Raw genomic sequence first — 135120 nt, 5'->3', positions numbered from 1 at the left:
CTTGTTTGCAATAGAAAATACAGTAATTTAAGTAATTTCATACTCAGCTAAATGCAGTAATAAAGGAACAAATCCCTTTCACTCAGAATTTCCTAAATAAGCCTAATTAACTACTGGGTAAAAGAAGCATTTCTAAAAATACTTGAAAGGAGAAGAGCTTCCATGAAAAAATCCCTCAAAACAGAAAGCTTATTTCCTTTTGCATTGGCACTGCTTGCTTTTATAGAAGGAAATATGGAATGTATGTTCCATTTTTGGATGTGTAGTAACAACCAATTGCAGCAGAGCAGGAAAACAAAAAACGAGAGAAGAAGGAATAAAAAAATAATATTTACATTCTGGGCATCTAGCTAAGCCTTTATCCATGAAGCTGCTCTTCTAAACATGCATTTCAACCCTATGCAATGTGCTGCTAAAGTTGTATGTCCCTTTTTGTATCCCTTCCCTTGATGTGTTATTCCTTCTGCTCAGTAAAACCCAAAAATTACTAGGACTCAGAGAAAGCCTCTGTTTTAGCCTCTAGCAGATGCACTTAAAAAAATTCTTACTGAGGAGTCCTGCAATAAATATACACTTAAACTCCTGGGGGTTTTGACAGCTATCTGCAGAAGCCTCTTAAATTCCAATAATACAGGTAAAGAAAACTGAATTTAGGAAAAGCTATCTGGAAGCCATTTTTCTCAACAACTTTGCAGCAAGTTACTTGTTCAGTCCTTTTCTGCAGTGATCACACCAGCTCTCAGCAAACACCACAGTATTGGTTATGAATATCAGCAAAATCATGAACAGAAGTAACATGAAGCAAAACACTTCAATCAAAAAGAGACAGTAGTGGCTTCAAGACTATCACTTGAAAAAACATCGTGACAAAAACATTTCAAAATTATTTTACATATCACATTCAGCCATGCTCTAGCTAGGATTGATCCCTGAAGCTTCATGTGAATTCAAAGACAGGTGAAAACTGTAGCACAATCTTATCCTGGCACAATCACTCCTCCAGGACAGTATCAGCATCAATGAAATAAGAATGGATCAATCAATAGTCTCACTATTGGGCCAGAGGACACTTTCCAGAGTGAAAACTGAGAAACAGCAGCCAGGAGCAAGGTTTGCCTCCAGTCAGTTGTATTTATTTATGAAAAAGGTAAGGAACATGGAGGGATTCCAAAATACTCTTAACTCTATTTGGCAAACTTTAACTGGTTAAGCAAGACAATGGTCACTGTACATGCAACTAAAAGCACAAGACCTTTATAAAACATTGATTTTACATGGTAAAAATCAATAAATCACAGCAACAACTTCTCCTGGAGTGACTGTTTTCCCACCATCATTACTAGATCTTCCATGCCACTTGTGCAATACTAAAAGTCACAGAGCTCTCTGCTGCTGTCTCAGAAAAGTTGAAGGCCACTTTTTATTTTATGGAAGTCGTTCTGGGTCCATAACAATCCTCCTGTCATGGGAATATTCAATTCTGCAGAGCTGTGAGGAGGAGAATAAAGCACATTAGCAATGGGCTGGTTTCTACACAGAAGAAAATGTAAGCAGTCAAGAAAATCTTCTTCCTTCTGCCTTGGGGAAGCCAGACCACCCTTCTAACACCACATGTCCTTTGGCAAGTGGAGGAGCTGCTATGCAAGGGAAATAAGAGTAATGAACAAGCTGCCATTGTAGCACTCCTGATGAAACCTGGACTGTTTCCAGGCACAGCTACAGGAATAAATTAGGTTCTGCTCCTTTCTATTTGTGGTAGCAACAGGTTTTCCTCATGTTTCTTTCTAAGATTTTTTTTTTCCTTGGCATCCTGCCAGGCTGTAATTGAGTGGAACAAACTGTCTGCCCCTTTCCCCACACAAAGAGGTGCAGAAACAAACACATGTTACTTTTGGCCTGGTAGGTGCTTTCTCATTTTCTACATGAGTATTTTCTAGTAATATCAGTTGCATGACACATTACACTGTTCAAAAAACAGCCTGAAATTTACAAATCTGGCTTGTAGCTTTTTAGAACTAATATACTATCAGTCCTTACCATTACTAAATCATATTTCAAAATGCAATCTAGGGCACCTTCCCCCAAAGGAACAGGATGTTACTGATAAGAGAAGGTCAACAATTTGATGCCAGGGATCTGAACATAACTCTGAATATGTGAAAATATGAATATGAGCAAGATTTCTTCAGTGAAATACCCCAGGCTGCACGATTCTCAGTCCTTCACATTGCTACCAGATTGGGCCCACCAAGCACAGAAAGGAATCAGTGATTAGAAGGTTGTCAACCAAGTGTTAAGGAAAATAACTACAATTCATTTACATTCTGAAGCATCCCTTGGATTAAAATAACAGGAGATGGGTTAATATGTATGTGGTGAAACTGATTTGACAGCTTACAGCATTCAAGTTCCTCTGACTTCAAAGTGTGAAATAATGACCCTATTAAAACATCTCCAATGAGCTTCATTTAGTAACAAAGGTGATCTGACTAAAGCTTTATAGAATGCCCCAGTTAATTCCAGAACAATCTGTGTTTCTTTACTGAAATCAGATCTGCTGCTCTGACTTACTAATTACAGCTCTAAAAGGTCACTGGGCACTGCCAACATATTGAAGATCAAAGCCCCAGCTAATAGAAACTTCAATTTTCAAGCCTGCTGGGGCTGTGCTGATACCTGCTAAACAGCAGTATTTCATAATGCTTGGAATGGTTTCTTTAAAAAAGAGCAGCAGGAGTGAAGATAGCAATATTAGAAGATGGTGTGCTCAAAGGATACCAGCAGGGTTAGGTTTAGAGACAATAGCAGATATTTGGGGCAAACTATTTAAATAGAAGTAAAAAGGAAATCTCAGCCCTAGTTTCTCACATGGTAAAAGGCACAGAGAGAGAAATGCATTTCATGGTTCAGGGGCAAAGTCCCACCCACACCATTACTCACTTGGTACTGAGAGGCTTCCACTCCTCCCTCACTGGCTGATCAAGCAGGGACATCATAGAATAATTATCCAACATGAGACCATCAGGGTCATCTGTCTGACCTGGGAGCTTCCCAAGAGGAAAGTCTTTCCATCGTACTTCATCTAGATAAAAACAGTACAAAACAAGAGGTCTGAGTTTCCCAAAGAGATTTTTGAAACACAAGATCACCCTCTCCCACTCCACAAATACTGCCCCCTGCAACTCAGCCATTCAGCAAATGATCTGCCCAATGTCACAGAAGCAGAAGACAATTTTCCTTCTGTTCTCAAAACACCCAGTTCTAACAAGCTGTCCACATCAGCATATTTAAAATGTCTCTTTTTTTTTTCTTTTTTTTACTTGAGAAAATTTCCCAGTGAATGAAGTACAACAGTTCAGTTTTCTAGTGGCTGCTTTTTTTCCTTTAAATGTCATTTTGACTCCAACTCCTCTCCACCAACTTCCTCCTCCTGTGTCTGAGTCCCTCCATGACTCAGAAATTCTTAGCTACAGAGACCTCCAACCCCAATGAGAAAGTACAGCTACTGTAACAAAGCTAACAAAACACTGGACATGATGTTTATTCCTTCCAAAACCCTGTCTTGCTCCTTTGTTTGCCACCATGTCACAACAACCATTTTCCCAGAGCATGGAACGTAGGTTCACAGACAAATTGTGTTTTCAAATCCCCCCAAGTCTGACCCACAGAAGTCCAAGAATCCATATTTTCTTCACCATTCTCAGCTGGCATATAGGCTGCCCCATCAGCTGGATACACTGAAATTTTAAACAGTTTGGAAAAGCTTCATAAAAAAATAAATAAGACAGTAATAGCATGCTCCTGGAAAATACACTCACAGTGTTTTATGAGCTTAAGTGAAATGACTCCTGAATATAAACAAAACACTGGAAAACCCACATTTTCCAGTAATTTGGCATTTAGATGACTCTGAAGCACAGTTTAATTGTGGCAGCCCCAGAGGGCTGGGATGTGTTTGCACTTCAAGTAACATTTGTCAGTGATGAAGATGGTCTGAGAGTCACTTTTTACCTGCAGTGATCTGCCAGGCAGACCCTTGCAGTGCTGCCCTTTTCTCAGCAATGGCCACCATGGTACCAGAATGAGCAAGTCCTTCCAGAGCATTTGCTTCAGTCACCATCTCTTCTTCCTCCTCTTCCACTTCCTCCACACCATTGTCTCTCTCTGGCACATCTTCTTGTTTCTCTACAGTCTGCCCTTGATTTTTAACCTGATTTTCTTGCCTGGCTCTCCACTGTAAGCTCTCAATAGTATAAATTGGCTGTTCACTGCCATCTGAAGAGAGGCCTGGACTGGACAGAGCGGCCCCTCCTTCTGTGTAAATGGAAGCAAGGTAGAGCAGGTTCTTCCGAGAGGAACGTGGCAAGCGAGGTCTCATGATGGTGAGGATCCTAGAGAGGAAAAAGGGCAATGGAAAAGTCTTAAAAGGGTTGGTAAATCTTCATCTGGGGGCTTTTTTGCTTTTAATTGTTTGTTTTCTCTAGAACAGCTGCCTCACATAACTCATCTAACAGGCAAAATATGATTATTCCCTGGTCAGTGGATGCTGGAACACTCAATCTTTGTGATTAAAATTAAGGACTTGGGATACTCCTAACTGAATTACTGCTTTACTGTTTTCTTGTATACAAGTTAGGAGCTGTGGTAAATTCCTATCACCCAAATAAGGTCACATCTCTACCAAGTCACTTTGCTTCTGAACAGGCTGCTTCTTTAAATACCTCCCCAGATAACTTCTGCTTTCATTTGGAAGGTGCAATCCTTTAAAATTATTTTCCTTCTCTGCGTGTGCAATCAATGGGGAGGTGAATAGCAGCAAGCATGGCTTTATATGCACCTGTTACAATTTCTACAAGAGGCAAAGAAAAGCAAGGGAATGCAGCTATAGCTCAGCACATCAGTAGGGACCCAAAGCTGTCACAGAGCACTGTTTGCTGTCCCTTTTCTAGGTCACAGCATCACACTTACAGCTGAAGAAGATGTGGGGTGGCCCAGCAGGGAGCTTGCAAGCAACAGTCAGTCAGTCTTATCCACTGCAAAGGAACTTTATGGAGGAACAGCTCCTTCACAGACACCTGCTTGTTGCATTGTTGTTTTTTCTTCCCTTGAAAGAAGATAATGAAAACAACAGGGTGTTCAAAACTCATCAAAAATATACCCTTCATCCCTCTGCATTTTTACTGGAACCCATCCTCAAATAAGCTGTCATTTTAACCCAAGTGCACATCCAGATGTGCCAACCAAATACAACATCAAGGTTGTTATAAAGGACTTGACAACACCTGGACAGCTCAGGTAGCTCCACCAGACCTGAGCACAAAGCAGTGCAGACATTCCCAAGCTGGCCCTGTGCATGTCACAACAGACAGGAAAGCCACAAAATGTTTTTGAACAATATTATCCCAAATAAATGCAGTGTACTGCATCTGGGACCCAGAATCATTCCAGATAGCTCTGCAAACAGTAGATTTAACAGCTGGGAAGCAGCAGCATTCAGGGATCTTGGTACATCACAGATATGCTCAGCACTGACTGAAAGCACCAAATATAACCTATGACTGCCTGAGATACTGCCAAAATCTTTGTGCAGACCAGAGCAAAATCTCTGAGCCAGATCAGGAGAGGATAGAAAAGGCACCAAAATTAAGGGGTGCAAACCTCTGCAAGGATACACAATGTCACAGTATAAAAACCCTGTTAGCAGAAACCTGTGACACTGAATAATTAAGGCCCTTCAGTGCCCATCTCTGGAATGAAACATAAGGTCTGCCAATTTTAACAGTTCTAAAGAGTCAGGAACTGAAAACAAAATATTACTTATTACATGTGTGTAAGTTCAGAAGGCATAAAAATCCCGTGATAGGATCAATAAAGGACAGCAACACTATTTAATATCTTATAAAGGCAGGCTTCTGTTAAGGGAGAAAAGAACTGGGAACAGGGATCTCATAACACACCACATGTAACAGTAGCAGATAGCAAATAAGGATGTTATTTCCTACAAGTATTGATATCTGGAGAAATTAGCACTTAATGGCTTGGTCCTTCCTGTGAGAGATTTGCTTTTCTTATACTGAGGAGGCTGCAGCAAACTTATCAATAACAATTTCAAATTTTTGCTAAGAAATACATGACATGCACAAGCTGCAGGTGAAAAGTCTAAGAAATGCAACAATAAAAGCTTTATGCTCACATGACAAAATGCACTAATTATGCTACTGCACTTTATGTATAAAGGTCCCATCACTTTACTAGGACAGTTTTACACAGTACAGAAGAAACTCTTATGCTTTTTTAAACACAGAAATTGCAGACACACTCACCAGCATTTACTTTGGCAATGCCAGTCAGCAACTCAGAAATCCAGTTGATCAAGAACTGAGGCCGGAGTTCTGAAGAGTCAGAGCATTCCTTCAGCTCTATAAACATTTTCTCTATTAGGATCTGTGTAAAACTTCGTGAAAGGAGGCTTGACAGCAAAGGCTGCCAAAAGCAGTAAAATGCTGGGGGGATTTTGAATTGCCATACCTCTTTATTTGCTGCAATGAGAAGAAAAAACCCAAATCAGCCAAGACAGAAATTGGTGCTTTGTAATGTTTTTATGAAATACAGGTGTGACACTTGCTCCAAACTAAAGAGGTTTGTTCTCAGATCACAGATTCCAGGATATTTTCTGAAGTCCTCACTGAAACTATTATTTTTCTTATGCTAGGGAAGTAAAATAAGTAGCAATTTGATAATTAGGACAAAGAAATTATTAACACAGAAAGATCTGTTTTGTCAATCCCTTTCCAATTTCAGCTTATTACAAACATAATTAAAAGCTACTCTATCTAAAAAATATACTGCAAAGAGAAAGTTCATTGAGCAAAGCAACAAAAAAATGAAAAAGCTTTTAAATTTCTCTACTGTTATATATATATATATATATATAGTGATGGAAATTTGAGAAACTTTCTCTGAAAGTTCTTTGGCTGTGAAATAGGGAAGTTATTTATTTTCATTCTCTAGGTGCCTAGTTCTCCTGCAAACAACAAATGCAACTCCACACATATGGGCAGCAGCTTGGAAATAAATGCAGCTGGTGAATGAGGCTCAAAAAACCTCATCCATTTTGATTTGCTTCAAATCTTCAGTGTAGAAGAGAAACACTCCTGAAATCAGCAACTATTGCAGAAAAGGGCAGATGCAAGCTTTGAAAGATGTTTTGATATTCAGTGCTGAAGAGCTATTCTTTCATCCCAAGAGTTTTATGCAAAAGCAGTAACTAAGCATGGCCCTAAGAGGGTCTGGAGAACAGGGCAAAAGATGTTGAAGGACCCAGACATACAAAAAATATGCAGCCAATTAAGAGATTCCAATAAAATGAGAAAAAAAGAACAGACTTTGTCATAACACTAGCTATGCATTTTCTACTTGGGTGATGCATAAAGCACTCACCTTCATACTTGATATTCAGCATCTTCAGACAATCCATCTTTGGGATGAGAAAGCCATCACTGAGGAGAGCTTCAGCCACTGCTGCCCTAGAGCAGAGAGTTTATAAACTTATTACTGCCACTTATTCCTTCCTGTATCAAAACACCACTTGCCCCAGTTCTGAAACAAGTCTGACTGCCCAACACCTGGAACTGTGAGGAGGGAATGGAGAATATTTTGTTTGAGAGACCTGGTAATGCTGTTTTTCTATGGCATATATATTTATATATATATAAGATGCTTAAAAAATTGACTAACTGCTTTCTCCATGATCAGCTACATGACACTATGAAATTTCATAGGTCTACAGCCCAGTTCAGCACCATATCTTCCATCTCAGTTCTTTATCAGAGACATACCTGTTTTCCTGCATCAGGTCTTTGATCTGAGCCAAAATCCAGTCCAATTCTGAAGAGGAATCAGACCACAATTCTCGAGACTTTGAAAGAGATGGCATAGCCTGCATAACCTGAGTGAAGGAAAAAATCAAGCATGAACAGAAAATACACTCACATCACAAAGACATTATTGCTATGACAAGAAGATGCACGTGCCACCTGTACTTCATCACCAGCACCTGAAAAAGTTCACAAATGTTCCCCTGTCTTGGAATCTCCAATAAGCACAGATCATCTTTATAAACCTGAACAAAGTGTCCACAACAGGAACTGTCAGAGCTCAAATTACTTGTTCTCTGTAGTGAAGTTTTCCTTTGACAAGCCATGTATGACAACACCAGCAGACCAGCCTGAGCAAAGCACTAAGACAACAAGGAAAACATATTGCCCAAGAAAGAATTAACCCAAGTGCTGATCAGCAGTGCACTTACCCGGAATTGCTCATTCTTGTAAGATAGCAGAACATCTCTGACTTTTTCTAGAAATAAAGATAAATATATCATTTAAGCAGAAGATCAACTATGTGAGGGAATTTTGTATCTAAGGAAGCTGCTTAGTTTTGCTAAATTTACACTCAAGGAAGGCATCAGTCAAATGAAGCCAGCAATTCTGTTGAGGCAACACACTGAAGGCTCCCAAAACTCCCAGACTTCTCCAGCAACATGAATTTTCTCAAGTGGGGTTGAACCACGATTTCCATATTTTATCACTAACAGTAGCCAAAGACAGGTAAGTTGGATAAACCCAGACAGCTCAAAACCAAATTCCTAGATCAGTGCAGGAAGAAATTGTTTCCATATGCAGTTTATGTTCTGATGCACATTTGTATTCTTTATACTTGCATTTTGCATCAATTGCAGCAGCACTACAGCTATTCACAAAGTGCTAAAAATTTGGAGAAATACTACCAAACCAGTCAGTCAACACCAGGAATCCACCAAGACCCAAAGAGGAATCCCAAAATCTGAGCTGAAGGTCTCTCTTTATGCTAGAAGATGACACATTTAATCTGCTTTCTTTAGCATATCCAGTCCTTGTGTCTGCTGTTGCTCTAGGAACACCTACCATGGAATTCCTTGTGTTTCTGACAGGCCTCACGCTGTGGGGTTTGAATCTCCCATGCATCACCATCCAAATCTGCATTTGCCTCCACCTCCTCCTGCTCTTCTTCCTCATTCTCATCTTCCTCACACAAGTTATTGCCCAGCTGACGGTTCCAATACATCTTTCGTAGCCACTCCAGCACAACATCACAACCTAACAGAGAACAGAAAACATCTGCTCAGGGAGGATTTCTTTGTTATGGCAAAAAATAATAAGTGGCATATTGCTAACTTGAATTATGAAAATAAATGCTATTAATCATTTGATAAAAATACAAAATACTCTATTAATGAAAATGTGAACAAGTTAAAAAAACCCAAACAAATAAAATCCCCAAAACCAAACCAAAACCTCCAGAAATAAACCAGGAAGAAAAAAAACCCAATCCAGTATCAGACATGGTAACTACCCATCATATTTTTTGGGGGGGAAAAAGTTGATTGGACACTGCTATGGCACTGCACCTTGCTCAAGCTAGGTCAAATTTAAGCAGCAACTAGGTCCCTGCAGTAGCATTCAGATGAGAAAATGAGTCAATACTTTAGTATCACCATGGTCAACACACCATCTACAACGATAACAGAATTATTTTTGTGCAGGGACTACACTATGCATACATGAAATAGAATGGAAAGGAAATGCCTTTACTTTCATCAGCATTTTCCCAATTCAATCTAAGGACCATGCTCAAGATTATTTAACTGGATTCTCAAGCCTTAACCCAAAATTTCCAGAGTCTCTTCAAATGCTATGAGCTGGTCATTCACTCAGGCTTGGAGTATCCACATTTCTCCCTAAATGGGACTTTTTAAGAGTTTTAGACATCACTAAACCATCAGAAAAAGCTTTTACCTATTTCCCCAAGATGAACTTCCTGTGCTGTAAAAAAGCAAAAGCACCAAACTGTTGCAGCCAGCTGCTGTTGTTTCGAGTAATTTTTTCAGGGACAGGAGAAACTCAGAACATTTGCCCTGTGAGGAACCACAGGACACGGCTCAGCTATCCTGACAGGGCAGTGGCAAATCCTCCCAGAGTCTGATATCACAACTCTTCCACCCCAAAACGGAGGCAGGGGTGCTCCCCTCAGGGCCTGCAGCTCTGGCACTGCCACCCCAGGCAATGTCCTCAGGCCACCCCTGCCAGTGGCAGCTGCAGCTGGCACTCACTCCCTCACTCACCCTTGCGGCACAGGGCCAGGCGCGGCAGCTTCCCGTGCGTCAGCTCGTGACGGAGATCCACGACCCACACGGGGATGTCCACCTGCAACAACAGCCAGCAGCTGACCCTCTGCTCCCCTGCACCAGCCCTGCACGGCTGCTCAGAGCCTCCACCAGGTGGGAACAGCACCTTCCTGGCCATTCCTGTGCTGCAGTTCCCCTGCTTCCCACTTCAGGAGTGAGCCAAGATGCCCCAGCTCTCTGATGCCACTCCTCCTGTGGCCTAGGATCCATACAAACTTGCATTTTACGGTTTAAATCCTTCAGTATTACATGCAACAAGAGATTTCTTTTTAGACAGAGGTGCTACATGTAATCTAATGTAACTGTCTCATCCATTTAAATACAGTTTAATTGCTTCTTATTCTGGATAACTATGTATCAAAGACACAAATAATATCACATATAATACCAAAATTTACACAGTAATTTACATGCAGTTTTTTGTAGCTTTCCTGAGGACAACTACCTTTAACTATGCAGGACCTTTGCTTTTAAGCTTGATCAGCTTTTAAAAAGTGAGAAGCAGAACTTTTCTCAAAAACCCAGGAAAAAAAATAAAAATCAATTCATCATTCTCACACAGGGGCCCAAATATATACAGAAGAGTCTCAAATACTGTCTGTCCTTCACTGTCAAAACTTGTTCAGTCCCAGGTATGATGCTCAGTGCACCTGGCAGTTAAAGGACTCAAGTTGGTGCTGCTACTACAATTACAGCTTGAACCTTTCCTCCTCCACACGAGTGGAAAAGCTCACCTGAAGAAAAAGAAATGAAAATACCTGCAAATGTGATGGATTTTACGTATAGCCTTGCTTGTCAAAGACTAGGATTTATAAACCACAGATTTATCTCTTTTTCCTATCTCAGTCGCCAAGAAAGCAAAACGTGTGACAGTATGTCAAGTGGGACTACACACATGTAAATCAAGACTTTTGATCACATGTGATTCCAAAACCTTTAATGATCATCAGCCTTTGTGACTCTTATTGTGACTTCAAAGAACAAATTTTATATCCAGTTGCAATAAACCTGTTTAAAACTTTGCAGCTGGAATCAACAAGCATCTATATCTATTATTTTGGTTACAAAAGGATGACCACCCCACAATTTCATTTCACTCAGTGTCGTTAATAACCTCTAAATTATCAAGCAACTCCTATTCAATAGTTACCTCTCTTGCTAATTGTCTCAGAGGAATGCTGACCGTCTTCTGTTTCCTTTCTGTGATCAAGTTGACAAATCTACATGGAGGTTACAGAAAAAAATAAATTACTATCAAGAGCTGCAGAGAAACTTGGAACTCCTGAGACAAACTCCCCATGTACTACACAATCCTGTGGCCCCAGAGATGCAAAGTGAATTCAGTGGAATAATGACATCTGTCCAGGTGTTTCTCTCAAAAGCAAAAGGGTCTTGAGAACCCTCACCTTACAAGGGCCAGCCCATAAGACAGGATGAGCTCGTGTGACTTCAATCTGCCAGATGAATCAAGGACCTTGCAGCGAATCAGCTCTGCCGTGGAGTCCACTGCAAGAGGCATTTTTGGACCGTACCTGGAGGCAAAGGAAAACCAGGTGAGCAGGTTCACACAAATACACTCACCCTGTAAAAAGAGCAGCTTTCCCACTACGTTTTGTGCTCTGTGGTACATTACAGCCTAAGAAATGGTATGCTGAGACAGCATCAAAGGCTCTTTCCAGAAGGGTTTTATTGGAACAGAGTGGTTACACGGTTAGTCCTAAGCACATGTTAAGTGAATATTTACTGATATGCCAGGCACACAGACAAGATGCTTTACCAAGGCGGATGCAGCAGAGGCAATGGATATGCACAGTGCCAGGGAAATCAGCCCTTGCAGGGCTGTGCCTCCCCTGCTCCCACAGGGCCACCGTGCTCCTGGCATAAGCTGCGTGCCCGGAGCCTCCCGCAATGCAGGAGCCCTACAAGACGGGGCCGCCAGCCCTGCTGCACCGCCGGCCTGCCCACAAGCCCCGGCCGCGGAGCTGCTCCGGCGGGGAGCTGCGCTCGGCTCCTCGGCCGGGCCCAGGACCGCAAGGGCCGGGTACAGCCGGGGCCGAGGGCACGGAGCGGCCGCTCCAGGGACACAGAGCCGGCCCCGAGCCCCGCATCGCTGCCCGCCCGCGGCGCGCGGCCCGTACCGGCTCTTCCACGCCGAGACGCGGTCCAGCGCGTCCTGCTGCAGCCGGCTGTCCCCACAGTACAGCCCCACCATCACCTGGTCCCACTCCGCACGGCCCCTCCACGCCACCACCGTCCGCAGCGGCATCAGCCGCTTGCGGGCCGAGGACGAGCTGGACTGGCCGCGGCGCCCGGCCGGGCCCGCGCGGGCCGCCATGCCGCCAGCGCCGCTCCTCGCTCCGCCTCCCCGGCCCGGCCCGGCCCTGCCCGCGCCGCTTCCGCTTCCCGCGCCCGCCGCCCTCCCTGGGTGCGGCCGCCTGAGGCGAGCCCGGCCCCGCGGGTGCTGCAGGGGTGCGCCGGCGCTGGCCCTGCATCCTCTGCGGCCCCCAGGGCTCGGGGCCGGGGCGTTCTCCCCTTGTGCGTGCGGGGAGCTGAGGGGCGGCGAGGTGTTCTGAATCAGAGCGAGGGAAGCCTTGCGAGGAAGCACAGGAGCATCCCCAACAGCCACACCGTGTGCCCCACAATGTTGTCCAAACGCTTCTTGAGCTTTGTCAGCCTCGGCGCTGTGACCGCTTCCCTGGGGATTCTGTTTTAGAGCCCAACCACCTTCTGGGTGAAAAGTCTTTTCTTAATAGCCAGCCGAAACGTTGCCTGACTCAGGTTCATGCCATTTCCTCGAGTCACTAATCACGAGAGTGAAGAGATTGGTACCTGTCCCTCCGCTTCCCCTCGTGAAGATGTTGAAGAACACAATGAGGTCTGACCTCAGTCTCCTCCAGGCTGAACAAACCAAGTGACCTCAGCCACTCCTAAGGCTTCCCCTCCATCCAGACCTCTCCCCTTCCTCCTGTCCCTCTTTGGGTGCCCAAAACAGCACAGAGTGCTCGAGGTGGGGCAAGCACACTTCTTGGTCAAGAGCTTTTTTCTGATATCCTAAACCTCCCCTAAGACAATGTCAGGCTGTTCCCTTGGGTCCTGTCCCTGGTCACCAAAGGGAAGAGATCAATCCTGCTCCTCCTTTTCTCCTCATGAGGAAGTTGTAAATTGATGAGGTTTCCCCTCAGTTTCCTCCAGGCTGAACAAAGTGACCTCAGCCCTGCTCATCCAGGTTCCCCTCGAAGCCCTTCACTAGTTCTTTGTTTTCATGTAACAAAATACCTACATCGGGTTTTTTGTTCAAAAAGAAGTACATAATCTACACTGCTCAATACCTTGTCTTTACTTTCTTGAGGCATAGATATAAATTAGGAATGTTCCCCTTTTGACTGGATAGTCTTGTTATGTATGTTTAATTCCAAAATAACTGAAGTTTTTGAATTATAAAAAAACCGGACATCCCATTGTTTATATAGCAGTATGATGTGCAAAGATTATTTTGTTTAGGAAGTAAAAAATTCAGTATACAATAACATTTAAGTATTTAAATTTCATTAAGCTTGTATTTTTATTTCCATTTTGATTAAGTTTTGTCTGCATATGTGATTTTTCTGTTCACAATAGAATTTTAAGGCCGCTTTATTTTTCTTGAAACATGAGGTAACTTCCCTCTATTCCAGTGCAAGTGAAAGAAAACACTGCAAACATTTCAGGCACAAAGCTCATGACATGTTTGAGAGGCAATGATAGTTGGTAATATGTTTTTATTTTGAATCAGAATAAAATCTCAGAAACTGGATATCTCAGACTGTCAGGATGCAGTGGGGGCCAGCAGTTCCTGTCAGGTCACTCAGTGAACCAGAAGCCAAGCTTGAAACCAAAACTGCCAGAGCAGGATCCTCATCAGCCCAGCCCCAGCTACACAGCACCAGATGAGGGGTGCCCAGGGCACAGCTGAAATGCCAGAAATGGAGCCCAGATTCAGCCAAGGCTCCTCATCCTGAGGCAAAGCTGTGCTGATAAGCAGGAACTCTGCAGACCCTGATTAGCACCACATCCAGTGACTGTTTGCCACAGTCACCCAGACCAGTGACCACCAGTCACATCCAGAGGGAAGCAATCACTTTGGTAAAACCACAAGGAGACATTTTGATTGAGTAAAACCATTTGGTTGCAATGGAGACAAGAGAAAACATCTACATGTTTAACATGTGTTAAAGCAGTTTGTATCAGCTTGTCACTGACCATAGATAACTGTTTGAGTAACTTGGAGTGGTGAAATCACATCTTCATGGTTCCCGTTCCTTCTGCTAACTGCTGTAAATTGCACTTTACAGTTGCATCATAGATGCAAGGTGTAAGTCCCTCTGACTGTATTTTTTTCTAAAAGGTTTCCTGTCCGCCTGTTCTTGAGCTTTAGGAACTGGAAACCTGCAATTTCTAAATGCACTGAACAGAGCCATGGTACTCTTAGAAAGACTTTCTGTATCCTAGTGGTTTTACTTTAGTGAGTGTCTCAGGCTCATCTCCATTTGGGAGATTTCTCAGCATAATTTAAACTGTCAATCTTGCTGATGCTGCATAAATGGAGAAAAAATAGACAATAGAAATAAAATTATTTGCTACTCTCTCCCTTCCTACCTTATTCCTGTCTAGACTTCCAGAGTCATAGAATCATAGAATATGCTGAGTTGGAAGGGACCCTGAAGAATCATTGAATCTAACTCCTGGCCATGCACAGGACCATACTCAAGAATCCCAATAAATGGAGTCAAACTTTCCTGTAAATTTCATTTACAGAAAACTTCTTCAATATTTGCAGTCTTTCTCATCTGAGACTCCCTTCCACACTGCTGTGAGACATCCTCCATAAGCTCCTGCTAAATGCTGATATCTGCTGTAGAATTGGCCCCTTCCAGGTACTCCTTACTGTTCCTCCAACTTGGAGCTACTTGTGTGCACTCTGCTAACCCAGTGCAATAGCAATGAGCTGGAATTATATCACAGAATCACAGAATATTCTCAATTGGAAGGAACCCACAAGGATCATGGTGTCCAGCTCTTAAGAGAATGGCCCATTGGGGATCAAACACATAACATGTTAGCACCATGCTCTAACAAATTGAGCTAATGGCAGGTTCTGTATGGTTATGGGGACATGAACTACCCTGGAGCCAATTAGTCTGTTTAACTTCATCCCTTGAATTCTGGATACCACCCTACACCTTCCTCCTCCTTGTCTTTGTATTAACAGGTTGGGAAGGACACAATGTCTAACATTCATGCTGTGCATCACTGGTACAAGCAGGACCTGAACCCTAGCAACCTCCCTTGCCTCTGAAACTGAAACTGAAAACTGATGTTTGCTACAGATTGTGACAGAGTCTGGGCAAAAGTCACTTGCATCCTTGCTTTGACCCAAGCCCTGAAAATGTGGCCTTCTCCTCCTTGAAATCCATCAATCCATGGCGTATATTTTTAGATGTGCCTGTGCAGGAGGAAAATTCAAAGAAAACCTTGCCAGGGAGATCTTTTCTGTGAGTCATCTGTTCTAGGAGGGGAGAGTTTCTTTTTCATGTCTCAGTTGGGAGCGGTCCATTCTCCAGTTCCTCAGCAGGCCAGTTTCTGACGTGTTTCTGAGCCTGCACTACCACAGAATGTGCTGGGCCAGGGAGGGAGGACTGTGCTCTCTGTCAGTGATTTGAGGGGAATCATCCTTTTTTAATATATGCCTTTCTGTCTCCCTCCCCCACTTCCCTTTTTCCTCCTTCAGTGTTGCCACCTTGTAGTATTTTAATCAGAGGAAGCAGATATATCAAGGAAGTCAATGGCAGGGGCGAGGTGGGTGGGGGGGGGCAGAGAGGAAGAGGAGGAAAATCACATCACAGCCCAGTCTGCCAGTGTAAACACTTGATGATTTCCTGTTATTGTAGCCTAAAATGTACCATGACATCATTTGCAGGCCTCCCAGAATCACCCAGAAGGAGGAAAAGCCAGCATTCCCAGCCCGCCCCCAGCGTGAATCCAGGGGATTCAGGCCCTATAAGGCAGTGAAGCTCTGCAAGCAGCAAAGATAGTGTTTCAAAAGCTTTCTTGTTCTTGGCAATGGGGAAATTTCACAAACAGGAAAAACTGCTTTTACTTTTCCTAAAGGGGAACCGTTTATGCCTCATGAAATATTAATGCCTTGAACTACAGTTACTTTAGAGGCAGAGCTGAAATACGTGAAATGTTCTTAGTTGAGGACAAACACAGGGAAGCCCCTCACCAAAATCTCATCAGTTTATCATTGCCAGACATCTACTTTTTTATAATACCCACATTCATTCCAAATCACTCTACACGCAAAGCAGTTAAGTCAAAAGCTGTGGATTATATAAAACAGTACAAAATTAAATTAATCTGATCATTTTGAAAGGTGAAGCTAAGTCTCAATATAGCAGATATTGTCAGTGAAATGTTCTTCCTCCATTTCTAAGCATTAAATTAATTCCTGTAAAGTGAAGAGCCAGGCTCTGTGGAGCCTAGCTACACAAATTGTCCTAAAATTTGACTCAAAACTCAGATTTCTTCTCAGTTACAGTTAATCACTCAGTCTGCACCTCTGTAGGGAAGAACAGATTCAGGTTCAGCAAGATGGGCTCTCATAACTTTTTTTGAGAAGGACAATACCTAGGCTGACTTCACAGCACATCCTTCAGCTGCAGTCTCTTTGGGCAGACTTGCTTGTGACCACAGAGGGATATCTGCAAAATCTGGGTTTTTTTCCTAAACAAGGTTTAAAACTTCATAAATACAGTACTGTATATGTAATAATTTGGACATACCCTCCTTTGTAGACCTGCAGTAATTGCAATGTAACTTTTTGTTATTGAAACATGAGAAACCAGTGTTTTCATGTTATATGTAAGGAAAAAGAGATACTGAGATTAAATGAACCTGTGTTGTACAGAATAAAATGAATTATCTTCATCTGGTTTTAAGCCAATCCTATGCCTCCAGATAGTATCAAAATATTAGATTTGTTTTACCATAAAGTAGACTTGAAATTCTGAAGAGAGTCAGCTTAGAGAAGAATACAAGCAAGTATCATAAATAAAACATACCTGAAACTGATATTAAAAGGAAACAGAATGGTCTTGCAGTTTACGGGACAAAAAGTAAAATAATGCATAAATTTTGCTGGGTTTGGTTTCACTTGGACTTACTGGAAAACAAAAGTGGGCTGTTCCTCATGAGCTATTTTTGGAAAGGAAAACCAAGATTCAATTCTTCACCATGCTGAGCTATTTTCAAAGCTATATATACAAGATGATTATCACTCATTAAGTAGTTTGCTCTTCATTCCCAATGCTGCAGGGTGCAGCACTAGGAACTGAAATGAATTTATGCAGAGCTGCGCCAGCACCCTGCATCCAATGGAGTCAAGTGCTAGGTTCTAATGACAACATCAGGATCTTTCAGATTTACACCCAGCTGTGCTGCAGGAAGGGCCCCAGGACAACCAAGTGCTCAGGCACCACTGTGAGAGCTGTGGGATGTTGAGGACTTGAATTAACTTCTGTTATTCTGTGTCATTAGAAGGCTAAGGTAATTGGGTGGGCTTGGCATGGCAGGAGAGGAGATTCTTCTTCTAAGCACTGAACTTGCCACGTCCTTTGTGCAATTATCCCAGTTCTGGGATTTTTGCTGAGTATGAAAACTGGTGGCCTGCACACTGAGAGGGGAGATGGCAGCAGGGCTGTACCTGGCAGAGCATAGGTGGGCACAGCTTTGGAGTGGGGCACAGGTACCTGTGGAGCTTTGTGAGGTGTCAATGTTCATTTAAGATACTGGTTTGTGTCTTTCTAGGATATTGATCTGTGTTTGTGCTGGAGGAAATCTGGATCATGTGCTGAGTCTGATTTAATTCCCACAGCACAGGGATGACTTTCCACATGAGGCTGCTTTCACTTGGTGCTTACACACTGCAGGCTGCTTCACTACTCTGCATGGCAGGTTTTCTTCAGGTGATTTTGATATAGGTAATCTTTGCTGCTAAATGTTTCCCATTTTGGTTGTATGGCATGATGTGATGCCATGTTTCCTACATCTGAGCAAGACAAAAATGACACAGTACTGTGATGCAGTATGATTGGGATTTATGAGAATTCTTAATCCCTTATGACAAATATGAAATAATACAGAGAGAAGATCAGAAAAGATTACAAAGTAGAACTTATGGAAGTTTAGGTTATGATATATTTGGGAGAGGAGCAAAGTGTGCTTGATTCCCACTGTGTACAGGATTATCTCTGTTTATAGCCAGGGTAAATCACCCAGGAAAATAGGCAAACTCAAAGTGAAAGAGAAAGTGGAAGAGCAATCATTCACCAGGGCAGTAAAGCCCGACTTAGGACTGAGTATCAGACCAGAAACAAATCAGTCTGGTGATACAAAGAGCCAGTCCAGAGGTGGCTCTTTCTACCAATACAAATTTATTAAAAAGCATTACTGCATTTGTTTGTCCCAGGAAGACAGATCAGACATCACCTGTCCATGTACCTATAGACTTATGCCAGACCAAATCTCATCCCTGCTGAAGTGTTTTAGCATTAAAGCATGAAGTCAGCAAAACTCAAATGCCCTAGCTAATCAGACAGAAATGTCCTGTCTGTTCAGACAAAAAGTTTTCTGTCAGCAATACAGAACTGTGTGGATACAGTATTAGTGTTCACAGAAATACAGCTTGTGTGGAAAAAAAATCTTTTAAAAGAAAATAAATACCTTATTTGTATTTCATTGGTCTACTTCCTCTAAGTTCTTTAAAATGGAAATTGCTGGAAAATTCAATTGAAGGGAAACTGACAGAGTTCACATCTATGGTTTGGCATAGATTCAGATAATCTGGACATATATTCTGTCCTCACACTTGGCTTTTACATTCCCTGAAGTCAATAGGCAAGATGGGTTGGTGGTGGTCTGGTCATGTACTTCACCATTTTTTTATGTTGCAGTGGGGCAATACAGGGTTTAAATTTTGTTCCAAGAAAGCTCAAGCTGCCTTGGCAGGCTGTGCAGGTGGTGTCTCACCCTGTGTTGGTTAATATGGAAGTGGATCTTCTTGTCTGTGTTGCTGAAATGAAATATTTACTGAATTGACATTGCCTGAAATGTTTACTATAAATTATATTTTTATTATGTCTTTACTATAGGAACACAATATTGTGCTATATTTGTACTATAAATTGTGGCATAGTAAACATTGAGTTGAGGACATGATGGCCAATGATAAGAAGAAGTTTGTTTCTGTGGTAAGCTCTGCCTTGCTATTCTGTCCTACCTTACACCATCCTGTTCTATACTTATTATCCTTCTGGAAGCATTCCGCTCCTACAAATGCATCAGGTAATAGGGTTAGTAGAAAATAGGAATGGACTTTGAAAAAACCACCTAGTACATATTCCTGTCTTTAAAGCAAAGTTAACTATCCAACTTCATATTTTCTGACAGTGCCAACCACACTGCAGCAAATTAAATACTAAGGTGAGCCAGTGGAGCTCTATGGCAAAGTGAGTTCAGTTTCTAATTCTGTCCTCCACTGTCTTTGGTGATAGTGACAGGGTCTGGGTGCCCAGCCCAGGATGGGGCCTGTCTCAGTTTCTCTGTATGGCTGAAAACCTCTCTGGAGCAAATCAGCTCCCAACTCAAGCAAACTCATAGTGCTGAGGTCCTGTCATCAGGGAAATGCAGGGAATATGTATGGCGGGGAAGGGGAAAATTCCTGGGCTTGGAGATCTCAAAATATGTTTGGGCTTAAAAAACTAATTTTGACATTAGTAGCTCCTTGTCATTTTAACTCAGGGGATTTTCTTTTCTTAAGAATGATGAAATAGAAATGGGTTAAATGAGAGAAAAAAAAAATTGTAAGACAAAGCGAAAAAGTCATGGCTGTGTTTTAAAGGTAGAAGTGTGTGTATCTTGTGAAAACAGAAAAATTCTTCTGAAACCAAACAGGCATAATTGGGACTGAGTGCCTACTTATTTGTGTCTGTGGCTGAAGACAGGAAATTCTGTGACACAGAACAGCCAAGAACATAGTATGTATCTATATGTCTTTATATGTGCCTACCTGTCAATCTGTGATATCTATCTATCTATCTATCTATCTATCTATCTATCTATCTATCTATCTATCTATCTATCTATCTATTTATCTATCTATCTATCTATCTATCCACCTGTAATTCCTCTTACCCACTCGCTCTGCTTGTACAAATATCCTAAATGCCTTAATTCTCTGCATTTTTTTCATCAGAGATACCTTGTGTTTAACAAAAACCTAAGAAAAATACATGATGTCATCTCTCATGCCTTCATCTGTCTGGGCTGGGTGTTCTGAGTAGTGCATCATTGTGTTCCACTGTAGGGAAAAAAATGCTGGGTGCAGAGAGTGTGTGTGGAGCCAGGCTTGCCCAGGCGTGCACACCTTTCTCAGTCATGTAACCCTGGCTGTGTCACACCCTGTGGTGTTACCAGGGTGGGAGGGAATTCCCTTCCCTTGGGAGTGTACCAGCTGAGTGGGAGAGGTAACATCAGCAGTGCCAGATTAGGCTCCTGCTCTAGGCAGCTTCTGCACAGTGAAGTTCTGGCTTTGAGTCCCCTTCGTGTTCTAGCATGAAACATGCAGCACTTACCTAGAGGACATTGCCATGGGTCAGGGCTTGGTGTTCACCTTGAAAAAAAGCTGATATTTGAGCAAGAGCCAGGAGTAATGCCATCAGTATAAAATGTTCCTGCATTGGAATAAAAATGGCTGGCAACTCCCTGTATATTTTTAAGGTTTCCAAAAATAGATCTAAGTCACAGGCAAAAATGAATGGAGCTGAGGCTTAAATGGAAAGAACTGGTAAAGGATTATTTGTCTGAAATGGTTAGTGCTGAGATCATCTTCCACATTACATGCCACTACCTGGAAACATGGGCCAGATTTCTTTTCCCTTTTTATGGCTTTCTGAGCCCTTTTTTCCAATGCATTGATTCACTTGACCAAGTTTCAGTACAGTGGAGAGAACTGACTTATTATTATTGTTGAGACTGAGAACCCCACCCCTGCTCTGATTCTGCTCTGTAGAAGCTGGAATTCCTGGAGCACAGAGTCAGTCTTGGAGCCTTGGAGAAGCAGAAGAAAGTTAGATTAGAAGCAGTTGCTCTGTGTGTGTGTGAGAGAGAAGGTTTTTAAATCACAGTGTCAGGTGAGAGGGAAGGTCAGGGACAGCTGAGTAGGAGTAGGGGCTGACTGGAGGGTTAAACCTCTGAGGAGGAGCACTCCTCTGTTCCAGGAGGAATTTGATGTTAATCAGTGAAACCTTAATGCATGGGTGATCCTAGGGCATTTTGTGGAGGGGAGAAGGAGAATTTTGGAGAAGAAGGAGAATGAAGCCAGCTCCAAAACTGCAGTTTGGTGCTAAACCCACCCATGTCTCTCAGGCAATTCTGGGCTGAAGGTACAATTCTGACTGCATTTGAGACTGTCTTTCTTGGAGATTACTGTCCCCACAGAGGTGCCAGCAAATCTGCATATCTCCTTGCTTCCTAACTTACTGTTTGAACAGGTTCTATTGACACACAAGCAGGTCTGGATCATTTTGACAGGTAAACATGCCTACAGTAACAAGGAGTGTGGTGTAATGAGAGCAGGTATGGAAAACAAAAGAGCTGGTGCTGACTGACATTAACACTAAATGTGCTTCACAGTGAGATGATTTTGGAGTTGCTCTGTTCTGGTCCAGTTAACTGAATGCTTGCCAACAGCTGCAGCATGATAGGTACAGTCCTGGAGCACATCCAAAAGGAATTCTGTTCACCAGGTATGAGACTGCACCATGATGGGAAACAAAATGCACTGAATTAGGAAATTAACTTCAAAACCAACCTCCTGGTCTGAATTAAAAAGCCAATGTAAATGTGACTTTCTCATGCAGTTGGTGGCTGAGAAGCTGGTAATCCCCAGGAGACCTAGAGGATAGTGATGATCGGGATGTGTGAAAAAGTTTAGCAACTCTTTGTACACTGGCACCAGGTGTATTTCTATGTGTGCAGGCTGAAAATGTCAAATACATGACCCTGACTTTCCAGCTGTTCTCAACACCTATTCAGCATGGACATGGACACTTTCCAAGTAGAGGGGCATATTTTACACCATTACTGTGCCTGAGGACACAAAGCATTAAGATATGGAGAATGAGACTCCATATTAATCTGCACCTGTTCTACAGCTTTGGAGGGATTTGGATCAGATTTTTGTGCAGTTTTTCCTTTTTTATGTATCATAGAGCCTGGACAAGAAAAACAGCTGTTATTCTTGTCCTGTTATCTGCCTCTCTAGCTCTTGATACTGGCAGTGCTCTGCAGTACTTGAACTGTAACACCACAAAATGCTTGAAAAATAAACTCTTTGCATTGACAGCTCAAAAAAAAAATATCCAGGAAACTAGTCTCTTAAATTAAGAATTGAGATTATATGTAGAGGAATTTATTTATAAACTATTAACATAACATACAGAATTTGCACTGTTGCCTGAAGCCTTAAGGTGACAACTTTGTCAGCCCCCTGTGAGATAGCCAATCTTATTAAATTACTTTCATAGCTAGTCAAAAGGAGTATAAAACCATCCAGTCACCCACTGACACAGCTTGTAGGACCAAGGAGAGCAATCTGCTAGTCTGTTTCTAATCTAGAGGACACTACTGCCTCCACTATCCCCTGTCATAACTGGATTTTCTTTGCAGCTGAAGCTTCCTTTGCAGCTCTTTGAGAGTGTTGGTGACCCATGTGCCTTTGGGGGCAGTTTATTTTAAATAGTGAAACTGCATGACCTGAAAATCCCTCTCAGAAGTGTCTTCTCCCTGGTTCTTGCTCAGTAGCACTCGGTTTGGTCATTCTTTGGCCCTTTCCACCATCAGAAAACCCCAGTGTGAATGGATGCCTTCCATCTAGACCCCTGTGCAGTGGTCACCTGTGTCAGAACCATCTGGAGCCTGGTTCTCACCCCCTGAGGTTGGACTGGCCACTCCCATTCTCTGGCAGGCACGGAAGGAAGAGCCTGGTGGCCTCTGGTACAGCCTCCAAGTTCCCAATCTCTGAGTCAGAAAGGCAGTGGCCCTACATGGTCATCACACCAGTACCATCATCTTGGCTTCACACCAGCCATCTGAGGAGGCAGAGCAGGAGAGAGGGGGAAGAGAGGAGAAAACTCCCTCAGAGCCTGTTTCTCTGGGGCACTGAAACTGTGAAGATCTTGGCTGAAGATCCAAGTCTCCTTTTCTGCAGCAAAGCCTGTTAGTACTGCATTAAACTATTGGCAGTCTGAGACCTTTTGAATAAAAAAATGCTAGATTTTATGTCTACAAACAGAATTGTCCTGCTAAGAAAGTAAGATGGGTGAAGAGAAGAGCATCAGATTTTGTTAGATCTTGGAGATTAAATTGTTGGGGTTTTTTTGGTCATGGTTTGTTACAGTGAGGCTTTGCTGGTCAAGACAGGTCTGGTGGATGTCCCACAGGTGTTGTGAACTGCCTGTTGAGGAATACATTTAGTGCAGGTATCTCAGTGTGCAGGCTCCTGTTCAGGCTGAGGATTGAGCTCAGGGACAGGAGGTCATGGACTGGCAGGGGTCCCTTGAACAATGGCACGAGGGCCTGTGGTGCCAGCCAGGTGACAGACACTCAGAGCCACAGCAGGAGCCCATGACTCAGAATCCCAGGCCATGCCAGCACAGACTGTGAGGATGTAAAAGTGCAGGGAGTCCTTTGTTCACAGTCCCTCCCTGGAGGCTCCAGGACAAACTGTGATTCTGTTGCTGCCCTGTGATAAAATTACTTAAAACAACCAGAGGCCTGAGACTCTGCTATGGGAACCCTGGGGTCAAGCTGGTGGGGAAAACTTGTCTGACTGTCTGAGAATGGGGTGGGCAGGGAGTCAAGAGAGACCCCTACCAGGTCACTGGAGCTGCTTTTTGAGAAGGGGCTTTGGTCCCAGCATTAAAGTGTCTGGTGGTGTCAGTGTAACTGCCAGAGGCTGCTGAATGGTCAGATAAGGAGATTTTCTTAACATGCCTCAGAGGGATAAAATGCAATGGGTAATGTAGGTGTTTTACATTTTGCTTCCAGTATGTTTTTAGTTGGCCATGATTACTGTAAATGCTTAATGGCCTCTGAGGAATACATGTGAGTAAGCATGTTTCCTTTTGGAAACACATCACACCCTCAAGCCTATCAGAAGAAATTCCACTGGGGTTACTTTTAGATTAGATACATTTTTCTAAAACTGAAAGCCCTACCTTGATTCATCCCATCACCCACAGGAATAATTTTTCTTCACTGGTTTGAGGTGGAACAGAGCAATGGGATTTACTCCACCTCCCTATTCGAAGGAGAAGGTGCCAGCATCAGTCTCCAAACCTTTCATTGTTCCAATTCTGCACAGATTTAAGGGCATTTCTACATCAGTACCTTTCACGCAAACTGGCAAAACATATTCCCATTATTTTTTTTTTGGTCCTTCCTAGTGATGTTATCTGCTATTTGGGTTGTAAATACTTGGAGTAAAGTCCCAGAATATCCATTAGATTTTCCTTTATTTCCCACAGTGCTGCAAGCACTACAAGATGTAGAAAACATGAGTATTTGCTCCCATATGGTAAAAACAAAGCAAAAATGAAGATGTGACAATTCTAGCAGATGAGTTGTTCTTACATTTTTAAAATATGATCATCGCATTCATTGCACACCTTTTGTCTGGTTTGGATCCCTCCCCTTTAATCTCCCTCTGCACAAACAGCATAATCCCAGCACATCCCCAGACATACAGGAAGAGATGAGTGGTGTGGGCCATACAGTGAGTCATTGTTCCTAGTAAAGCCTTCTCCATGTTCCTCACAGGGCTGTCACTGCCCGTGGGGGATTTATGTGCTGGAGGGAATGAGGAACTAGGGCTTTACAAAGCATCTGGCAGACACAAATCCCTGGGATTTCCAGGCAGTTTCAGCTATTTCTGCCCTGGTGAGTGGACAAGCCAGGAGCTGGGACCATGTACTGCAATGATTTCCTTTTCTTGAGGTGGAAAAGGGATCAGATAAATGGGATCACAAATCCAGTGGCTCCATCAGCTTCTGCCCTGTCACTGCAGCTGCATGTGAATGGAATTATTTCCAGCTTTTTCAAATCCTGCCTTCCTGAATGTGAAGTGCTTTCCCCTTTACTCCTCTCATCCTTCCAGCTTGAGAATCACTGCAAAAGATTACCCCAATTCTCAAGACATAACGGTGTGAACGGAGTGAAATTTGTTTGGGAGGAAAGATGCTTTTTATGCCTAAATACAATTAAACATGAAAAGGATCCAAGATCATCACTGGGAGCAATTCATTGTGAACCTGTAGGCATTAATGTCTGAGCAGAAGGAAAGCAGTAAGAGCAGGGGAAGAAAGTTGAGCTGCTATTCAAAGAAGACCTCAGAACGAGGCTGGATAATTTTAAATAGAGTCCAGGACTACTGTGTATTAAAGGTGCAGTTCTCATACTATAGTAACAATTTCATTTTGTGCCTTCCTTTAGTTATGTGAATCAAATTAAATTTAGCCCTCTGAAGTACATCTCTAGTATGAAACACTTTTGGCTTCTATCTTCTATCAAAGCCATGCAAAGGGGAGCTCAAGTAATTCCTCATTAGTCAAAAAACCCATATGCTGTTAAAACAGGCCCTTTTTTAGTCCTCATGCTAAATAATTCTGGTATGTCAGACCAAATTATTTACGTGTTCTTTCTGCTTAAAAGAAGCTACTACAAAAGGCTTGATGAAAATAAAACCAAGACAATAAATCAGCAGTGAAATACCAGACCTCTTCCCAGGAGAATGCTTAATGTCATCCTGGTTTAATCTAATTCTGAAATACTTTAATATTATTTAAGATCTGAGCAGTTTGGGAGTAACAGCCTTTTTGAAGCCCTGGGTAATGTTACTCATTTCTCCAGCCTCCTGCAAGGAGGACTTTTAATTGGCTGATACTTTTACCCCTTGGAATTTCATCCTGAAGTCAGAAGGAGATGTAACCCATCTGCAATTCTCAAGGAATCCACTGATATGGTTGTTCTCACACATGGCCAGGCCGGGAGGGCTCAGCAAAAGTCTGCTGGATGACACCATTGCTCCTCAGCAGCTGCTAAAGGAGAGGTCTGCAGGGAAGGGCAGGTCTTGGTGCAGCACCTCCACCACAGGAATTCATCCTGGAACTGTGAGTTCCATGGGAGTGCCGTGAGGTTCAAATTTCAGATGTCTTGTTCTCCACCTCAACAGTGAAGGGGAAGGGGAAAAGAAGAAGCTGGGGAGGAAGTGAGGTATAGAGACTCATGTGCCTGTCACAGGATACTCTTGTCTTTCAAAGTGGCATGAATGGTATTTTGTTTGGCTATTGATAAGAATAATAGGGAAGAAGGACAAGAGAAGTGGCTGGGGTCAGAAACAAGTGTATGTTATGCTGAAGCTTTGTCTCAGCCCTTCAGACTCTTTGGGACTGTTTGATATGGGGTTTATGACTTTCTGTGGCCAATGCCTGGCACACTCTAAGTGGGAATACAGTTGCTTTGGATCTGATTGTTTTACTGGCATGAGGATTCATTTGCTTCATTAGCACTCCTGTCATTAGCATTATGAAGAAAATCTTGGGTTCCTGGATGTTAAACTATGGCCCCTTAAATTTGGCAAGGGATAGCCAAATAAGATAAAGATAGCTAGACTTTTATCATATAAAGTTTTATCACCTTTGCAAAAAGATTAATGGAATTCTCCAAACAGTTACCTAAGTTTTATGAAGAAATGTTGGTATAGAAGTTTCAATAGAAGAAGAATTGGGCTCTCCCCATCATATATGTTGCTAGCATAAAAGAAATCTCCACAGAGTCTCTTGAATTTAGGGAGAAATCTCACACCTAACATTTCTGGATCCAAATCTGGCAAAAAAAAATCACAAGCAAGTGACTTTATTATTCTGTATGTCTTCTGTCAGTATCTATTTCTGTAGGAAAGCTGCGCAACCAGTGTTGTTTGACTTTGTCTGAGAAAGTCTCAATGTAAAAGGAGATAGAAAAGGAAGAAAATTTTGTAAAAGAGTCTCTTAGGCACCCTGTGACTTTCTGTGCAGAAAAGTTACACCAGTTTACACCAATCCAATTGTACTCATGTTTTTTCCTATGTAGGCACAGTGTAGAGATTCTAGTTTAAGTGAAACCTGCATATTCAGCTGAAGCAAACAAAGTGCCTGGACCCTGTTTCCATCTCCTGGCAGACAAAAATGTTTAACAGATTTGACAAGAAGACACAAAGTCAAGAAAAAAAATATGGTATGTTCCTATTTTCTTTAAAACCAAGATGTTAGCTTTATTTAATTTCCTTCTTCTGGACACTGTTAACTTTAAAAAGAATGACTTCTAATTTCCTGGGAGAAAATAGGACTTAGTTTCCTATATGAAAGTTATATTCAAAGTCTCAAATGAGATGAGACCGCTTCTTTAAATCCCCATGAAAATGGTGACCCTTGATTCCCTTCATCAGTTGTTGCAAAAGAGAATAGCAAGAGAAGCTTTGGTGCATGGCCTGCCACTGGTCCTCTGCTATTTTTATCCTTGAATTTGGTTATCATTTATATTCTGTGATTGTGGGTGTGGCCTTGGAGAAGCCCTGAAGACCAGATGTGACATGCCAAGCTTCAGGGAGCCACAGTCCCTTGGGCTTTTGGAGCATCTGGAACTTGAGAGGGAAGCTGTGTGCTAATGTCTTTACAAACAATTCGATGGGTGAAGATATGGATGTTAAAGGATTTGAAATGGGTCTTAATGTCTCTACTTAACTTTGGGCAGTAGGTTTGTTGCAGATCCCACACAGCTTAGCTCCTGAAACAGGCAAGTGGGTCTGCACAAGCTTGAGTTTCTGAACTTTGGGGTAAAATGACAGGTTCAAGGGGGAATACGCAGTAGGATGTTCGAGAAGACTGTGCCTCAGCCAATGGAGAAAGGAAAAGGGCAACGTGCGGCCGGAGCTCAGGATAAGAGGAGGCTGTACCCTCCAAAACCTCGAGAGAAAAAACCCTGGGCATGTGTGTGCGTGGGCCAGTGGACTCTCTCTCTTTATTCGAATAAAGTTGCAGGACTCCTCTGCCTCTTTTACGGAGACTGGCTTATCGCAGCGTGATTTTCCGTACAAGCTGGAAGTGTACTTTTTAGTCAAACAGATGGCTGTGAAAACCTTGCACAGAACAGCACACTGACCGGCCACAGCACGGGCCGAGGAGCCGGGGCTGAGCTGCACCTGTGTGCACACAGCTCTGGCTCACAAGGGACAGAAACATGGGTCACAGGTCAGTGCTGCGGTCTTACTTTGAACAGTGCAATCGCCGACGAAACAGCAATTTGTTCTTAAAGAACGCTTTTATCAAGGACCAGAAATCCCAACGATCCGCGCATAAACTTCTGCGGCCGGGGCTGTCGGTGGTCGCTGGAAGCCCTCGGCTCCAGCAGCGATGGGAGCGCCCCGCAGCCCCCGCAGCCCCCGAGGCCGCGCCTTCCCGGGGCGGGAGCGCCGGGCTCCAGCGGCCGGGCGGGGCCGGGCGGGGCCTGGCCGGGCGGAGAGGCGCGGAGTCCCGTTAGAAGCAGCGAGGAGCCCGTGCGGATCCCCACCGGCGCAGGAGGAGCGACGGCCGTGCCCAGCCCGCCGGGAAGATGCCGAAAACGGTGGGTGCCGCCGGCGCGGGGCAGCGCGGAGGCCCCGCCGCGGGCTGCGGGCGGGTGCGCGGGGCCGGGCGGGCGCGGCCTGGGGGCTCCTCCCGCCCGGGCTCGGCCGCGCCGGAGGGAGCGGTGAGGGGCACGGAGGAGCCCCGGGGAGCGGAGCCTCCCGCCCAGCCCCTCCATCTTGTGCTCCCCCGCCCGAGGGGCCGCGCCTGGAGCGCGGGGTCTCGGCGCGGCGGGGCCGCCTCTCCGCCCTAAAATGTCCGGCGGAGCTCGGCGGCGGCGCCGCCCGCCCGCGTGTGCCCCTGGGGCCGGGGGGGCAGCGGGGCGAGGCTCCGAGAGCCCGGAGGGAGCGGGCGGCTGCTATGGCCGCCTCGTGCGCTCCCCGAAGAGCAGAAGTTGGGGTTTTCACAAGTTGCGCTTAGTCAGTTTGGGTTGCCAGGGAACCTTGTCCCAGCTTGACTCGAGGTATTTCTTGGCCGAGGAGATTTTGGTACTTTAGAAAGTCTAGTCAAGTCCGTACTTGACTCTCCTCGCAGCAGGAGTTCGGTGACTAATGAGGAGCATGGGGTTTTTCCATTTAATTTCTCCTGGTTGGAGCGAAAGGATTAGTCCCAGCCCTTCATTGATAAAACAGGAAGAGCAGGCTGGAAGTCTCTGGATGTTTCCGTACCGGAGTGATCTGAAATGGCCTAAGAAATCTAATGTTTAAGCTAAGAGCCTGGGGTTTACGTAAAGGACAGGAAAAAAACGAATCCAAACAAAAACTCACCTCAGTGTAAATAGAAATTGACATGAAATCTGCAGTGATTTTCTTTTAATAGTTTACTTTCTTTACTGTAGCTATTGAATGCTTATTTGATTGACAGCTACTTTTCCTGATGTCTTAACTGCCATCTCTGATAGCATGGATAGGTAGATCATGGTTATTATTATTCAAACATCAGTGTATTGAAGGATATCAAACCTCAGCCTCTTCAAGGTTAAGACAGTATTTTCTTAAGCTTTAGAAAGGCCTTCCATTAAATATTAGTGATTAGTGAAGATTTACTTATTAAAAAAGCCTACACAGAGCAACAAGTTCAGTAAGATTAACAGAAATGGCACAAGTTAGGGGAGTTCTATGCTTGAGACCTTTTAGCTAGAGAGTTTACAGTCGTGGTGAGTGACTTTTTTAGCATGGATCGGCCGAGAAATCCTGACCGAGAGCGGCTTGCGGGGCGGGGTTCCCAGCACCAGGCTGAATCTGAGCTGGCAGCGAGGTGCTCGTTGCAGCCTCCCAGACACACCCTGGGCCGGATTCACCTTCTCAGTCTGCTGCTTTCTGGTTTTGACAGAGCAGTTCTGCTTTTGGAGCTTTTAAAAACTGGAGCAGATAGAGAAATGCAAGTGTTTTGGTGTAATGCTTTGTGTTGCACGCTGAGGGTTCTCCAGAGAGCAGTTCAGTGTCTGTGCCTGTTGCAGTACAGAGCTGCAGGGCCTGCTGCTGTATCAGCCTTTGGTTTCCTGCCTCATCTGCTCTAGTTACAGACCCAACTGAAATAATATTTGAAACATTATTTCTTGAGCTTTGGTTTGCAGGAACAGGATATGCTGGCATAACTGTGTAATCAGTTCTTCATGTGAAATAAACATGACTACTACTGTGCTGGCTTAAGATTTGTTAATAGCTGCTTAATTAACAAAACAGTAAAATCCAATACACTTTCCTCAGTCAAGGAAAAAAAATCAAGGTCAAATGTGGGTGAAACCTGGGCAGTTAGGTGTAGGCTTATGTGGGCTTCATCACAAAAATAAATCCATTGTGAAGAAGACAGATGGAGGAAATGTTCTAGAGAACAGTTCTGGCTGGGCAGGAAAAGCATTTGTGTCAAAACTACTTGGTTGGTAGCTCTTATCATTCATCTCACCAGGCTTATAGAAACATGCTGCTGCGTGGCTTAAGCAGCAAAACCTGTTGAGTTCTGAGTCTCTACACCTCCTCAAGCTGGGCTAAATGTTAGCACATGTAGCTGGAGATTTCCATTTTGTTATGGGAGGCTTGCTATGAGTGACACTAGGCTGTGTAGCACTATTAATAAGAATCCAAGATTAACTCTGGTAACCTTTGAACTAGTGCACATGATTTGCTGTTGTGACATGTAATGGGGGAGTTTGGTTGCTGGAGGCTTTGTAGGCTGTGTAGAAAGTCCATCATGCATCAGCCTGCTGATCTTGTCATACTCTCAACAGGAAACCTTCCCTGTTTAATTTAGTGATACAACTCTGGTTTAAATATGTTGTGTCCTGCAAAGTTTAAACAGGACAGTTAAAGGAGACACCAAAAAGGGCATATAATGCCTCCCATGCTTTGTATTGCAGAGGGTAGAAGTAGTGAGTGCTAAAAATGAGCTGGTGTCAAGCTTTGGCAAGTCTCTCCTCCATTTGTGCGTGCAGTCTGTTTATTTGCCATGAGTAGGCTCTGATCTCTCCCTGATTGGTGCAAGGTTTCTGTTCTGGGATTCATTGACTATTTTGCCCATGCATGTGCTTGCTGTGTGAATGGATGGGCCACTGAACGTGAAACAGGAGCATTCATCACGTGTGAGGTGTGCTCTCAACAGTCCTGTCACCGTCACTTGGGCAGTTCTGTTTTGGGTAACATTGTAGAGAAAGGGCTTTAATCAGAGCTAATCTTGTGAATACAGAAATTTTAGAAGGTAACAAGGGAAAAGGTACCAGTCCAGACTTTATTATACCTTAGCTTGAAGCTAAGTGTAGTAATAGTTATCAGGATCTTTAGGGACCCCTATCTGTAGTTTGAATTGATGGTCCTAATTCCCAGCAGGACTCAAAAGGTCCCAGAAGTTTTTTTTTTTTTCCATTGTTGTTTGGAGTTTCAAGGTTCTGGTTAGAAGAAAAGCAACTGAGATACTGAGGTGCGTATCAGGAGAATCCTCTGGTTAATTAGTTTCTTTTGTCTGTGGCTACTTGCTACCAAATGCTGCAACAAGATGGCAACTATGAGTAGAATGCTACATTTGTTTGGATCGTTTTTCTTTAATTTCCTCTAGTGGAATTTGCTTGATGCCTTGAAGAGGAAAAGCATAGTGATGAAAACTGTGACTTTAATAGATGGGCACTTCTCTCCTCATCCTGTTGTATTATGAAGGAACTCTAGAAGCATTCTAGATGCTGTCTGTCTTATTTCATGACTGGCCCATTGGTGCTGTCTCTTCTTTTCCTCACTCAGTAAACTTGGGAAGCTTGGTGACACTGATCCAAGTTTTACATGTGTGCTAACTTCAATCCATTATATGTTTCTTCTGATGCCATCAGATATGACTTGCAGTAAAGATATGCGTTTGAATGCTCCCAAAGACCTTTTTATACAGAAGTGTTTCCCCTGTTGGTGATTTTCAGATGACTTTGTAGTTCAGAAGCAGCAATAGCTAAAACATGCTGAGTTTACAGTGGAAGCAGGTGAACCACTGAAACTGGGAAGCAGTGAATTATCTGTAGCTTTATGCCTACCATGGGATTTTGCAAAACAGGAAAGGCCTTTGCACCCTAGCTTGTGTTGTATTCAACAGCTTGGTCCCTAGGTTCTGCAAGAATGGCAAGGTTTTACTTCATGTCAGGTGAAGCAATAAAGCTTGACAGTGAGCAAAAGCTTCTGTTTGGTACTTTTAGGCCTTCTATATTAAAGTTAAACAGGGATTTAAAAGTACACCATTGATGAGAAACAAATACTTACTTTGTTTTTACATACTGGTAAAATCTTCCTTTCTCATCTTATGGCAAGCCCTAGCCCTGACAGGGCAAAACCCATCAGTTGTTGTGGTTTTACACTGTTGTGAGCAAGAACTGTTCCAAGTGCCTGATCTGGACTGGTAGCCATGATCCAGTTCATAAAACTTCAAGGTGACAATGTTACGTATACTTATCATACAAGAGATTTTAGAAGATTAAATGTCTTAGTTGAGTCCTTTATTTAATTTTTGCCCTCTTGTTTTGTTGCCTGAGGCAGCTGATCAAGGTGCAGGTTGGTGAGGTGCACCCAATAAAAAGGGGCCCAGGAGAGCTTTAGGTTTGCTGCTTCTGCTGTAAGAATCCCATGGGGAACAGGGTGCCTCCTATCAGGGGTTCACCATTGCTTCTTGCGAATATCCTGTCACCATAACGACTACAAACAGCTTCTTTTTTAAACCTTCAGGGCATTTCCTTGGGTGATTCCACCTTGTGTGATTAGTCACCCCTGAAGTTTCATTACAATTCTTGCTTTAGTCATGAGGGTGGTTCATAAGATGTCTTAATATGGAGTCACTTATTTTGAAAGGAAACGGCATCTCTGCCTCTAGAGGAAACTTGGTTCAGTCGTTTTATGTATAATGTCTAGTCTGAAGTGAAATTCTCAAAAAGCTCACTAAGTCCCTAGTAGCTGCTTGAGAGAGCTGATGAACGGAAGCTGAAGGATTCAAACACCTTCTGCTTGTGGCCCTGGGTGTGCCTGGGGACAGTGCCCTGCTGGGGCTGCTGGCCTGGCCACGTCCCTGCTGCTCGGTGGCTGCTCCTCAGAGAAGCCCCTCTTCCTCCACAGAGGTGGCTCTGGCTCTGCTCCAGCCTCTGGAGGAAACTGACTAAAAGCTTCCTCTGGCTGCGTCATCTCCTGGACTCTTTCCTGGCTCCGTGCAGCTCAAGCAACCTTATTTGGCTGACTTCATTTTTTTTTTTTTTCCCCTTCTGTGCAGCAAGAGGGCCTCCCTGAATTTGCACAATAAAGCTGTTATCTGTGCTTAATCACTGTTCTGAGAACTACAATGGGGTTTGTTTGAAAAGAGCTCCAAGATTTCAACTCCTTGGATCTCTGTCATTCCAGTGTCCCGTTTCCCTTTTATCTGTTTGCTCAGTGATTACACCAGAAACCAACTCTCTGCTGCTGTACTCACACTATTGGAAAAGAGGAAATCTCTCTCTACCCAGGAATAATCCAGGGCAATTAACTGATGTAAATTAAGAGCAATAGTAAGCAGCCAGTTAATTGCTTGCTTTTCCCTAGGGGTATTTGGGAACAGCAGGTATTTGCATAGTGCAGCCAATAATATTGAGTTAAAAGTTTGTTTTCATCCCATCTGAAACTTCCAAACTAGGCTGAAGTCTCTAGGTTGATGGAAGGCCACTCTTTCAAGGACATCTATGTAACCTTCCTGTGGCTGTTTCTAGGTGGAGCATTCAAGTGTTTTGGAAGTTGTGGGCACAAACCCCACCCTTCTGAGTCCAGTAGCTAATGCTGACTCTTAAGGTAGTATTTAAAGCAAATACTTAGTGGGGAGGAAGGGACAGTCACTGGCAGGGGTTTAGTTGAACATCTCTAACTGTTCAGGGGGTTTAGAACTTGAAATTGCAGAAGTTTGGGCCTTATATTGACAAGAAATAATTATGGCTGCAGCAACTGTGGCTATCAATAGGTTGGTGATCTGGTGCTGCTTCCTTCCTGTGCAGCTGTGAAAGGATATATTCACTTCTCTGAATGTGTGATCCTCCAGGGCAGCAGTGGGGCAGTCAGAAACTCCTCGCCTTTGTATAGCAGTTTGTTGAACTCAAATGGGGAAAAAAACATCCTTTGAAGATGTTTTTAAAGGCATGACTCCTGCAGAATGCTTTTTCCTAGTTGTACTAACATCTCTGAAGCTGCAGTGGTAGCTGAGGAGCCGATTGAAAGATACGAAGTGTGGAGGAAAGAACGTTGATCAGTTCTCATCCTTTTGCCAGGATAAGGCAGAGGAGTACTTGGCCATGCTAAGCCTCTTTCCCTTTGGCTGTTGCTGGTTGATGAATAGCTATGGGAAAGGGCAGAGGAGTGCCCCTGAAGGAGGAATGAATGAAAAAGCTCTGAACCTGATCAGCTCTGTAGAGAAACATGTAATTAGGCAAGAATGAGATGACGGACTAGAAGAGGGAAGAGACACTCCTTTGTGCCAGCTGTGATTCTGTGTAGAGTAAAAGGAAATCTCAGAAGAGTTCAGAAAGAATACCTGAAACAGTAAATCAAGTGCCATGGTATTAATGGCCCAGACTGAGCTTTATTCTTGCAAATTTCTAGTTCTCTTTTGTTTGTTTCCTAGAGGAAGGGTTCTCAGGCACAGAAATTTACTATCCTGGAGTGTGAATACTGTAAAAACTTGCTTGTTGTATTTTTTGTTGGTTTTTGTTTTTTTTTTTTAGTGGGGTTGTTTAGTTGATATTGGAGAATTTTGCATGCAACATATTGGAGAAGAGTTACTCTGCCATTGTATACCTTCCTATATTCTTGAGGTGGACTCAGAATCAGTTTGGTTGGAAAAGATGAGTTTGAGTTCAGCTGTAAACTGATGACATGCCATGAACCAGTCTTGTCTGTGTTTCACTGATATTTACTATTCTCCTTTGTAGTCCTTTATCAGAGCATTTTTTCCTCTCTTGATTGGGAATTTAGTTATGGTAGTGAAGTGACTTAGTACAGGAAAAATCTGCTATTGCAATCTGATCAACCACTTAGTCACAGCATTTAATAAATGTGTTTGGTTTTATATAGCATAGGCTAATAAAGTATAGAATTCTAGGCTAACTAATGGAATTCTGGGCTAACTTTTTCCTTGCCACAGCTGTACAGTACAGTTCAAAAGCTATGGCGAGGAAAAAGTTAGCCCAGAATTCCATTGTGCTTGGTTACAGTGCAGAAACTGAACTGCCAGAGAAATGATTAGGATGAAGTGTCAGGATACATGATATCTTCCATCCCCCAGAGGTGTGTCTTTTCATTCATAATGTCTCTAAGAATATAAATATGGCATAGATTTTATTTTTTAAATTCACTTTGCCAGAACAGTATTCTCAGAAGGCAAAAAAAAAATAGTTCCTCAATATGCTAAATGTCTTTTCAGGCAGTTTTCTGGATGGACAAGAGGGTTTTGGTTGTGTATAATTTTTTTTTCTCTGTTAAAATCCAGAACTGGATATCTTTCTGACGATTGTAGTCTACAGGACTTGCAGAATGTCAGCAAATGGTTCTGAAGGCACACTGTAAGAAATAAGGCAGTTCCACTGTTAACAAATTCAAGCAATATCAGGTTGCCCAGTAAAAAGTTTTATTGCAAAACCCACACAATACTTGGTGGTCCCATACATCTTATATGAAAACAATCCTATTAGTCAGAAATGATAGAGAGGGAGGGGCTTGTACATATGTATTAGAAGTAAGGATTTGCTTACAGATCATTGAGTACACACTTTAATGAAAGTAACCTCTTTGGACTGGTTGTTTTTGCTGTGTTTGATGCCCCCCAGGGTGTGTTTTGCCCTCTTGTCTCCAAGGGCCCAGTGCTGGCGGCTCCTGAGCCTGCTGCTGACCAGCACTCTCAGATCCCTTTCTGCAGGGCTGCTCTCCTCCCACTCCTCTTGCACTTTGGAATTCTGCCTGGTATTACTCTGCTCCACATGCAGAATCTGGCATTTGTTCTTTTTAAATTTAATGCCACTGATCAATCATGCTGTGAGTTATCTAGATGCCTTTTCAAGCCCTCGTGTCCCTCGAGTGAGTCAGCAGCACAGCCAGTGCTGCTATTGTCAGGACCTTTGCTAATGGTGCATTCAGCCCCTGCAAACCACATCATTTGATAAAAATACTGAGCCACACTGGCCCATTATGGAGACCTGGGGAACATCACTGCTGACTGATTGCCAGCCAGACACAGCCCCATTCCCTGCAGCCCTCTGAGCCCTGCCTCCACTGCTTCTTCATCCTGCACAATTTGAGCTTCCTTATCTTGCAGCTGAACAATTTGTCCAGAAGGATGCTGTGAGAGACAAAAGCTTTACTAAAATACTGAAAAACTGCATCCACCACCTTTCCTTCATCCATTGAGTGGGTGACCTTATTGTAGCAGGATACCAACAGCCCACATATGTTGTGCCTGATGACTGCATTATCTTTTAAACACTTTAATGTCCTTTCAGTACCACCCAGTAACTTGGTTAATCTAATTACTCTCTGACTTCTAAAACAGATCTGCAAGAAAGCAAAATTGCCTGGAAAGATGGAAGGATTAAAAGAAGCTTGCTTATAGCACAGCCAGGACAATAAAATACTCGATGTTAAAGCAATAAAAACATGCAACATTGTGATGTGTTTGCTTTGGTGTATGGTTTGTGTGTGTGTTTTTTTTTTTTAAATCAGCAAAGTTATCATTTAGGAAAGTCACTATATTATATTGCTCACTGTATTCATATGTCCCTCTAAGTTTTGACAGCAGTCATTAATGGAGACACTGGGCAGCAGGCATAAGAGGGGTGTTGCTTCTCTAGTGTGTTGTTAGTTACTACTGTATGTAGTTGTATGTTACTACACCCAAATGTTAAGAAATGTCTGTGGTCTGTGAGATGAGATGGAAAGCCAAAGCATCAATAATTGTTTTGCCAACATCTGTTTATTTCATTTGTTCCTACGTGTATCTCAGTATTAAAGGAGTCATAAAACCACTTTTTAAAAAGTGACTGATTAACTTAACCTGGTTTTTTTTGGGTAGACAATGAAGGCTTCAGCTGAGATGTATTAAATCCATTGTCTGTCCATATTCAGTATTCTGTAGCTACAGTTATCCACCTACAGTGAAAAATCAGGATCTGAGCTTGCCTAAAGAGAAACCTGGCTTCTTCTGTTACTGAAATAAAATGTGCTCTTTAAGCTGCTGGATTTTTGTTGCAGTATCTGTAATTTTCACTAAAGCACACTCAACATGTGGATTTGTTTGCATTAGTGAAGTACTGGAAGCAGAGAGCAGTAAAATGATTATGTTCTATCACTTCACTCTTCACAATCCCCTAGACAACCAGAAGCTGCTGTATGAGCTGTTAGACATGACTGCTCATTTTGTGAGCTGCCTCAAAAACTCTGAGGTTGCTGGTAATTTGAACAACAGGCTCAGAAAATGCTAGTATTACTAAAAATGTCAGGAAGCTCCAAATCCATGTTTGGGACTGTGGAAAGCTTGAAGAGTGTTATTATTCAAGACCATGAAATGCTTTATCACTAAGCCAAGGAAACATTTTGATAAGTGATGTCTTGGTCCTCCAGCCTGCAGCTCCACTGTGCTGATTTTGTTACAGAAGCTGGACTGTAACTTACTCTTTGCTGTAATACTGAGATGACAAATACTTACTTTGTTGCTATGCTAAACCTTTGCTTCAAAAGCTATCGAGGAACCCCTCTTACCTGAAGTTGGTATTGAAAAAAAACCTAAGTGTTGCCTTGAAATTTTTTGGTTTGCTTAAAACACTAAACTGTACCTGGAATTGATAATATTCTGACCCAGCTATGACAAACTGGGCAGCAGCAAGTTCCTGAAAATTAATTTTCTTGCTCTACTTGTAATGTCTTGCTGCTGCTTGTGTCTTGGGCTCTGTGAAATCTATAGAGACCAATAGATTCTGCACTGTTTACCTGGACTTCTGTGTTGACAGCCATACACACAGAAGTGCAACTCTCAAAAACCCCCAACTTAGGGTTTTTTTTTCCTTTATCTTGCTCTGTGGTTTGTTACAAACATCTCAGATTGTAGAGTGACTGCAAGAGGCAATGCAATGTATTATGCTCAGTTTGAATACCCTTTTGCACATTCAGCAGTTTAGGGTAAAGATCTTTTTTTTTGAAAGAGGGTCCATGCCAGCATTTTACATTTTATTTTATTTCTTACAGCATTTTCAGTATATATCAGTATAGTAGTGTTGTCTTGAATCTACCAAAAACCAGAGTAAATAGAATGACTGAGTCACTTCCAAATCACTCAAAATCAGACCAATATGAACAGCACTTGCTTCAGCATGATGCACAGGAACACAATGCTATCTTACTGTTTGTTCTGACAGTGGTAAATAATCAAGTAAAAATCTGACAGAAGGCTGCCCTGCTCCTTTGCTGCTTCAAGTTCTGACAAATTTAATCCATAGGCTTTGCCATTAAATGCTTTTACCATATTCAAATGACAGCTTTGATTTGGCAGTGTTTGGAAGGATTTGACAATAATTGTGATCGGAGAGGATTCAGACAGTCTTATAAACCAAGTGATTTTGCTGCTCTGCCATTCCCTTAGAGAGAGATGGGTGATTATATGCATTAATATGAATCTATCAATTTCCACATCAAGCCTGAGCAGTAGTTAGCTGCTCACAACAGCTCCCACTGTTCTGGTGAAGTGCAGTTAGGGGTAAGATATTTCATGAAGGAGCATTGAAGGAGCCCTGACTTTGATCAAAGTTGAATTCAAGTCTGTCAGCCCTATGCTGCTGTACCTTAGCAGATGGAAAAACCTGAAAACATAAAGGAACCCCACACTGCAGGTCTGGGTAAGAGCTAAACTCTCAAGATGACTTTTGAGTGTTCTTTGCAGGAAGCTTGTTTTCAGGCTCCCTGCCTCTCCTTAGTGTAGTGAGTTTTACTTTTTTAGGTTATATCTGCATGTATGACCTACTCAGGAGATGTACTCAGCATCTGGCTATTTCTCTTCCTACTACCCAGTGGAGTTTCCCAGTTTTGACCTGCAGCTTTAAGTGAACCACTAACAGTTTGGCTTATCTGCATGTCTGGCTGCATAAAGATGGTCCATAACATCTCTGTAGAGAAGAATTAGGGATCCAGGTATTGAAACTGCAATTCATGGAAGGAAATTACTCTTGCCCAGTTGATACAAGAAGTCTGTTTATGTTAATAAGTCTTACTCAACCACTGACATTCCTGGCCATTCAGCAACGTCTTTATCAATGCATCTAGGTCTCAGGTGTTAGCTGAAGTTTATCAGGCTTTCTTTCTAAAACAGCCCCATTTCAAGCAGTGTATTTCAAGAAGTGTTTGAATGTGAAGCCAAGAGTGTGGCTTTAATTGCAGCCTTGAATGAGCTAAATCAACTTGGTTGCTTGCTTGAGAGCTTTGATGGTTTGCTGCCACTGTAAAGTTTTGCATCAGGTCTGTTCTGAAGTTCAACAGAAAATGGGGTTAATGACATGTGTACATGTGGCTTGATGGTAAATCTCACCAAGGGGTTGTGAATCAGAGCTGCTGCAAAGGATAAAGCAGGTATGCCTGGGAGTGAGGAATGAGAGTGGTTCAATAGCATGGTCCATCTTGTCCAGTTGTACCCAAAAACCCATCTTGCCCTTGTTGCTGTTCTATGGCCTGCAGCAGTGCCCCTGTGTAAATGTGCTGAATAGGACCAATGAAATTATTCTGTTGGAGAAAATAACAGAAGAGTTATTCCCACCCTGATTCAGCCTTTTGAATTCCTACTTGTGGTGTAGTTGTGGAGGACAAGAATGAACCCAGAGAAGTGATTGGGAGGGTGCAGGCTGTGCAGGATGGGTTCCTGTGGTGGTGGATACAGACACTGTATGTGCTGGCTCTGCTCTCCTCAGCTCCTGTGCCCCTTCAGGAACCTTTTGGGACATGGGTTCTGTGTCAGGGTGGTGTAGCTGCTCTCCTGTGTACTAGGAAAGCTCAGATGCCTAACTAGATGGAGCTTAAAATAACAAAGACTACTTCAGCAATCACAAGCTGATTTTTTATAAACTGTGGACAGTCCCAACAGAACTATTTAAAATCTAAAATAGGTCGGTGGTGAGGGAAGCAAATATGGGTGGGGAAACTGAATATTAAAAAGAAGTGTAGAACTGAACCATTTAGGGGAAATCCTGTGTTTTAGGGAACTGTGACCTAAATAGATATGAAAATTTAGCCAGCCTAAATGAGACCCTGTACTGAAAGGAAGTTGCAGGATTTGTCTAGCGTGCTGGAAATGATAAAGCTGAAAATCACAGGATGATGAAACAGCTTTAGCTCATACTTGACTGTGCATGTAGTTAAATTTGGAGGGATGGCTCATAGTCTGGGCAGTCAGATCCCACAGTAAGACTGTGTTCTAGCTCCTAGAAGTCTGGCCATTGTTCAGAGGTTCAGTGAGGGCTGTGAGCTGGCCAAGAACTTGATGTGCCACACCCAGGCCATGCTCTGGGTGTCTAGAACAGGCAGCCCTGTGTTCAGCTCCCCTCCCTGTAACAGAGCTAAACTGCTAGGAGTCTCTTAGTTGAAGGCCAGAGAGAAGCACGTGAAGCAAGATAAGCTTGCTCTTTTATCTAAATGTGAGTCCTTTAGAAGGAAGAGCTTGGCCACAGCAGTTATCTTCGTGCTTTTTTTCCCTGTGGAAAGTGTCTTTAGTGATTACCAGAGAGTTGGAGTGTAGCAATTTTATTTGCCCTTGATTCCAAGTTACTTCTGAAACAATTCTTAACTGTAGATGAATTTAGAGACCTTTTCATAGGAGCTGAGTATTTAGTCTGTTAGCTCATGAACCTCAAGTACTTGCTTTACATGTGATGCCTCAATGTAGGTCACACTTGTCTTGTTAGCATCCTGTCTTGATCTTGTTTTGAGCTCCTTCCAGCAAAGTAGGTGCTTGTGAATTTGGCAGGCATTCACTGGATGCTATGTTTGGAAAGCTCATTGACTTTTTGGGAGCATATCCTGGCTCCAGTCTTGCCTGATCAGCCCCTCACACTGGGTATTTGCAGCCGTTAAACAGTTCTGGGAAACTCCCTGCCCTTGGCTTCAGGCTGGAAGGGGAAGAACTGGGCACAGGGGAGGTTGGAGTGGGGGGGAAGTTGCTTCCTAAGAGCCTTTCAGCAAATCTGAAGTGCCTCTGGTGGTGGTAGGGAGTGCAGGGACTGTTTTGCTGGTTGAGTGACTGCAGTCACAGCCAGGATCATAGCACCTTTGTATGGTCTACAACAAAAGGGAGGTGGCACAAAACTCTTGTTTGTAACCTGTGAGTAGGATTGCCTGGGAGGAGCACACTGTAGTGTGAGGAATGTCACCCAAACTGTGCTGGCATTCAAACATGCCCACTGCCTGCTAACTGCCCTGAGGTTGAAGAGCTTTAGCAAGGGATGTGGTTAAGGTCTGACATGTGAAATACCACTGCCAACCCTACTATTAGTGTGCAGAGCCCATAGTAGGTGTGTATGCTTCCCCAGAGAAAGGCTCTTCTAACAGGCACAAAAAAAAGGTGTTTACAAAACAAGCAACCTCCCCAAAACTGCACAGATTGTAAAAGTTGAATGATGGCAACTGCACGTTGCTAGATTTTGCTTCAAGTTTTACCTGCTGATCCAGATGTTGAGGAAAAGGGGTTGGGGATTTTCCCCATGGTATTTTAATTTCCTAGTTTTGACTAGTAAAGGATGTTCTCTCTAAGCAGCTCAAACAACAGGTACAAAAATAGTTATTCCAAGGACTTCTTCAAACTGACTCTAAAGAAACAGAAAATGGCAATGGTAATTACTTGGAACAGCTACAGGAAAACAAAGGGAGGTGCTTGAAGAATCTATTTATGGAAAAGGAAATGGCAAAAATAGAGGAATTGATCCATTGCACAAGGTTGGGAGTAAGTAGTGTAATAAGTGGCATACAAGTATCTGGTTTTGACCGTAAATGGGTGGGGATCCACCCATGGCTGCTTCTGCTGGCTCAGTACTCTCATCTTGCAACTCCTTTCCGCTAAGTGAAACTCCTTTGCTCTCTAGAGAGGATGGCAAGCTGCTAATAGCCAGGGTGTTCAAACACCATTGGTGGGAGGTGACTGGTTGAAAAGTAAGGAATTATATTTAAGCACCTTTAACCTGGAAACATCATGAATGATTTTGGAAGCCATGCTGTGTGGGCGGTAGGGGAATTTTAAGAATAGGTTTGAATTAATAACTTTGTAGTAGTCTTTGTAAAGTAGAACCTTCTTCCTGAAGAAGTTGCCTGCCCAAATCAGATCACTGATTAAATTGGGTAAATGATACCTGTAGAGTTCTGAAGTGTGGAGATCTGCAGCCCTATGGAGCCAGCACTGGCACAGCCCTGGCTTTGAGTGCTCACTGGTGCTACTGAAGGAAGGTGTCTCCAGAGCAGGGAAACATTGATTGTGAGAAAGCTGCAAAGCTGGGGCAGGGTGAGTGAGTGAAGGCATCTAAAGCAAGGCAACTGCAAAAAACACACCCTTTGCATGAGGAGCAGGCTTTTTGGAAGTTTTCTTGTGAACTCTGGGAACATGGTTAGAAGGAGACCTCACTTGTAAGAGAAACTATCCTTGAGGGTAATAAATCTGATTCTCCACCATTTGAGGAAAAAAAACAAAAATGGGATCCCTAGTTTTTATAAGGGTGTCTGAAGTAGATTCCCTAACTTGATATGAATAGCTGATCTCTGGACTGATAAGCATGTCCTGCAAGGATGATCCCCTCCAACTCTGTTTAGTGATCCTCTGCTCAGGCCTCTCTGAGTGCCAGGCATCAATCACATGCAGAGGAGCACTTAAACAGGAAGGGAGCTGTGGCTTCTCATGCTTGGTCTTGAGAACCAGATAAGCAATAAAGTGTTGCTGTGCTCTGTAGGGATTGCCTTTTCAATGGCAGCAACTGCTTCAAGGAAACAGATTTTTTTTTTTTAATGGAAGCATTCCTGATTACCACTTGCTGTATGGAAGAATTTTATTTTCCTTCTCATCACTGTGAGATAAGCAGTACAAATTAACACAGGATTATTTTGAGATTAACAGTCACACAAATATACCAGGGCTCTGACACTACAGTATGCCAGGGTTTATATTAGAATAAATCACTTGGTTTCCTTTTTTGAAACTGACCTTTAGCATTATATATTGTAGCAGATTTTGTTACAGACACATACACACACACAGAGACTATTCTGAGTTTGAAGGGACCCACAAAGATCATCAAGTCCAGCTCTCAAGTGTATGATGTGTAGGGGGATTGAAACTGCAATCTTGGATGCTATTAGCACCATGCTCTAACCAACTGAGCTAATCTCATTAATCACCTCAGTCAGTTTCTTGTCTTTACTTTTTTCAAGAACAGGGTTAGGGTTTCAACCACTGGATGCAATGACTACTATAAACCTTGTCAGAAAATTTATGGAAATGCAGTTGGAATGGGCACAGAATTGGCTTATTTTGAGCCCCTTTGTTAGGTAAAGCAGAAATCCTCGGCTCTTTCAAGCTCCGTATAGGAAAGCTTATCTTTTTTATGGCTGATGTGATGTAACTATGTTTCTCCCATGCCCAGTGCTTTTAAATTGGTGCTGTGGAGGTGAGTTTTGCTGGAAGCTATGGGCAAACACTGGCAGCATCCTTTGGTGTCTCAATGAAGTATTAAATGCCACAGATGGCACAGACCATGTCTGCCCAGACACAGCTGCTTCCACCCTTTCTTAGGTGCTGGTGCCTCCAGCCTTTCTCTATACACTTTTTGCAAGCAGGCTTCTCAAAGCTGTGAACTTTGTTGATGTTGCAGGCTGGTGCTCTGGCCTTCTTCCCCTTCCTGTCCCCAGCAGCGTGGCTCCTGAAGCTGTGTGGGTGCTGTGGTTTGTTGCCCACACGAGCCATCTTGTCTTGCTGGGGACAAAGAGCAGTTGCTGGTGGTGGGGACACAGCTCTGGTGTGACTGTGCTCAGGTGTGGCTCCACAGCAGCTTCTCAGTCCAAGCTGGCTTCCTGCCCTGCTCCTTCACAAGGAAGGAATAACACCATATGAGCACAAATTTAGTTGGATTTAGCCTGAATTCTGTTGCTCACCAGAGAAGTTTGTGAAGCTGGGTAGTAGCAGCTGCCCCTTCACTGCTCTGTGTTTTCAGGCTCCGTGCTAAAGTCATTTGGGATGCTTTAAAGGGTGCATTCCTGCTACAGGCTGTACTTGGGTACCAAAAGAAAGCCACATACTCTACAGGATGTGAGTAGTACTACTGGCTCACTGGGACCAGAAGTACCATGGCAGGCTTTCCCCTTGGGTGATAGCTTTATTCTAATAGTGGGATGGGATGGGATGGGATGGGATGCCTCCTGTGGAGTTACTGCATGGCCTGTGCTCCAGTCAGGTGAGAAGTGCTGTGTCCCCAGCAGAGCAGGATGGGGCTGGTGCAAGGAGCTGCAGGGAGGGTTAACCTCTCTCTGGGGTCTGCAGGGTGGTGCCTAGGGTGTCCCTGCTGCTGTTCTGTTCCCTGATGAGCTTAGAGGTATGAAAAGGCCCTTTAAGACTGCTGGAAGGGGGCTTGGTTAATTAAGTGTAATCCTTTGAGAAATTGCAAGCGCTTTCACATGACCCGATCCCAGCCTCACCCTGACACAGAGGAGCCAGGGCTGTTCCAGCAGGGTGCTGGCACTCAGGAAGGAGCCAGATGTCTGTGAGTATGGCTGGTGCTGAGGCGTGGGGCATCACCTCTGCTTCCCCTCCAAGGCATTGCACAGCTCTGCTGTCCTTGCAGAGGGCTGGGCAGGCTGAGAGTGGTGGGAAGGGAAGTGCAGCACTGCAGAGCACTCTGCTCCACTTGCACCTTCTGAGAAACAGGGTGCACTTCTTGTTAAACTCACCATATTGCTGCTGATCTTGCTAAAAAGCCAAAACCGAGCAGTTTTTTAGGTTATTAAGGTGCATTATGAGATTTTAGTTTGTGCAACTCCAGCTGGATTTAATGTGCTTCCCAGGTTGGAACTGGTGAATGGTATTGGTTTAGTATTTTTATGTGGAGTAACTGCTGGGTGAACTGGTGCCTTTCAGTGCAAGGCTATAAAGGTTGGTCTGGAATTTCTTTTTAATTGAGCTTGCTTCTTTTCTGTACCAGTCAAATTTGCAATAAAGTCTAAGTTTTCCTTATGATACTTTCTCCAGAAATAGTCCACTTGGAGGCTTGAAGCTGGGGAGCAGGGAATATCTGAAGCTTGAAGCCTCCAGCCCAGCAGGGTACAACAGCTTCCTTGCCTACAGGAAATGCAGGGAGGAAAGAAGCTTTAGCTCAGGGTCAGGGTTTTGTAGAGGTCGATACTCTGTGGTGCTGACTCCACTTATTATTCTGACATGAATTTCCTAGTACTCTATTCCTGTCTCAGCTTGTGACAAACAGAATTGTCTTTTCTACCTCTCGTGCTGCTCAATGCACTGGGGCATTAGCACAGGCCATACATCCGTTCCTGAGTGTGACAGGATCAGTCTTTCCTGTTTGTCCTGCCATATGCAGCTACACCTTTTCATCTCAGGAAGTTCTTATAGCACACTATTAGGAGGATTTATTCAGAAACCTGACAATTACTGCTGCTAGTAAAATTTATTTGGAATCACAGTGGGGCAGAAAGTGAGACTTGAAGGTATATGGGAAACATTAAAATACCTGAAAAGATGCTGCAGATAGGTGGCTGGTACCACTGTCTTTTAAGTGTGTCCCTTGCAGATTGCTGAACACCATGGGGAGAGGGGGATAGTGGTGGCATGGGCCTTTGGAAAGCTTTTGCTGGTCAAAGGGAACTTTCTTTGGCTACAGCTACTCTGGGGCTGGAAGAGTATCTCTGCCATGCAAGTTTCTGTCTGTGCAGGATGTACCACACTTGACAATACTGTCCTTGGCAGCAGGAAACTCTTTAATGCTCTGGCACTGGCAAGCTTTAGCAGGGTTTAGGCTGGTGGAACTATGGTAATTCCCCAAATAGAGAAGAGGAAGGGTTGCTAGTTTTCTATCTCTTTCCTGTAGCTGTTATGAAAGGTATCAGTTAAATATGAGCACTCTTTTTGGCATGTTTTTAAAATTTGATGAGTATAAATTTGCCTGTTGAAATGTGATAGTTGAATGTTCTTGCAATGTGTAAAATGGTGTCTGGAAGCATTTAATTAGTAGCTGTTTGTATGAGAGGCTATTAAATGATGATGGAAAGTCAACAGACTATTTAGAGGTCACCTATTACAATAAACTTCTGTGACTTTAGGATCCAAGTAGAATTTAGAGAGTTGCAAACATTTGCATGCTGCAGTGGGTATATTATTAATGCTATGATGAATAAATTCAATTAATTGCTTTAAACAGAGTTTGAGTATAAATTACTGCCTTAGGATAGTATTTTTGATAAATCTGTTGATGAAATCCAGTAAACCTTCTTAAAGCACCTCCTAAGTGTTGAAAGTTTGATAGATGTTTACTAACAGAATATTTGGGATAGGAGGGCAGTATAGTTGGGGATGAGTGCTGCCACTGGACCTTGTGATTGGATCACTGGTGTGCAATGTCTCTTTTGCACATCTCTCAGCAGTGTGCACCTTACTTGTCTGGACTGACAGAGCTAAATTTGTATATGATCAGCAGTTCAAGTCAGATATATTATTGACATTTTTTTTCTGTTTGCAACCCAAATTATAAACATCCCAAGGGTTATGCCATCCCTCAAACCTATGAAAACCTTATCAGATGGCTTAGAAATACAAAATCTGATAGCTTAATGCTGATGAATCTTGAGGCTTTTCTTAGAATAATCCCTGGTAGCAAACTAGTTAGATGGTTTAAAAGTGCTTTTTGGCAGAGTCACTCTCAAGGAACGAAGCTAATTAATCTAAATTTTGATGGGACTGCATAGTGTTGCTCTGTTTTGCTATAGCATTTTTATTCCTATGTGTAACATTTGTGTTGGTCAGTACTCAGCTATGAATACCTTAGTAAAGTGGTTTTACCTAAAGTGAGACTTTAAGTGAATGAAGAGGAAGAAGGTAACCAAGCAGTGCCTGGCACGTACTTGTCTGGTAGACATTATAGCAGTCTGCAGATCTCTTCTTGTAGCTGGTTTGAGCTGCAGGCAGAGTGCATTAAATCAGTGCCTCCCACCACCTGAAACGGCAGAAACCTCCCTCTGAGCCACTTGTTGTGAACTGGAAAAACAAAACCACTCTAGCTTGGTAGGGTATGGGGAAAAAAATGTCTTTGTGTGTTGTTTTCACACCAATGAGCCTTAACAAAGCTCAATTTTACAGCAAACTAGCTTCTCAGCCAAGTATTAAATTACCACTGATGGTTCAAAGTAACTAATGGTTAAAATGTCAGTGGCACAGCCCAGGATGTGCTGTGCCCCCAGCTCGTGTTGCTGACAGCTCACAGCAGAGTGCTGCTGAACGTGTTAAACCCTGCTCAGCCTGGGGAAACGGCACTGCCAGGGTGTGGTTCTGCAAAACACGAGCCTGCTTCCTGTGCTATCTCAGCTCCTGCTCTCTTCCATCAGCCTCAAGCTGCAAGTGCAGCCCCATTCAAGACTTCGGGTTGTTACTCATCCTGGGCACAGGGGACTGCTGGAGGTGGTGGGGGGAAATGTGTAAATCTCCCTTTTATTGAGTGTGCTAATTGAAAGATAATATTGGATCAGATAGTTTAATGGCATATAAGTGACTGACAGTGAAGGAATTTTGCTGGTTCCAGCATGGGACCTTATTTTACTGTGCTAACAAAGATGTGAGTTTTAATAAGTATTCTGCATGAATTACGGAGTTACTGAAGCAGCTTTGTTTAAAATGTGGAGGTGTGATTTGTTCTAAATAACTCTTAAGAGCTATTTAGGCACACAGATGTTTCAGTTCAGTTTTCTGGTGCTCAGATATTTGGTCCTTAATCACCTATGCACATGATATCAGATAAGAGTAGCTACTGTGCTTTGTCCATAAACAGTGGAGCAGAGACTCTTTTCTTTCGTGGTAGCTGATACATTCATGCTTTAGGTGAACAGGAAATACTTCAAAGCTAACAAAATGTAAGAGGTAACTTAATGGCTCATTTAGTGTAACCCTTCTTATACCTGAATGTAGCTTATGGACAGCTTTGCACTCACTGGTGGCTGTGCTGGGTGAATCAGGCTTACAGAGGAGAGAAGCAGAAATCTGTTTCCAAGTGTAAGCAGCAAAGCTGTTTTGGGGAGCATTCAGCCCTTCTTAGAAGTGGCCAAATTCTTGTTTCACCAAAACACCATGAAATTAGCCCATTGTCAAGGCCCAGGATTCAAAGAGAATAATTTTGGGAAGGTGTACACTAAGAGAATTTAAGGCATCTGCATGTTATTGAAAGCTGCTAATTAAAAAAAAAAACAACTTCATTATTAGGAGTTTAGGCCATTTGTGCTTTCCTTGCTACTTCTGTGGGATGGTTTTGCCTTAGTTTGACATTCTGTCACAAGGTTTAGAGGGCTTCAAAACCAACTTGCTCCTGATATACTTGTTCATGATATCTTTGTTCTAGTAATGTCTAAATAACATTCCTTTTGCATGAAACAGCCAGAACTTCAATTTATGTGTACTTCAGCTTAGCTGTGCTAATCCTACCTTTAACCTTACAGAATTTTTTGCTTAACTTAAAACAAGAAAACCTTTAGGTTTATCTCAAGCAAATAAATCAAATACAAAATAGTGATGTGCCTAGTCTGAAGCAGGCTTTCTGGGAAACCTCAAAAAGCATTTGTTATAGTTACTGGCCTCTTTTGGTGCTTACCTAGATTAACTAGCAGAACATTTCTTGCTTGTTGGGGAAAAAACCCTGGTCCTAGTTTCTCTTGCAGTCTAGTTTCTTAGTAAACAAGATGTGAAATCTGTACATATTTTTGTTAGAAATACAGGAATCAGAACTGCCTGTGATCATATTGGTATTATGTGGTTCTTTGAATATTTCTCTGCTTACTCTTGCTTTTTCGGTCTCCTGTGTCATGTAGTTAGCTTATAGTCCAAATATGACTTGGAGTGGCTCTCAAAGCTCTTCACAATGTAATTCCCTCTACCCTTCACCACTGGAAGCCTGGTGGAGTGTACTAATAGTATTGATTGCCCTGAAGAGCAAAAAAATTAGGATTTGTTGATCTGAGGTAAATGACTTAGCAAGAGAGAGAATTGTTAATGCAAGGCCTGTGTGCTGGGGTTTGGTGCATTGTGAGTATCTTGTCTGAACAATTTCAAGTTCAGATGGAAAAATATTTTAAATAAAGCTGTTTTAATATGTACAGCTTGTGCTCAAAAATTGTGAAATATCTTTACCCTTTTCAGTTGATAGGCATGCAAGTAGAATTGGATTCTCAGGCAGCTTGGTGTACTCACAGACCTCACTTTCCCTGGCCTAAAATTAAGGCATCTACTTTCAGGCCAGGACAGTTTCTGTCTAGCCCCAAGCATCTAAATCATGTTTCCCAGTAATTATCAGGAGTTTTGAATGGGATCAGCAGTGTTTTACACTAGCATTTGACCTGAAATGCCTCTGCTGTTTAACTGGCTTCATGAGAAGTGAAAAATGTGTGTGTGTGTCTTCCTGCTTCTGTGGGATGAAGCTGTGAACTCCCTTGCTGCAGTTCCTTGCCACTTTCATGCCACCAGTGAAAATGTGATGGTGAGACATTCCTGTCAAAATAGTGCATCATGTAATATTTCTTCTGGAAGACCATTGATGATCTTGCATCTAAGGGTAGTATAGTAATGAAATCTTGGTTACAATTTTAAAAAGACCTAATCAATTTCTGCAGTTTTTAGAAGTCTTTCATCCCCCTGAAAGAATTGGAAAGCAGCACTGGCAGCTCTACTGCTATGAGAATTGTTCTCATGTTCATCATGCAGCCTGTGAGGGCATCCTTGCATCCTGTCTGCTTCACACCCACAGCCCCTGGAGCATGTCAGGGATTGTGCCTTTATCTTCTCCAAATACTCACAACAACTGGAAGTGTATTGTTATTGACCAGCCTTCTGTGGCAGACTGAGTTGTTAATGCTTCTGGAATAACTTCCTTGATTCAAACAAAAGGGTTGGATGTCTTCTTGTGTGCACCAAGTTTTGGAACATCTCTGCTTTTGTGAAAGACACCAGAGTGTTCTACTCTCGAAATTAAACTTTGTAAGATGTAAATGGCTCTCATATGTGTCAGTACATGTGAATGTTTGACCACAGAGGACAAAAACACTGCAAAACAGGAAGGTTATATTCTACAGGAAAGCTGTGAATGCTGTGAATGCCATGCTGGCAGAGGAGGTGTCTTTGTGCCTGCTGGCAGTGAAGTCCCTGGAAGCTTGAGAGCTGCATCCTGCTCCTGGGCAGGTCTTTGTTTTCATTTTTGGGTAGAGCATGTGAGGTAATGATGCATTTTTATCTTCCAGATCAGTGTGCGTGTTACCACCATGGATGCTGAGCTGGAGTTTGCCATCCAGCCCAACACCACAGGGAAGCAACTCTTTGATCAGGTAAGAGATGGAGCTGCAGAAGATATAAAGTTGATAAAGACATTGCAATTTTATTGAGGCAACAGCAAATAATTTCTAAAGGACTTCAAAAACTGAGTGTCACTATATGTAATAGCTTCAAGAGAACTCAGCACAGTAAGAAATTGTACTTTTTTCCAAAACTACTGCATTTTGTAATCTCCAAGACTGTGTTAGGAGCTATTACTTCTAGTGAACTGAATTGGTGTTATGGCTCAGAATAATAGTAATTGGAAAGCACTAAGTATCTGCAGTCGTAGTTTGTAAGAAAAGTCTTGTGGGGGACCCAGTAAGCTGTTTTTGGTTGACTTACCTGCAAGCATTGTGTAATTGATTGCAAAGGGTAGTTGGTCTCTAAACCAGGAGAGGCTCAGCTGGGTTTCAAATGCTGTTGTGGCCTTTAAGTGCAGGTAAAGTGATGTTCTGTACTCCCACCAGGCCCTGAGGGAAACCTTGGGAGCAGTGGTGGTTGTACCACACTTCACTGGGCTGTCTGCATGTGCATCCACCCTCCCCAGCTTTCACTGGGCAGGGACATTTCCTGCTGCTCTGGCAGAAGCAGGGAGGTGTGTGCAGCCCAGAGCTGGAGCAGCAGAAGACAGGCATTATCAGCTGCAGAGAGTGAAACTTTGTCAGACTCCACAGCAGTGTTTATCTGCTGTAATTGGCCATGGATTTGCTCCTTGGAGAGAAATGGGAACAGTAAATTCATAGCTCAAAGATATGCAAATTGAATCTTGGAGTAATGACAAGAGGAGGGAACTGCCAGACCAGATAGGTCAGATTTGGGTGTGGTTCAGTAGAGCTGAGCATTCTGGGGTCAGCTCTACATAGTACCTATCATAAGGAAGAGAGAAAATTAAGGGCTGATTCACCCATTGAAGTCAGCTATTTCATTTGGGGCCAGCAAATATAATTTAAATTTTTATATATTTTTTTTAGATCTTTAACCACAAACTACTGTTTTCTCTTGTACTCAGCTGGATGATTCAGCACTAGATGATATACTGCTCTTTGCAGCCCAGCCCTGAAATGGAGGGAGATCCAAAGCTTTAGTGAAAGAGCATCCTTTCATAATGGAAAAAGGCTTTTGGAAAAGTTCTGAATTGCAGTGTAGTTCTCAGCTGTCTGTGTCTTACTATGTAGTAGCTCCTGCATATTTTAGCCCTGTGTGGTCTCAGATCTGACAGGTTTGGATTTATAAAAGTGAAAGCCAAATTCTATCCAGAATCCATCTGTGCAACATGGAACTCTGCCACAGTTAGTTCATGAGAGTGTTTGCTAATGAAGCTGAGGTGACATGTCCCCAGGCTCATTAAAAAAATGAACTGTTTTTTTTGGGATTTTTTGGTTTTTAATTTTTTTTTAAGGTGGTGTTCTTCATGTGGATGCTTCCCATGATTATTTTTCAATATCTGGCTTCTGCTATTATCCAAGCAAAGCACCAAGTGCTGAGAAACAATACTACTCACATCAGTAATATTTTTAATTTACACATGGTATTTTCAGTCAGCTTTAGGTCATCTGTGATTTCTGCTGCACACTGACATTGGTGGCAGACTCGGGCTTCATCAGTTTGTCTCTGAGAAGCATCCAGCCATGTTTCCAATATAGCAGTTCTTCGTGTCTAGTAATTGATTTCACTCCTTTGTCATGCTCTTGGACAGCTGCACGTTTTCCTCCCTTCAGTGCATTTCACACAGCACCTGTCTAAACAGAATTTTGTTTTGCTTTTTCCACAGTAAACACTTTGCCAAGGGAGAAAACAAATGCTGTTGCAGAACTGAGTTTCTAAGTTGAGGCAATGCTTACTTCACCTAAATTGGATTGTAGGTGAAGCTGGAAATGAGGGAGGGAAAAAAAGTGTCTGAAGCTAGTTTTAAACATTTGTTATTTCTAAAAGGTCTGATTGACATAAAACTTGCTCCATGTAGGAAAGGGATGGGCCTTTAAATGTGTTGTCAGCTGTTGCATATCCAGTACTTTTCACATGACTGAGCAGTTTTTGTGTATTGGTTCCTGTAAAGGGAGAGCCCAGGGCTGCTGTCCCTGCTGACACTGTGGCTGCTCTCTGGCTGGACATTGTTCACTCTGCCTCAGTTTCTATCCTTAGGTTAGATAGACCATGATGGGGTGTGGGAGAACAAAGTTACTCCTGTTTATTTTCTAGCTCCCTTAAGCCATGCTGGGCCCCTGGACTTGATAATCTAGTGTTTTCTGCATGATGCTGGTTCTGAAAAAAGATCTGCTTTCATCAGTGCTTTTTTGAGGGAAGGGAGAGCTCCTCTACAAAGTAGATATATGGTTTTGCTGTTGTAGGACATTGACTTCTGGTGTGAAACTTGATTTTTGACTCTTGTACAGAAAAATTTTAAGATACCCAGCATCTTTTTGCCCTGGGTTGCCCTTTCACTTTGAACTGTCAGTTCTGAGTTAAGCAAGAAGGAAGCTGCTAAGCATTACCAAGTTTTTAGCTGCACGGCTACTTCAGTGCAATCTGCTGCCTTTGCTCAGTAACATTTAGGCAGTATTTATTTTCACCTGTTGTGTGTAAAGGTAGATAAATGTATTCATTATGCCACACATGATTCTGGCCCACTCTGAATAGGATTCAGAAAATTTTGGAAAGCTTGTAGCTAGGTTTTAGCTTAATGAGGGGAAAAGCATTTGAGTCTAAAGTTCTGTAGTAATAATATGTGAATGGGCATGAGGTAGAAATGTTCCTGTCTTCCTCTTTCCTGTTTGGTTAAATTTCAAAGTGAATTTTTGTAGTGACAGAACACTGCAGATACCTCACTGCTATGTAGGAAGTGGTTTCTGCCCCGAAGCAGCTGCCTGTAGAAATACTACTGAAGTGATAAACATGTGCAGTAACATCATGATGTATTCTAGAGCTCTTCCTATTCCCTAATCTTGTAACTGTACAGCTTTAGCTTGAATATCTTAGGCTTGTGTGAAAGGACAAAACTTGGATTAAGTGAGACAGGATTGTACTGTCTGTCTGCTGCAGTTTTGCTGCTGTACCTTTTAACATCACTTGCTGAACTCCAGCATTTACTTACTAGCAAGAACTGTAACTTTGCTCCCATTCCTCAGCTGCCAGTGATGGATTAAAAGAGTAGCTCAAGGATGGGCTCTGTATGTCAGAGGTGCTGCTTATCACATAGGCTTTATCACTTCCCAGGTACCTTGAAATGTTGCTTTCCTAGGAATGGAGAGCACAGGCACTGCAACAGTGATAGCTGCTTATTTTCCTCCTTTGACCCTTTTCTGTATTGGTTTAGAGAGCAGCCAGTAAACCACAGCAGTGCTTTGCATTGTGTCTTCTACACAGCAAAGATTAATCTGTTGTCTGGTGAAAATTCTTAGTTATTTGTTGCTGTGGATGGGTTTGAAATTGTCTCTTCAATCTTTTGCCCCTCAAGCTTCCTTTTTTTGGATTAAAAAAAAAAAGCATTAAAAACCCCTCCCTTTTCTGGGTAGTTTGAATCACTGAGCATCCAATCTCCTTAAAGGTGATTTCTGTCCCATTAAGAGCCATGAAGACAAGTCACAGGTTAAAGAAAATGTCACATGAGAAACTTCAGAAGCTAACACTTCAAACTTTAAAAACATGTGGTTAACCTTCCAAAGATGCTTTTCCTCATTATTGTAAGCTTTTGGGGCCAAAACTAAGCTTGTAATAGAAATGTGCACTTATCTATGGGTTAAAATGATAACAATAAGCATCTCTCTGCACACTTTAAATCTGGTCCCTGATGCTGTGTTTTACGTTCAGCATTAAGTCTTATGCATTTTCTTTTTAATTCTTAAGGTTTTTTCAGATTTCATTAAGAGCCAGATCTCTTGAGATTCTGATGTTGTGTGCCCTGGCTTGTCTTGCCTTGCTTTTCTATCTCCATGGCCACCAAGCTGTTGTGCAGCTTGAAACATTGGTAATGCTTAGCAGCTTCCTCCTTGTTTACCTGCTGCAGTGAATTTAGTGGTTTTGTAGAATACCAGTTTGGTTTTGTAGAGTACCAATTTGTCAGAAGTCTTTCATGTTTGCTTAAGTGTACAGCACAGGCTGATCAAACCCCTCTTGAATTTTGAGTGACTTCATCTGAGTTGAGCTGTGTTTGAAATAAAAATGGTTGGCGTCTCATGGCCTGCAAACGAAGTTTTTGAGGAGGGAGAATGTAAGAAATCTTTAGCTACTTTAGCTACTACTAGGTCCTACCTAGTAGTGTTTAAACACATATAAAATGGCTCTTCTGGAACACCTGATCCATTAGGTGAAAGCACTGAAACCAAAACTCACTAAGGTAGTTTCATGGCAGAAAGCAGCAAGTCTCAGGATGGTGGCTGGTTGCCCCAGCAAACCCCAGAACTCTTGTCCTTGTGCTGAAGGTTTGTGGTTGAGCAGTATGAAAATGTGTCTCAAATTTCACAGGAGCATGTGGAAACTTTCTGACTTTTAGAAAAGCAGTAGTTCCAACCAAAAATGGACTGCTTGTTGCTAAAGATGTCAATAGCAAACTGGAGTAAGTACAAAAACTCAAAGATCCTGTAGTTTAGCACTCTGGCATTTTAGCACTTTGGAAGGGAAAACTAAAGTACATCCACCAGCTAAATGGAGGGGGAACAGTTGAATATTTGTGGCTGTAAATGGAGCCTAACCTGGGTACTAAGTTAGGGTACCTGGAAGACCCCATTCTAAGCTGTTTTTGACTGGCATATGAAACTGCAGGTGTGGCACCAGTTCAGAGCTGCTCCAGCAATAAGTTTAGCTGGCAGTTTTCTCTCGGATATCCTTGACATGCCTGTCATAGAGAGGGAGAGAGACCTACCTCATCTTTAACTAGGGCCCATTCAAGGAATTTGTCCCATGATATAGCCTGAGATATTTGGCCTTTGATGCAGGAACATGATCCAAGTGCTACGCCTTTTCCTCTGCTTGCATGCTTTGCTCTTGCCTGTGTGTAAATAGTGCTTTCATCAGAATCTGTACTTGTTTGCCAGTGTGGTGTTGTGTTTCCTGGGCTGAGAATGACAGCCATTTGCAGTCATCATCTTGATGCTAAAATGTACATTTAAGAGGCTGCTTGTGGCTCCCTCTTCTGCTGTGGAGCAGCACCCAACTGTAGGAACACAGTTCAGAGGGAGCTGGGTGAGTGCTGAGGGGAAGGACGGGAATTGTGATGCAGACCTAGAAAACATGGAGTAAGAAGGAATGAGAGAAAAGGCTCCCTGAAAGGTCTTCTGTTTCTTCTCTGAACATAACTAAAAAATTTACCCTACTAATGTGTGTTTAGACTTTCTGCAGAGGATGAAGTGAGTCACCAGAAAGGCACCTTTTCCCCTATGTCAGTATGGCTTACTGAATAGAATTCTAAGCTAAAAGTAGTACTCAATTAAAATTTGGTAGTAGCTGGTCAAGGTACCATGGGACAGCTGGATTTTAAGGCTCCATCCAATCTGTTGCCCATTGTAACTGAGCTTTACCCAGCAGGCTAAACAAGACCCAGGGACTGACTTAATGCTCCCCTTGGAATGAAGAAAAGATGCTGCTCTCCAGATGGATGAGAGTGTAAATTTTAGGTATTTAAGTATTGTGGTCTGTGTTAAACAGACTGTCTATTCTCCCATCCTTTGTGCCAGCCCTTCTCCATCCCTAGCCACTGCCAGTAGCTGTTTGCATTTTGGAACATCTCACAGTTCATTAGGGCTCTGAATGCTGTACACCCCCAGACATAATTATGCTGCTGCCAGCCAGATTCCTTGCAGCTGTAGAAAGCTGTTTCTTCTTCATGCTTTTCTCCTTGCTAAATGGAACTAAATAGCCTGCTAAAGCTGAGGAGGGAGGAGGACTGTCCTCCCTGCCTTAGTTCAGTGGCAGCTGGGGACTGTGATGGTGAGTGCTGTGCTGTGTCCCCTCTTTCTGCCCCCAGCTCGTTCTTGTCTCTGCCATTGCTGTGCAGGCTTCTGCTGTGGAATAAAAGTCCTTTTGTGTGGGACCACAGTGTGGAGCCTTTCAGCTCCTTGCTGGCAGCCCAGCCTGTTCAATTCCCAGGCATAAGCTGCTGTCAAGTGGAAGAGAGGAAAGCAGACCTCTGCAGTCGAGTGAGGAGCTTCCATCCCATTCATATGTTAATGCTTCCAAGAACAGAGCTCTAGGACAGCCTTTCTTCCCCTCCTTGAACCATCTGCTTCCAATCACAGAATCACAGAATATGCTGGCTTGGAAGGGACACACAAGGATCACTGAGTCCAGCTCTTGGCCCTGCACAGGACTATCCTCAAGAATCACACCATGTGCCTGACAGCATTGTCCAAATGCTTCTTAAACTGTCAAGCTTGGTGCTGTGACCACTTCCCTGGGGAGCCCCACAACCACCTTCTGGGTGAAGAATCTTTTTTTCTGGTATCCACCCTAATCAGGTTGACAATTTCAGGCCATTCCCCTGGGTTTGGTCACTGGTCACCACAGGGAAGTGATCAGTGCCTGCCCCTCCTCTTCCCCTCATAAGGAAGTTGTAGAGTGTGATGAGGTCTCCCCCCCCGTCTTCTCCAGGCTGAATGGACCAAGTGCCCTCAGCTGCTCCTCATACAGCTTCCCCTCAGAGCCCTTCATCTTCATTGCCCCCTTTAGACCCTCTCTAATATTTTAATATTAGAGATTAATATCTTTCCTATATTGCAGTGACCAAAATTTCATGTATATAGCAAACCCTGCTTCTTCTCCAAAAGCCTCATCAGCTGTGTGATGCACAAGTGATCTGCATCCCCCTGAATCTGCAGGAGCTCTAGCCCAGCTCTCCTGTTCATGTTCAAGCAAGGACAGGCTGAATAATTTCAGGAACCCCAGTGGGATGATGTAGATGGACTACATGCCCTAGTGTAGGTTTTGCCTATGTGTGTGCCACCAGTGGCACGCCTCTGCTGAAAACTGCATTTGGTTTTTCTGAAAGGAACAAAGGCACTAATGCTCTTTGGAAAGGCCAGATAAAATGTCCGATCCAAGCCCTAAACATTCTAATTAGTGATGTGTTTGTGGGGAACCTATGTCTTTAGTGTTGTGTCCAACATCAGAGGGGAACAGAGTGCACCTTTGGGCAGTACAAAATTATATTAACTGACCTGGTAGCTGGTTTTCACAGGGCAAGTCAGTCTCTGCACCAATGTTAGCCCCTTGCTGCACCCTGTGGCATGTCCCAGGCTTTTCAGGGCACAAAGGGGGATGTCTTGATAGCAATCAGGCTTTGGAGAAACTTCCCCCTCTTTTTAACCAACAGTGGCCCTGTACTGCAGTAGTCTTGCTGCCCCACCATGAAGCTCTTCTCTCTTGTCACAACATGTCTGTAAAGCCTTTTAAATTCCTATTTACATGCCTGGTGTGCTTGGGAAGTAACTACAGAGAGAGCTCACAGAGTGGTGTAGTTCATGTCTGTGAGTGGCCTGTGGTGGCTTTGTGCTGGCACAGGGCATAGCATATGGATTTAGCCTCTGCACTTCCTCTGAATGGTGCTGCTCAGTAAAGAGCTGCATGAAAGGCCTGTCTGTAGCTATGAGTGGAGTAGAAACAAATCTTAAAGTAGCACATGACTTGCCCAGGAATAGTACATTTGCATGATAAGTGTGGGATATACCTGAAAATGGAGCTGTGTTCCTCATTCCTGGAAGTCACTAGACCTGTCAGAGCTGCTGCATTGTGTTTTGGCTGTACATGTTGGCTTATAAGTAGGTGAAAAAAAATAATGTCCCAGCTGTTGTTTATAAATAGCAACAAGCCTTAAAGAGCTGAAGGAGAAAAAATAATATCATACCCATCCACTTAAGACCTCTTAGATGCCCAGTCGTCTTTCTGTGCACTGCAGCAGGAGAAGCAGGTGGTCAGGGCACTGTCTGAACTTACCTCTAACATGTTCTCAGCCACTGATGGACAAGTTCAGTCCATCTGGGGATCTTGCTAATAATCACCTTTCTTTCAGGTTGTCAAGACAATTGGTTTGCGAGAGGTCTGGTTTTTTGGACTTCAGTATCAAGACACCAAGGGTTTCTCAACATGGCTAAAATTGAACAAAAAGGTATGTTTGCTCCAAGATTTTGCTTGTCCTTGTTCCCTTCTGAGAGTGCAGGGGCAAATTCAGTCTCCATACCTCTGTCAGGGATCTGTTCTTCCCTATCCATGCACCTCAAATACTGCAACCTCAGTGAGTTGGTGCTGTGGTGTCCACACACTCCCTCCCCAGGGTATGAGGAGTTGTGGTGTCTGACCTTGTCCTGCATCTAGCTCTGTTAAACGGGCCAGATTTGTTACTCTTCCTGGTAAAATGCTGATGTTGTGCTCAAGTGAGCATCTTGGTTGGGGAGAAACCTGGGAAGTAACTTAGCTACCACTGGTCATAAGTACTGGCTTCTGTAAGTCCCGTGGGGAGAAGTGATGAGGTATTTAACAGTAAGTAATTGAAAATTCTTGCTTTCCTGCACTCTTTTCTACATCGGGAAGGAGAATTTTTTTTTTTCTAGTGCATGCTTGTCTTCCTGTTTGTAAACTGCTCCCTTTCACTTGTATATAGGCTATAAAATCTGCTAACTCTGTTGCAGGTAACCGCACAGGATGTACGTAAAGAAACCCCCCTGCTTTTCAAATTCCGTGCCAAGTTCTACCCAGAAGATGTGGCAGAAGAGCTGATCCAGGACATCACACAGCGCCTGTTCTTCCTGCAAGTGAAGGAGGCGATTCTGAACGATGACATTTACTGTCCCCCAGAAACAGCTGTGCTGCTGGCTTCCTACGCCGTCCAGTCCAAATACGGAGACTTCAACAAAGATGTGCACAAGTCTGGCTACCTTGCTAGTGACAAACTGCTCCCACAAAGGCAAGTGAACCTGCGTAGTCTTAGCCATTCTCTTTCTTAAAGGGTTTGTGATTTTTAATTTTTTTTTTTTTTATGTAGGGGTTGTTTTGATTGCAATGCTCAGAATAAAATATAGCCTTGTGCCACTTTGAGTATTTAGATTAGCATTCAATTAATTAAGTGCTTTAACCTTAAATTTCCTATTGCCACTCTGAAACTCTAATCAGAAGTAGTGAGAGAAGCTCCAAAACAAAATACACCACAAGAAGAAGAAACTGAATAAAATTTTCATTTATTAGAAGTCTGAATACTGACCATTGTCTCTATCTAGCTTTTTAATGAAGCTGTATTTCTTGGAATATTTTTGTGGGGGAACTCTGATGCCAATGGAGTATTTAATGAAGCATTATTATAGAGTGATGTGGTTGTGTGTGTGCATATATGTAGTGCTTGGTTTGAAACATCCCATGTATGCTCTTTCTAGGGTTTTGGAGCAGCACAAACTTAACAAGGACCAGTGGGAGGAGAGGATCCAGGTGTGGCATGAGGAACATCGAGGAATGATTAGGTAACCAATGCAGTGTGAAACTGCTGTATTTAAAGTAGTGTCAATGTGTAATGTACAAATACATTAAAAAAAAAAAAAATCTGTGACTTGCTTCAGGATAAGTTAGCATTCTTCAGGTTATTTTGCTCAGAGTAACTAGGTTTACATGCCTCTGCTGGTCTATTTCAGCTGGCTGTTCTTAGTAAAACATGACTGATTTTGCAGAGTTTGTAATTTTCTACTAGAGTGATGATTAGAACCCTTGCCAGCTTGTTGCTGCTCTGTCCACATGGGAAGTTAGAACCTTCTTGCTCAAATTGCTTAAAGACTCAAAAGAGAATATGTTTTCTTTTTACATGCTGCAGAGAAGATGCAGTCTTGGAGTACCTGAAAATTGCACAGGATCTGGAAATGTACGGTGTGAACTACTTCAGCATTAAGAACAAGAAAGGCTCTGAGCTCTGGCTAGGTGTAGATGCTCTTGGACTCAACATTTATGAGCAGAATGATAGGTAATAAACCACTCTCTCTTCATTATTGCCTTCAGCTCCTTTCTAATATAAAGTCATGTGAAATCAATCTCTCCTGGAATTCAAATCTTTAACTAAACTAAACTCCACCATTTCTGTATCATTCTTGGCTGTGTTTTTGACATTGCCAGAATAATCCATGAAATGTGATTCTTTGGACCAACAAATACAAGAAATGGGCAAATCTTTTCAAGATAGTTTCACTTTATCCCTAGTCTTCCTGCTATAGATGCATTCTCCAGTTCTGATTTTCATTTAAAAGACAAAAAAAAAAAAAAAAAAAGTGGGATTGAAAAACTGCTTCTTATATTTATATTTCATCTGTGTGACTAATTTTGTCCGCTGATTTCAACTACCATAAGGGCACATAAATATGAGGGTGGATTTGGTATAATTTTGAGCTTTATATTCTAAGTCAAGAATTTGAAATGACTTTGGGCTCTCTCATTTCTTTTTGCTTCCCATTTTTACAGGCTAACACCGAAAATTGGATTTCCCTGGAGTGAGATCAGAAATATCTCATTCAATGACAAGAAATTTGTTATTAAGCCCATTGACAAGAAAGCACCAGTAAGAAGCAAGATTCATATTAAGCTATTAAAATTTCAACTTCTTAGCTGAATGATTTCTGTGGGTTTGGTTTTGGGGGCTTTTTGGGGTTTTCTGCACAGAATCTTTTCATCGATAGCATGAACGTTGATGTAAGCAGGGAAACCTGTTCAGGGCAGTCAAGTGATAGTTATGATTTTTTTTTCTGGCTAAGAACGTAGAAATTTAGTATAAGCTTAAACTTTTAACATCAGTGGCAGGGAGTAGCTCTTTGCTTAGGGTTTCTGATTGTCCTAAGACTGTTCAGATTCTCTGATAATACAGTTAGGGATCTGAGGGATCTCTGTTAACTGTGGATGCTTCCTTTGCAACCTGTTGTCTTTAACAGTGTGTGGGATGATCTTTCGCAGGTTTTCACCTTACTTAAAGCAAAAGCTTTAAGACATTTTGTAGGGTAGGCTGGAATTTTTTTCCTTGCAAATTTATATTGAATGTAATTGCTTTAATCTTTGAGGCCTAATAATTTCCAGTGCTAGCCAGTACCTTCTGTTCTTCTTGTTTCATTGCTGCTTGAAAGCATTTCCCTGTTGCTCCTTTTGAACAGAACAAAGTTATTTATCCATTGATTGTAACATTTAACACCCCCTCTGGCATAAGCCAAGACATTACATCCTAAGTGGCTGGCCAGGCTATTATACAGATTATTGAAGTGGGAAGGAAGGTGGGAGAAGCCAGGGACTCGGTGTGCCTGGTAAAGCAGCCCTGCTGGTGTTTGTAATGAAGTGGTGATGCCAGATGCTGTGTGCTTGGTGCTACAGTGAAACCCAGAGCACTGGAATGACACATTGGGTGCTCCTGCCCTGGGTGTGCTTGTCAGGTTGAAATGCATTTCAGAAATAAGTGTCCAACTGCCACCACCAGTGAATTAGATGTTATTAAGAAAAGCTGGCTGGCAACTCTAAAATGCTTGGGGTCTTAGGAGCATAGTGCATACACAAGGGGCTTCTTATGCTGAAAGAACAAATGTAATGCTGCCTTTTCCTTGTCCCAAGGACTTTGTGTTCTATGCCCCTCGGTTACGGATTAACAAACGGATCCTGGCGCTTTGCATGGGGAACCACGAGCTCTACATGCGCAGACGTAAACCAGACACCATCGAGGTGCAGCAGATGAAGGCACAGGCTCGGGAAGAGAAACACCAGAAACAGATGGAGAGGTTGGTTGGGCTCTGAGTAGCCTGGGTGTGACTAATTACTGCTTGAGTAGCATCATATGCTAGATAAATGGCTGGCAGCACCTTAATCTGCTTGACCCAAAAGTAAAGCAGGTTGCTTTCTGCTTCAGGAGGTCTGATGGGTTGATAGTAATGGTACTCACCACAAATGTGACTTCCCATCACTTTTTTGGACTTGTGAACTTGTCATTGAGATGAATGCCAGCAGAGCTTTATATTTTTGCACTTCTATAAAGGGAGTAAAGCTCATTATCTGAGTGCTGTAGGGCACATCTTGTGTGTGCTCTTTTTGTGTGTTTACTAGGAAGTGCTCCAAGTTGGTTTGAAATTACATTGTGACTTCCTTCCATCAGAGCCCTGCTGGAGAATGAGAAGAAGAAGAGGGAGTTGGCAGAAAAGGAGAAGGAGAAGATTGAGCGTGAGAAGGAGGAGCTGATGGAGAGACTCAAGCAAATTGAGGAGCAAACCAAGAAAGCTCAGCAAGGTAATAGGAAATCTTTTAGTATTTCCTTTGATGATGAATAGTCTGAGTGAGAAGGGTTCAAATAGTAAAGCTATGAGCATCTCTGAGTAATTTGTCTCTCCAGTGTTGTGTGCTAACTGGTGTTAGGGCCCTGGTTTAGCCTCCTGAAGCTGAATGTAAGTCAATATGCAGTTGCTGAAAAAATATATGCATTAACGAAATAGGTAACAGCCAAGATGTCTCTCTTGGCAGCAGAAGTACCTTGCCATTGCTCCTGTGCTGGCTGGAAGCTTTATCCCAGCATATCTGTAGAGGAAAGAGTCAGTGTAGCAGGGGTCACACCAGCCATTGCTGTGGTGATTTACTGTCTAATTGCTCAGAGTTAGTGTGGTGTTGCCCATACAAAATATTGAATGCTTCTCTACCCTTAGGTATGTAATTTTAGGATGAGTGCTTCCCCACAAATCAATCCATTGGGGGTGGGCCTGACTTTTAGACTGAAGTCTTTTAGTCTTACAGCTTCAGATTAAACGTAAAAGAAAGAACAGGGAACAGTTGCTTGCATCCGTCCTTTACCTGTCCCTCTGAAGGAAAACCCTTATCCAGACAGACTTTCCTCTTCTACTGCCATTGTTTACTTGATCTGACTTGAAATGTGCTCCCCTATTTTCAGAATTGGAAGAACAGACCCGCAGAGCTCTGGAGCTGGAACAGGAGAGGAAACGAGCTCAGGAGGAAGCAGAGAAACTGGCTAAGGAACGCAGGGAAGCAGAAGAGGCCAAGGAGGCCCTATTGAGAGCATCCCATGATCAACAAAAGACCCAGGAACAGTTGGTAAGTTGGTGAACTGAAAATCAAATAGGGAAAATAGTGAAAGAAGAAGCTTTTGAAGCAAACCAGGCTATGAATATAGTGAGGAAGCACTATATACACAGGTTCTTTAATTTTTATCCTCAAGTATATGGAAATTATGCATAAATATGCCCTTTTTTTGTATGTGATAATGATAAAGTATTGCTTTGGGGAGAAGGAAAAAGAACCAACTCAACAACCAAACAAAACCCCAACCCACAATGAAATGCAAAATTTTTTGGCTTCCTTTCCTCTTTCATCATGGAGGTATTGGTGGAACTGAAGTTAACAGGAAGGCTTTCTTCTCACTGAAAAGATGTGTTTTCACTCAGGACTTGAACTAAATGTTTGATTTAGGATGTACCTTGGGGTTTGTTTCCACTAAAAACCTTTCTTCTGCAGGCTGCTGAGATGGCAGAACTCACAGCTAGGATCACACAGCTGGAGCTGGCCAGGCAGAAGAAGGAGAGCGAGGCACAGGAGTGGCAGTATAAGGTAAAGCAGAATCTGAGCAAATGGAATCCTTTCTGTGGAATTGCTCTTTGTTCTGGGTTGTAACCTAAACTACTGCCCTAGATTCCATGCTAGACTCAATTCTTGCAAGCTTGAGGCTATAGTAAATATACAGCTTTGGTTTTCTCCATGGAACTGGTGACTTATTCTAACTCCATGTAGCAATGTTTGACTAATTAGACCCGTGGCCCATTTTCCATTAACAGTAACGATTCTTCAAATCTCTGAAGTGTTATCCAGCAGAAAATTTTGCAATTGATGGTAGCTGAGTAGCTTTGGAATACACCCCTTCAGAGGTGAAGGTTTCCTGTAACGAGCACCAAGTGGTGCTTCTGTGAGAAGTCTCAGGCACTCAGGATTATTCTGACTGACTCACTGTGGCATATCCTACTGCAGGCACAGAGGGTGCAGGAGGACCTAGAGAAGACCAAAGAGGAGTTGAAGACTGCCATGAGCACCCCTCATGTCACTGAACCCATGCACTCTGAGAACGAGCACGATGATGAGCAGGATGAGAATGCAGCAGAGGCCAGCGCTGAGCTGAGGTCAGAGGCCACCATCAAGGACCGCAGCGAGGAGGAGCGCACCACTGAGGCAGAGAAGAATGAGAGGGTCCAGAAACACTTGAAGGTAAGAAGCTGGCAGCAGAATGTGTGTGGGGGTGCTGCTTCTGCTTTTCTCAATGTTTCTTGCAGCTGGAAGGTATTGCTGTTATTTAAAAAATAATGGGAGACACAGGGAAGGGAGATGATCATGATGTTGCCAGATAGCTGCTTAGCCATTGAGTAGAGAGGCAGCTCTGGTCTCCTGGCACTTGAATTCCATTTTACTGGAAGCAGTGAAGTATTTTGAAGCAGTGCCAACAAGTAGTGTCTGTCAGATGTAGTGTGCTGTTTGTGAGTATTGCCAACCACCTGACAGCTGTTCATAGCTCTGGCTGCAAGGAATTGAAGAACTTTGTCTGATTCCTATCCAGCAGCTGTCTCTAACTGTCAAGTCTGGGTTGCATTGCAAAACTCTGCATTGCAAAACCCTGGAGTAACTCACTAGGGCTCAGCACAGAGACAGCACTACTGCATCATCTTCTTGTGAGGAACTCCAGTGTTCTGGTGTTTCAATTCCAAGCATTTAGTTGTGCTGCCTGACTTGCACCAGGCTTTGCTCATTCTGCATTGTATTTTGGTATTACACACAGAAGGGTAGAGGTGCATTTTATTTTCTGCAGTAAGTTTCTTTTCTGGTGGAAAGCTACTAATTCCTCAGATTCTGCAAGATGTTCTTGCTGTCTTAAGGGATCCCTCTACATGGCTGATCTTCTAAAGTACAGGCATTGGAGACAACCTTTCTTAACTGTGCTAGATGAAGGTAAATAGGTGCCAGATTGCCTGATGTTTTATACCTTCAAATATTAGGGAGAAACATGAACAACTTCCACAAAATCACAGATCTGTTTAGGTTGGAGGGGCCTCCATGAGATCATTTAACCCCACTTCCTTGCTCAAGCAAGGTCAGCTAGAGCAGGTTGCCCAGAAGAATACACCGGGGCTTGTCTGTTTCCTGTCTCTATACAGACACCGGATCTTTAGGAGGATCAGCAGGAAATCTTGTCCAGCTTTGAGGCTCTGGTACTAACCTGCTGCTGTCTGTTTCTCCTCTTCCAAAGGCTCTTTCCTCAGAGCTGGCAAACGCTCGGGATGAGACCAAGAAGACAGCCAATGACATGATCCACGCTGAGAACATGCGCCTGGGCCGAGACAAGTACAAGACCCTGCGCCAGATCCGGCAGGGGAACACCAAGCAGCGCATCGATGAGTTCGAGTCCATGTAAACTCCCCCTGCACCTGCTGCCCTGCACTCTCTTCTCCCCTCTTCCCCATCCTCTCCCATCATCACTCATAATCGTGCTATGCTGGAACCACTACAGAAGAGTGACCATGGTCTTATTTATCAAGTTTTGGGCAAATGCTGGAGTTAAGTGACAGAAGAAGGAATATTAAATAATGTCTGCCTGAGGTGGCTTGGGGAAGCAAATGTGTATTAGGGCAAATCTGAAGTTGTTTGGCTTGGGGTAAAGTGTTAGTGTGTTGGTTTTGCCCACCGAGGCGGCTGTGTTGCTGTCTTCTCCCATTGTATGGGGAGACCAGCAGATACTTGTACTGCATTCAATAGCCAAGAGCTGACAGTCTGACACTCTGCCTTCCTACTAACCTGTGCAAGCTTCAGGATTAAGCTTAGTAGCCAGGGTCTGAATTTCTGACTTAACCCAGAGTCTGAATCATGTAGTTAAAAAGGGGAGCTTAGGAAGAAGGATCGAAGGTAAAATATGGACTTTCTCTATAAAAGACCAAAGCTTTTGTCCTACAAAAACAAGCAGACCAAACAGATTCTGTGGTGTTCCTGCTGGTGTTACATTTTGTTGTTTAATGATGGAGCTTTGAATTTTCTAATCATGAGGAGGCCTTTGGAATATTTCCACTGATACAGTGTGGTTTGAAGCCTCGAATTCCCTGCTTTCCAGAGGTTTTGTCTCTGGTCAATGGCTTTGTTCACTATCATTTGTCTGACTTCAATGTAACCAGTGAGGCAGAGATAGCTAGAGTACACTGCCTTCCTTTTTGGTTTTGCCATTGAAAACCTAAAGTGGGAGGTAGAATTGTAAAAGACTGAAAATTATTGTAGCCGTATTTTCCCTTGCTGAACAGATACTTTTCTAGTTACATGAACAAGATTTCAGGTTTTTCCTTAAGAGGCCTTTTTAGCACATAGTTGTTGGTGCCTTATGACTGTGTATAGATCTACTGTAGCTCAGATACATTTAGTTTAACCTAGATGCAATCAAAAAAAGTGATCAGCAGCTGGGGACCAAAAACTGCTCTCATATCTGGGTCATGTACAAGACTGCATCTGTCTTCCTGGCTTCAAGCAGCATTTGAGGGGAGAGGATCCTGAGACACTTGTCCAATTGCTTTCTTAATCCTCACTAGCACTCTGCCACATCCTTGGCTCAAGTGCTTTTCCTTCCCCAGAAGGATGCTTTGGCCTTTTGTGGCTTTGAGAACAGAAGGCTTTCTCTTAGAAATGGGATACAAATGGTTGTGAGACTGGTCCTGAGAGCTGCTTGTGCCAGGTACTGTAAAAAGCGTCACCTCCTGTCATCCAAGCTGCCCATGCTGTAGCTACCCAGAGTCCTCCCTGCCATTTCTGTGGAGGAAATAGCCATGTATGCTCAGGGTTGAATTGGATGTTGCCTTGATCCTCATAAAAGGAACTGTTAACCTTCAGGAGAGTCATCTTAAAAATGGGTTCTACTAAAGTGAAGTCCTCCTTTGTTTTGCCCTCCTTGGATTAGTTTGTCCCTATAGGAAGTCATTAGGTTAGCCTGGGATTTATTTTCTTGCCTAGCATAATTCCAAATTTTGTGACCTGCTCAGTTTTGTTGATTCTCCTTTTGTATGATGTTACTGGTAAAGATGATAGAAGGAAAACATCTGAGAACTGGAGCATTTTCAGCTCCCTGCTGTATGAAAAAGGGCAAAGGGAGACTGTGCCAAAAAAGAAACGCTCATGATAGTGTTAACAAACTGCAGTATTTCCCCAAGAATTCCTTGGGTGGCTGGAAACAACCTCACCAGTTCTGTGTTACTTTATTTTTCAAAAGCAATGCAATCTGTGTAGGGTTTCATACAAATACCAGCCAACTTCTGTTAGAAGCAACATGCCAACCTATGCCCTTAAACCTCCAGGTGTGTCATATGGGAGCCCCCTTCTCTCCCCTGGACACAGAGTGCTTTTGGGGGGCACATGACATGGCAAGCTTTTTGTTGGCCAAGAAAAATATGCCTCAGTACCATGAAAGTCACAAATGAAAGATTGGAGTTAAATTTGTCAGAATGTATTTGCATATTTCTGTACTGAAGGTGATTGGCATTGGGTCTGCACGAGTCTCGTTACTGGGGAACAGACAACCTTTAAACTTCTGTTTTGGTGCTTTAAAGCTGGTTCTCAGCACTTCTGCTCTGTCCATGGCAACTATCGATGCATTTGAGGGGAGAAAAAATCCTATCTAATATTTTAATAATTTCCTAACAAGCTGATGTATGGTGCCTGGAATATGTGTTCAAATAATAAACCAGTAATTTTCTGCTTTGATGGGTCACACAACACTGCTGAGCTCTCATGTATTCTGATGTTGGCATGACTTCTGTTTATATGGGTTTTTAAACGTTCTAATTCCACATGGTCCAATAAAGGAATAGAACGGCTTGTGCCAGTGAGTCCACCTAACTCTTTGTAGTTGTTTCAGCTCTGCCTTCTTTTTAACCAGTATTATATTCCAGTGGTATCTAATGATATTTGATTTCAATATTTCTAGCTATGCACAATTAGAAAATATTAGTCAAGGGATGGAGGGTATGTTTATGGTCCTCCCCTTGGAAATGTATACTGTATTATAAAGATGATATTTTGCAAGAAAACTAATGTAAGAAGCTTTCAGTATTATGGTGAGATTTGTAGACACATTTTTTATTTGTTAGAATACAGTGAATTGTTCTTCCTCTTCATGTTCCAGTTTAATTGGATAACTACTCCTCTTGGGGGTGGGGGGAGGGAAGTACTTTATCACATGTTGCCTGGCTTATTTTTTCTTGTTTTATTTTTTTGTTGCTGTAAATTATGATGTTGAAGGTTTTTGACCAGTTGTTTTACTGGATTATAATAAAACATCAATTCCTTAAGGTTGTGGAGTAATTAATGGGTCCATGTGCTTATCTGCAGAGAGAACCTTGACTAAGACATGTTTTTCCTATTCAGAGGAGTTGTTAAAATCCATACCTTGTTCTTCCTGAAGTGCCAATAAAGTTCAGAGAAATTCAGCAGATTGTGTCTGGCTGGTTACTTAAGGTTTGCTTTTAGTGCAGAGCTGTGTCCTGTAGCAGGGCAGATCAGCCTTGTGGTGCTCAGAGGCCACCCTGGGAGCTCCCTCACAAACAGGGAGATCTTTCTTGCACTCTGAAAGGAGCAGCTTCAGTAACAGCCCTTTCCTCCTCCCCAGCTGGAGCCATCCTGGAATGGACACTTCTTTGTGGAGGCTCTGAGCACAAATGTTCAACTTGCAGATGGACTGGCCAGAGGGAGGGGATGGAGCTGCTGCGGGTGAGCTCCTGCTGTCCCAGCCTGGCCTGGGTGCACCCAGGAGAGCCTGGCTGGGCCTTGGGGCTGCTGCTTACATGGACAGGCTGCCCAGTCTGTGCTGCCATCAGCTGTTCTGGGGACTTGGGCACAATCTGCTTCTCAGCTGCCCTGCTGTGGCTGCCTCTGCCTGTTTCCCAGGGCCTCAGGATGGGTTCCAGCAATGGAAGAGTGGCTGCTGCCACCTTTCTGTTAATGAACTGTGTGATCTTTATTTGCAGCTGCTTTCTTGGTGGTTGTGAAGAGGGGCCTCACAGAACCTCTGCCTAATTGTTGCTGTACTGCAGAATAAGGTGGAGATTTCACTGGAACATGTTAGTGCTCACAGATCTGGTGCTGGGGAAGAGACTTGGACTTTTCTATAAACAAAACATGAAGCGTGGAGCAACAGAGGCTTCTGCAATCCCCACCAGGCATGGCTTGGATTCAGTTTCTACAGGTAAGCCTTTTTTTTTTTTTTGGTTCCTTCCTGCCAGGATTCTAAAAACCTGAGCACCGGAGGAATTGCATGTCTCCTTTAATGCTACAGCAGCCTTCAATTGAAGGTTGCACAGGTCTGGAAAGGTTGATCTTGTTCTTGCTGTTTCTAGTGCCCTTGTTTCTCAATGGACATTACCTTGGAGGCTTGAGGCTTAGTAATTTTCCATGCAGGTTTATCTATATTCAGTTTGTCTTTGAAGAAATGGAAGTGTAAAGCATTAAAGGCTGAAGACTGCTTCTGTGCAGGACCATGTTAAAAAAATCCACACCACCCTATTCTTCTAGTTTGTTGTAAGGCATTCTGTAGTTTAGGATCATAAATTTGCATTTAACCTCTAATTTTTGTAGACAGCTTCTGTTGGATTTGCTAGTCTGTCTGGGATGTTTCAGATCCAGTTTAGGCTATATCTACATATGTTTGGGGCCCAGATGCTTTTGTCTGTGTGACAGGGGCAGACTAGAGCATAAAAGGCTCTCAGAAGGCTGGGGGACTAGAAACACTGTCTTTTGGCAGGTTCTGCAATGTTCCTTTATTAAGCAGTGCAATTTATTAAGAACTCTAAAGAAAAGGCAAAGTAACTCTGCAGAGTAAAATATTCATTGAGTTCAATCTGTTTGGTAGACTAATGCACTTGGCCTAAGATGCACTGACTCCCAAGTAGGACAAAGCAACTGCAGAAAATAAGACTGATTGCTTTCTCCTTCTCTTCTTTGCTCTTTCTAAAGCAGGGAAGTGCAAGGGCATGGTCTCCAAATTCTGATTTGCTTTGATGCAGACAAGCCCTGTAGGGATTTCTCTAGGTAGATGCTTATTAGTTTCTTGCTCAGGATAAAATGTTTGGAGGGAAGCACAAGATTTTTCCAGCATCCAAACCTAGGTAATGAAATGTACAGGGTAAGGTATGATAATTGTAGGCACCCATATGGCAGCTGCTTGAGCACCTACAAAGACAGACTGCAATGAGAAAGCAGAGAGCACCCAAGGCATGGCTTGTTTGCCCTGTACCATCAGCATGACTGCTCTGCTCCCTGCCAGCTTTGCAGCTGTGCATATCTCAATCTTGGCTGTAAAATTTAAATGTCTTATACCAGAGTATATAATCTCAGAGCATGTGACAACTGGCAGAGAGCAGAATTCCTCTGTCACTGATGCCAAACCATAACTGTTACATACCCATATGCAAATTGGGCCACATGTGATGTTAATGTCTCCCTTGCAGAAAAATTCCTTCTGTAAGAAAAATGTCCCATCCCTGGAAATGTTCAAGGCCTGGATGGATGAGGCCCTGAGCAGTCTGGTCTGGTGGGTGGCAGCCTTGCCCATGGTCAGAGGATTGGAACCAGATGATCTTCATCCCTTCCAAACCAAAGCATTCTGTAAACAAAAGGTCTGGGCCTCAGTGTATGAAAAGCTAGGCTGAGACTGGCTTTTGTCTTCAGATTTGCAGTTCTAAGTGCAGTTTGTAGGCAAGGGAGCAGGTCCCTGTGTCTGAACAATGCCTAAATGAGTATCTAGCTCCAGGTGATGGGACTCTAAACATTACTAGTAATTCCAAGATGGAGCTTTTCAGGACAGGCGTCAGGATGAGGGGTATAGTGAAAAGTGGAAGAAAGAATGAGGGGGTATTAGAGAAAAAGTAGTGCTGAAACTGCAAAAAGTAATAGTGGATGCTTGTGGAAGGGACTGTACCTTCAGCTTATGGTCAGAATGCACTTGCTCAGGGCAGATGTTAATACACACATTTCTGGTGAGCAGAGCTAATTTAAAAATCACAAGCCCCTATGATTGCTGCAGCCTGTGGTTGTACATCATCCTTTAACAAAATACAGGCCGGGATTGGTCTGGAGTCAACAAGTTTGAAGGGGGTGTGAAATAAACTGCTCTTGAGCTGGGAGGTTATGGTGAAGGCTGTCCACACCCCACATGCAGCAGTATTGCACTCCCATCCATCTCTGAAGCATCCTTGACTGGATGCTTGAAGGAGAAGCCTGTGCAAGTGAAGGTCTTGGCTGGGGCACTGTAACTTCTTAGTGGCCTTCACCCAGCCAGGAGCAGCTGCTCTGTCAGACATGGCTGCTGTCCAAAGCCCTGCTGTGAATTCATTGTGCTTTCTTGTTGCAGTGCCAGCCCATCTCTGATTGCATGTCTGCCCTCCTGCTTCCAGTGCTGACAATTTCGTTCTTGCTCCTTTGTTTGTGTCATTCTCAGAAGGTTGCTGAACACGTAGGGAATGTTACAATGGGGCAAACAGCCTTGTTTGAGAGATGTAGAAATTGAGGCATATTTATATTCTCCCTGAGCCCCAGCCTCTGAGGCAGTATCTGTGACCTGAGCTCCCTTGGTTGTGCACTTTGTCCCACATCTGTGCTCAGTGCATCTCTTGTGAGGCAGCAGAAGCATTCTGTCTGGGCTTGTGGGCTTGCTAAAAGTCAAACCAGTACAAGCTGTTCTGTTTGCTTTTATTAGCAACTTGCTCTGGAACAGGAAAGGTGGTTAATGGGTTTTTAAAGTGACAATGGGAAAGGTGAATTTGAGTTTTGTTCAGTGCTTTAGTTCTGTGTCAGCAAGCAGCCCATATCTGCTTCCCTACAGGAGTATTTGTGAGGCTTGGTTAGGAGGGCAGGGGTAAGCTGTTCTTGCTTTTCCAATTAATGAAGGCTGCCTTCTGGAAATGTTCATTGTTCCTGGGTCTGTGTGCCTGCTGCTCTGACTACAGTCCCTGAGACTTCTCCCATGGGACCAGCATGAGCTTGTCCCCCTCTACACAGGAACAGCATGGGCAGAGACTGAGCCAGGGCAGCTCTGCCTGCTGGAAAGAAATCCTAACCCAGAGGAGCTGGGTTTGCTATCTCAAAAATCCAAGTATGCTTCTTGCTGTGGAGGGCTGCAAAGGTGTTGTGTAGCTTCTGGTTGGGTTAGGCCAGTGCTGATTTCACTGTTCACTTCCTTGTGCAGAAGTTGGGGCTGAGGTGGAACTGAGGCAGTCACAGGTGTTTTGGATATTTGCATGAGAGTGCCTAGACTGGGGGGAGGGAGGACCACATTGTTTGGTGTGTGCTACAGAAGATATTGGACAATGCATTTCAAGCTAGAAAACCATTTCCTTACCAGCATGTGCCAGAACATGACTGGATGTGTGGGCACAGCCACTGCACTGACAGAGTGTGCACTGCTGGCAAGAAACCAGGGAGGTGGGGGCAACGTGCCTGTGTGCCCTGCTGCGAGGTTGGTTCCTGCCAAACCATACTTGAAACAGAGCTAAGGGCTCTCTTCAGCTGTGCCTGGCCTTATTATAAAATATGTGCTGTCCTGTGAAGCAAAATTTTGAGGTTGTTTTTGGTTTTGTTTTTTTTTTGTGTTTTTTTGTTTTTTTTTTTTTTTTTGTTTGTTTTTTTTTTTTTTTTTTTCCTTTCTAAAAGCACTGATATTTTTTCTTCTTTGGTTTAGTTGGTTGTTTGGTTTGGGCTTTGTATTGGCGCCTTTTTTTTTTTTTTTTTTTTTTTTTGTGGGAGGGGTGGTTATTTGCAAAGCTTTCTATTTTTGTGCCCTTAGCTAAATGAACAATGATTTACTCTGGAAAGGAGATCCTGCTTCTGCCCTTTCTCAGTATTTCAAAGATCTTAAAACAGACTGTCCAAAATCTGCAAGGGCCTGATTCTCTCCTGCCCCAGCAGAATTGTTTTGCTTTCAGCAGGGAGCAATTGTCCCCTTTGCTGCACCTCAAAGTCTCCCTGATTTCCCTCTAGGTGACATTGACCTGTCACTTGCTGTGCTCTGAGCTCCTGGCAGGGAGAGGAGTCAGTGCCAGACAAACACACCAATGTCCTTGCTGTGGAAACTGCTGTGCATATATCTGATGTATCTCTCTCAGCTCAAGGTTTGCTGGAGAGATAAGATGCTTTGTGGTTTGTATGTGCTGTGGCCCCTCTCCTTGTGGCTCTCTTTGCCAGCCTTGCTTTCTTTCCATGGAAATGGCTGAGAGACAGAACTGGGCTCTCTGCTGCATCTCTGTAGTGCCTGAAAAGCAAAGGCAGAACTGGCCAGAGTCTCTCAGCTGCAGAAGCTGCACAGAGTAGTTTTCAGTTTGGGGGTGAGATGGAGCTCAAGAATTTGGCTTTGAAGCCTGAAGCATTTGGGGCAGCTTGTAGGAGAGAGCAAACCACCTGGAAAAGTTGGCCTGAGAATTATTATTATTTTTTTAATCCTTTATGCATTGCCCATGAATTTGTCTCCACTGGAGCTGTCTGAGAGGTATGTTTGAATGCTTGAACACTTGCCTTTGAACTGAAGAATACATTTCCCTCCTGGCTTATGGAAAACACTTGCATTCCTTAATGTCTTCGATGGTTTTTTCAGAAAGCCTAAGCACCTCTTTCCAGCCCTTCCAACCTGAAAGCCTTGGGTGGAAAACTTTCATTTTGGGGCAAAAAGCCAAAACTTTCTGGTCATCTTCAGAACTATGAATCCAATGCTCTGTGTGTGTGTCTGTGTTGAGGCAGACATTTTCTATCTTATGCTGTGGTTTTTCCCCTGCACAAATTGCTTAGAGAATCCAGTATCAACATTTTTTTTTCTTTTTGCTTATACTGGCTACCAGTATGTTATTGCATTAAAAAAGCTTGATTAAAGCAGACATCCTACCAAATTGTGAGCTGTAAATTTGATGGAAGGAACCATTCATGCTCTTGAGGTGAGAGCTGTTCCCTAACTCCACAGAAACCAGGAACTGAAACTATTGTTGTATTTTTGGCCCTCAAATTCATTTTGATTTACCGTGTAGAGGAGGGTAGACTAAACCAGTGTTTCTGGGAATAAGTTAAGAGTTTTCTTCTGCAAGGCTTCAAAGCTTAGTAATGTGGATTATCAGTTAGCATGAAATGAATTATAGTTATCTGCACCTTTATGGTACTTTTCAGCACAGAGTTTAGCAAGCTAAGTGTGGCTGCCTCTCACCACCATCATGTGAAGTAAGGGAATATTCACATTTCAGAGATGGGATGCCATCTTGTAAAGAGCAGAATTCATGTCTTGCTTTCACTCCATTGCTGTAGGAACTGTGTGCCCCTCTTCTCAAGCAGTCATTGGCACTCCTGCCTCTCTGCTCTTCCAGCCCTCAACTTGCAACTCCAACTCCTTGTATGATTAGACATCACAATTAATATTTCTCCTGAGATTTGATTTAGTTCTGGCTCCTAAACTGAAGTGTGTAAAGAAAACAAAGTGAGCATTGCTTGGAAATGGGCATGTGGATGTGATGTTTCACCTGTTCCCGTGCTTCCACCAATTCCCATGCCCTGCTGGGCTGGACTGCAGCAAGATCCAAGCACAATCCCTTTGTCCATCCTTCCTTCCTGCTTCCCCTCCCTCCTCCCTCCCTCCACCCCCAGGGAGGCTGTCCTACTATGGTTTTTTCCTTTCCTTCCCCCCATCCTCCCCAGCTGTATGTATAAATGCCTAATCAAGCTGTCCTTGCATCAGAGGACAGCCCAGGGGACAGGGAGCAGGATGGCTCACGGCATCCTGGGGCTCCTGCGGCCCTTGCAGAGCAGACTGAGCGCCAGCAGAACTCGCCTGGTTCTTCTGTGTGCTGAGACTGAGCAGCACCAGGGCCCAGCAAGGGGCTGGGCAGAGAGAGCCTTCAGCTCCACGCACCAGGATGCCCCTGGGGACTCCAGGTGGGTCAAACGCTCCCACAGGGATGGAGGCACCTGCCCCTGGCAGGAACAGGAGAGACGCCAGCCAAGCCATGGCCTCTGGCAGGTGGGGGATGAAACCACCAGCTTGGGTGAGCAGATGCTGATGGGGAGCAAGGTGGTGCCAGGACCCAGCCTGAGAGGAGCTGCTTCCCATCCCTGGAGCTGTGGGGGCCTGTCAGAGGTGCTGGTCCTCCCTCCAGAGCTGTGGGGCCACAGATAGTGAAGGTGACAAAGAGGCACAAGAGTCCTTTGGCTCATTTCCACAGCAGGAACTACTGCAGGCTCCCTGCCAGCCTTTCTTCTATCTTCAGCCTTTCTTCTCTCTGCTTTTGGGGTAGTTCAGGAAGAGAAAGTAAAATAAATGTAATTTGTGGATCTCCTAGACTAATATAATCTGAGTGAAACTGTAATCTGCTAGGCATTGAGAGAGAGATCCAACCATTGCAGAAAATACAACAAACTATTTTGCCATCTGACCTTAGAGAAAGGTCATAGATAACCCCACTTGGGCAGATTTATGAAGACTCGTTATCAATGGGATTTCTTTCTAATTGGTTTGTTGCTTATGAAATTATCTCTGGCAGTACTTGTAGGCATCTTGCTGGTTTATATAGCCTTGGAAAGTATCTTTTAAGGAAAACATTGATGGGGGAAGAACTGCTTTCGTGAAACCTCCTTCACCACTTTCCTGTGTCACAAAAGGTTTGAGATTTTATTTTTTAAAAGGAAATAATCAGTTGGCATACACTGAATTTACAGTGTTGAGTTTATCACATTCTGGTAAGATCTTTCCAAACCTCTGACAATTATCCAGCTAAAAAAATCAATTCGGTTGCACCACTAAGTGGCATTCTATCACTTTACCATTTCTATTTTGTAGCAAATTATTTCACCCATAAAGATATACCAAACATTGCCTAGAAACATGCCTATTTGCCATACAAATGGAATAAATTACTCTGATCCATCAAAAATGAGGAGGATTGTTTTGTTTTGTTTTGACATTTGAGGGCTAGTCTTTAAATTGCATATTTAGAAATATCTGTAGGTGTCTTTATGAAGGAAATTGGGGAAAGAGAAGCTTCTGCCACTGGAGAATGCCCTGAGCTTTGGATGATGGGCACTTGGGCAGTGGCACACTGAGAGTTACAGGACAAAAGGCCCAACCACTTCCAGGGTGCTGCCTTCTTTCTGCACAGGAGCTGGGACCTTTGGGTGACTGGGACCTCCTATATATAAGTGATAGATGTATATATCTATATCTAAGTGACCGTTTGGTATGTACACTAAGGAAAAAACCAGTTTGCTCATATTTGCTTCCTCTAGCAAATATAACAGTCTCAGGATATGCTTGTCTTGGTGAGAAATCCTGAACACTGCTGTCAGGGTAGGATCCTTCTCCAGATTGGTGAGAGCCTGGTCAGGAGGAGATGAACTGGATGCTGTTTCCCTTTCATTTGTAGATTCCCTTTCTGCAGTTATCATTAAGAGAAGCTGACGGCTGTGTTCCTAACTCTTGGCCAGATTAAATCTTGCAGGCTGTCAAAATAATTAGCATTTTTTCTTGAGCATGGATCATATCAGCTCAGAGGAAATTACTCAGCCCAGCAGCTCTGTAAAAGCTGAGGCTGAACATGTCTCACCACAAGAAGGCTCCCTGTGATGGAGTTAAGGAAAGGCATGGGCACTTCATGGAAGAAAAAGCAGCAAAAAAGGAACAATCACCAAGTAATCTCCTTGGGAAAGGGAAGGGGAAGCAAATCACGAATGACAACAGCCCTTCTTGCTGTATCAGTATCTGATCCTGAGCACTTTGCTTGTAATTGCATTGCTCTAGCCAGGATTAACAGCCCAGGCCTGGGACCTGCAAATGCTCTGCCTGCCTAGCCATGCTGCCTCTGCCAGCCAGCCCAAGCAGGGGCAGCACCTGAAGGGCACCTGCACTTGTTTGTGCACAGATAGACATTTATTCTGTGGGCTGTTTGATAAAGTGGGAAATATTTTGGGTCAACTCAGATTTGCCTGCCACTGAGAACTGATAATTTGAATTTTTTCTAATGCACATGGCACAATCCTTTGAGAAAGTGTTTGTGTGCACATTTCCCTCCAAGTGCCATGTCTCTAGCTCTCAGCCACAAGACCTCATTTGTGGATGTGCAGAAAAGGGTGGAGTCCTGATTTTTTGCAAATTTGTCTTACAGCTCTGAGGATCGGGTGACAGTGCATTTTATAAATCGGGATGGAGAGCGACTAACGACCACAGCCAAAGAAGGGGAGAGCTTGCTGGAGGTGGTAGTCAATCACAACTTGGCCATCGATGGATTTGGTAGGTGCTGCAGCAGGATATGTGCATGGGCTGTTAGGGCCAGTGGGTGCTTAGGAATAGTGCAACAATCTGCCACTGTGCTCTGCCAAGACCATAAACAAGTTTCCCTTCCCCACCAGCTGCTTGCAGGGTGGCTCACCATGCTGAGATGGCAATGTAACCTCACACTGTCACACTGGCATTGCAGCAGCCTCTGTCAGTGCTTTTGGCTGCATGGAGCTGATGTAAAAATTTGAAAACTGATGGTGATTCTCCCAGAGAAGAGGCAGGCTGGAAACTGCATCCATCTGTTGTGTTTCCTGGCATCTCTTTTGACATGCTCCAGATCTGTTAAAGGGCCTTTTCTCACACTGTTCCTAAAGATGGTCTCTCTCATCCCCTTATTTTCCTAATTTGCAGTCCTTCCCTCACTTCTCCACCAGGTGCCTGTGAAGGGACATTAGCCTGCTCTACCTGTCACCTCATCTTTGACAAGGAGACCTTCCAAAAGCTTAATGCCATCTCAGATGAAGAACTAGACATGCTGGACTTGGCATATGGACTCACTGACACGTAAGCCTCCCCGCTGATCACAGCAGATCCTCAAGCCTCCGAGGCTGATTCACCATGTGCCACCTCTTTCCAAGGGGATGGGGTTTGCTCTGTACTACAGCTGTGCCTTGAGAGCTGCCTTCTCTTGAGGTACAGCTGATCTTTAACAGGAGCTTTAGTGAAAACCCATCCTGAGCCAGACATCCCAGTGTGGGTGGGGGGTTTCTGCCTTTTCCTGGGGAACAGAGGAGCCTCACTTCATGTTTTCTTCTCAGATCACGCCTTGGCTGCCAGGTGTGCGTTAAGAAGTGGATGGATGGTGTGACATTGAGGGTCCCCATGGATGTGTCGGACATGAGGAGGCAGCTGGAGGTTGGAAAGCAAAGCAAACAGTGACTGGAAACGACTGCTGCACAGCTTACGCCCTCATTTAGGTGTGGCAGGGTACTTAGCTCTTGGTTGATGCCATTGCTTTTTGTGTCTGGCTCGCAGTAGGCCATAAAGGTCTGATTCAGTAAAAAAGATGTGTTTGGCAAATCTCTTATTTGAACAAGGCAGCATGCTTAATAGGGTCTTTGGTACATGTTTTAAGTGCTTAAATGCTTTGCTGAACCAACTGGATTAAAGTGTATGGCTTTATATTTCCCTGGGTGGGTAAATATCTCTGCTGTATGTGACTCGCTTTCTCCTTTGAAATTGAAGAATTCTGCTATTCTGATTAACTGCTGAGAATTTTGCAAGGCTTGACTCTTTAAAAGTGTAGCAGACTTTTCCAGTTTGGGAAGCTTAAGAAGAGATTGCTGTTTGCAAGTCAGTGTACTGATGGGCTTGCTGATGTAGGTGGCTTGAGTTTGGTCAGAAAGAACATACTGAGGACATTTGGGTGCCGACAGTTCCTGTAAGCAGGAACCACTTCTATGAACTTGAGATGTTTTGGGTCCCTGAATTATTCTGTGCTGTGAGGAGCCACTTTCACCAAATGTTAAATTTTGTCATTGCTGTACTATCCCACCTGTCAAATAAAATTCTAACAATGAACCTTTCAGACCTACAAGATGGTACCATGAGCCTGGCTGGAATAGAATGAGATGCATGGAAATTTGGTTGTCTGCATAAAGTGCAGCACTGCCAGCTGATCAAAGGAGGTGATTGTCCTGCTGTACTCAGTACTGCTGGGGCCTCACCTGGAATACTGCAGGTAGTATTGGGCACCAAATGTAAAAAAAGACATTATTCTGCTAGAGCGGGTCCAGAGCAGGACCATGAGGGTGATGAAAGCTTTATGAGGAGTGGCTGAGGTCACTTGGTTTGTTCAGCCTGGAGGAGATTGAGGTGAGATTGTTCTTCAACATCCTCACAATGAGAAGCAGAGGGTCAGGTACCAAGCTCTTCAGTCTCATGACCAGTGGCAGAACTCGAGAAAATGGCACGAAGCTGAGTCAGGGGAGGTTTAGGTTGGATCTCAGGAGAAGGTTCTTCACCCAGAGCGTGGCTGGGCCCTGGAACAGACTCCCCAGGGCAGCAGCACCCAGCCTGAGTTAAGAATCGTGTGGACAATACTCCTCGGCACATTATGGCATTCTTGGCACGTCCTGCACAGGGCCTGGAGTCGGACTCGATGATCCTTGAACTCAGGATATTCTGCGGTTCTGTGATTTACGGAATGGCAGCGCGACCGCTGGGCCTGGGCCGCGGGGCTGCTGTGGCGGCGCTCTGCCGCCAGGGGGCGCGCGGGGGGCGGCTGCGAGGAGGAGGAGGATGAGGAGGCCGCGGTGGCCGCGGGGCTGCTGCCCTGTGTCCATCCGTGCCCATCCCTCCTCCTTCTTCTCGCCCTGACCGGTGCCTGGGCCTGTCTCGGGGAGCCACAGCTGCCATTTGTGTCTAATGGCCTCTGTGAACCTCCATGCCTCCCCACTGCAGACACCAGTCCTGCCGTGCCGTGCGTGGCCTGCTATCCCTGTGGGTACTGGTGATGAGTGATCTGTGAATCCTCTCAATGGACTTTGTGTTCCTCTCTGATTCTTCATGCAAAAATGGGTACAAATGTTTATCCATGCCAGAATTTTATCCTTAGCAGAAGGGTACCTGCAGGAAGGATTTCTGGCATGGGCCAGAGCCATGTGCTGTAAGAGGTGATGGCAGCAGGGTGGGTTTTTGCAGGGTCCCAGCTCTGTTTGGGGGCCATGGATGTGGTGATGTATTAAGGCTTCAGGATTGTGACTGGCATGTGACAGGATAGCCCTTTGCTTTGTCATACATCAGAAAAATCTTCCAGGCTCTGCCTGTTTCTCCAAAACCTCTTCTCCTCCAACTTGTCCCAGGTTTACTGTAAAAAAAGCAAAGATAATAAATATGGATTAAATGAAAGCAGCTAAGCCATCACCTTCAGTAGCACTTCAAGTCTCTTGCAAAGCCAAGGTGATCTGGAGCTTTGCAGTCCCACTCCTCAGTCCCCACCTTGTGGTGAGCTGGCAGCTGGAGCCCAGGCTGCTGCTGGAAAAGGTCAGCTCTCCACACATCCTGGCAGGATGGCGAGGGAGGGAGCAGCTTCTGGCTTGGAAGGATTGAATGACTGCTGTGTTCCTCTTCAGAGTGTGGGTGACCTCTGAAGAAAAAGTTTCTAGCACAAGCTGTTAGCATGGAAATGCAGGGAGTCAGAGTAGCCCGTGCTGCTCTGGTGGGGCTGGCTGTCCCTTGAAGGTGCCCTGGGATAACAGAGAGGCCCCTGCACAGAGGAGCTGCTACAAAGGATGAGGGGAGTATGTCTTGGAAGACTGGCTTTCCTCACAGTTGAAACATCAGAAATAGAATTGGAAAGTTTAAAGTAAACTGCAGCTGCCTCAGGCACTCCTGTCACGTTTCTGTCAGCCTGCAGGATAAGGAAAGAAATCATATATCCTGAACAGAAATAAGATGAGGCTGCATGAGTCATTTCTCTTCCAGGCAGATGAACTGGACTTGTTTGGCCTTGGTCTAAATTGGGAGCAGGCCCTGAAGGCTCCTCACTTCCTGGATGGTGACCATGGAACACGACTTCCCAAGAGCTGCATCTGCTGGGGCAGTGGGCAGGGCTGTTAGTGTGTGACAGGCCAGCGTGGTCTAAATGATCTGAAAAAGGGCAGAGAAAGAAGGGAAAAACCTGTTTGCCTCCCAGGTCTATACATTAAGGGAAAGTGTGGCCTTTCTGAGGCAGAAAGCCAACCAAGTGTCTGTGCATTTGTTATTTCTTGTTATGAGCAAGCTGGGGGCTGTGGAACATTTTCAAGATTGGTCTCTGAGTTGCATTTTTGTCTGGCTCATGGAAGAGGAGGGCTGTGAATTTCCAAGCCCAGAACTCTGGTTTGTGTTAAAGTTTTGCAGGATTTTGTTTTGTTTAAAATAAAGAAAAATGTTATAATACAGAGCTAGGTTAGAGCAGCTACCCAGAGAACTGTGCCCGCATTAGGCAGCCTAAGATGAGGCAAGGAAAAATTGTGTGTTTTTCCCTGTTTCACCCAGTGTTTCTCTAAACTAATTTCTTTCTAAGTTTCCTGTGATCTTTTTAGGTGATGCAAATTATGAGCTCTTACTCTGCATTTGGTTTAGGTCCCCTTTGACCTGAGCCCAGTCACTGAGTTTACATCTGTTAGTATGTTTAGAACACAGAATCATCTCTCTTCCAAGAACAGGCAGACTTTTCTTATAATATTTACTGTTCTTTCACCTTCTTGAAAAGACAGGAGTAATGCCTAGAGTGCTGTGCTGGCAGAAGGCTTCTTGCCAGCGTGGCCAGCCTGGCAGAGCTGGGCTGGGAGGTGAGTGTGTTTCACAGCAGTTCAGTGCAAATGCCACCACCCTGACACAGGGGAGAGGGGAGCAAGAGCAAGGGAACAAAAGGTGACAACACCACAGTGACAACTTGTGTGTCTTTTATTAAAACAGTTACAACTTTAGCTCTGGAAAAAAAGAACTGTGGATGCTTTATTGCTGTTCACGTGTGAGGAAAATTATGTTGGTGGTGGAGTTGTGTTATGATTATATACACCTCTCATTATACAAGGGCCACAAAGGTGATCTGGGACAGAGTGCCACATCTAAGAGATAAACACCCTTCATCTAACAAAATAGACTGTATACACCTAGGAGAGTGGGCTCTGGGCTTCCCCCTGGTTCCCTTGCCCTAGTATTTGATGATGTGGATTTGGAGTGCTGGGCCAGGTTCCTGTCACTGACTCTCGCAGGCACCTGGCAGATGAGTGGAGCGATCTGACACCAGATAATTTTACAGAGGTGGCTTTCCCATCTATGCAAGGACTGAACCATGGCAGCTGTCATGCAGCTCCAGCTCTGGTTATTTGCAGACACTCAGCAGCTTGCAGGGACACTTATTCCACAAGCTTTCAGTCATTAGGATTCATGTATTTCTCTTTTCCTTCACCCATTCACTGTTCACTGAGTAAAAGGATTGTCTCTCTGACAGATACCACCATAGAAAACTCTCATGTAACTTTCAAATGAACCATCCCAAACCTTTCAACCTTTGAGACCTTTCCCATTGTTTCCTTAAAACAACCTGTCAAACTAATGTGGTGCTCTCAGCATCTTTTTAGAGCTCAGCTGGCAGTGTCACAACCCTCTAACAAGTCCCATTTTGTCTGTGGCACTTAGAGCATGGCTTTGAGGGATGCTTCAGGACTCCACTGGCCGCATCTCTTTGGTGGTCCTTACCAGCAGCCTGCTTAGCACATCCCTGCCTGGAATTCCCCAAAATTAATTCTACTGGAGTGCACAGGGCCACATACTCTGCTGAGGGGGAACTCAGTGTTTCTCTGAGCCAGCATCGGTGATGAAGCCTGGACAGTTTCAGTGCATGGACTGACAACTTTCTGGCAAGATGGGACTTTGCTTCAGCATCTACTCAACAACATTCCTGACAACTTCCACAACTCCTTGACCTCATGCTAAAACCAAGCCCTGCTCAAGTCCCTCTCAGCATGGCTAGGAATTTAGTCACTTGCCTCATCCACACTGCCTCTAGAAAGGGGCATCAACATTGACAGAAAATTGTCAACTTTCACTAGGACTGAAACTCCTAGCTACTGAGCTACTCCCAGAGGACACAGAAGAACATTCACAGCCCTGTCAAAGTGACAGTACTAAAATCCTTCATGGCAATTGTGTCTCTGTCAAATGCTAACTTTGGGGAAGGTATGAGAAGAAAGAATCACAGTGTAATTAATTCCAGAAAAAAGCAATCTTGGCCGTAAAATGTTACACATGTCTGTCAGTGAATGCTGGACTCTGGGCTCCAGCTGCTGATTTTGGAACCCAGCCTCAACCAATAATGGTTGAGGGCTGTGACCTAGACCAGAGCAGACAACAGATGAGCAGAGTGAAGCAGCAGTGATTTCTGGAATAAAGGTGAAGAATTTTCCTTTGGATGAATGGTTGTGATAACTGTGAATAACGGTGGGTTTTGTGCAAGTGTAAAGATTTTTAACTAATTATTAAAAGCATTAGCTGTCCCTGTTGTCCAGTCATCCACCAACATCAGCGGCTGACTGGAGAAAATAAAGCAACATTTCTCTTTTCATGCTATTAAAAAATGGAGTCAGGCCCTGTACAGGTCAGCTAATTCAAGGACAGGGAGAGTCTGGTGGTATTCACTCCATTCCACACCCAGCCAGTGAAGTCTCTTTCATCAGAAAAGGGCATAAAGAAAACACAAGAGCAGCCCCCTCACCTCCCACCAAAATGAGTATTACATACACATTAGTGTCACTTTACACTTGTTGCCCCAGGCAGCCTGCTAAATTCTTCACACCCTGATCATATATTACAGAATATTTTCTGTTGCACATACACAAAAAATATTTAGTTCCTCCACAACCATTGCCTTAGACAAAAGTCTCTTCTGCAAACACCGCTGTGTCACGCTCCTCTGTGGCCACCTCTGCCACAGGCTGGCTCCTGAGCCACTCCACCCTGCTCCGGAGCAGTTCCTTCTCCACTGCTTCCACCTCTGCTGTGGGGCAGGACTCGGTTTCATCCTGCTTGAAGTAGTCCCTGATGGTGTTCCGAATGGTGTCGGGGAGGATGATGCGGATGGTGTGGCTGAATGTGTCCGAGCCCTTGCTCTGGGTTGGCGCCTGCGCCGTTTCCACTGGTTGTCTCTCCAGCTCCTCGGGAGCAGAGGCACTTTGGGGGCTCTCTCTGTGCTTGGCCTGCAGGGATGGGACCATTGGCTCGTGGTGGTAGCGCCTGGAGAAGGACTGCAGGACAAGGGGGGTGTTCTGCCCATAGAACAATGTCTGGGGGATGTGGACTCTCACAGTCTGCAAGCTCTTGGACAGGCTCTGCTCACTGCTGCTGCTGGGTGAGTCTGTGCTGCTGGTGTTTGTCACAGATCCCTCCTCTTCTCCCACTTGAGACCCCTGAGAGCTTTCTTTATTTGGGGCCACATAAAAAGTTATCTTGGTCCGCTTCAGGCTCTCCTGGCTCAGAGGGCAGTCATCAATGCCTTTGATCTCTATGTTCTTCACTGTCTTCTCCCTGTGCTGCTGGTAGCTGACCTGTGGGGATGTCTCACTGCATGGGCTGGCAGCTGGGTACTCAGGGCTTTCTTCAAACTCTTTGTTATAATCCTGGCTCCTGAGCCCTGGGCCAGGGTACCCTGAACAACTCAGCTGTCTCTCCTCCTCTTCCCAGTCAATGTCAGTGAATGAGCTTCCCATGGCAGCTCTGCTGACACATGGAAAACTTTTCTGCTCTCCAAAGAAATGACTGGTCTCTCCAGCCTTGGGTTCACCCTCATGAAAACTGTCCAGATTGCACAGATGTAAAGGAGATGTGAAGGATTTGTGCCACTCTTTTTGGGACCTCTTGGCAGCCGTGGGAGACACAGCATGAAGCCTGGCAGAAGTGCCAAACATGAATGGCAGGGATGAGACCTCTGTGGGACTGATGGCTGATGACTCTGAGCAGTAGGAGAAAGCACTGTCCAAGGAGCTAAGTGAGGAGGCAGAGGGGGAGGTGGTGGTAGAGGACAGGCTGGAGAAACTGGACCTGTTGGACAGGCTGGACTTCTGAAGGCTGATCTGCTTCACCCTGGAGGTGGTCTGAGGTGGTTGCCACAAGCTCTGCCTGGCCTTATTAACCCCAGGGCTTAGGCCCTCATCAATGAGCTTCTGGCTCTCCATCTGCAGCTGCCTGAGCCTGTGGACGTAGTCAGCGTGGCTGCTCATGATGGTGGCGTCGCAGCTGGACTGGCGGGCCACGGGCTCGTGGCTCTGAGGGGGCAGCTGGGAGCTGAGGCAGACGCTGGGCTCGGAGGAGCAGCGGTCCCGGGCCGGGCTCAGCGAGCGGATGGAGCCGATGGAGCAGAAGGAGCCGTCCTCCTCCAGGAGCTCGTAGCTGTCTGCGCTGGCGTTGGTCTGCGCTTTGCTCTGGTAGCAGGCTGTGATCTCGCTGAACAAGTCCCAGTCTTCCTGATCCTCATTGAGTAACAAGCTTCTGGGTACTTCAAAAATGGCATCGTCAGATTCCAGGTGGTGCTTTGGCCCTTCTGGATCACAAGTGGAAAACTCCAGCTCATCGGAGGAATCATCATGCTGAGCCAAGCCTATGTCTGGGGCAGAGGACACAAATTTATTTGTTGCTATATATATAGTACCTCACAACCAAACCAGGGAAATTGTATGAAGCCCATGGAAAAACAAAGATAATTCATTATTCTCACAGGAAATAAAAAAATCCTGATTTGATGACCAGTTTTCACCACTGGCCTGTATTCATAGGACAGCTAACAGAGACAACTACATCTCTTTCCATACAAACCATGTGATTTAGCTTTATAGAACTAACCTGGAAAATAAAAATACTGCTGGGCCATGGCAGTGTTAAGGCTACACTAAATTCTTGCAATGGTTAGAGTAGGTTTAACAGCATCCACAGAGAAAGACAACCATCTCTGGGGACACATTGGAGTTTCTGCACCTCAACCCTCTGCTTTGCTTTCTCTTCCTGCCTATGCTTGACAGGCAAAGGGAAAACAAAACCTAGCTGGTTTTCAATGTTGTTCCTTAGAAGAAACGTGAAGGTAAAGCAAACTCTTTTGTCTGAGGACTTTACCTACTAAAAGATTTTAAATATTTCTGGAAGATTTACTACCACCAACTTACCCAGAGATTCCGTTGAATTTTTGGACTTCTTTATGTCAGGTCTTTGGAACAAGGAAGCAATATCACCCCCAAAAATCTCTCCTGAGTTTTCAATCAGAAACTGCACTAACAAGGCCACCTGGCAAAGACAGGAATTTTCAGATTCAGTTTCATGAAAACAGCAAGTAAAACCATACCCAGATCATCTCATTTTTTTTTACAGATGTAATTTCCTCAAGAAGCTGTTAATAATGTGGCAGTGCATCTGTATGAACACCTGAGGCAAGAATATGAACTATGTGAACTGGTGCTGTGAGCCAGGTATAGCACATTCTACAGTTTTCTTCACTATTGCTTGCACCTCATAAGCTCCAAGCAAGCATTCCTCCTTTCTGGTGCACTGTTGTGCTCATTGCTCATTTTGTTCCAGCTGAGGTGGCAGTGTCCAACCTCAGCTGCTCCAGTTTTCTTGGGCTTGCTTGGCCATATAGGAAGCTCATCTGGTGAAGCAATCACTGCTTCCCTTTTCACCCTGGACAGCCTGAGGGGCTAAACCCCTCCCAGCACAAGCAGAGCTGCACAGAGGAAAGGATGGGGCCTGGGTGCCACTCAGCCAGCACTGCCACTGGCCCTGTGCCTTCCTTTAGACTACAAAAGGCAGTGCCATAAAAAGCAGTGAAAGAGGAAACCAGAAATTTTCCCAAACCCATGGAAGATTACCTTCTTTGTAGAGCGGCTCTCCTCTTCAGGCCCAGTGGGACTCGGTAGCCACAGCATATTGGGTGCTATGCAAAGAGCCAGGTTAAAGGCATTCATCTGATTCACTCCAGAATTCTGCTCAATATGATGCAGGACTCCAAAGAGGTGTCTGAGTAAGATGAGGTTGGCCTCTGGAAGCTGGTTGATGAGACTATTCAGGGAGTGGGAAAAAAGGAAAACAGTGCTGTTCACAAACATCTGCTCTCTGGATTCCAGAAGTTGCATCCCAAAGCTTTTTCCCCCCTCCTGCCCCTTTGTACCCAGCCTGAGACATCCCCACTTGATAATAAGGTGAATCTGTGTCACTTCCCTCCACCAACTCATGTGAGAGCCACAACTCTGCATCCAAATTTCCCACCTGCTCTGGTCTCAGAGCTGGAGGGACAAAGGGACTTGGGTTCAGAGCATGTGGGGGAAACCCACGATGCCTTAACTAAACAGGGAATGCCCAGAGGAGGCAGGAGACAGCTCCTGGCCAGCAGCGCTCCACAGACACTGCTGTGTCATGTGCTGTGGGGAACATGGATAAAGAAGGCCCAAGGTAAATGGTAAGGTTCAAAAACTGAGCTGAGTCATGGTTGAATAAACGGGATATCCAATAGGAGGCTGATAAACTGCTCATGTTCAGGGCAGCAGTTTCAAGGCAGTAAAGCTGTTTTCAAGGTCCACATCTCCACCTTGACTGACTGCCAATATGATGATCAGCCTCATTTCGTGCACGTAAGAATACAGTTACTGTCATTAAAGATTTAATTCTGCTACCATAGATGCACTCCTGGTAGCTGAATTATTATGCTTTTTCAATTTACTTGTTCTGGTAATTTGAACTAATCATCAGAAGAGAATTTTTAAATTACTTTTTTGGCATCAGAAATATTGAGGATGTTCAAAAAAGACCATTGAAAAGAAAATTTTCTGATTCATGACACTGGCAATCAGCAATAGATCCTCCCCTGTGGCCTGGAGCATTGCCAGTAATCTCCCAGAAAATGAAGGCTATTCTTAGGCCCATATGATCCCTCTTTACCCATCAAAAGAAACTTTTACAAACCTTTTGATAGCTTCAATCTTATGTGCCCGATTTTCTGTGTCCATAGCTTCCATCCACAGTCCGTGCATGTCTGAGGATAGAACACTGTCAGGTATATTTCGGAGAAAATCCTGAATTAAATATATATATGCAGAGCAGTCTGGTCAGTTTTGAATTCCTGGTTTCAGTTTCACAATGCATACAGTCACTGTTTATTCATATTAAGCACAAGATAAAACAAGACACTAAACAAACATGTTTATTCTCCCCTCCCATGCCCACCAAGCTGTCTTCCTCAGGCTCTTTTGTGGCAGCACTGCAGGAAGAACAGGCAGCCCTTCTGTTTTGCCCCTTCTCCAGAGCAGGACTGTCCCTTTTCCAGTCCAGCAGAGGACTCAGCCCTGGGGCTCTGCACAGATCTCTCTGAACATTTCTCAGCTAGGAGGACTGCTGGTTTTTCTCAGGGGACTATTCAACAACTCAATGTATGTCTTGTCTTGGGAACTGCCTGGATATCAGGCCAACAAGAAAAAAGGGGATTTTTTTATACTTTGGTGCCTAAATTACTCTGACCAGATTTAATTGCCAGTACAAAATACAGGTTTTTCCTTACTGAAACATGGGTCTTATCACAAGCTTCATCCCCCACCCACCACAGCCCCTCTGCTTGGATTTAGCAGCTGCTTTCCCTTGTGCTTGCTGGCTGATCAGAGGGTGAAGGCTGGAGGTTCAGAGAGCACAGGTCAGCTCCTGTTTTGGGGCTTGCAGAGCAGCTGCCCTCAAGTGGCACAAGCCTCCCAAAGCTTCTGCAGCCTCTGCCTTGCATTCAGAAATGACAGAAAACATCTGTGCTGCTGCAACCAAAGGGTTTTTATGCATATGTCAGTGCAGCATCTGCCATGTTATTTGGCACTGTACAGACATCACAGCTGCCTTGCAGGTGGACATCACTGTATTTCCTGCTGGGAGTGGTTTGGTATGGGCAGGTGCCAAAGGGAGCCCCATCCTGAGGGGCTGCACATATCTGCATGTGAAAACCAGGCCACTGAATCACCTCTGTGCCCACAAACAGGTGAAAATGTTCCTTGCTGGAAAATGCTTTCTGTTCCCCTGAAATCCTCCCTGCCCATAAAGAATCACTGCTTCCTTAAAGAAGGAAGGTGCCACTGGCCCAGACAGCTGAGTTACTCGGCCACACTTACCGTGATGACAGCTGCAGCCACAAAGACTGACTCTCCATCCACCTGAACATCACCTCCAGAGTTCAGCTTCTCTTTCAATTCCTTGCAAGTCTTGGCATTGGCAGAACGTCTGAAAATGCCCGTAGTAGAGGGACCTTCATGGTACAAGAGGAGCAGCATATCCTAAGAGAAAAGCCAGTTGTACTTTAGAGCCTAATTCTTTACCCTCTTGTTTGTGTATATTATTCATCATGTGTTGCAATGTAATTAGCAGATGACCGAGTCAGTAATGGGAAGAAAACAATACAAGAGATTTATCCTGATCTAACCAGGGACAAGAACCTGACAGGCAAGCTGCAGATAAAGTTCATGTGGGCATGCTTATCCTGTGACAAGTGTAAACCCATGGGACTCTTGTAGTGTGTGAGTTCTAGGCTACATAGCATGGCAGGATCCACTGACATTGCCCCTTGTCAGCTGGTGATGACCTTGAGACACCCACTGAAAAGGACAAATGCCTGTGAATGAATTGATGGGGATTACAGGAGAGGGTTGTTCCCACCCTTGTTACTGAGCTGAGTCTGGATCACAAGTAAACTATGGTCCTCTTCCCCATTCAATCCTCATCAGTGCTGCAAGGGGCTTTAAATTTTGGGCTAAACACACCAAATTTACATCAAGACAAGCAGTCCAGGCTGCTGCTCACCATGATTGGCTTGGGAAGGATTCCATCGGGACAGACAGAGGACAGGGACAGGCCGAAGAGCTTGCGGGGTGTGGTAGGGGACTGTGAGGGAGGGCTGCCCGTGGGGGTGCTGGTGCTGCGGCGCAGGGCCCAGTCAATCAAGGACTTCTTCCTCTTGGTGTGTTTCTGCAGAGACTCTGAAAGCAAATACAGACCTTCATTACACCCCTATCTGCTGGTCAGTGAGTGATGAGTGCCTACAGTGGAGGCAGAGTTCCCAGCAAAACAAGCACTTTCTACCCTCACCTGTTTATTAACTGAACTCTTAATGGGGATGGTTAGACAATATACAGCAGTGAAATCACTTATTCATCTCTCAACCATCAGCAAAACTCTCAACCACCATTCTTCTCTTGCTGTCTCTGCAGTGCAAGAATCACTTCACCCTTGTAACCAGTGATAGGCCTTGAGAAAATGGCATGAAGCTGAGTCAGGGGAGGTTTAGGTTAGATCTCAGGAAAAGGTTTTTCACCCAGAGGGTGGCTGAGCACTGGAACAGGCTCTCCAGGGCAGTGGTCACAGCATCAAGGCTGTCTGAGTTCAAGGAGCATATGGACAATGCTCTCAGGCTGATGCTCTCAGGGGCTCTTGGGTACAGGGCCAGGACTCAATGATACTGATGGTTCTCTACCAACTCAGCATTTTCTATGATTCTATTACAATTACTTGCAGTTGCAGACTAATGAAGGACTAAAAGCTAAGTCTGAATATTTGCACAGAGAAATTTCCCCTCTCTGCAGTCTTTTCCTTTTTACATTCCATTCAGGTGTGACAGCAGCTCTGGATACATGTTTGATGCCAGAAGAGCTCAGCACTGCACTGGTCAGTAAAGTCTCTATCCGGCTGTACCACTCTCCTGCAGTCCTTACCTCTCCTCAGCTGCATCGGAGCCTGGAGTCTGGGTTTCAGGACAAACTGACACTGTTTTTCCTTTGAGAGCTGAGCAAGGAAGGAAGCCTCTGTGCCATCAGCCAGGACAGTGTTATTGTTGGTTCTTTGTTGATGGTCAGCAGAGTCCCGGAGACAGCTCAGGGCAATGCTGAAGGGATGCTCGTGCCCTGTTGAGCAGAGTTGTGTAAAGAGCAAGCAAAACTGCAGAGCTATGGTAAAAAATTCTTACTGTTCTTGAAAAATTCCAGCTTTGGTGATCGCCATGACGAATGCGTAGAACTTAACAGACAAAATTCAGTGGTTTATTTTAAAATGTTTCTCCTATTTCTGAAATCATCCCCTACACATCTGTAGCACTCCAACACCATTGCGATTGTCCTCAAGGCTCCCATATACACACCCACCCGCCCTCAAGCCTGAGGAGTTTCTAAAACCTAAAAGGAAAGTTTTCAAATAAACAGTCTGTGAAGGCATTGATGCAAGTGGCCTACATGTGCTCATGATGTCAGTTTAGGATTAAGGTTGCAGTTCAGAAAATAGCAACCCATATTCAACAAACTGGGTTTTCAATATGGTGCAATGTTTTGTGCAGAAAGCACAAAATATTGTCATTATTTGAGAAGTGAAATGCAATAAAAACTAAATAAGTGCCAAAAGAGTAGGAGAAATATGTTGGCTTCCTCACTAGAGGCTTGTAAGTCACCAATAGACCATGGGAAAAATTTGCTTCTTTCATTTGTGAAAGTGCTTTCCTCTAGATGTAAAACACCCTTGCTGAATACCCACCTGTCTGCAGCAATTGGTTTGGTTCTGACAGAGCCCAACGGCAAAGGGCCTGGGAAGTGTCAGGAGAAGCTCTGTCTGACAGAGGTCAGTGGACACCTCTGCCACAGACAGTGAAGGTGGGCAGAGGCTGCCCCTGACCTCCTGCTCTGCCTGTGAGGAGATGCCTGCTCAGCTGAGCAGGAGAGTATGACCAGCCTCCACACCTGGAGCCCTGCAAGCTCATACCAGCAGCCAGAGGGATTGAATTAGGCTTTGAGGCATGTCCTACCCCTGCACCACACCTGCTGCAAACAAGGTACTTCCTGGTATAGCCTGAAGATCTCCCATTTATTTGGAGCATCTGCTTAAAAGTGTGATGGGCTCCCACCCAGAAATGCACAGATTTGCTTAGAAAAGGGATTTAAGTGTGAAGTTTTTCAAAGATATCACCCTGCTTTGATTAAATGGGGATGCTGAGATGATAAAAGCCAAGAGACATCTCACAGCAACTTGATGTCACATCTTACATCAAGAACAGTCTCCCTGCTATTGCTTTTGAAGTGAAGAGTGCAATGTTTATGATGTTTCTCTGCCACATACACTAATACAATTTATTATTTTTTCTTCTGGTGCCAGAGGGCTCTTACCAATGAGAGGATAAGCAGGCTCATCTTTTCCTGAGACCACCCAGAGGTGGTGTTCACTGGTCCTGCCCTGTTGGGTGAGGAACAAAGAGAAAAATGTTAGCTGACAGGGGCCAGAGTGAGGGTCCACGATGTTGCCCTCCACTCAGAAAGCAGCAGACAGCAAATCTACACTTATCCACACCCACTCTGTCCTGTGAAGCAGATGCTGCCAGCATCCTTAGCTAAAATCTGCCACTTACAGGAAGCCCAAGCTGTAGAAGGGTCTTCTTCATCACACTCTCTGCAGTTTCCTCATTGGACACCTTGACTGCAGTAGTCTAGAAAGGCAAACAGAGAAAATACAGGAAGCTAAGACAAAGGTGAGAAGTTTGGTTGCAGTTTCTTATAGCTTCAAAATCTGGGGGAAATGTCACATCTGTGTCTAGTGACTGTCTTTACTAAATATTCATGGTTGGATGAGCTGTACAAATTTGAACTACACCAGAAAGGATGATGGGTATACAAAGTGAAAGCTATTCTCCACTACTTCTTCTGTCATGGGTCTATTATATCACCCAAAGACTTCATCCAGCAGAAATCACAGGAGTTGGGTGGTGCTTAGATGCTGTGTTTGATCCCATCAGTGTTTGGCTGATCATAATGCCACTGTTGCTCAAAAGGGTGAATATGGAATATGGCAATGCTCATCAACCAGAGTGTCAGGGGTCACTCTGTGAGGGAAGAACACCCAGGAGGCAAATGTGACCCACCAAGCTCGGCATGAAGCCAAGAAATGTGTGCTAGGCTGGGACACATTCCAGTAAATTAATTCAGGACAACACACCAGTGACTCTGTGATCAATATCCTCAATTCATAGCACTGTCAATAGGAATTGACTGTGGCACTCAGCCACAAACTGTCATAAATTTTGAACTGAAGCAAAAGGAAAAGAGAAAAGAAGTCAGAGGTGAAGAATAATCTTAAAAATAAAGTGCTGTTTTATAAGGGCCTGGCTACCTTCTCATTTCTCAAACCAAAACTCTCCAAGTGGGCTTCCAAGTGGGAAGGATGCAGGTACTCAGATGCTGGAATACCAGCACAGCCCTGCATTCTCTCCCCTGCTCCACAGACCCCTGTGTAGTCTTGATCTGATGAGCAGGTCCTTAGCTTTACTTACAGAGGAACAGTTGTCATCATCCAGCACAACGATCTGAAGGGTCAGAGTCTTCACATACTCATTTTGTTTTACCTCATTGATATGCCTGAAAGTCAAAGAAAAGGGGAAGGGATATAATTTCCCAACCAAATTTGAGAAGGACCATAAAATGTGGATGGGACATCCTCCTTGGCACTGTAATAAATACAGATTAACTATGACAAACATGAATGTAATGTTCATAGTGAGGCCACGTGCTCTTAGTGACTTCTTTATCTACCTGGAGCACAAAGACTGACAATCCCCCCCATGCAGTACTTCAGTGCAGGTAGATGTGTCTGCATAATTCCTTCCAGTGTTCCCTCAGGATCACTACTGCTCTCCACAAGTCAGAAGATTTTTTTCCCCTCTTTGTCTCTATATAAACACTTTTGTCTGGGTGTTAGTGGAAGCAACATATAAAACATAAAAAAAAAAAAAACAAAACAAAACTGTAGCCTCTAGATGCAACGAAATAAAAATTTTAGTTCAAATCAAAAAACATCTGAAGAATCAGTAACACTTGTGACAGTTCCACAAGTGTTAGCAAAGTTGGCCTCCAGCTCCAAAGGAAAAAGCATGCTCCATCAATATCATCTTCTGATGGGCCCCCTTTTTTCCCAACCGTTAGCTCCAATTTTGCACTCTTGTAGGGGCATCAATATTCAGATTTCAAAAGTGGGTTTTTCAATCAGCACTTAGACACTTAACATGCTGAAAATCAGAGCACAATTTGAAGGGCAGATTTCTCTAAGGCCTGTAGAGGAACCACCTGGAAGGAGGATGAAAGGAGGGTCACTTACCCCAGCAGCTCTGACAGCCATCGTTCCTTCACATCAGCTGAGCTGAAGACAAAAAGGGAGGCAGATCATCAAACAAGTGCTGAATGGGTAACAGCCTTTGGAAACTCTACCCAATTGCATTTATATATGGCTGTAAGTCAAAGTTGCTTCCTGCAAAGCCCTGGAACAAAAGCACAGTCCTTTCCTTCTTCTGTTCTATTTTAACAAATACCAAAAATAATAATAACAAAAAAATCCCAGCAACAAACTGGACCAGGTTTCCTGTCAGACTGGTGAGTGTTCAGATAAGGGAAAATCCTTTTCTGTGAAGCTGGAGTTAACTCATCTTGTGGGCCCTCATTATGTTTGTAGCGACCTTTAATTGCTATTTTCTTTCTCCTAGTATTTCCTTCCCAAAGCCTGCTGTTCCTAGAACTATTGCTGCCAGCACAGGTTACCTGGGTTTCAGGGTAAGGAAATGGAAAAGGAAATGGGCCCTTTAGCCTCAGTCATTGTTTCACTTGACACAGGGAGACCTGAGTAGCTACTGGGGTGCAGAGGGAGCTCTGATGTCTGATAAGGTACCTGAAGGTGACAACGTAGTTGGTGATGGGCCAGCCAATGACAAATGAATTCTCAGGACTCATCTTTTTCTCTGTCACTTCGCTGAGACAGGTGCCGGTCCACACTTCACTCAGATGCACTTGCTTTTTCAGCTTCAGGCTGGAAGAGGATCTGCAATGAAGTTATTAATTCCTTAGGCCAGAGAATAACATTTAGACCTCCAGAGTCTGATAATTCTCCTTTCAAGCCATGCAGATGCAGTTAGAGCTCTTAATTTATATGTGACAGAAGGAGTCAGATTGAAAGTCAGTTTTGTCCTTTTGCCTCTTGCCCTCATGGTGTATCTTCAAGCAACCTCATGAGGAAATGGGGAAAACTGATTAGACAACTTTTTTCTTCAGAAAAATTGAGTGAAACATTAATTCCAAGAAGAATTTGTGAAGGTGGAAAGGGGAAATGCCACGTTTAGATCCACATTTCCAAAGAAACATTGTTTTAGAGGCTGCTATGTGCTCCACAAATAGATCAGAGCCTCATAAAATCTCATGAGTTGGAAGGTACCCACACGATCATTGAGTCCAACACCTGGCTCTGCACAGGACAGCCCCAAAAATCCCGCCACATGCTGAGCTAGCTTCAACAGCACCTACTGGGGAAAGGGAAGGAGTGGAAATTCCTCTTACTTGGACTTGGCAATGACCAGCACATCACTCAACAAAATCAGATGTCTTTCCTGGGTCTGCAGGCCCACGGTTAGCTGCACTCGCTCGTCCAGGATGAAGGAGGAGCCTGGGCTGCTGAACACCCCACTTGGCAGCCCATTGTCTGAGTGGGAAGAGGAAAGAGTAGTTTCCCTGGAGGAGTAAAAAAAAAAATCACAAAACTTTGTCAGAAGGTTTCCTTTTCTGTTTTGGAGGAGCCTGAGAGCTCTGTGCTTCTCCAGCCCCCACTGCTCACTATTATGACCCACATTTGCCTGCCTCTGCACAATTAACTTTACCAGCCTCAGACAGAAAACTGCCTAAAAGCCCACACCAAATCCTGTGAGATTAAGTTGCTGAAATAGCAGTTTTTGAGTGATTTCTCACTCAGGTAAAAGACTTACTTCCTGCACATGTGTGTGAGCTATGACTTGACCATGGGAAGCCCGTGGCTCACGGCGTGGCTCAGCTGGGCGTGGGGGCACTGCCCTTTCTGTGCATGTTTTCCATCCAGACTGAACAATTTGTCAGCACAAGAGTTGCAGCAAAAAGAAAATGAACTGCATGTACTCATCTAATTCCAGACATCTGATTCTGGCTTGCCTGGCAGCCATCCAGCTTGCTGTTTCCACTGAGATTCATAGAGGTGCTCACCATTTCCAAAAATCCCTGAGGGTTTCTGCATGTTGACTTCAGTCAGCAGGGCAGCATGGAGATTGAACCAGACCTTCTCCCTGTGCTGTCCCCAGCTGGAAGAGCTCTGCCAAGGGCAGTGTCCTGGCCTGCAGCTCAGCACCCCACAGAGCATCTCCTCAGCACTGCTCTGGGCTCAGGGCAGCTGGCACAGCAGCTCCCACAGCCATTTCTGTGCTGCATGAACATGCAAGAGTTCCTGCTCACACTCTATGTTTGTGTGCCTGAGTCTGATTTAATTAGTGAAACTCTGAGACATGGCCTTAGACTGACACAGAAAATACCTCACAGAGATCCTCCTGTCTGTACATATAGACAAAAATGTGTATCATGCTTGCAGGAAAGGATACTTGCCTTCCCTTCACCCCTCAGCAATTCTGCTCTCCCTCTGCTGCTCTACCCTCTAGTCTGAGGACACTCTACACAAACAAATAAAAAGCCACACGAGCTGTAATTGCAGTATTTTTGACGTTGTTGGTCTTAACTCACTTTCCACTGGCCTCATAACTGAAGTCACTTGATTTCACAGGAGTGAGGTTAAAACCAGCCAGTAGCTGCTTTACTAAAATCCTCCCCCAGTCACAGGAACACCTGCGCTCTGGCAAACAGAAATTCCCTTTTCCCTCCTCCACAGCCACCACCAAGTGAATCTTGACTTATGCAGCTGTGGGGCTGTAAATGAGAAGCTTAATCACCTTCAGATATGATATTAAAACTCTCCATGTCCATCAGCTGAGCAGTGGGAGCCACAGCATCTCACAATCCCAAGCAGTGGATTTCCTAAAGCTGCAGGATTACCCAGCTTTATAAACACAATGGCAGAATAACAAAAAAAAATCTCACTGATGCTTTCATGGCCTGAGCAAAGATGGCATTGGACCAGCTCCCTCCATAGCAATTCATCACAAGAAACATTCAAAGCTTCCCTCCCTCATAAGGATGTTCTCCAGCCAAATAAAGTCAAGAATTTGTTTCTCTTCCTCACTTTTTTTTTTCCTAACTGCAATTTAGAGGGGGTGGGAGGAAGGAAAAAGAAGTCACATAATTTTTCAAATGACAACCAAATGAAAATCAGTCCTGGCCTTCATATTAAATGTCCTGTGAGACTGACACTTCCCACTCATTCCAGAGAAGCAAGCTGCACTGTGCATCCATCACCAATGGTGGGACACTAAAGGGATATTCTTCAGGAGGGCTGGTCCAGATCAATCAGTTCAGCTTTATCTTCTCTTTCTTACAAAGAGAGAAAAAAATCAAACAAAAGAAATCCCTCAGGAAATGTTATTTACAAAACTGCTATCACAGCAAGGCACAAAGGACCGTGGTATCCCCTTATCTGTCCCTGGCAGTGACACAGTGCTGCACGAGGGGAGGAGGTCAAGGAGGACTCAGCTCCCACTGGGCTGGAGTGCTCAGCTCAGGGCTGGGTAAGAACACTCAGTGTTTCAGCAGAAAATGTGCATGGCTGGCACGTGGCTCCCTGACTCTGCTGGCACTCCTGGCGCCTCACTGCAGGAACAAAGCATCGGCAGACGCTCAGTGGAGGTGCAGGCATGGGGGCAGCTCTCCACTGCCTGAGCTTGCAGGATGCAGGAAGGGAAAGCTGCTGCCCCTGACAGGGATAGGCTGGCCTGGAGCAGGTCTGGGTCTGGCAGCTCTTCCAACAAATGTCCTGAGCTGATGCCATCCTGCACAGGGCTCTCAGGGGCTGGCCATGCCTCCCACCACTGCAGAAGCAGCTCCAGCCCCCTCACCTGCCCAGGTGCACCTGCAGCTGAGGCAGAAGCAGTTCTCAGGACTGTCCCTCCCACTGGCAGTGCACACATGGAGCAGGGGCTGCACAGGGCTCTGGCAGTGAGTGGCTGCAGCTGCACGGGGAAACTCAGAGGTGGAACCCCAGGATGCTCCTCAGGGGTGCTAAATCTGCATCAGCCCATGTCCTGCAACCCACCACGTCTGTCTGGTGCCTTGTCCCCCCTGCCTGCCCTCACCTGCCCCTTCCACAGGACCCAATTCCCCTCTACATGGTTAAATGAATTTGAAAACCAATTTGATTTCAGTCTGTGCAGGCAGAAAGAAGGGAACAGGAGTCAGAAAGGTATTTTTTCTACCTGGAATGGGACTTTGATTTTCCAAGAGCTTTAGTAATGGCAGATGAGGTAGATCGTCTTCTCTGGGCGATGGGCTTCATCTTCTGCAAGACAAAAAGACATTCAAGTTAGCCTGGCCACCTTGGGAGCAGACCTGCTCATTGCACTCTCCAAATTCTCTGCTTGTTTATCTAATAATCATGAAACCTCAGCACTGAGAGCCATGATCTGTGCTGCCAGACCCCCGTCCCCTTCCTGATCATTGAAACACTGGTCAACTCTCACATTTATGTTTTCATAGCCAAATCTCAAAGTAATTATATGAATAAACAGAGGAAAAAAAATAAAGTATGAAGTTTAAGAAAAACTTCCAAACACTCATGGAATAGTTTGGTAAGGAAAGGTACAGAAATACAATTTAAAACTGAACCAGATCAAGATATGAAGAGCATGTAATGTTCTAGGAAGTTGTACTTCTTCATCAGCTGGAGGAATGGATGAGGTTCCTTGGTAGATTTTTCTCTGTTTTCATTTTCCATGACTCCCAGTTCAGCAAACAGGTTGTTACCAGGCCCCTCGGCAGGCAGCCTAACCTCAAGACACTTTTGTCTTTTTTAACAGCCACAGCCACCAAGTCTTGTATAACCCAGAACTGGGGTGACTGTAATGGTGAGACCCAAGAGTCAGAAATTATAACTATCCAAGTCAACATATACAGAGGTCACAGGTCCCCTTTTATTTGCTAAGTAAATTTTGTGCTGGAGAAAGATGAGAGATTTTAGCCTGGAAGAGAAATCCTTACATCAGTGACTCTTGATTAGTGAGCATGGGAAAATCTGTCCCGTGGCTCATTTCTAATTTCAGCATTTGCCTATGTTAGAGCTTTAAGTGCCAGGGAGTTCAGAGCATGTTGAGACTTACTGATCTTTTGACTTCTGAATGTTACAAAATATGAAAAATTCTAGGAATTGAAGAAACCAGGATTGCTGGTTGATGAGGGAGGGCTCCTAAGGGGAAAGGATGTTGCTTTTGTTAACTGAATACTTTTCAAGGTCTGTGCTGAGCAATGGAAACATTTATTGCATGGGAGCTCACTGGTCCCATCTCTGAGGACGCAAGGCTGTTACAGCTCAGCACCTTATGACTGCATTACCATTCCTGTGATGCCAGGGGAAAGTTTTATCTCATATCAGGGATGGAAATGCAAAGGACAGAACCATTTCAGCCAATTTGTGTGACTGCTGTTCACCACGTTGTGTCAGGTTTTTCAGAGCAAACTGGAAGGCAGGCTGGGGCAGGTTTGCTTCTGGTTACCCTCCCTGGAGCTACAGGAGCTCAGCATGGCTGCAAGTCTGTCTCCAGGGGTTTGTGTGAGAAAATAAAAGTTGGTGGAAATGATTTAACACTGTTCAGAAAGGGAATCCATGGCAGAGGCTGGAGTGGAGTCCAGCTGCCAGGGAAGGGACACCCTCCTCATCTCCCATTTGGTTTACAAGACACCTTTTGACTTGTGCAGCCAAGGACCTGGGAATCCTACAGGTTAGAGCTTTCCACAACAGACTCCTGACTCCATGCCTGATCAGGTCCAACAGAGGCCTCCAAAGCACAGATGACCTTGTGAAAAAGAATGTGTGATTACATAACTCAAAGCTGGAGCTGGCCTGCAAGTGAGACTTAATAAATCAATTTCCTAATAGATAAATATTCAGCTTTGAGTATCCTTGGTGCTCCCTAAGCAGGTTCCCTGGGTACATGTACAAATGTAGACAGAGGCAGATGGACAGCAATTTATCCCTCTTACCCTGCTGTGACATTGCCAAGCAAAAATCTTTCTATGGAAGTTTCACAAGGAGAACTGAATAAAAATAACATCAGCTCACAAATGCTTGTTTTTAAAAAAGGAAGCCCCTACTAAAACAGAACATCTGGCTTCTGGAAGTGCCTTAATAGGATAAAACATTCCCACAAACATAATGCAGCAAAGCATCAGCCATGCATTATCTGAAGGTGGGCAGCGAGGATGAGTGTGGATGCCTGGGGACAAATGCCAGCAGCTGCCACTGCAGAGGTCACTGATGAGGACAGGGTGACCTGAGGCACCTCTGTGCCAGGGGCACTGCAGATTGCAGCAATGTCTTCAGAGGTATTGTAATAAAGCCTTGATAGGATCTCCTGTGCCAAGGAATCCCATGGCACACAAAACCTGGCTGTAGGCAAGGCAATCACGTTGGCCACTCCAAAGCCACTCTCTTCTGGGGTACAAGTGGTGCAGACATGATGGAATTTTAGGGTAGGAGGGCATTTATCCCAGAATAAACTTCAGGGAGTCGGTTCTGGTGGATTTCTTCTTCTGACCAGTGTTCCTGAATGGTGGCAGCAATGCCTTCCAAGCAGCCTTATCTGAGGACCTACAGGTTGCTGGTTCTACAGCTGATACAGGTGCTGGTTCTACAGCACCACCTCCAGCAGGCACTGGGCTACCCCTGGAAGTCCAACAAAGACAGCACTGGGATTCTCCAGTGGAATGCTGTGACTACAGGACACAAGGTACTCCCCATACTTGATCTCTCTGAAAAAAATGCTGAGATCATCAGCTGTCCAGAGGTCCAGCTGCCTGACCCCAAACAGACTCTAGGCAAACAAAAAAATTGCTTTCCAAGACCTCAGCCAAAGTCTCTTTGATCCTAGCCAGTCCCACTCCTTTGGCAGGGCATCACTGCCATTATGGAATCCCCTTACTGTAGGTAAGAAATCATTTTGGCCACTCTAAAACAATCATGTGTCTGAGGGAATTTGACACACAGCTAATTGGCACAATTTCAGGGTTAACACACTTAATTTGCATGGCCACCTTCTCATCCAGCTCATCTCTACAGCCACAACAGCCTTGTTCTCCACAATACCAGCAGTCCCACTCCTAACCTTACTAGTTCTCTTCTTAGAAGTAGCAGTATTGATAATCTAGGCCTATGTTTTTGTACTCCTACTGAGCCTCTACCTACAAGAAAATATCTAACTCTCAATGGCACACCAAGCACATTCTTATCACACACTCTTATCTTATTTAATAGAGTAATTATAAATTGTTCTGTCTTTGGTTTCAGCAGGCATACAAAGTTAAACAGTTGCTTGTGTACTCCCTCTCTGCATGGGAGAATCTAGCTGCGTATCTCATTTTAAACAATTTAATTGTGCATGGGCCAGCCCCTGTGAATGATATTTTCTTAAGAGACTGCTGGACCAGGACAGAGTCTCCTAACACCTTGAGTGTTCTCACAGTGCCATGTAAATGCACCCTGAATCCAGCATATTTCTAAGCTCTACAGTTTTATGGTTTTCTTGCACAAACCCCCTCCCATCTCACTACCCAGAAGCAGCATTCCAGGTCCCCTGTGTGATGGTGGAGCCCGCTGACCCTCCTGCCCAAGGGCTGGGCTGGAGCAGAGCTGCCTGGGGGTGGCTCCCAGCCAGACTCACCTGGCTGCCAGCAGCCTTGGGCAGCCCTTGCCCACAGAAATGCTTCTGCAGGAAGAGGGGAGCTCGCTGTGCCCCTCCACACTGCAGCCAGGCTGGGCTGTTCCTGGAGCTCAGCTCTGCTCCATTCACTGGGCACGGAATCACAGCAGTGCCGAAGGCCATGGCGTGATCCCTGTGCTGTTTTGGTGCCATGGAAACAGAGACTCATTTACCCAACACACTCTGGAAGTGCCTGAACACTTCTAACACTCTGGGCCGTGTTTGTGCATTACTCATCTGCGAGCTGCTGATTTTAGCTGTGTATTTCTTGGCACCAGGGGGGCTGTGAGTCTGATGCCCTTCATTCCAGATCCATGTATGGTCTCTGCTATCGGCTCAGCTGGCCAGCAGCACTGATTGGTTTTTTTTCCCTGCTGACCTCTGCACTTGAATGTTATTCTCCAAATAGTTAAGGTGGGATGGAGCTGAAAAATAATGACATCTGCTTAGCACAGGGTGGGTTTTCCTTCTGACAACAGCTGGTCAAAGTTTGCAATGCCTGTGGCACTGGGATGATGCAGTTTGGTTATGTTGCCATTCAGAAATGAAAAAAAAAATTGTTTAACAGGGTTTTTTTTCTGTAAAACTTAAATTGAAATATTTGTTTCAGAAACACTGATACGCTGTTTCTTTGAAACCACACTGTGCTTTCTTCAACCCCAGCGTTTCAGGGTGAGATTGCGGCACCCAGCTCACACCAGCAGCTCACTGCTGCTCCCAGTGCTCTTTGCTGCCAGGTTCTGTCACTCTGTGTGGAGCATTAAGCTGTCAGTGTCACTCTCCCCTCCTCAGACAAACAGTCACTTCCCAGCTGCAAAGATGATTAAAGGGTATCATATACTCTTAAAAAAAATCCAAATTTTTATAATCATGGATTCAGAGTCCATTTCATGCTGATATTCTTATTTGTCAGGGAGGCTTATGTTGCTAAAGACATGGTCAGAGAGAGTAAAACATGGGCCACAATGTCTTTGATTATTTGGAGCATCACAGATTGTTCAGAGCCCACAACATCAACATTATTCTTATTCTTGCATGGATATTGTGAAACACTATCTTCCTACAAATATTCTCCTCATGATATCAGCATGGGGTGTCAGAGCAGATAGCAGATCGCTGCTATTGATCAGCTGAGCACAGCTGGCAGTGGGACAGGGCAATCCAGTGGCCTGCTGGACCAGGGCAAACATTACTGTATGAATGTAGCACATGGCTACTTAGCTCTCAGACAACATTTAAAAAACACTTAAGAACCCAGTTGAGAGTAGAGAAACAATTCATCACTTGGACTTGGATCCATCCATGTGAAAACAACTGCTGCTGTCCTCTCCAATAATGAGTTTACATTAGCAGAGGCATGCCCTCGAAAGCCTCTTAATGAGATAATGTGGGCACTGCTGCCTCCTGTGCTGTCCCTGCTCCTGCCATGTCCCCATGGCACACTGCTGTTGCACTTCCAGTTAGAAAATGCCATTAGAGAGAGATAATGAAACAGAAGAGACAATTGTTCAGTGCATAAAAGGAAATCAGGCATTAAGTTACGTGAAAAAAACCTGAGCTTGCCATTATATGCGGATTTACACTTGAGTTTAGGGAAAAGTGCACTCACACAGCTGCTGTCTCCTTCACCCTGCTCCCAGACTTCATCTGCCACCCAGCAAACTGCACAGTTTGAATGTGACCCCTCAAGCTGGAGCAGTTTTAGCAGGGGCTCCAGCAGCTCTTGTCTTGCATCCATTCATTCCCCCTTGCTTCAAATGGGAAACCCATCCCAGAGCACCCACTGGGAGGCAGGGCAGGGTCTGAGTGTCTGCCCCGAGCCTCTCCAGGGTGCTGTGCCACTCTGCCAGCCTGGTCCTGGCTGACAGTGCCCTGAAAAGCTGCACTCCTTCCTACAGCATGCCATCAGCTCCTTGGAGGAGGTGTCTTTTCTTCTCAGCCTTGGTTTCCTGCCCAGCTCAGAATAAGATTAAAACCCTCCACTTCTTCTCCAAGTGTCCCCTACAGGTGAGTGATTGGAGTTCCAGGAGCCAAACAAAAGCCAGGTCTGTGATTTGTTTTCTGCACTGTTTTCCCTCTCTTTGCACCGTTCTCAGCCAGGGGAAGATTGGATCATCCCATTTACAAGGACTGGCTGAGGGAGCTGGGCTGCTCAGCCCTGAGAACAGAGAACAGAGGTGACCTCATCAGTGTCCATCAGTGTCTGAAGGGAGGTGTCAGGGCTGGAGCCAGGCTGTGCTCAGTGGTGCTGAGCAGGACAGGAGGCAATGGGCAGGAATTGGAAGACAGGCAGTTCCATGTGAACATGAGGAAGAACTTTACTGTGCAGGTTCTGTGCACAATGGAACTGGGACAGGTTGTCCAGGGACAGTGTGGAGTCTCCCTCTCTGGAAATATTCCAGATCTGTCTGCTCACAATCCTGTGCACTGAGCTCTGGGATGACTCTGCTTGGGCAGGAGGATGGACCAGTGTGGTCCCTTCCAGCCTGAGCCACTCTGTGATTGTGTGAGGATGCCATATATAGCAGAGATAGTGCTCCCATGACAGTGCTCAGGACCAGGCATTGCTCACCAGCTTCCTTCCAGCATCACCCAACAGGGAGAAGGCTCCAAAATGGAGCAGGCCCAGCAAAAAACATGCTCTGTATGAACCATGGTTTGATGTGAACTCAGAGCTAAGAAACTCGGGTGTAAATATTTATCTGAGCCATTTTACACAACTTCATCTTCCTGTCATGTTTCACTAACTGCTTCCCTCTCCTTTACTGCTAATACACAGCTCCAAACAAACCAAAACATTTCTTAAAATATGCACAGCCTGGTGGCAGTAAATCAGCTTGCAAGGCCACACTTTGAAATATTTCCTTTTCCTTCCAAGAAATGGAACCCTGCTGGTTTATTTTAAAGTCTCCCATATAAGCAGGACTGGGAGAAACAGTTCTTGTCTGCCAAGAGCCAAGTGGGTTTTCCACTTGGAGGTGGAAAGAGAGGTGCTTGGAGATCAGCTTAATTCACACTAATCTGTTCCATGCCACATTTTTTCCCTGCTCCCATGGATTGCTTGTGCCTTCCTTGGGGTCTGGAGCAATGCCAGCAGGGGATGGCAGTGAGGGAGGATGTCCTGCAGGGCATGGAGGGGACTGTCACCACACAGAGCACCAGTCCTGCCTGAAGCAGGTCTTTCTGAGCAGCTGGTGTCATGGGGATATTCCAAAATGGCACTGGGCTGGAATCCAAATAAGGACATTGGGAAATTGTCATGGTTTGGGGATGTTTCTGGTACTGAGCACAGCCTTACCTTGTCCTCCTCCAGCAGTGCCCATGCCTGGAGAACAGCACAAATGTTCAGTCCATAACAGGGCACTGCTCAGGGTCCCAAAACAGAGCAAAACTCTCAGCTGACACTCAAAGACAGGCACCTAAAAAGGGACACAAAAGCTTTGGGCAGGAAGGGAAACCTCAGCTCTCATCCATCAGCTGTGCCTCTGTAAAACACACAGTGCCCACCTGCAGCTCTGTGCTCCCTCGCTGAGGTCCCACAACCAAACAGGAGGTGAAAATTGAATAATAAAAAATATCCTGCTATTTCCAAACCTCAACACTGATATAGTGTTGGTGGGCAGAATCTCTGAAAATTATAGGCAGCCTCTGCTGAGAGCATCTACAGGAGATCTTTTCTCTGCAAATTTTAGGGTTCAGCAAGAAAAGGGTGTTTATGTATTCTGGAACAACAAAAAACCAAAAAACACTGCCCAAAAAAAGATTACTGCTGGGGAGGATGAGTCTTAGTCATCACCTGCAGCAGGAATAGGCCCTGAACATCCAAAGGATACACTCAAAGTATTTTTTGCATCAATATCAATTTGAAAAACTTTGAACAACACAAATGCAAGTCTATTCTCTGTTTCTAGCACAGCAAATCACTAATTGATGGAAATTGAAGAGATCAATAAATATTGATGTTGATTCAGAAATACTTCTGAATGTAAGCATTTGGCTTAGCAAGACATGAACAGCTGCTAGAGGAAAGCAGTGAGAAATGTAAAACCTTTTTTGCAAAATTTCTTCACCTTTTCTTAGAGGTTCAGAGAGTTTTGTCACAATTCTGATACTCAGGGCCAAGTAAATTTGAAATATGTTTTGACAATGGATTAGACCAAACACTGGCACCTGCTGGGATTTTCCTGAAGTGCTTCTTCCCATGGCGGAAACCCATCACAACAGATTGCCCCCTACATGTTTTGATAAAAATTTTATATCAGGACTCTTTCCTCATTCCTTTCCTTCCTTTGAACCAATGCTGAAATCCACCCCAGGAACATTTCACAAGGAATTCTTGCCTCATAACTCTGAAGAAAACCTCTACACTCATATATGGTGTCTGGCTTTAAGCTGAGGCATGCTCTGATGATGAGCATGACACCAGTGGTTAGAAGGTGACTACAGATTCTGCTCACATGGGAAATAAGAAGGGGCACACTTTTATAAAACCCTTTGGACCATTTAATTTAGGTTGGGGTGGACGTTTCTGTTGTGAAGTTGTATATACATAACATTGGAAGGGAACTTGCTGGGTTTCACAGTATAAAAATTCATCAATGAGGCCAAAGTAAATGAAGAATCATGTTCTTTCTTTAAAAATGCAAATAAACAGTCCACTGAATTGAGCTTTGGCAAAATGAAAAACTTGCAGAGCAGCCAAACCAGAGGAACAGAAGAAAGTAACACATTCCTCAGTGCCTTTAAAATACCTCCTTTCCCCCCTGCCTCTTGGTTCAAAACCCCTCCTCCTGCCACATTAAAAATTAAAAGTTCATAGACAGCTGAGTCTGCTCAGCTGCAGAATTACTTCAGCCTTTCCATGCAGGGCTTCTGAGCATGAGTATGATGGTCCAGACCCTGCTAGGGCCCAGATTAACTCCCAGTGCTTGAAGTGCAGACTACCCAGGTCTGGTGTGTGACAAGAAAAATATAAACTGCCCAAGGAAGAGAAAGTGCAAACCACAAACAGTTTAGAAGGCAGAAATGCTCCAGGTCTCCTGAGCAGACAGTGCAGCTCCACATGACACTGGCTCAGCTCCTCACCTCTCCCACAGCCCCTCACAGTGCCAGTGGCCACAGCACCCCTGGGAGAGTGACCAGAGACCCTCCAGCCTCAGAACTGCCCTGCACTGGCTCAGGGATGGAAGAAGGCTGCTTCCAAGCCAGGCCTGATGGAAACTTGCAGGAATTGTGTGCCCCAAGGAAGGTCCCAGGTTCCCCCAGGGCTGACGTTCCTGCAGGCAGAGGGACAGTGGGTGACCCCAGCCAGGGGACAATGGGTGACACAGCCAAGGGACAGTGGGTGACCCCAGCCAGGGGACAGTGGGTGACACAGCCAAGGGACAGTGGGTAACACAGCCAGGGGACAGTGGGTGACACAGCCAGGGGACAGTGGGTGACGCCAGCCAGGGGACAGTGGGTGACACAGCCAGGGGACAGTGGGTGACCCCAGCCAGGGGACAGTGGGTGACACAGCCAAGGGACAGTGGGTGACCCCAGCCAGGGGACAGTGGGTGACACAGCCAAGGGACAGTGGGTGACCCCAGCCAGGGGACAATGGGTGACACAGCCAGGGGACAGTGGGTGACACAGCCAAGGGACAGTGGGTGACGCCAGCCAGGGAACAATGGGTGACACAGCCAAGGGACAGTGGGTGACACAGCCAAGGGACAGTGGGTGACACAGCCCCTCCAGCAGCAGTGCCTGTGAGCTCAGTGAGTGCTGCTCCATAAGTGATGGTGCTTCTCATCTATTTACAATGATTAAATCATTTCATTTGCAGCTTGGCCAGAGAGAGGACTTTGAGAAGAGGCAGCTCTGTGCATCTGGATTTCATTAGAGCTGAGCATTAATCCCTTTATGCCTTATAAGCATCCCGTTAGCATTCTGCAGAGCTGGTGGTGGTTGTGAAATGGCATTTGCAGAGCTGGCTGCCTGAAAAATGGGTTAATCAACAGCATCTCTGCTAGCACACACACCATGAAAGGCATTTTCCTCCTGCTGCTTGCTCATCTGCCTGTCAGCATCAGTGTGGGCACACTCATAGTAGCATTTACTGTCAAACTACTTCTCAAACCCTGGGATAGGTTTGTGCTGAATTGCAGGATTTAACTCCACAGAATTCTGCAGTTGATTGAAATGAAAAATAGACATCCTAGCCTCAAATGAGGATCCAATCATGAATTTCAGTGGAGCTGTGAGTCTAAAGTTACATGAGTTGGGCAAATAAAAGTAGATTTTGGCTTAAACAATTGCACTTTTTTGCCAGTTTTTGGAGCAGCAGGAAGGCATTAAGGGCTGAGCAGTGATAGAGGTCAAGAGAGAGACATTGCTCAGCAGCTGAGAAAGGTCAAGAAAGGGAAGGCAGGAGGGAGCAGCTGAACCCATGTGAAAAAGAAGATGCAAAGGAGAGGTTTGAAAACACAGCCTGAAGAGCTGCCAGTGGGCTGAGAAAGGGAGGGAGAGAATCTGATCAGAGATGATGAGGAGCTGGAAGATCAAATAACCTGGAGGCCATGGGAGAGTTTGCCAAGGCTAGCAAAGAGATGTGCACATTCCTTTACTAAAAAGAATGCTATGAACCAACGCAAGTCAGGCTGTGTGGCCTTAAAGAGCACGTCCCATTCTTTGATGGCATGAGAGGTGGAAAAATACAAGCAGTGGAATCACTACTATGCACATAAAGTTCCCTACACAAGGCTGTTACAATTATTCCACAGGAGCAACTGCAGAAACTCAGAGATGAGCCAAGGAAAAGAAACAACAAAGGCAGAAAGTGGTGTTCCCTGGAAGGCAGTAATAAAATTTCAATGTTCTGCAGGGGATGGGAGGGTGAGAGTGGGTTATCATCCCCTGGCAAGCAGAGTGAGGCTAAAGCAGAGTTATGACCCCTCATGCCACATGCAAGGGCACAGGCTGGGGTTGGATCAGAGGTGTGGAGGTTCACCTGCCCCCAGGAGCACCTGGAGAGTGGCCATGGGGCCTTTTGGAAATGCTGGTGCCTCCATTTCCAGTCCACCCTGAAGGAGCAGGCAGTGAAAAACTCCAAGTAACATTCAATTTAGAGACAATTATTCTATTCATATATTATTCCCTACTTTAATTTCTCACAGTATTTCTTTTTCACTTTTGCCTTAACATCCACAGTGTGAAAACTGTATCAGCTGAAATAAGACTAAATACAGGACATCCTGTGGGGTGCAGATGACCCCAAAGGCTTCCTGATCTGCCTGTTATGCCCCATTTCCCATTACTTGGGCTTAACATATTTATGCATAAACTAGTATCTCCAGTCATGAGTATTTTCATGGGTTTTTGGTAAACACTTTATAATTTGACATAATCTTTCTGATTTTGAGGTGCTCAGAGCAAAAACCATGTTCTCCAGCAAAATTTACAGAAGAGCTACATAGAATTTATATTTGCCATTATTTAGCTGTTAGCTCCTACTAGTTTTACTCATTTTCAGGAGGAAAATTTTCCTCAGTTTGAGCAGTAGCCTCTTCACAGGCAATGCCTACACAAGGGCATGTGCACATACACACATCATACACACACAAAGCTCTCTGGGTTATAAATCTCCCAATAAATGTAGCAGACAACTTCAAAACCAAACCGAGCCTTTAAATAGGAATTATGAAAACTAAGTTTTAAATCACAAAAACATCCTGTTTTGCTTCAGTTTCTCTCTCACATGCCACAAACTGGGCACCACCCCAGCTGTTTTCCAAGGGGCTAACTATGGGTGCCTGGTTTTGGAAACTTTCATGTCCTTATCTGTCCTGCCATTTGCTCTGTGGGAACATGAGCAGAGCAGCACTGTGCACAAGCAGAGAAGGGCTGATCCCTGGTTCATGGGCTCTGAGCACCCAGCCCTGTGCCAGCTCCTCTTGCCACAGCTCTAAGACATCTCTGGAGGAAATGCAGAGAATGGAAGATAGAAGGAGTGGGGTTTATTGGTTTTTAGCTTTGTTTTAAACCACAGCGACTGCCACACTCCCAGCCCCTGGATGAAGTGGAGAAGGTGCTGTTAAGGAGAATTTCTGTTTGCTCTGTTAGAAGTCAGCACCCCCAGTGCTGGCACTGCCTTGAGGAGATGTCAGTCCCTCTCAGCAGCACACACAGAGGGCTGGGGAGCTGCCAGGGCAGATTTCCTGACTTCCTGAGAAACCATCAGTGCACCACAGCATCACACTTCAGCAGGGCCCCTGGGGGATCCCTGCATGCCAGCTCCAGGCAGACACCGTGGGGTGTCCCCTCAGCAGTGCCAGTGCACTGTCAGTGCTCCACGGGCTGCTCATTTGAGCCAGGTGCAGGTGACAAAGGTGTGACCTCACACAGGTGATGCAGGACACAGGTGAGAACAGCTTGAAGGGCTGAGTGCTACTGTGGGCATTCTCAGAGCTGTTTGTATCCAGATCTGCTGGGAGCAACAGCTGAATGGTGTCACTGGTGAGAGTGGAGGAGTGGGTAGTGTATGGATGAAGTTAAACAGAACAAATACAGAAATCTGGGAGTGTTTTGGAGGGTTCTGGTGTGACAGAGGGATGCTGAGCCTGGGGCAGGTAGGAAGATGGAGCATGGTGTGCTGAGGTAATGCTGTCCATGAGGGACTAGAAAAAGATCCACAAGGATCTCTGTATCACAGCTGCAAATCAGAATCTTATGCATTGCAAGCAGGAGGGGATCTGAGATCCCTCATCACTGGTCATGAAGAACAAGCATCCGCTACATCTTCAGGTTAATTAAGAGAAACCATATTCACAGTACATTCCTCATCTCTCCCATACCTGTGGAGTAAAACCAGTCTGACCACACAGGTGATTGAATCACATCCCCTGGTTACAGCCTAAAGGAGCTCCAGCCCCTGGAGCTAGCTCCTCTGCAAAGACAAGGCCACTTCCCAAGTCTGGGGCCAGCCCAGGTGAATTGTAATTAAGGAAGGTGGAGCACCAAGCAGCAGCAGCAATCACCCAGACCAGAGCCATGCCAAGTGATCTACATGTGGGTTCAGCCAAAACCTAGAGTGCACCAGCACTTAATGACAGGTCAAAAGAAAGGAACTGTGTCCAGTGCTGTTGCTGCAAAGACCTTCACTGAGCACCCAGAGACTGCAGGGGAGACACACACTATCATTCTGTACCCATGCCAAAAATCAGGCTATGCAACCATCCAAAGTGTGGTATGAGGCTTAGAGGGATTCCCTGAAGCCACTGACTCTTGGAAAATGTAAATCTTTTTATACAGACAAACTCTTAACATTTATTTACCTCACGGAAGGAATCTATGTTAATTTTTAGGACCTCACTAGAGGGCGATAAATAGATGGGCTACAAGCAAGCTATTGCCTGTGCAGGCAGTGAGATCTTGGAGAAAACTGGTCAGCTGCAGGCTCGGGGGGGTGGCGCTTTAAAAGGTCTGTGCTCACCAAAACAGCCCCCTGAACACCTCTCTCTGGTTCACACACTAATACTTTACTTCTCTTTAGCTACTCACTGGAAAGCACCAGTCCAGGGGCCCAGAAAGTTTACCCAAGAGCTGGGTGTGAGGCAGGACTCAGCGAGGCATTGGCAGCTGTGCTGTGTACAGGAAAATTCCCATTTGTACATAACCCATCAAGTACCACTGGCTTAATGAGCTGAAAGTCAAAAGTGATGACCAGGTCCTTGAAGGCATCAGCAGAAGGCTGAGGTTCAGTGCCTGATCCTGCCTTGTCCATCTGGGGAACAGAATCTATGCAGAACTTCATGCTCCTGCAGAAACAGGGGTTCATGCTGAGGCTCAGCAAGTGAGGCCCTGGCTGGGATGCTGAGGCAAAGAGCATTCTGTTAAAGGTCCTCATTTTCCATCACCTGCAGATAACGTGGAGCTGCCACATCACTGCAACACTCTAGGTGACAGAGAGGCATCAACAAGCAGGGGTCTGCTTAGGAAAATTAATGTTAAGGAATGTTCTAAATATGGAAGGCCATCAGAAGGTAAAGGGAAATCCAGCCACCTGAATATTAGGTAGGGCTCCTAGGTAAAACCTGCAAGTGGCTCTAAAGAACTGGCAGGAAAAGCTGCAATGAACCATCACTTGGATCACAAGGATTCTGTGGGCACATTCCAGCCCCTGGCAAGCATTACAAGTATTCCAACTAGCTGCAAATTTTTATTTTTATAATTTTTTAACAGAACTTGCTATTTATTCCAGTGGAAACTCCCTGCAAAGAAAATTGTTCCACTCTGCTGCTGTTTGTGTTGGATGATTCATTTGAGAATTTCCAACTGGCATTTCGGGAAAGTTTTCCCTCTTATTTTCCATTATTTCAAGCTAACCTTATGCTAATACCATATTTCGTTGCTTGTTCTGTTGAGTTGAAAAATCACCGAGGGCAGCTGCGGTTCCGTGCAGCCCGGGCACCGTGTCCGGCCGCAGCCGGTGCCGCTCCGCAGCCGCTGCCGGGGACGGGGCAGCGATGGCAATTCCCGAGCCTGTCCCGATAGGAGCGCACGGCTCGCAGCCCCGACAGCTCCCCCGATCAGCGGCGGGACGGAGCAGCGACCCCGCGAACGCCCCGGGGCTGCCGGAGCCGCGCGTGGGTCCCGTCCCGACCACCGGCACCGCACCCGCCCGTCCAGCGCCTCCCGGCGAGCCCCCGGCACCGGCAGCGGAACGAGCCCTGCCGGGACCCGCAGCGCAGCCCCCCGGCGGTGCCGACCCACCCCGCTCCCGCCCGGTACCGCTCCGCTCCCGCCCGGTGCCGACCCGCTCCCGCCCGGTGCCGACCCGCTCCCGCCCGGTACCGCTCCGCTCCCGCCCGGTACCGCTCCGCTCCCGCCCGGTGCCGACCCGCTCCCGCCCGGTGCCGACCCGCTCCCTCCCGGTACCGCTCCGCTCCCGCCCGGTGCCGACCCGCTCCCGCCCGGTACCGCTCCGCTCCCTCCCGGTACCGCTCCGCTCCCTCCCGGTGCCGACCCGCTCCCGCCCGGTGCCGCTCCGCTCCCGCCCGGTGCCGACCCGCTCCCGCCCGGTACTCGCCTGGCTCCGCGCGGAGCCCGCGGCGCAGCTCGGGGCGCGGCCGCGCTGTCATGCCCGCGGCCGGGGCTCGGCGCGGCCCATGGCCGGTGCCCGGTGGATGCTGGCCGTGGCTGCCGGCGGCCCCAGCGCTCGGTCCCGGAGCCGCGGCGGCGGCGAGTGGGCGCGGGAGGGCGGAGCGGGGCCGGGAGGGGCCGGGCCGGGCCGGGCGGGGCCGCGGCGCCCCCGCCCCGAGCGCGCCCCCGCCGGCCGGACAGCCGAGCCCCCGGAGCCCCTCCGGGCACGGGAAGGGCTCTGAGCCCGCCCCGGGGCTGCCTCTGCCCCGGCTGGCGGCGGCCGCTGTCAGGAGCCCGCAGCTGGGACGGAGAAAGAGCGACCCAGAAAGTGACGCTGCTTTGGAAAATCAGGATCGATTTTCTGGGCAGACGCGGTGGGAGAGTCAAGAAGTGACAGGAGCCCGGACAGCCGGCACTGTGTTCTGGAGGGCCGCTCTTCCCGCACGCCAGCGCACCTGAGCACTCTGTTTCCCACTCTAGGACTCTCCAGGCTCCTCTCGTGGGGATTTTTGCCATACCAGGAAGGGCAGAGTGGGGTGTGAGAGCCCTCAGAGCCTGGCCCGAGCTCCTGCTGCGCTCCTTTCTGGTGCTGCCGAGAGTGGGGTCTGTCTGCGATGTCGGCTTCTAGTGCCAGTTATCACAGAGAAGGCAGGAAAATCAATACGGACCCGAGTGCATTCCTTTTCTGCCCCCTCGTCCCACCCTCAAACCCATTTGTGGGTTTTAGTTGTTATTGTGTAGGAAGTTTCCTTTAGAATGTTTTCTATCTGCACTGCAGGGAAATTTTGTGTCTATGAAGAAGTCTGTGTTGAGAAAGAAGCCTCTTGAGAGGCTATTCCAAGGTAAACACATACCAAGGGCACACACTTTCACAGTTCTGTCACTTCGAGAAATATCCGTGCTATAAAACCCTCTCTGGAGATGTGCTGAAAGGGATAAATTACATGAGAAAAATGTACTCTAATCCACGTTAAGCTATTTTGATCTCTTTAACGTCACGGGTTTCAGTCCTGCAAACAACTACTTAAAGTGTTAAATAAATGGAAACCTTTAGAAAACGAGAGTGAAGCACATCTCAGTCGCACAGACTGTCTTGAAGGTCAGAAGATTTTTAAAAACTATGAAGAAATATGAAGGATACTGTATTTGCCATCTGGTACTCTGTGGTCTGATCTTTGTTTTCTCTCTGCATACAAGATTTGACAAGTAGTGAAATTTTGGGAATGACATCCCCTCTGTCTCTAAACAACCCTTACAAGTACTTTTGAATGTAAGATATATAAAGACATTTTTGGAAAATGAAAGAGTAGTGTGTCGTGTGTCGTCGTGTCCCCCCCCCCCCCCCCATAAATCTGATTTGCCTTTAAAAAGACAAAATAAAGCAGCCAGTCCCCTCCTTCCCTTCCTCCTCCCCGCCCACCCCCTGCCCCTCCTTGCCTCCTCACACACATTCATGGAGTATTCCAAACTATGCAGTCCCTCCCCATCAGCTCTCATTCTCCTGGGAAATACCTCAGGAGGCATTTCCTGTAAGCAAAAAGGTACCACTGGGACAGACTAATTTAAGTCTGCAGTCAAGACTAGCGCTTGTTAGTGCTTTTCATCCACATTTTTCATGTCTAGGGTCCACAGTCTCAATATGGTTCTGCTTACTGTTGTAGCAACAATAAAATAATTTAAATGGCACAGCCTTTTCCAAAGGATTCCCATGGATAAAACGTCTTGATCTTTTCATTCCAAGGTACCTCTTTCCTAATCTATGAGCAGAAAAGATTTCCTCTGAATTCCGAGTTTAACAACACTCATTATACTACATTAAAAAATGCTTTAGAGCCTCTAAACTTATTACATTTTATTGCCACTGGTAGCTGGGTGGACTTCAGCTGTGTTCCTTTATCTCCACTGCATGGGAAAGGGGATTCAGGATATCTGTGTGCCATAGGTCAGGAAAATGTGTCAGGAACAATGGGAACATTTCTCCTGAATTTTTGAGCAAACTTAAACAGAGAATCACCTTCCCTCCTCTTTGCCTCCTGCCGAAGAAACATATCCATGAATGACCAGTTTTTGAAGAACAGTGAGTCTTCATAAAAAAAGGAATCATAAATAGCCCACTGTGTTTGCAAGTTATTTTTTGTGGTATCACAGCAGCCATGTAGGGAATCAGATATGGAGAAAGGAAATAGTTGTATTGGGCTGGGGTACAAATGCTCAGGCACTCTTTCCAAGGAGCAGAATTAGGGCTGTGGAATTTAGAAAGGTCATCTCTGCTTGTGTTGGCTTTGCCTGCTTGTGCTTGACTTTGTTGCTCCACTCCATCATCTGTGTATCTTTCTGAATCACTGCAATGCTGGGTTTGTTTGTTTTGTTTTTTTTTTTTCCTTTTTGAAATCTGAATACACATCAAGCATGTTTTAGAGCTACAACTGCTCCAAGCCAGCTAAATTGGCTGCAAGCCTGGATATTATAGGGAGGAATTTAGCCTTGGAAATCTGACAGCATCAATGGTCTTTAGGTCCCTGGTGTCTTTCAAAGGGGCCCTGAATGTCAGTGCTCCACTGAAACAGCCTTTTCTAGCAGGTAAGTCCATTAGTAAATAGATCAAAACCAATTTGTTACAACTGTAGCTCTTAGGGTTAAAAAGTTTTATTAAAAAAAGAACTCAGCACCCTCCAAAAAATAAAACCCCAACAGTTTGGAATTTGTTTTCAAAAGGGCATTAAGAATAAATTACTTGACAACTGTTATTCCAAATCACTGGCTTTGGAGAAATGCATACTGTGCATTATCCCATGGGAGGCTTCATAGAGAGACCCAATTCCACACCTCTGGCTCTGTCCACATTAGAAAATGAAGAATAAGCCCAGGGATTCCGTTCCAATGCAATTGTTTCCTTTGCTGGTTATGGATTTGTTTCAGACCATAGTGCAAGCAGGGAAGGGCTTGGAAAACTCTGCTTGTTTATGGGACAGGGCTGGAAACTTTGCTGCTGTCAGATCTCTGTGACGCTGCTGTGGGAGCAGCAGGGATGAGCTCTCTGTCTGACAGAGCCGCTCAGACGGAAGGAAAACATTTATCCACCAAGAGGAATATCTTTTATTTTTTGGACTTATTACTCGGTAGTGAAGAGAAACTATTTGAAAGAGTCTACCAACACACAGGATCAAGAAATCATTCCACCATGCTTCTGAGTTTGTTTTCCATCCTACAGTGCTGCAAACACATAGCATGACTCAGGGTTTGCCATGCTGCTGACACTGCTTACTGTGCATGTAATGCTCTGATGTCCAGTGGCTCTAATTACATGAACAAATGTGGGAACTAACTGAGACACTTCATCAAGGCTGGCCTTGCACTGTCAGTGAGCTGAAACCAGGGAGGACCCTCCTTTTCTAGCCCTAACCCTAACACCCTAACCCTAATACTTCAAGCACTAAGTCATGGCTGCATCTGAGAGCGGGAGACAGGGTTAACTGGAGCATGGGTCAGATCTGTAAAAAAAAAAATTGTGTTCCTCTGCCGTGACTTGGATGATAACCTTTGATGAGTGAAGGCCAGCCCATGACATCCTCCCCACACAATGTCATTTAACACAGTTGCCCGGGTTTAATCTTACTCAAGGCAAAGGTTGAGTTGGCCCCTTCTATAGAAGTAACACATCCTATAGTCATTGTGACCTCCTCTCCCTGATTTACATGGTGTTTCCTTTAGCAGGGCTTGCTGGCATCCTGTTTGCCTGGTTCCTTTGTGTGTAGCTTCATTCTGGGCTGAAAATACTGTCAGGGTTTCTACACAATGATGGGGCATGTCTGAAGAGCATGAAGGCTACTGAAAGGAATATGCTTCTAAATGGCAGATACTCCTTTTTCTTTCCTCCTTCAAGGCAAAATGTCAGTTTTACAGCAGGATTTCCTGCCACAGTCCTCTGAACCCCCACATCAGGTATGTATTTCCCATTACACTGTTGCCAGTCATTGCCCTTCCTTACCCTCAGCCTTAGGGCCCTCACCTCTCATGACTGACTTGCTGCTTTGTGAAAGATTTTCTTCCCGATTAGCAATTTCTTCCCTCACTGCCTGCCTAGTATTGGTTAGAGTGGGATGACACATAGTTTTGCTGCTAGGTCAGACAAAAAATGTATTTACAGCAGATGCAGGTTGTCCCAGAGGTACGGCCTCCCTCTGCCCCCAGCTCGGGGCTGTGCTCCTGTTTGCAACACAAACACACAGCGTGTCTTGCTGCAGGATTGGAAAACACCTCACTCCTCCTTTGGCCAAGGTTATTGGGCCAAGGTGTTGCTGCTTTTGTGATCTCATCTTTTGCATTTCCATGCACACAAGACCAGCCAGTTCCAGTGGGGTTTAACCATCATTAACTTGTAAATACCCAGGCTAAAATCCACAGTCCACTGAAATTGGTGGGATAACTCCTTGGTTGCCCCCTGTTCTCCTATTTCAATGGAACTTTAATCGCATGAGTAAACCCAGTGAGACAGGACCATGATTTAATCAATGTGATAATTAGGTTTTGTCTCACTTCTGTTTCAGAGTCCTGCAGACTCAGAGGAGAAAGCCTCTGCATTACCAAAGCTGTATTTTCCAAACAGTTTTGCAGAGATGTGGGAGGGACTGGAAAAGGAAAGAGCTGGAGAACAGGTCTTTAGATCTTTAATAGCAATGGCATGAGGAAGGCTCTCTTCCCCTGCCTGTTCTTGTCATTGCCTGCCTGGAAATATCTTGACACAAAGCTGGTTTGAAAGGGCAGGAATGTCTATTTGCATTGGGACTGCTTAATCGTAGGTTGAATAGAAGATCAGAAAATTCCAGCTGCAAAGAGTACCTTCCCAGCTCCCTGCTCTCATTCACTGGGTCTTGTTGGGACAGCTGAAAGGCAGGAGTTCCCTGGATGCTGACAGACCTGTGACTTCCTTTTTCCTTGAACAAAGGCCAGGTCACCTGAGAATTCTGCTTTGTGAAGCTGATGTTGAAGTCTTCTTCATGCAAAACAACCCAGCAGAAACACTGAAGCAGAAATGACTTGTCCCATACAGTGATGGAGAAAAGGCCTTGCTAAGATCCATTACAAAACTCTAAGAGAGGCCCCAAAGCACTCAGGGGAAACTTTCAAGCACTGGTAATAATTTCCCTCCAGGTTCCACCCTCCTGTCTCCTGCAATGTAACATCATTGCAGCTGGAGATTTAGTGCTGTTGGATTAAGTCCAGGTTTCAGACCTGGTCCTGAACTCTGCCTTTCATCCCTCCTTGATAGAGGCCTGCTGAAAAAAGCACAGCCAGGATTGGTGCAGAGGGAGGATTGCACAGTGGGGGCTTGGGTTTGTTTCTTTTCACTTTCCGTGAACTTGAAAATACCTATTGGGATTCCATGCCAACAAAACAACCTTTCTTAAGAGGGACCAAGCATGGGAAATATGAGGTCAAATACTCAGTGGAAGCAAACTCAGGATGGCAGCAAATGTTACAGTCTGACCTGGCCTTGGCGGTGTTTGGTATCTGCTGTAACAGTACACTGAAACAGGGTCACTTCAAGAGAAATATTCCAAATTTTGGCAGGCTCAGGGAGCCTTTTCTACGGCCCTATGTGACCAAGTTTTTGAAATATAGTTTAAACAGGTGATTAAAGCTGTGTATTTTCTGAAATAGTTTAAAAGGAGTTGCTGTGGTTGTTAGAGTACACTCTATCTCCTCAAAGGCAGTTTGTTCAGCTCAGGAGATCCCATCAGATGCTGTCAGTGCCCAGGAGAGGCTGGAGTCAGAGCTGTGTGCTGCTTGGTCTGGATGTTCAGCAGCTGCTGAGAACCTGAGTGTGCTAAAAATGGACTTTTGTTGCTCTGTGTCCTCCCAGGGCTGGGGGCAGGTGAAAGTCCCAAGCCCTGTGTGCTGGCTGAGGGCCCCAAGTACCATCAGTGTGCGTTGCACTGACTGTGAAGTCACCCACAATTTTATCCTGCAGTTCAATCATGTCACAGAGCTGCTCCTCATCAGTAATGGACATTAGAGCTCCTCCCTATGCCCACATCAGCTCGTGGTTGCTGGTTCTGTGTGACTGGCCATTTATGGGAAAATATGTGCTTTTGAGAGTATGAGTTTTTGCCATGGAAGCACTCTGCCTATGCAGACAGGGTTGTTCCTCCTGCCAGCTTCCAGCCTTAGTCCTGTGTACATGATTTAGCCTTTGGAGAAGGAGGTAATCAGTGCATCCCACGTGTGTTTGGAGAGGAATGCACAGCAGCTTGTGAAAATGATCCAGGGCATGTGCTGAGCACCAAGAATGTCAGCAGGCAGAGCTCTGAGGGCTCTGCAGGGGCAACCCACAGCTCTTTGCAGCCACTGCTGAGAGCAGCTCTGAGCAACAACCATCAAACAGCCGTGGCTGTGAGGAGCACAGTGTTCATCCTGGAAAACTGGACCCCCAGGAGCACCTTCCTTCCTGGTTCAAATGGATTAGTTATGAGGAGCACAGCAAAGTTCACATGGCTTACTAAAAATTATTTTAACCTGAAATAAGAGAAATAAGACCTGGGAAAAGTCCCCCAGTCTGGTATCCAGGATCAGGAACTCCACAGGAGATGTGTATTGCATGGCACAGGTTACAACTGATGGGCTGAGTTCACTGTCTGTGAGCTGTGGGCTGGGGCACCTGAGCTGTGAGATAAATTGAGCTGGGAGATAAACTGAGATAAACTGAGGTGTGAGATAAACAGCACCTGACAGTGGCTGCAGACCCTGTATCTCCTCTGAGCACATGTGAGTTAACATGAATCCCACCATGTGTGTTTGTAACTGCATGGCTGCAGCGTGTGTATTTGGATGGGTTGTTTACAGATGTTTTTGGCCCACTTTAAATATCCTTGGCAAGAGGCAGTTCTGTGAATCTGAACCAAGCCAAACACATCTCTGAGGTCATTACTGCCATGAGATCACCACCTAGGCACAGTGCTCAGGACCTCTGAAGGCTCCTTTTGTCTTTTTTTTTAAACATTTTTTCTCCTATTTGAAGCTCATCCAGGGCAATTACTATCCAGCAAAGGAACAAACTGAAACTCTTTACAAGCCAGAGCTGTAACAGCAGGGCATGGCATGCAGGGGCTAAGACAAAGTGTGTGTGGCTGTGGCCTGATTCTTCAGGACTCCAGACTCATAAAGTCAGTGTACATATCAGATTACCATGATCCTCTGGAATTTTGAGCAGAGCCTCCCATTAGGTCACTATTTCTATGTTTTCACTTTCTGAAGGATATTTATGAACAAGCTTGATTTTTACTTTCCTCTACTTTGTCTTCAAACCTGTTAATTTTATTTATCAGCCTCTTTGGCCCATGCTTTTCAGGAACCTGGCTTAGAGAGGGGTCTGATTTCAAATGTCACTTGCTAGCACCTCAGGGTCAAAGCCATGTGGGTCAAGCAGTCTCCAAACCAAGCCAATTTTTTTTTTTTTAACAGAAGCAAAACTCGAACTGCAAAATGTTGAAATTATAGGGAGGAGTATAGTTGGAAGGCTACTGCAAAGAAGGATGAAGCTTTTGTTTTCCCTCTGGTAACACTGATATGTGTGAATATTTTTTGTAAGAATAAGATGGCTCAGTGACTCAAACATCAGGATAAACATTTTTGGAGAGGTTGTTCTCTAATGACCCCCAGACCCAACACTGAAGCCTCTCTGTGTGCTCAAGGGAGCTTTGAAAAGATGCTGTCTGTTTGCTTGAAGGGATGGACAGCTCTTGCTGAACACTGGCACCCTACCCAGACCCTTATACCACAGTTTTTCTTCCTCAGACAAGGACATTGTATATGGAGGGTTAACAGGGTACAATAAGGGTGTGGCTAATGGGGTTGAAAAGGTGGTTAGAGCATCTGGGATGGAGTGTTCTGTCTGGCAGCACAGAGCAGGCGCTGCATCCTTCCCCATGCCACCCACAGACATTCTGCCTCTCATCTCATCTTTGCAATCCTCTCACACACAGCCATACACAGCCTCTTTTGTCTCCTTCCCACTCCCTTGACACCACCCACACACCCACACATCCACTCTCTCTCAAATACTTTCTTCTGCTCTGGTTTTCCTGCAGATGCCTCCCCTCTGGACCCTGTGTTGCACAACATCCCCTCCTGGCTGGCACTAGCACCCTCCCTCTCCAGACCATGTGCAGAGCAGAGGCATTTCCTTTTATTGTCCCTGCAGCCCCTGCAGCCCCACCCAGCTCCCGTCTATTCCCTGCAATAACACATTTGGAGTGGAAATAATCCTGCTCAGAGCAGCCACACAGACAGCACAGGAGAGCTGTCTTCACCCCAGATTGCTTCTACTTGTAGACTACTACTTCCTGCCTGTGGTCCCAGAGGAAGAGGCTAACTCAGGCTTGGAATAGGTGGTGGCAAGATGCCCTGTGCTGCTCCAAGGCTGTGAGAATGTTTGCAAAGCACCTCTGTGCTCTGCTCTGCAAGAACAAAACCTGGCACAGGCAGCTCCAGCAAGGAGTTCTCCAGCAGATCCTGGGACATCCACCTGGTCTGTAAAAATCCATGGGCATGATGGGGATCAGAATGACACGGCAATGTCTTTATGGGTGGTAAAGCATTTGATCTCCTTGCTGAGGGTGATGGCAAAAGGGCTGGAGAGGACCAGTGGTGACCATCTGAGACCAGCAGTGTGTAGTACACAAGTCACAGGCAGAACAGCTTCAGTGCAGTCAGAGAAACACCAACCTGTGCATACCAAGGAACTGACCCCAAAAGGTAAATCTTAGTAGAAGTAGGTGACCAAAAAATCTATCCGAAATAAGAGCATAAACAGGACTCTGCCCATATAATCCATTTCTCCCTTAGAAAAGCAAATTTGGAGGCACAGAGCAGTTCTGTATTGTGATAAGTTGCAGCCTGTAGGACCTCACAGGACTAGGGGAGATTTTCAGCAGTGTCTCTGAGCTCTTTCCTCAGGACTTCCCCATAAGGAGCTCCTTTGTCAGTCATAAGCTGGGAACACTTTTGGCTCTCTACCACTGTCCACTCATGAGAGGCCAAAACACAAACTGGAGTCCATTATTCAATACAGAGCTTGTCAGCTCTTCCACAGCAAATCTAAATTTTCCCTTACTCCTCCTCATCTCCAGAGTTCCCAGACCCTGCCACTGCACTGCCAGGTCCACACAGAGCCCAGAGGAATGTGTTACAAGACACCTGCTCCTTGCTTTATTGTTAGTGTTGGTGTAATTTGCTGGCAGGATGCTGGTTAAGGATCAGTGATGCTGCACTGGCCAAGGACCCAGTGAAATCAGTGCTGCCAGGAGCTGTTAGTGAGGCACAGCCTGATCCCAAAGGCATCAGACTCTGGCATGGAAAGGACAAATAGTGCCCTGGTAATCACTGGGAGCTGGCTGGGTGAAATACATGTGTCGTTTTCTGGGATGAAGTATATTACAGCGACTTGAGGAGGTCGCTTGGGGTGAGAGAAGGACGAGAATCTTGTTTGATGATTAGAAGGTTGGATTTATTGATATATGATATATAATACATTATGACTATACTAAAAAGAATAAGAAGAGAAGTTGCAGAGGCTTGCTAAGCTAAGCTAAGCTAAGAATAGAATCTAAAACAAAGTTCTGTGTCTCAGGACTCTGTCCCCAGCTTGCTCTTGTGATTGGCCTTTAATTATAAACACATGGAACATGAACCAATCACAGGTGCATCTTATTGCATTCTACAGCAGCTGATAACAATTGTTTACATTCTTCTTCTGGGGCCTTTGCTTCCCAGAAGATGCAGAAATTTGAAAGAAAGGATTTCTAAGAAAAAATGTCTGCAACAGAAGTTGGGATAAGAACTTCAAGCACCATGCAAACCCTGTCAGCACTGCTGCTGCTGCTGCTGCTGGGGAAACCAGCTTATGCCAGTTTAAAGAGAATCTGAAAGTGAAATGCAGGCAAAGGGACAGACAGAAGCCAAATTGTGGTGGTCAGTGCCAGGGCTGGCAAGGTAACAGCCCCAGCAGCTGAATCAGCCAGGGCAGCAGTCCCTCACTCAAACTGGCTGTAGACATGCAGAAGCAAATAAACACAGCAGGGAAGCCTCAGAACCTGAAGGCTCCACATCTGTATCTCTAAGCTCTTCCTCATTTTCCTGGGGACATTTGGCAAGGGATATTGGTACAGCCCTTCCTGAGCTGGGGACAGTGGCAGGAGTGAAGGGCATGAATCCACCAGCCCTAACCCTTGATACACCACGGCTGCCCGAGAGTGCTGAGGACCATGGGCATGTGGCAAACCTGATTGCTCTGGAAGTAATTTTAATAGAGAAATGTTGCATTGGGATCACTTCTGGGACATTGACATCTCTGTCAGCTGCCTGGAGCAGGAGGGGTAGTTGTAGGCTTTGAGAGGTGCTCAGTGCTGCTGTCTGGAAATGTCTGACAGCCCCAGTCCAGTAAGAACTGCTGACTCTCCTTGCCAGGGAAGGCATTGCCAGAACTTTGTTCAAAGTTTAAATAATTAGGAGCTTAATTACTTTGGTGTTATATGTAAAAGGAAACCCTAGCAAGGACTTTTGCCACACAGACAGATGAGAGGCCAACATTTTTCCCCAACCAAAACTAATGAATCTGATGAAAACGTGGTAAAATTTGCAAGTACTCATGTAAAACCTCCCAGTGCCTAGACCTCACTTCATCTTATGGATTGCCAGACTTGGTTCACAATACTTTCATTCCTACTCCATGTTTTGAGGTGTTAATAATGCTTATTAAAGTGAGGACTCTTGTGTTCCATTGTTTTATATAATTTCTACTACTAAAAATGTATGTTCTTATGACAAAAGGTCATAAGAATACTTACTAAGCATGAAGACATGCAAGTCCTCTGGCTGGGCATAATTCGATCAAAATTCATTAAAAACACCATGTCCAGGTGAATTAGAGCCTTTTGGTTTGTGTTGTGATGGAATTATGTGTTTTTCACACTCAAAATAAGCAAAGCTATCTCTTTACGGCCCCTCCCATCTCATGTAAAGATATATTTAAGTTTAATTATAAAGTGCTTCACAATTCTTGGGAGAAAATTTCAAAGTGCCAAGTACCACACTGCTGCAATTATCAGTCTGACCCCCTATCAAAGATGCTGTGATGTGCATCCTCATTAGAGAGGGGAACCTTACCATGAGGATGAACTCATGTCAATCTTTTCTTTTGGTGTGCTGGATTCCAGACTTCCCTTCCCCATCTGACATGTGGGTTTTATTGTTCAACTGGCTTTCTTCTTGCACAAACATCCTGGCTGAAGCACATGGAAAGGGAGGAGGGCAGACATTCCTCTCTGTATATGTTTGAGCTTTTCTGTCTTCTTGCTATGTGGTCCCAGGAACAAAGGGAGGTCCCTGCATATTTAGAAGCTCTTTGTTTCCCAGTTTCCGAGGCCAGATGACACATTTTGGTGTCTTGTGGCTCTTTTACCTCTAGGCTCTGAATTTGTTATAAACAGAGCTGAGATGCCCTCACCAAGTCAGTGTGCAGCTAAGGAACTTCCTATGGTAACTACAGTGGAAATAGAGCAAGTTGCTCTGAAAAAAGGCAGAGGAGACCCTGGTAAGGCATTTTTCTTGCACTGATCTGGGCAGAGGGCGTTGTGCTCATCACCTGTGCAGAGATCTGGTGCATCTTGGCCACTGTCACAGCACAGGTGATGGATTTGCTGGCCACACCCAAGGGCATTGCACTGCGTCTGAGTGCACAGGTGCCTTCTACTGGGCTTTGGGCTTGGTCCTTTGTGCCTTTGTTAGCAAAACAAATTGTCAGGTGACCCCACCTGGTTTTGGCATCACCTTTATTATTAAACAGTTTATTATTGACTGGATTGTTATAGTACCTCAATGTTATATTTCACATAGGCACAAGTCTCAAGGTGGCCCCTCATAATCTCATGCAAGGAGAGGAGTAGAAGAGTCAATAGAAGAGTGAGGAGTAGAAGAGTCAGAGTTCACTCATGGACATGCCTTTTCTCATTCTGTTTGGGAAGAATGCTGCAAACCATGTATGACTGAGAAGGTGAGCCTGTAGTGTATATGTGGACTAGATTTCTGCTAAGGTGCAGGAAATAGGAGAAGGTATCCACTTGTCAGGAAAAAGTCTTGTCTGAGATTGTCAAGTTATAAATTATTTTTTTAGATGACCATAAGATCCATGATCTAGAGGGCACAAAAATTCTTATTTATCTTTCAGTCAAAACCTGCAACATGTTTTATATCAGAGAAGGCATGAACTACGTGATATGATTTTCTGAAATGAAAACAGCAGGATGGCCAAGGCCCAGGGAGCTGCAATGCTGGAGAGTGGGAGCAAAAGGAGCCAGGATGCACTGCTGGGGCAGCACTACTCCCCCTGGGCTGTGCCTGGCAGTGGGTGCAGCACACGTGTGCCCCTGCCTGCCCACAGCGACTCCAATGGCCAGTGCTCCCTGAAAGAGCCCATTTAACATCTAGGTGGGAGAGCACAAAGGAGGCATGGAAGTGAAGGCAGTGAAGCCAGGCTTTCAGCTTTCCACCCTTTAAAGGATGAAAACATCAGGGAAGGTGTCACAAGTCAATTTGCTTTGGCAGAGAAAGGGGGAAAGAAACCCTGTGGGCTGGCTGGGGGCCAGAGGATTTGTGCTGGCCACAGCCAGGGTGATGCTGTGCCCAGGAACAGAGCAAGCTCTGTGTGTGGGGCTGCTGACCCAGCTCTGAGCACTGGGAGGGCTGAAGGTTCTGTGGGGTGAGGGCAAGGACTCACCAGCTGCAGGTATCGTCTGAGGTCCTGGCCTGTGTCCTGCTGTCCTGCAGGGAATTCCTTTCCTTGCTCCAGGATGTGTGTGTGTGTGCCAGACCCTGTGTGTGTGTGTGTTGGAATGGGGGGTGGAGGAGGAAAGAAAAGCCACCATTCAAGCTAAATAACCTCCTTGGCATTAACCTTCACCTTCCTGGCTTCTTCTGCCCCGCTGGACAAAGGAACTCTCTGAGGGATGAGCAAAGGAAGATCCCATTCCTCCATGCAGGGAAGCACACAGGCTTCTTTGCATGGATGTTTTTAGGGACACCTCAGTTTGTGTCTGTCTCACTCTATTAATTTCCACATTCTGAACAGTCCTGAAAGAGCCTGAACACCAAACTTGCTGACCTGGAGGAGATAGTCAAGGTTTTAATCTAAACTGGAAGTGAAAGATGCATCTGTTCAGGCTCTTTAATCAGTAAAGTATGATCATGGTGCTGAGAGTTCAGTCCATGTCAAACCCTCCCCACCTCGCACCTCTGGCAATAATTCCGCCTCTGCTCACTGACACATCTGTTTGCAGCTGATTTTATTTTGGTGGGGAGACCAAAACAAAAAACAGGACAGATCTTATTTTAAAGGGCATGGAAATCCTGCTCTCATCTAACAAGCTGTATCTATCTCCTAACCTGTAGTTCTTGTTTTTGAGTCCTACATATGGAAATTGTTACTCTGAGTTATTACAAATAATTACTCCGTGACACTGGAATTCCTGGGCTGGGTATCACACCCATGCTAAGGCTCCCTCAGACATGCTGGACTGTGCTGGCTGTACTGGGGCAGGACCAGGCTGCTGTCTGCAGCCTGTGATTGCTGTTCTGAGGAAATGGGCTCTGTGCAGGGGAGTTAGTCACAGGGCTCTGAATTGGGTGGAGGAGCTTTGCAAAACTGTCTCGCCCTTAGAAGCATCAGCAGGACCAGATCAGCCAAAGTGTCATCAAAGTGTTCCCCTCAACTGCCTCCTGCCTTGGACAGCTGCTCATTGAGGTGGCAAAAATCCCTTGTAGGAAAATGACAAATGTTTAGAAACAGTCCCAGTCTCCTTCCAACAGCTAAGTAATTTTCCTGTGACCTCACTCCTTCTGAAAAAATGCATGTAAAAGTTCCAAGATTTTAATCTTGCTCTCTAACACCATTGTCCTGTGCTTCCAAAGGTGGAGCAGCTTAGAGACCTCTCCAGGAAGTCAGAAATCCTCAAAATATTTCTATTAAGATGCAGCAATGCCCATACACAAAACTTTGCCATCATCCCTCCTTGAACAGTGAGGCCCATCAGCCTCACTGTTGGGAAATAAAAACTCATCTTTGTGTGAGCCTTGAGACACAGTGAGGCACAAGTTGTGTGCATGAGATGGGTCAGAGGCTCTGAGCCACTCCCAGAGCTGGTGATGTGACAGTCGTGTGACACCCTCCTTGTCACACTGGCATGTGGGCAGAATGAGCAGCTCTTCTGCTGCCCATGTTCCCAAGGATTTATGGGATGATTGTGAGACACTGTATAGTTAATAGACATAGTTAGGAATAAAATAATCTGGATTTTTGTGACTCTCATGACAAATGAACACAGAAAATAACATAATTCTTTCTGCTTTCTTACTTTTCTGCACAAAGGCCAAAACATTTCAGAAATTAAACAAAATGAAAACAAATCAAACAGTTAAAAACAAATGAAACCTATAGTATGTTTCTATTTTTTTTTTCCAAACTAACCGTGGGTAGCTTGTCCCTCATCCTTGTAGCACCAGGGCTGAACTCTGCACATTTTGTCAGAGATCATTTCTCTGAACCCTTGCACTGCTGGCACTTCCTGACCTGTGAAACAGGAGCTGGGAGATGTTGTGTAACTTGTGCCTTTGACTTACATGAAAGATCCCCTGCAGCCAGGCTCCCACCCATACCTGGAGGTGCAGGCACACCCTCCCGACATCATCAGCCAACAGGTCAGAAATTCACACCCCCAGGCTTTGAAAATGTTTTTAATTTTTTGTGGGTTTCCCTCATTCCTTCTCTGCTCTAGTGCCACACACTTCCTAGGACAGGAATTAGTTGGAGAAAAAGCAATGATGGAGACAGACAAGCAGAAATATCTGTCAGTCAAATGCTTACCCAGAACCAAAGCTCCAATTTTCAGTCCATGAATGGCACTTTTTGTCTCTGCCAGAGGGTGAGTCTGGGTGAGTGCCCAGGAGCCAAACAAGAACTGAACAGAGAAAGCATCAGCACAGTCAGTAATACAGGAAAAGGTGGAATTTTTGTGGAATCTTCACTCTTTCCTGCTGGTTTCCTGCTTGCTACATGTGAGCCACAGAGACATCTTTTGTACTGCAAAGTAAAGCACAGCAATGATTCTGGGATGACCAGACTGAGAAAAATAGCCCATGGATAACCCACTGCCATTAACCTGACTTCAACTTTTGTTGTGAGGTGCAAGTCAATTAACAACTGCTCTGATTACCAGGGGTTTGGTCAAAATTCTCATTCTCTTTATTTTCCCATTCCTTTGGCAGCAGCCTGGCAGCCCCCAGCATCAGGGAGGATGGTCACACTGGAAGCCAGTGCTGTGACCAGACCTATCAATGTCACACACAGGCACCCAAGCAGCTCCACACCTGCATGGCTTTTCCCTCTCATGGTCATAAGAATTTCTATTTATTGATGTATGCTAACCTAACTGTGTATTAATTCAGGAAAACCTTTATCTGGAGATCTCTCAAACCTTTTTTTTTTTTTGGTGCAAGAACTAGTAAAAACCTTTCACATGAGTGTCCTGCTGTTGAGGACAGAAATAAAGCTGGACACTCACTAAGAAGTTTCTTTCATTTTGTTTTAGACTTGGTTTGGCAGTGAGGTGGTGTGATTTATGGTGAACACCACATCCAGCACAAGGCTGCTGTAAGCTATGTGAGTGTGTGTTTTTATAAAGAGATTATATTTATCTCAAAACCAGAAGGCTGGTGGGGGAAACTTTCCCAGGGTCCTTTCAGTATCTTGCACAGAAAGGAGGGAAAAAACCCAACATAAAACCTTACAAAAAATATCATACTGCAGTTTTGGAATTGCTTCTGCTACCAAAGCTTGATCTACCCAAGAATAAAACAGAATAAATTTGTCTGCTTTTGAAAGAAATGCTTGCTTTCTTTTGAAGAAAAACAGTCCATGCCCCATCCCAAGGCATCTGGCTTAAGAGCAAGTGCCAGAGAGATGGGAGCCTCAGAGATAATACACTGAGCAGCCCTCTGTTATCATGGCTCAAACATGATTAATTCATGTGGAACTTGCTGTAATAATATTAGTCTGGTGACCTCATTTGTTATACATGTTGCTGCCATTAGAACTCCAATACATCACCTAAAAGATACAGAGCTCACAGCCATCTGTGCTGTACCTGCTTGTGAGGTTCTCTGCATCTCCAGTTATTTTCCCCTGGTAGTTGAAGATTTCAAAAGAAAACTGCTGGCAGTGATTTGGATGGTTTAGGTTTCAGGACCAGTCCAATGTCCCAGCGTGTTCAGACTTTGCTTTGGTGCTGCCCCACTCACTGAGAAATCCTCACTTCATTCAATTTGTCATTATTGAGTTTTGGTATTAACTTTTTTTTGTCCTCTTTCCCATCACCTTCATCGAATCTCTCCTCTTTATCCATCGTCTTCACTTAATTTTCTCACCTGACAGATACTGGGGGGCTGCTGACCTTCCTTCTGTCCACAGCATGGCTCTCATCTTAACCTGATTATTAGACAAAGCCAGAAGGATTAAATCAGTTTAAAATTCTTTTTTTTGTTTGCCAAATGATTGTGGACCAATCGCAGCTGCTGTCAGATGTTGCTGGGCTTGGATCTTCTGCTCAGGGTTTAGGGTAGCAATCCATTTCCAGTGCAGGCATCACTAAAATTCCCTCTGTGCTGTCCAGCTCTCATACAATCAAACAAAGTTTGTCAGGCTCTTAGAGCCAGATTAATGCACTTTTCTTGAGTCTGAGCCTTGCTCCTTGAAGCTCCCCACTTGTCTGTGCACTCCCCAAGCCAGCAGGGCCAGAAGATCCCTGTGGGGATGGATGTCCAGCACTGGAGATGACCCAGCTGGGTGGGGGCAGGCACGGGGCTGCTTGATAACCCAGGAGATCCAAATGCCCACCCTGCAATCCCCTGTCCTGAGCCACCCTGAGCACTATGCAGATCTGCACTATCAGGGTAACACATGGGGACTTCACAACAGTTATAAAACTCCTTTGTTGTCTGCATCATGAAATGTGTTATTAACAATCAATTTCTTTGTTCTCCCAAGGACATTTTGTCCCCTTCTATCAATGTACTCTGCAAATATCACTTCATGCATTTCCCTTGGCTTCATTTCAGGTCATTCTTCTTCATTTTAGCTTGTATCTGAAACTAGTGGGATGCAAGTGTGCAAAAGGATACTTAAGATTGAAACCTAGTAAGAAAAATGCCCTAACAGCAAGATTTGTAAAACCTTGGCAGCATTTCCCAGTGTGAGGGGATGGAAGCCCTGCCACTTAAATCATGTTAGTCTGGGCTCAGCCTGCAGTTCAGGAATGTGCTGCAGGGAACCAACTTCTGCTAGGCCAAAGTACCTTTCCATGCATATGAATATTCCCACGTCAGATGTGAGGCTTGGAAGAGGTGCCATGGAGCAAAGGCATCTCCTTGTAGTCTTCCAGCTTGATTTTCTTCTACTCTTGCTTTTCACCAAAAGTCCCTGGAATAACTACCAGATAGAAACATCTAAGAAATCATGAAATAATGTAAAGCTTGCTGAGAACAAATAACAATTTAGGGAAGGACAGCAGAAAAGGCAGATCCTTGGCAGTCTCACCCTAGCTGAGCCAGGTGTAGTCACTAGGAAGGTCAGGTGCTGATTAGTGTACCCCAGCTGGGAGCTGCCTGTGGCAGGGGATGTGGTCTCAGACTAGAAACACAAATGGTTTTAAAGAGTGAGTAAATAAAGAAAATGGTGGAGAGGAGTGTCAGAACAGAAAACTTGCAGAGGATGAAGTGTATTGGATCAATTACTGACCATAAGCAATTTCTGCTGTGCTCAAGAGAGAAAATTAGCTGTTTAAGAGAGTCTAATTTACTTCAAAACACATGAAAAGTCCTTATTCTCAAATGCTTTTCTTTTAACTTAACGACCTTGAGATGTTTTTGACTACTTTTCCATGGAAATGTGGACCACCCTGATTTTAGGAATAATCCACATTGATTCCTTCCTGATCCCAATGGTGGTCCCATAGTATTTGTATTCTGTACAAACAGCAGGAGCAAAGAAGGTTCCTGGGTATTTGAAGAATAACCAAGGCAGCCCTTCAAAATTGTATTATAAGTGCATGCAGCCCTGATCCCAGTTGCTTTAGTATTCACAATCTCTAAGAATGGCACCACAATGCTACCTGTGATGAAAATGCTACCTTGGAGAAAAGCCTCCTCTTGCTCTCCAGGTGCCAATCCTCTGCTTGCTACAGACCCAGCACGTCCTGCCTGAACCCACCCTACACAGTGTGCAACACTTCATTCATGTTCCTCTTTTGAACCAAAACAACCTTCCTAGTAGAACTGATTTTGTGATTATTTATCTAAGAATATAAAAATTACAGTGCTTGAATTGTGTTATGGCAGCTGATGGTCACTGAAAAAGAAGAAACAGGGCAGTGTTGGAAGGTTTCCTGATGCTATGGGATATCCCAGTTGGCAGAGCAGTGTATAAACTGCATATCTCCCAAATGACATCCTTCCAGCTTCCACTGATTCCCAGGCTGTGGCTATGCTGTGAACAAAACATTCTCAGCTTAAAAGCTTCAGCACTGGACCAGTGATTGTCTATCCTACTTCATTATTAGCTCACACCCTGGCACTATTTTAGCCTTTGCTAATAATACTCTCCTAAATGATGCCTGAAGACTGTTTGGACAATATCATAAATCAGGAGCAATTGCCAATAGGCAGCATGGGCAAGCTTACAGCTCCATGCTATGCAAACACTGCTCAGATGAACTGCAGCATGGGATTTGGTTTTTTTCATGTGCTTTCAACTGAAAAAAAACTACATGAAAAATTGAGGCTTATGCTTTATGAACACAAAGGCTCCACATGTGGATTCAAGGGCTTTGTAATGTGGACACACAACCAAACTCATGCTGTTTGATCCTGGGGCTCAGGAATGGCCTGTTCTGTTCTGTTCTGAGGTGTGGGCAGAGCTGGCTGCTCCCCACAGGCCCTGGGTTTCACCCCACTGCCCTCTCCTCCTCTTCTCCAGCTGCTGGGCAGGTCGAGGGCACATCCCCACATCACCTGGCCCTGTTTGTGCTGGGTGGCACCGGCTGGACCATGGCCAAGGGAGGGCACCAGGCTGGCTGGCTCTGTGATCCAGGCTCCTCAGGGCACGGCTGTGCCGTGCTGGGGGCTGCAGGTTAGGAGGGAAGAAGCTTTCCTGTTGGAAGAAAAACCCTCCTTTAAAGACAGGAATGAAAGAAAATGGGAAGCAGTCCCACTGTGCCAGTTTAGCCTTTACTGGACCTTGCTGAACTTTGTTGCAAATTTATTTAAATTGGGTGTAGAGCTGAAATGCAGAAGATTTTAGGGGTTTGTGTCTTTCAAGTTCTTCCTGAGAGAAAGAGTTTTCCCTGCAGTGGACCCACCAGGACCTCTCTTCTCACAGGACAGGCAGCTTGCCTGGTGCCACTGCTGGCAAGGTCTGGGACAAGCACAGTCTAACCAAATGCTGCCAGTGTGGGGCAAGCTCAAGAGAGGCTAAAGCCAGGACTTTGTGAGAAGTTAAATGCTCCCAATCTTTTTTTATGTGAGCTAAAAAAAAATTGAGGAAGACAAACTTGCTTTCAAGCTATTGTCACACTGTACATGCAGGGAAATGTGTGTGTGTCTGTGTAACCTGAGAAAAGGTTTAGGAGACAGAAAACTCCAAATTCTCAGGTCACATGAAGTAAGAAATACTTTTTATCTTTCCCGTGGGCACATGACGTAAAAGGTTAAGAACCAAGGGCTGAAAGGAAAAAATATCTGAAATATGCATTTACTTTATTCATCCCATGTTTTTGCAAGTGAAAAATGTTACATATGTAAAGAAACTGGAGAGCCCTCTCACTTCATCAAATAAATTAAAGGAAATGTGAGAAGGAACACGCCACACTCAGTATGCATGTACACTTTTATTTATCTCCCAAAGATTGATTCAAGCAAAAAAAAAAAAAGTGTCCCTAAGTAAAGAAACAAAATGTTTCATTCCCTAAGAAAATGACATTGCAAACCACATCTTCATCAACAAATTGCACCAGTAACAGTGTGACTTGGGAGCTGCTCAAAGGGGATGAGTGACCTCTGTGTAGCTGTGAGCAGGAATGCTTGTGGGACCCCAGGGGTGGGAGCCAGAGCCCCGCAGAGATGCACAGGGAGCTCTGGCTCTGCTGCAGGGGTGAGGCACACTGGCATGGCCACACTGATAGAGAGCAGGCACTGATATTTTGTCTGCACCGGCCTTGGCTTTCCCCACTACGTGGTTACAGGAACTCCAGCTCCCACTGCAAAGTGCAGGTACTCCTGATGATTCAACTCAGGTATTCTTAAAGAGCAATAATGTCTCCCTTTTTGCCCCTGCTCCACTGTGCTTTGCAACTACCATCACTCTTCCCAGCCCAGGCAAACCTGCTGTCTCTGCTCTCCCTGGGTTCCCCTTCCTCAGGATGTGACCTGCCTGTGGGTCAGCTCAGTTCCTCACCTCATTTCGCATCCTCCCAGGCCTGGCACAGGCCCCTTTCCTGCAGGACATTCCAGTGGTGAGTACTCACTTGCAGCCTGACCCATGCCCCATCCACACCCCCAGTGCTGGCTGTGTGATGCAGTCTGTCACTCACCCATCCTTTTTGTTCCTCAAGTTTCCTGTCTCAAGGCATTAGCAGCATGAAACTCATTACAGTGCTCACCCCAACTGGAAACACCTGCAAAACCTGAGGGACTGTGACTGCTGGATAGCAAGGAAGAACTTGGCTGGGTCAGGCTGAAGGAAGCAAAGTTAGACCAGTGGGGGAAAGATGGTCACTGTGATCCTGTGCAGAGAGATAAGGTGCCCAGGAATCAGGTCCATGGCAGGTGTTTGCCATCAGCTGTGCGCACACAGTACCCAGAAACGCTTAGGGACAGTCCCTGAGCACACACTGTGCTTGGCAGCAGTGCTGGGACAGAGGTGGAGATGGCCAGCAGAGCAGTGGGAGTTTGGATATGGTTTGGGGCTGACAATAACCAGGTTCCTGCCATTACTGACAATGACAGGCCCTGCAGGATTTTTTTTTCCAGCCGAGTCCCAGCAGAAAGCCGTGGCTGACACAGCGATATCGAGGGCCACAGCAGGGCTGTCGGGAAGTCAATTCCAAGCACAAGGAATTTCTCGGTGCTGCGGCTTTCCGCAGTAACAGAGCGGGACTGCCCTGCGCTGACTGCGAATGAGCCTCCGGGCCCGTCAGCCGGCTCGGAGTTTATTTGCAGAATTTTTGCACGGATTTTAAAAATAAAACCGGCCGCCCCACCCCCGCCTGAAAGTCGTCCTTGTCCCCTTCTGACCAGCAGTCCTCTCCCTGGAGAGGCCGCGAGCCCAGGACCGCCAAGAATGTTCCCACGCAGCCTCCACGGCACCACCCGCCGCGGAACGCGGGGCTCTGCCGGCCGCCGGCCCCGCCGGGCAGCG

General features: G+C 45.0%; 4 protein-coding genes across 5 annotated transcripts; 2 read left to right on the top strand and 2 right to left on the bottom strand.

Moving 5' to 3' along the window:
- Positions 1-1107: 1107 nt before the first annotated feature.
- LAS1L (LAS1 like ribosome biogenesis factor) lies at positions 1108-12557 on the bottom strand. Its single transcript, XM_058032990.1, has 13 exons — positions 12361-12557; positions 11629-11754; positions 11373-11442; positions 10160-10241; positions 8943-9134; positions 8309-8355; positions 7839-7948; positions 7441-7526; positions 6324-6539; positions 4969-5104; positions 4012-4391; positions 2941-3082; positions 1108-1488 (listed from the first exon to the last, which is right to left on the bottom strand). Exons 1-13 carry the CDS (start codon positions 12555-12557, stop codon positions 1398-1400), a joined length of 1875 nt encoding a protein of 624 aa, XP_057888973.1. The 3' UTR covers positions 1108-1397.
- A 16315-nt stretch (positions 12558-28872) lies between these two features.
- On the top strand, positions 28873-69461 carry MSN (moesin). 2 transcript variants are annotated; one of them, XM_058032991.1, is made up of 13 exons: positions 28873-28978; positions 50955-51038; positions 59027-59122; positions 59643-59917; positions 60381-60464; positions 60809-60955; positions 61447-61543; positions 62575-62738; positions 63110-63240; positions 63893-64053; positions 64474-64566; positions 64981-65214; positions 66248-69461. In XM_058032991.1, the coding sequence occupies exons 1-13, from the start codon at positions 28967-28969 to the stop codon at positions 66410-66412; spliced, it is 1743 nt and encodes a 580-aa protein (XP_057888974.1). In that variant the 5' UTR covers positions 28873-28966; the 3' UTR covers positions 66413-69461. The 2 variants fall into 2 exon arrangements, with proteins under 2 accessions (XP_057888974.1, XP_057888975.1); XM_058032992.1 differs by lacking the exons at positions 28873-28978; positions 59027-59122; positions 59643-59917 and having other exon boundaries at positions 50980-51038.
- A 6236-nt stretch (positions 69462-75697) lies between these two features.
- On the top strand, positions 75698-79204 carry LOC131088737 (adrenodoxin-like). Its single transcript, XM_058032997.1, has 4 exons — positions 75698-75930; positions 78153-78277; positions 78700-78829; positions 79084-79204. The coding sequence occupies exons 1-4, from the start codon at positions 75698-75700 to the stop codon at positions 79202-79204; spliced, it is 609 nt and encodes a 202-aa protein (XP_057888980.1).
- A 3499-nt stretch (positions 79205-82703) lies between these two features.
- LOC131088730 (rho GTPase-activating protein 20-like) lies at positions 82704-99070 on the bottom strand. Its single transcript, XM_058032988.1, has 14 exons — positions 98991-99070; positions 96169-96339; positions 95507-95656; positions 94943-94984; positions 94122-94206; positions 93204-93281; positions 92965-93031; positions 91531-91719; positions 90623-90798; positions 89938-90099; positions 88757-88866; positions 87667-87856; positions 86968-87085; positions 82704-86414 (listed from the first exon to the last, which is right to left on the bottom strand). The coding sequence occupies exons 1-14, from the start codon at positions 99068-99070 to the stop codon at positions 84685-84687; spliced, it is 3348 nt and encodes a 1115-aa protein (XP_057888971.1). The 3' UTR covers positions 82704-84684.
- Between the last annotated feature and the right edge of the window lie 36050 nt (positions 99071-135120).

Source organism: Melospiza georgiana, chromosome 12 (genome assembly GCF_028018845.1).
Source record: "Melospiza georgiana isolate bMelGeo1 chromosome 12, bMelGeo1.pri, whole genome shotgun sequence".
NCBI classification, from domain to species: domain Eukaryota; kingdom Metazoa; phylum Chordata; class Aves; order Passeriformes; family Passerellidae; genus Melospiza; species Melospiza georgiana.
This window is presented reverse-complemented; position numbering and strand designations above follow the sequence as displayed.

Bases quoted from the DNA above. Each gene is read 5' to 3' on its own strand.
- LAS1L (XM_058032990.1), bottom strand. From the start codon at position 12,557: ATGGCGGCCCGCGCGGGCCCGGCCGGGCGCCGCGGCCAGTCCAGCTCG. The intron at 9,135-10,159 runs GTGAGTGAGGGA...GTTCTCTGTTAG, and splicing joins CCTGGCCCTGTGCCGCAAGG to GTTGTGATGTTGTGCTGGAG. The intron at 4,392-4,968 runs GTAAGTGTGATG...TTTCCTCTCTAG, and splicing joins ACCCCACATCTTCTTCAGCT to GATCCTCACCATCATGAGAC.
- MSN (XM_058032991.1), top strand. The intron at 60,465-60,808 runs GTAACCAATGCA...TACATGCTGCAG, and splicing joins GAACATCGAGGAATGATTAG to AGAAGATGCAGTCTTGGAGT. The intron at 64,567-64,980 runs GTAAAGCAGAAT...ATCCTACTGCAG, and splicing joins CACAGGAGTGGCAGTATAAG to GCACAGAGGGTGCAGGAGGA.
- LOC131088737 (XM_058032997.1), top strand. From the start codon at position 75,698: ATGTATAAATGCCTAATCAAGCTGTCCTTGCATCAGAGGACAGCCCAG. The intron at 78,278-78,699 runs GTAGGTGCTGCA...CTTCTCCACCAG, and splicing joins CTTGGCCATCGATGGATTTG to GTGCCTGTGAAGGGACATTA. The intron at 78,830-79,083 runs GTAAGCCTCCCC...TTTTCTTCTCAG, and splicing joins GCATATGGACTCACTGACAC to ATCACGCCTTGGCTGCCAGG.
- LOC131088730 (XM_058032988.1), bottom strand. From the start codon at position 99,070: ATGAAGCCCATCGCCCAGAGAAGACGATCTACCTCATCTGCCATTACT. The intron at 94,207-94,942 runs GTAAGTGACCCT...TTTGACTTTCAG, and splicing joins TGGCTGTCAGAGCTGCTGGG to GCATATCAATGAGGTAAAAC. The intron at 90,799-91,530 runs GTAAGGACTGCA...ATTTGCTTTCAG, and splicing joins TCCGATGCAGCTGAGGAGAG to AGTCTCTGCAGAAACACACC.